A 131457-nucleotide genomic window follows, 5' to 3' on the forward strand; every position below is an offset into this window, starting at 1 on the left:
TAATTTTTTCAAATTTTTTGTGGATAGTTGCCTTGGTACATACGTTAGCGAGTAGGTAGACTCTTTAAATATGAATAAATATCTTAATAACGAGAGAATGATGTTTGAATGGTAAAGTAATAAATTATGCTAATGAGGCAGTAAATTATTAATTTATTCATAAATCTGAGTAAAAAATTCAATCCAATTTCATCAGGCCCTCACCCAGAAATGTTCCCAGCCATCCATTCTTCGGAGACGTTAATCATCCCCATCATCCACATCATCATCCACATCATCATCATCATCATCTACCTCTCTCCAATCTCCACCCTCTCCCTCTTCATCATCATCATCATCACCACCATCAGCAGCAACTATTTTCACATCACAATCTTCATCATCATCATCTCTATCCGAGTTTAATAAGATTCGGATTTAATGTTTATGAACCGTTAGCAAACAACAGCAACAACAGCAACTGCAACGACAACGCTGTTATCAGGGCGGCAGACGACGACAACATGGCGACTAACGGCGACTCATTGATTAGCCGTCAACTAAATCACGTGATGAACAACAGCAGTCAGTTCAATCACGTGATTGGCCGCCACTTAAGTCACATGACTAATAATTATGATAACAATAACAACAACAAAAACACCACCACCACCAACAACAACAACAATAATAATACTAATAATAATAAAAATCAGATCAGTGAGGTTGACTGTCAACTAAGTCATGCTGCTTCTGGAAACCAACCAAGTCATGTGAATAATAATAATAATAATAATAATAATTATAATAATAATAATAATTATCATAATTATAGTCCGATAAATCACGTGATGAGCCGATTTAATGCGAAATCAAGCAAGATATTTGGCAGCTTTTTAGACTTCGCATTGAGGAATGGTTTACACGGGTTCAATCCTCTTTTAGGTATATGTGTGTGTGTGTGTGCGTGTGTGCGTGCGTATGTGTGTGTGTGTGTGCGTGTGTGTGTATGTGTGTGCAACATAGTCCCGCTGCTGTTTATCAGCTAACATTCAACTAAACATGATTAAAACATCAACACTTGATAAGTTGTCTGTTTTATTTTGCAACGGCAACAATAATAATCATAGTAGTAGTAGTAGTGATACTCTTACTGCCACTACTACTACTACTACTACCACTACTACTACTACTACTACTAATAATAATAATAATAATATAAAAACAATAAAAGCAGGTAAACTGGTTTCGCGACGTTTACTTCAACAACAACAGCAACAATCATTATCATCACCGCCATCGACAACCTTACAACTATCATCATCACCACCGACAACAACAACAACAACAACAACAACGTCGTTGTCATCGTCACAGTCGTCCTCGATGTTGTTGCTGCAACGACAAAACCTTTTTGATCTATGCTCTAGGTGGATGCTGAATATGCCTAACTTGGACAACAACAACAACAACAACAACAAAAACATCAACAACAACAACAACAACAACAATAATAATAATGATAATGATAATAATGTAAACGATATTGATGATTTAATTGAATGAGTGGAAAACAGAAGAAAAATGAATGAATGATTTTTAATTAGATACACACTAACATACAAACATTCACACATACGTACAGATATACACATACAAAACAGCTTACATACAAACACACATACAAACCAACAGACACACATACAAACAGATATATACACGTTCCAGATAATACCATACGCTTAAAATTCTATTTTCTCCGGATTAACCAAACACATGAATGCATGTTCACAATCGTTCTGTTTGTTTGTTTGTGTGTTGCGTGTGTGTGTGTGTGTGTGTGTGTGTGTTTGTATATATCTATTAATATCCATACCTTTATTGTATTAATACTTTGTTTCAGGTTTTTCTTAAATATAAGTTGGTAAATTTTTTGAAATGCACGCACGTAAACACAAATACAGACACACAAACACATACATAGACACACACACACATACATAGACACACACACAAACAAACACACAGTGTGAAGCAGATAGTTGTGGGATGTACTAATCACTATTCATCTAAGAGGAGCGAGTTAATCCACCGCTGTACAACGACACTCCACTTCAATGAAGGATTCTAATTGATACTGGAGCACAAGTTGGCCATTTTAGCACGCACGCACACACTCAGTCACGCCCATAACTTACTGCACAGACACACGTTTAAAAGAACCAATAAACCACATAAATTGATCAAATGATTTATTGCTACACACACACACACACACTTACATGAACATGTTTTCTGGATAACTAACTTAATAAAATTGTTGTTCATTTCTGTATTAAATTTCCAAAAGAGTTAGATTGAAAACTGGTAATGTTAGAAATTCGTTTTAGCCATAATGATAAAATTAAATATTTTTATGAGACTATTTCGAACCAAATGGTTACTAGTTACTAGAATCTCTTCCAAAGCTATTTCCAAATCTATTGCAAGGAGATCCGAGTCTACAACTACAACATATTCATCAAATTATCTTAAGCTTGCATGGATTTTGAGTTTGAGATGCAAGTGTTTCAAACGTACAATTAAGTGTTGTTGTGTTACACTTGCTGCTAATAAATAGTCATAATGCTGCGTTTCAGATGTTGAAAGGGTCAATTGAAATGGTAATATTAAAGATGGTCTTTTGAAGCTTCTCATTGCCCAAGTTTACCATGTAGGCAGGTAAAAATTTGTTTTGGAAATTTATAAATTTTTATTCGCTGCTCTTAATCCCATTCAACTTCAGGCAGTTTCTCGTGCTTACGTATACACGCGCGTACATACACACATACACACACACACATACACACACACACATACACACACGGGCGTACATGTACACACAAACACACGCCGTACATATACATACAAGCACATATACACAAGACAACAAACAGGAGACGACAGAGAAAGAGAAAAAGAGAGAGAGATAGAGAGAGAGAGGCAGACAGATAAACAAAGAGGCAGAGACATATATTTTATTGATAATGTCAGACTCTACGCCTTTAATTTATAGTTTATTTACTGTTCGGTTCTCATATGTTTTAAGATAGTTGCTTGCAAGTGTTTTCGTCTTTTTTAGCGCAACTACGAAATGATTTTAATTCTGCATGTATTTTTTTCCTTGCATCATACATTAGGTGATGCCAGAAGTTTTTTTGCATTTTTTCGATTTTAGACAGAAACTCAAATAAAAAAATGATCCAACTACATTTTATTGACGAATATAAACATCAAAATTGATTCAATGAATTTAATTAGCATGTCCTCTTAAATGCATGAAATAATGTAAACTTTGCATCGTTCCAGACCTTAGCATCATTCAGACGATAGCAACTCAGCTTTTTATTAACCGATGAGTGCCAGCAGTTGTTTGAAGGCATCGTCGAAAGCTCTTTGTACTGATCCAACGAGCTGTAATTCAGTCTACAAAGCATTTATCAAATTTTTCGATGATTCAATATTCATATCCAAACCTTTCGTCACCAGAAGCACCAATCTCGGATCGACATCGGTTTCATTCGCAAATTGTACCAAATCGTTGCGTATCGTTTGCGAAGCCTCCAAGCCCTTCCCGGCGGCTGGCTGCGAACTGAGAGGTGATGACGACCGATAACTGTTGGCTCTAGGAGAAAATAAACTGACCCAATCTTAGCGACGATTGTCTGTAGATCCATAAAGTTAACTGCAGCTGGTTAGATGCAATGATAATGATTTGGATGTGTGTTTAAAAGGAGTGAACGTTGGACGAAAATTTCAATTACTCGCATTGGAAACAATGCTAAAAATTATCTTTGTCTGGAAAAACACAGCCTAGTTAAATAATGAAAATAAAATAGAAGTAAAATTTACCATTAGTGAGACGCGTAGAGGCCTGGAAGGCGATAAGGAGGAAGATGGACAACTTGGAGAACATTCTGCCGGATGGATGGATAGCTCGGAAACTGCTGCTGATACGACTGTAACAACTCTGGAAAGAAAGCAACATTTACAGCCAAAACTCAAATATTTATACCCGAAATTGGTCGGTAAAAATATTTCTTCATGTTAAATTAATGTCAATCATGTCAAAAAATTGTCAATGTTTGGAAAATTTATTTTCTAAGATTGACGGGGTATTAATAAAAGACGGACGAACTGACATTATAAAAATGTGTGTGTATCTGTGTGTGTAACTGCGTGTGTGTTTGTGTGTGTGTGAATGTGTGTGTACGTGTGTGTGCGTGCGTGTGTGTGTGTGTGGGCATAAATACAAAATAAATGATTTCAGCGTTCGAATTAAACTTTTATTTGAAAAACAAATTCTCAAAAAACTGGCGAAAGAGAGAACATTTGCTTAATCGGTTAGCCAGTTGCCGTGCTGAAAAATTATTCATTTCTTTTTGAATTTCGAAGAACTCACACGCCCCACGTACACAGATACACAACCACATACACACAACCATACACATATACACACACACAGTCTATTTAAAAAAAATAAATATACATATAAATATCATGGAACGGGTTGTCATAAACATCAATGAAAATAAAATCTGCCGAATCGTCGCCAGATGTGATTGGCGAGTGAATTATTAATTTTTTCCTACCTATTTCCCACACACACACACACACACACACAAACACACGTACACACACACACACACACACACGTACACTCACACGCACACAAACACACACCAAGTTATATATTGTTAATAATGTCAGTTAGTTGGTCCGCTAATGACAAGACGTCAATCAAAAATTAAAAACTTCAAACGATGACAATTTTTCGGCACGAACAGCTCATTTTTTCGCCTTTTTTCCGGACAAATAAATTCATAAACAATTAAAAAAATACAATTTATACACGTACATCTGCATCAAACAACAAATACATGAATGAATGAATGAGTGAATGAATGAGTGAGTGAATGAATGGATGAATGAATAAATGAATGAATGAATGGCAAAATTGAAAACTGGAAGAGCAGTTTTTAAGAACTCAATAGGAGCAGGGCTCTATTGTGAATGGCATTTGCTGGGAGGCTGCCAAGCTACGTCAGGGGTCAAGGTACCCACAGCACCACCACACCCATCAAAGAACGAATGAATGAATGATTGAGTGGGTAAATAGATGAATAAATCAAAGATTCTCAACAGATAGCTTAGCTTAGCATACATTTCAAACTGCTATGAGATTAACTATTAATATCTTAAATTTCTTCTTTGTCGGTAGGTTAACCTTAAGAACTCTTCAATCTTCCTGCCTTGCTCAGCGAACTACCTCCAGACAGCCGCTTGAACCGTGTTTTAAGCGGCCCTCTGTATGTTAAACACACTCCTTACATCAATAACTTCAAGGAACGACTACAAAACCTTCTTATTCTGGCTGGTTGGATTTGCTATTTGTGTGCATACAAATAAAATTAAATAAAACTGATTTTATTTGTACACGTAAACCTAACCATAATTATTATATGAAAATGTTATTGAGAAATCAGTTATTATTGCTACATACGTGCTTTCGAGTTTGAAATACTGGAAAACCACCACTCCTTACTTTTCAATTAGAAAATTTATTCTATATATTTTTAAAAGAAATTAAATACAATATCTAAAAAATGTCTTTGATGCTTCAATTAGTTGGGTCACAATAATTATCATTTTTGACAACGCAATGACATAAAATCGGGGAATTTTTTAAAAGTCAAGGCCGGTTCCTTCAATGTTTTATTAGTTCATCATCACAAATAATGCCATCGTGTGTGTGTGCGCGCGCAAGTGCAAGCAGCATGGATGTCTGTAAAGTAAACGAACGAACGGCTCGATCAGTTTTACGACTGTATTGTTACCAAAATGTTGCTAACTTTATTATCATTATTATCATCAGTTTTGAAAGTAAAAAATGATCAAAATCACACCAATTTGAAATGAAACTCAAAATCAGCTATGTGTAGATTTGAAATGCTTCCAAAATTGAAATAAAAAATAGCTACAAATGAGTTAAATAATGATCTTTCCAATTCAAGCCTTACTCAGTACTGATGATAAAAACTATTATTAAATTTTTAAAAAATAACAATAATGAAATTATTTGAACTGGTCTTTCAACTTCTCAAAACATTCCTGTGTTGTTTCGGGCACACTGCCAATGAATGAGAACACTGTTTGAACTCCTGGTATCAATTCAGTTATAATTACTGATTAATGATTTTTAACTGTGTAAATAATGTTATGTGTGAAAATATCATTGGCTGATTAAATGGAAGAATGAATCAATGAATCAACCAATCAATTAATGAAATGAATTAATTGATTAATTAATGATTGAATGAATGTCTTGATGTATTAACTATTAATGAATAAATAAATGAATGCATGTGTTTATGTATGTATGACTGAGTGAATAAATGAACGAATAAATGCGTGAATGAATTAGTAAATGAATGAATGAATGAATGAATGAATGAATAAATGATTGACAACCTTTGTTCCACTTGTTTAGGGCAGCATGATTGATGGTTTTAACTGATGGAGCCTATAATTTTCATATTTAATTCTCAATTTTAAATATTTATTTATTATATTTAAAAAAATTAAATTTAAAAATTTAATTTTTATATTTAAAAAGAAAAAAATTTATAAAAACTTTAAGTAAATAAAAGCTAAAAGTGAACCTTTTCAATATATTCAACAGTTTCAGGCAGAATATTTTTCTTAACTTCTTGCAGAAATTTGCTGCCGTGTTCACTGCTAACTTCCCATGCACCTTTGTCCAGCGTTACATAAACTGCCCCAGCCCCAATTAACACTTTTAGAGTGTTTCTGAGAATAATTTTAAATTATTTACACAAAAAGTATTAATTTATTTGGGGTTTTCTTGACTTGATTGAATAATGTCCAATAATCTAATAAAGTTTCTCCTACAACTAAATTTTTCTTATAAACTTACACTATTACCGATTTGATTCGTTACGTTACTTACTAACTAAACTAAAGATTGGTTATTGGTTAGTTAGGTTGTAAGTGGTCTGGTCTAACACTACTACACTAGCTAGCATCTGACTCTCACTGAAGATCTGTTGAATGAAGCTAGTTTTTCACTGAAGCACTCATTCAATCTGAAATTAGCAAAAAATGTTTAAAATAATCCCAAAAATGTTAAATACTTTAATAATGTTGCCATCTTGAAAAGCGAAATTTGGTGCTGTTTCGTAGTTACTTTCTTAACCTTGGCAGAGGTTCACTTTTTAGTGTTTACATCTGACGTTGCTATTAAAGATTTTGAAGTGAAAAAAATTTTGGCTTTTTTTTTCTTTTAATTAATTTGTCAACATTTATATTAATCAATATTAAAATAATTCATTTGCTGTATTTTATTAAAATATATAATAAAATATTTAAAAAGTTTTTTTAAATCAATTATTTAAATTTTTACTATCAAACTAAAACTTTAAGAATTTTGATTTTAAAGGAATTTTATTAAAATGTGATTATAGAATGTAGATTACATTATAAATGTTTAATCGTTTTTGCTAATTACTGTCATAAATGTTCATTTTAAGTGCTATTAATGTCGTTAATGTGGGTTTCCATGGTTACACGACGGGTATGTATGTATATATATATATATATATATATATATATATATATATATATATGCATGCATGTATGTATGTATGTGTATACATATGTATTTACGTGTTTACTTACATATACAAGTTGTTTTTCTTGGAGACCAAATGTTTTTGAGTTTTACAGCATGTTTCTTAGCTACGTTGTAAGAAAATGAGATAATTTTGATAGATTTTTATTTAAATCATGACAAATTTGGTTCATTTAAAATTAATATTGAATTAATAATGTACTATCAGAAGAACCGTACTTCACACCTAATCACACTGCAGTATAATAAAAGTTTATAAAACATTTCGATCATAAATGGAGTAACAAAATTAAAATATATTAAATAATCACTTTTTATAACAATAATGTCGGTTCTATGCGAACAGGGTTGCCAAATCGATCAGTCGGTTATTCGAAAGTTACGAATGCGAATCGAAACCGACGAATATTCGAATCGAAAATTGAAAAAATTGAAACTCTGTGGAAAAGATTTGAATGAATTGCCTATCGAGATATTTCATTTATTTGAAATTGAGGCACTAGATCTCAGTCCCGAAAGGTAGTTTGTATATCTCAATTCTTATATGATATTTTAACATTTATGTCAGTAACGTGTGTAACACTATGTTTTATGTTTCATTTTAAGAATTTCAATGAAAATTTTATGAGAAAGAGTAATAATTAAATTGCAATTTCATGTAAACTCGTAAATGAAAATCAAATAAAAATAATTTATAAGGGAAGCTTGTATCGATTATCATATGACGCACCTTCCAACAACAATAGGCCACCTAGCCAATCTGAAAATTCTCAATCTCGACACGAACAGTCTGGATCGAATACCGAACGAATTGCAGTTTTTGTCGAATCTCGAGTATTTATCGATTAGTAATAATTTCGTAACATCGCTGCCTAATACGTTAAGTAGTTTGGAGAAGTTGGAGAGCTTTCATCTGGCTAATAATCGTTTTGAAAAATTTCCTCAGGTGAATTAATTGAATTATTTTTAATTGATTTGATTATTTAATAAGACTTCAATTAAATTAATTAAATCGAATATTTACACATACATCTCCACCAATCATGTTTTCCAGGCCATCTGTGAAATGACGTCATTGAAGTTTATTGACATCAGCTGCAACAAAATCAGAGAAATTCCCGAAGGAATCTCGAATTTGAAAAAATTGCACACACTGATAGCAACATCGAACAGAATTGATAGGCTACCAGAATCCATCGGCCAACTAACCAGCTTAAACATTCTCTGGTTGGGTCAGAATAGGTTGAAAAACCTGCCGAAAACGTTCGTTAAGTTGAAAATGTTAGACTGGGGCGTGGGGTTCGTGCCCTCATGCGTCATCGACGACAACCCGATCACTAATCCACCCCTCGCCGTCTGCAAGAAGGGCGTGCCGGCTATCGAGGAGTATTTTAATAATGGGAAGCGATGAAAATTCACTTTTCGAATTTTGAAAGAGTTTGAGAAGGTTTTATGAGGATGTTGTCGATTTTTTTTAAATTTTTATAAATATTTAAGCGCACGCACACACATAAGCACAAACTCACATACACACTCACACACACACACACACACATTAATATCATCTACAATTCAATTGGCAGAGGATATATTTTATTGGAATAAAAATCATCAAATCAATCGTTCTTTAATCTCATTGATTATGTGTGTGTATTTGTATGTATGTGTATGTATGTGTGTGTGTATATTTGTATGTATGTGTGTGCATTTGTATGTATGTGTATTTGTATGTGTGTGTATTTATGAGTATGTGTTTGGATTTGTATGCCATTCATGAGTCAATTGTTGTTCAATAGTTAATTTTCATTTAAATGGATTTATTAGTGTTCTCGTAAATAGGTCAATAATATTTGAATTGTTAATTATGAATCTGGGTCATCATCGTCAGCGTAATAATAATAATAATAATAATTATTATTATTTTTACTATCACTTATTATTATTATTATTATAAGTTTCCTCTTTGCTCTTGGTCTCGTTCAATTGATTCGAACAACGATTTGAAGTTTCCAGCTCCAAAACCCTGCAGATAATATTAAAATATTAAAAAATATTTTAAAATATTTATTCGTTCGTTCGTTCGTTCGCTCGTTCGCTCACCCTTTCATTCATACATGGACCTTCAGAAGTGTTGGCATCGAGTATCGAATACCGACGATATCATATTCGATACCGGACATAAAGAGATTTACCGACACAAAACCGAAGCCAATAATGAAAAGATATCGATAGTACAATATCACTGGCAGCGATATCCCGATATTAACAATCCTGCTTGTGGCAATGCATCATATTGGAAGAATAATTCGTTAGAAGTGCGGACCTACCTGGTTGTTGTGGCGCTGAATGACTTCGAGGAAGAGGGTTGGTCGGTCCTGCATGTTCTTCGTGAAGATCTGCAGCAAGTAGCCGCGGTCGTCGAAGTCGACGAGGATGTGCAACTTCTGAAGCTGTCACCATCATCAGCCATCATCGTTCACGTGTTGTTATCGGGTTTGTGGGTAACAATGGTTAGATTTGGAAAATATTGAATGAATGGATGAATAAAAGAGTGAGTGAATGAACAAACACGCGATGGAATTAATGAACGAGAAGAATGAATGAACAAACTAACAAATAACGGATGGGTGAGAGACTAAGTGAATGAATAAATAGACGAATGAACGAATGAATGGCAAATGAATAAACAAATGAATGAATGAAAGAACAAACAAACAAGAGAACAAACAAAAATAAATCCCAAACCAAATCGATGTCTTCTGAAACTTCGATGGGTGACGACTTGAGCCGGTCCCTCAGGTTGTCGTAGTATTTCTTCGGAACTGATAAAAATTCCTGACCCCTCTCTCTCATGTGCTTAATCTGGAAAATATACTCATAATATTAATAATTATGATCAATATTATAATAATTATGACCATAACACTAATAATTATGATCAATATTATAATAATTATGACCATAATTATAATAATTACGACCATAATTAAACGTACGGTGGTTATAATATCGGGAGTGACGAGTGCAATGTGTTGCACTCCCGCCCCACCATGGTATTCCACGTACTCCTGGATCTGACTCTTTCGCTTGCCTGGTGCCGGCTCGTTCAAGGGCATTTTTATCGTCTCCTCATAGTTGCTCACCTTAATTATAATAATTTTGATTATAATTATTAATAATAATGGTTATAATTGTATTTTTAGTTATAGTTGTAGTTGTATTAATACATTTCTAAAGAACTATCAGTTTAATGAATGAATGAATGAATGAATGAATGAATGAATTTATGATGATTGCAATATAATAATTATGATATAATAATGACAATAATTAATATTCCAGCTTACGACGATCGAACGCAGTGCTGAGTAATCCGTGTGCATGATCTTATCGTCCACAGACCAAAACCTGTGGAACTGTAAGACCCTCTCGTACCTTTCAGTCAATGAATAAAGGGATGAATGAAATAAAAGAAGGAATGAAGGATTGAAAAAAAAGCAGGAATGAATGAAGGAAGGAGTAAGTGAAGCGATGGATGGTCTTATGGATGAAAGATCAAATGAATGAAAAGATGTATTGATTGAGTGGATTGAATGATGAATGAATGAACAAAATGACATACGAACAAATAAATAAATGAATGAATGAACGAATGAATGAATGAATGAATAAATGAATGAATAAATGAATGAATGAATGAGCAGCCAGCCAACCAAGCAGCAGTAGGTTCCATCTCTAGATCAGGTTGATTCCCAACGATGTGGTCAATTCTTTGCAACAAAACTTCTGGCCTGGTAAAACAAATGTACTACATACATACATACATAAACACATACATACATTCATACATACATACATACATACATACATACATACATACATACATACATACATACATACATACATACATACATACATACATACATACATACATACATACATACATACATACATACATGCATGCATGCATGCATACATACATACATACATACATACATTCATGCACACACACACAAACATACGCACAAACATCTCCAACTTAACTTACAAATCCTTAATTAGCGGATCCTCGACAGAACTCTTCTGAAATCCCGGCATGAACAGACCCTTAAATTTCGAACGATCAACGAACGTGTGTGTTGTATTTCCGTATGTTTGGATGGTGGCCAGTCTAACTGTTCCGAAATCGTCCGTGATGTCATGTGGGTGTTGAACTACAACTGCACCTCTCTCTACTGCCTTCTATCTCGTTAAAGAGGTGGGGTTGTATTAAAAATTACTCTTTTGGCATTTTGAAGGATGAAATGGCTTTTGCTGTTTTTTATGATTTTATGGATAACATTATTGCAGGTGTTAATGGTAGTAGTCATACTGGCTGAGTAGTAGTAGTAGTAGCAGTAGCTGCAGCAGCAACAGTAGTAATAGAGGTAGTAGTAGTAGTAGTAATAGTAGTAGCGGTAGTAGCAAAAGAAAATTTTTATTTTACGTTGAATATGGCATCCAAGTCTTCAACTTCGAAAGCAATGTCCTTCACCGCATCGCCATGTTTGCTCAAAAAATTCACCATTTCTGGAAAATTATTTTACCAAATTATAGCTAATATCCATAATTATTTATATCATTGTTATTTATAATTATTAATTAACAATTTATTAATTATATTTTATTATGAAATATTAATTTAACATATTACCGGTTGGTCTGTCCGGTTCCAAAGGACTTTTAAAGACGAAGAAAATCTGTTTTTTATAAAAAAAATGCATACGTACATACGAACACGTAACGTACACGCATTTAAACGTACACACACACACACACACGCACACACATACACACACACACCTTATTTTGCTGTAAAACGTGTGCCGAATACTCCCTACATCCTGTTTCCAGCCCCTCATAACAAACTTCCTTGAAACCAAGCCTGGCCGAATAATACAAGGCTGCCTGTAATAGAAATAATATCATTATTATAATAATAATGAATAAATTATGATAATTACGGTTATTTTATGAATAACATATGACTAATTATTGACCAAAATTATGGATACCTGTTTAGCGTTTGACACCCAAAATGTTACATGGTCGAAGCAGAGAAATTTTCCTGCTTCTGGCTGTCGGTTAAGAAAAATTTTGAATAATACAAATAATAATAATAATAATTATTATTATTATTACTTATTGTTATTATTATTATTTTCATCAGCATTATTGTTATAAATGAAATTATTAGAGTCCAATTAAATACTTTTGGTCCTTTATCCGTGTACGATGTCTGTAATGAAAGGAGATGCCATAGTGAAATAATTATATGTAATAAAATAATAATAATAATAATAATAATAATAAACTGATCTAACCATATTGCTAACAGGTAAGTTAATTTAATTTAATATAAGCAATCAGACCAAAAGCTGGTGCAAAAAATTATTTGAAATCAAATAATTCTGCTTGGGGCTTTATATAGTTACATACATACACACATACAAACACATATACATACATTCAAACATACAAACATTCATACATATATACATACATGGATGCAAACATACATACATACAGACAGACATGAAGAGATGAACTTTTAACATTGGACTTGTATGATTGCATGTATGTATGTATGTATGTTTGTGTATTCTTCCGTATATGTGTTTGTTGGAACTGGAATAGATATGTGTAAATGTAGGTATGTAGGTTGGTGTACGTGACCAATTTGTACACACGCGCATAAATACGTACATACATACGTACACACACAAACATTTACATATACAGTTTCAATAATGAATTGACGTCATTGTAGTTGATTCTCACCCAAATTGCTACTCAAATACTTGAAACTGAAAACTGTAGAATGGTCTGAAATATTAGAGATGAATGAATAAATGGATGGATGGATGGATAGAAAGATCGATGAATGAATTAATGAATGAATGAACGAATAGATGAATCGATGAATTAATTAATGAATGAATGAACGAATGAGATGTTATGATTTTTTTTTTAGCACCGATATTAACACTCTTAAAAAGTTTTAAAAACTTTCCCCATGTATTATTTTTCATTATCACGTGTTTCGTTTTTTAACCAACAATTTTATAATTTAAAATTGTGAATAAATAGCTGCCTACTGATTTATCCATATTATTGATTGTTGGAACGACATAGCACGTGGGAATGAAAGCGTCAAAGATACCAGCTTAACTATTTTATATCGTAAAAATTTTAAAATATCAAAAAATTATGAATGGAATAATAATTATAATAATAATAATTACTATTTTATAATATTATTATTCTTGTTATTTGAGATGTTGTCAAACATTTTAGCAAAGGTTAGGCGTAGTGGTGCCAGTGAACTTTGCCATGTCTCAAAGTTTAACATCAAAAGATTACTATTATTTCTATTATTATTATTTTTTGTTGTTGTGGAGATGTTGTTGTCGTCGTCGTCGTTGTTGTTGTCGTTGTTGTCATCTTCTTAATAAGCCACCCAAACACATTGGTACCTATACAAATAAATCACGTTATATGCGGCGGTATGTTAGATCCACTTTAAAAATACATTGTCATTAAAACGTTTTCGTTATTTGACAGTTTTGTTACTGCATTTTGTCAAAAGTATAAAATTATTTCTCGCTAGTGAAAACGAGTTTAGTAAATTTTTCTAATTGCCCGACCGACTGAGAAGCATAGCATTATTTGGCGTTTACTTTCCTCTCATTGTAAGTAGGCTTTATGTACGTACATTTGCCTAGGACAGGGGTGGACAAAGGGTTAGGGTTATAAGCGAATAGCGAAGCTATTTTATGCGGCTCGCGAGGCCTTGTTCGTCAAAAAAGGTTGTCAGCCAGACATTATGACTAAAATATAAAAAGGAACCACAAATCTTAAAAAATTCTCTCCCGGATCGAAAAAATTTGCTATTTAAGTACATATGCGGCCCTTCAAAGGTAAAATAGTTCTCAATGCGGCCCTCGCAGCAAAATGTTTGCCCACCCCTGGCCTAGGATCTATAAATATATAATTGCATTATAAATTTTGCCAAGTTGTAATGACGAATCTACAATCGTCCTTATGATTCATTTAGTTGATTTGTAATTGTCTTATACAATAAAAATTTACTGATTTGCATGCGACTTTGTTTGATTCAGTTTATGATCGTCTTTATTTCACCTCTCAAGTACCTTTTGTCGTTCAATAATATATTATTGCTTATGTAACTGGCCAACCGACCAACCAATCGACCAATCAATCAGTAGACCAACTAATTAATCACCAGCCAGCCAATCAACTAATCAATCAACCAACTAATTAACCAACCAGCTAGCAAACTAAATCTTATCCAACAAAATAAAAACTTGCAAATTGTTCTAGCTTTCCATAAAGTAACATTCTTTGCATATCAAAACAAGGTATCGCTCATTTTGATGTTTCTAATAAAAAACAAAAACTTGAAAAGCGTTTGGTTTGACCTTGTACATTTGCAAGTTTTTGCCATTAAAAGATAAAAATGGCGCTTGGTTCGGTCTACAACGTTTTATTCAAACGAACTTCAACATTTGCACTGACATGCCTCGTTGGGGCCTTCGTCTTTGAGAGGTTTTTCGACCAAATGTCAGACAGTATTTTCGAGAGAATAAATCAGGGAGTCAGTGATTTTGTTATAATATTTTATGAAAATGATTTATTTATTTTATATATTGTTACTTGTGTGCTACTGCTTGTTAATTCCTATCTGCCTTTCTGAATTTTTTTACTTCCCCTTCTCTAACTGGCCTAACTTTACTAAGTTATGTTTTTTTTCATAGGTAGCTATTTTTTATTTATATATAATTATTTATTTTATGGCTTCAAAAACTGAAAATACTTAACTAACTAAATATAATCTCAACTTAGAAGGCTTTATTTTGTTAGTCAAATGATAATTTAATCTACTTACTATATAAATATAGTATAAAAATACTATATATAATTTTTTTATTATAATATATAATATATTATAAATTATATTACACATCCATGAAAGTTTCTTGTAATTTAATTTCTGTAAGTTTATTTTTGTTTCAGAAACTGTTCAAACACATCAAAAAGGCTGATGCAGAAGGGAAATAAAACAAAGATTCGAAATAAATTCTTCAAGACAATTCATTTTATTTATTTTAATGTAAAAAAAGATGTCTGTTAAATAAAACAAGTCAAAAAGATAATCTTTATTCAATAGTTTGTTCTTTTGTGATCGATAAATGTTATAAAATGAAAAAAGATAGGCTAAATGTTATGTTGTATCAGTAATATAATTATTCACAAAGGATTTGGCATTTTGTTTTACACATTAAGTACTAAAAAATAAATGCACGTTAAAAATTCTTGCTGGCTGATGAGGTATTGGCAGTCAGTCGTTGCTTTAATTTGTTTATAAGTGAGAATCTACTGGAACGAGAGAGAGATGGGGAGTTCGGGCGGGATTCACGTTTGATGTTCAAGTCTGCCATCTTGTGAATGTATCCTAGTTCTGCTATTCTTTTATACTGATCAGGTATGTCCATCAAAGCACCAAGAGCTAGCAATGCGTCAGGGTGTTTCATCTTGTTTGTCGTTTTGTGGTACTCAACAAATCGAAAATTATTAAAATATCTTTTATCTGGGTTTTCAAGTCTTTGCATTTTGTCCCAGGGACCGTCCCCGACGCCAATTACAATGATACTAAGAGGCAGTTGGGATGCTTTCACTAACGTTTTCTGGGTTTTTGAAAATTCTTCCTCAGGAAGTTGGCCGTCGGTTATTACGATGAGTATGTGGTAGTTGTTGTCAGAGTTGATGACTATCTTCATTGCTTTATCGATTATTGGTACGAAACTGGTTGGTCCGCCATAATAAACGCTCTGACACGTCTGAAATTTACGTTAAGTGATTAAGTAGATTGTGTATTTGTTCATTTATTTCAGTTTGAAAATTCTAATGACGTTTTACTTGAAAATAAACAACTAAACTTCACAATTCTACTACCTGATTGTAACAATCCAAAACCTCCGAGAACCCTTGGCAGGGCAGTCCAGATTTCGTTAAACTGAAAATCGTTTTATTCCTCGTTTCGTAATCCGCAAATCCAAAAGAAGGAATTCTTCCATCTTCATCGAACGGTGCCAACGTCTGTCCAAGGACCCAAATAACTTTTTGATATGGATTGTAAACTTTATTGCCCGATGTTTTATGCAAACAACCCTGACCAAACGTCTTCCTACCTTGCCACTCATTGCTCGCCGAGTAATCAATACCAAGAATTAAGTTGCATCTATCTAACCCAGCTGTTCTGCAAGCGTTTGTAACTTCCTCAAAGCTGGAAAACCTCTCAATTATCGAAGCTTCATCTTGTTTTTCATCAGCTGAACTGAAACTGCTAAGAATACTGCTTATACTTATTCGGGGTTCGAACGTCTTGAATGGACTTGCTGGTTTTGAAGATTCATTATATTCAGTTTTTGGCATAGTTGAGTCGTCATCATCCTCGCTTTCTAACTTTTCTTCGTAAAAATAATATAAAATTAATCCAGTAACAAAAGAAAGAACGTACAACAGCAGATTCCACATCATTTTGTCGAAAATTTTGAATAATATTTTAAGATTATTATAAAATAAGACTTAAATTTGATTAAATGATCAGAAGTATTAAATTTTATTGAACGGCCGTCAATTGGAAGGCATCATTCATCCGTCGTGTTGTAGGTAGATCATATTAAGGTGTTAAATAGCATTGTTAGCACGTATTCCCACGTTTGCAGTTTAATTAAACGAACATTTCACGAATAAAAGACATTTTTGTCCTTTAAATGGAAATAAAACATTTGATGCGTATATTGGAACGTAGATACAAGCATGCATGCAAACCTACCTACATGCATACGTACGAGCAGCGCGATGTTTATACAACGCAGCACCACTGCCATCATCATATTATTCCAGTAGAAAGCACTCTACATACACTTAATGCATACATGCATCCTCAATACGTGTACAGCTGTTTTGAATGCCGGAATGAATGATGTACCAACACTCGTCGGTGTGAAATTCGAGTCGGCGAATAAAAGTTAATCGGTTGAAGTGGTGATGTTACAACTATGGTCACAAGAAAAACACGTTTAAGAATATTTTTTTGTTCTGAAAATAAAAATTTGAAACAGTAAGAATCAAATAACTAGCGTTTGTCGTAGTCTGAACTTTGAACTTTAATGTAGCCATCATTGTGAGAGCAATAAATATAAAAATAATAATCTGCCGACAGCAGAAATTCTTAACATAAATTTAATGTATTATACAGTGGTGATCATACAAAGGTCATAACATCAAAATGACAACAAAACAAATAGATAAGAATAACAAACAAACAAACAACAATCATCTTGCAAGACCAACGATTACGTATCAATAAAATAACTCAATAGCACTGATGACACATCTGCCACATGCTAAGTGACAACACAATTTTCATCATAAATCTCACTCTCTACACATATATAATCATAATTTCTAAATAATATAATCCTAATTAATCCTAATTATTAATTATAATTCATCTCTGACGTAACGAACGTCGAATAAAGATTGGTCAGGCACAGTTCTCCACTTACACATCAAGGCATACCTCAACAGTAACTTTTTCCAATAACAACTGACATCTTGCATACGTAGGTGATTCTTTATGAACCTGTAACCTCTAAAAAATCAGAAATTTAATTAATTAATTAATTAATTAATTATTGTTCAGTAATTATTACATTTTGCTAATTAATAGATTTACTATAATAACATTCATCTTTTATTATCACTAGTTATTATATTTCGTCAATTATTTAGAAAGAATTTTACACAAAGACGAAAGAAAAAATGAAAAACCCTGTCACCTATCAGCGATCTCTTTGACGAGGTCGTCATTCTCTTTAGCAAATAATATCAATTCCCTATAAAAAATTAAACATAAACGAGTAAAAACAAATAAATTAACCAATAAAAAACACATAAATAAAAAGTTATTTAATTAAAAAATGAATAGATTAGATTGAAAATCAAATTAATAAGGTCATCAAAAACAAACTTGACATCGGAGAGATCATTTTTGACGGGTATGTAATGAACCCAGGGTCGCAGGGAGGGGTAAAAAAATTCCACCCACTTTTCACCGACGTGGAAAACTAAGGACCTGCATAAAAAAAGGTGCTTCAGACGGAAGCTGGCCGCCACACCTCGGAAATTGAAGAGGTACCTGGTGAATGAGTGAATGAATATTCAGTCATCATGTCCTTCATTCATTTGTTCATTCCCTCAAACGATCATTCCTCTAGTCACTAATGCATTTATTTAATCGTACATTCATTCGCTCGTTTGTTCGTTGAACGAATTCAATAATTAAATTGAATCATTCATTCGTTCAATCATTCATTAACTCACCCGTTTATCTATTCATTCATCCGTTTATTCATCCATTCGCTCATTCCTTCATTCACTCATTTACGTGAACGAACTTATATGGACAATGGTCCTCCAACTTAACTTCAGTAGCAGCAGGCATGCCCAATGTGTCCTATACAAATATTTAAAAAAATGAATTTAAATGAATAACAACATCAACAACAACATTGATAACGGCAGCAACAACAACAACAACAACAACTACATCAACATCGACAGCAAAAACACCAACAACAACAAAACACCTCGTCAGATTTCCAGGCCTGGTTTTTAGTATACTGGGCATCAACGAGCTCTGGTTCAATTCTCGACATAAGTATCAATGGGTCTCTCTCGGCACTCGTTCGAGAGCCTCTGAAGAAGGCCTTGCTATGTTTCTTCGACCATTTGTGATCCTTTCCTGCTCTTTTTGAATGTTTTGAAAATTTATAAACCTCGAATAATTTACCAAACTATAATTATGGAGTAATTATGTATTCATAAAATTATGATTACAGACTTTGAGATAATTTTCCTCTGTTCGTCCCACCTGCCCAGTCCAACGGGGTATATGGGCCAGACCGCTGGACCCCCCTCCCAAAACGTCCAGGCAGGATATGTGATGTCATAATGCTCTGATCTCTTTGTTAGCGAACAAGTGAATGAATCAGTAAATGAATAAACAAGTGAACAGAGAAAAAATTATTAAGTGACATTGTGGTGGTTCTCCCATGTTTAATTATGGAAAAAAATGCTCCATTATCTATTACAATAACAATTATTATACAAAAACTAACAACTTTACTGAAGGAGAAGACAGGGAACTTGGGACCATGCTTATAGACTTGTGGGTGGTCATTAACATTCAGGATGAATTCCATATTTGGTAGTTCATGAATTATCTCTAAGATGAAATGCTCTACCCCTTTGCATCTGAAGTCATTTTTAAATTCACATATTTCAAATTATTTCGTTTGAAATTATGAGAAACAAAAAAAAATATAATGTAAAAGATAAAATTCGAAAATTTTGAAAATCAGTCATGTTAAGAAACTAACTACAGTGATGCAAAATAAATTATGAAATACAATAATTTCTCACAATAAAACTTAATAAATAAATAAATCAGAAAATAAATAAATCAATAAGTAAATCAATCAATAAATAAATGAATGAATGAATGAAAGAATGAATAAATAAAAAAAATTATGCACCTTGATGGAAACATACATTTCCTCTCCCTAAATAACTTGTGGTTGATGACTTGATAATGAATCCCTTTCTGTTTTGCCTGATCAAATATCTCTTTTTTTATACCACCATCTCTGGCAAATATGGCTAGATCTTCATTCATTAATCTGTTTTTTAAGGACAAAATATTTACTTTTTGAGATCAAAATATAAAAATGCTAATTTTATTAGTTTGAGCTTAGTTAATAAATTGTAAATACAGGTTGTCATTTTCTAATAGCAACTTTGAACAAATAACTTGACTTTTCTATGCAATTTATTTAAAAATCTAGATTTTTTAAACTGAATTTCATACATATTTTGAACAATTAAATAAAATAAATTAACATGAAAAATTGACATAAATAAAGAATAAATTAATTAATAAATAACAAAAGAAAAAGTAGATTGAATAAAAAAACATGTAAAAATGACCAACTCTTCATGACAAATGCATTCAGCATCATTTTCAGCACAATCTTCATAGAATGAGTTACTTGTCTCAATTAATTTCAAATATTTCTGCCATCTTGTTTGGTTGTTGTTTCCTAATTTTAGATTTAATTTTACAAATAATTAAAAATAAATCAACCAACAGCCCCTCTTCTCATTAGATATATTATTAAATTAAAAAATAAACATTATTGAGTAAATAAGTAATTACTTATATATATAATTATAATATAAATAAAAAAATTATAAACTGGTTATTTCTGTTATTTAAAAAAATTACTAATTCAACCAAAAATATAATTTGAAACAAATTTTAATTTAATACCTGATTCTTCACAAAACGTGACGCAACATGTTAGAAAAATGGAAATAAATAATACAAAATTTAATAATAAATTGAGAAAATACATGATCGGTAAAACTGGTTTACTAGTTTACCTGCCGCATCAGACAGACGACTATATTTATTAAGTTTACTTTTAAATTCTTACCTGGTGGCTTGTAGCATCTGGTGGCTAGGATTTATTCCAGTTATATGTATCAAACAGTACCTTATTAAACAAAATAGTATCGTAAAATGAATAAAGATACTTTTTTTTCAAAAATTTACAAAATTCTCAATTTGATTTCATTGCGATATCGATGATGATGTTTGTGACTTGACTAATTAAAAAAAAACATCAAATAAAATTTATTAAATAGGATGGGTAATTCGTTGTGAAATCGTTGGAGGAAATGACGTCATGTTAATAGTAGTTATTTTACTGCATGGTAGTTAATCAGCCGGTATAAAAGTTGTGTTCAATTCCTATTACATAAATTCACTCATATCACCCAGGCAGAACTAAATGAAGAACTAAATATATAAATATATATAAATATATATATATATATGTATATATGTATATATATATAGTTATAATACATTTATACACAATTTCATTTCATTGCGATATATCGATTATAATACAGTTATAACACATTCAAATTGTGTACAATTGTGTTATGGTGTAGTCTCAAATTATTTTGAATACTCTCAGAAAATTTAATTTTTTTACTACATACTAGTCACTTTTATCAACAATTTAAAAAAAATTTCGATTTCATTTCATTGCAATATATCGATAATGATTTTTGTGACCTGACTGATTAAAAAACATCAAAGAAAATTTTTAAAATAGGATGGAGAATTTGTTATATTGGGATATTCGTAAAGCGAGCAAAATTTTAATATAAAAGCGCTTATAAATCTACGCATATTGGCTCAGCTTGGCTCGGCTTGGATTTTTAAGCAAGGTGTGGTCTCAAACTATTTGGAATTCTCCCAGAAAAATTTGAACTGCGTGCGTACATATATAGCACTGATTACTGTAGCTTTTATAATGAATTTATATTATGTATATATATATATATATATATATATATATACGTGACTAGAATCCGTGTATACAGATAATTAATAAGATTATATGTTTATATATAGCAGATTCAACCAGCCAATCAGAAAGTTTCGAAGGCGTTCGTTAGATGACGTCAATTTAGTACGGTTAGCATTGTCGTTAAGACTGTATAATAGCGTACCACATACATCAAATAAGTTTTTTACTGATGTGAATGATTGAAATGATGAAAATGTATGGTTGAAACGAGTATAAATAGAAGCTGAGACAACATGAAAATCAGATCAGGCATTCTGCCTCGCTTGAAGCAGTCTGGCTGATCTCATTTATTTTATTTTTATTATTTATTTATTTTATTATATAGAGTTATATAGAGTTTGCATGTCTGTGGTTTGTATGTTGTATTTTTTTATATTTTGGGTGGATTCTTTAGCGGTTGCTAATACATACATACATACATCATGTTTGTTTGTGTGGTAGTATTTTATGTTCTGTTTTACTTCTTTTTCTCTTTCTTCATGAGTCTTGAGTTAAGTTAATGAAGCATAGGTAGGTGAGGTAAAAATTAATTTATTATATAGGTAGGCTAGGGCATAAGGTAATTTAGTTACATAGGTAGGTTAGGGACTCCTATTCCTTTACTCTACTTGGTGGTGTGATTTTTGTTTTGTGTTTTGTTTCACATCATACATTCAACAGGTACGCGGTGGTTCCTGGTTTTAGTGGGATTTTTATTGATTGAATGTGGTAGTATGCATGGTTATATAGAGTTATATAGAGTTATATAGAGTTATATAGAGTTATATAGAGTTATATAGAGTTATATAGAGTTATATAGAGTTATATAGAGTTATATAGAGTTATATAGAGTTATATAGAGTTATATAGAGTTATATAGAGTTATATAGAGTTATATAGAGTTATATAGAGTTATATAGAGTTATATAGAGTTATATAGAGTTATATAGAGTTATATAGAGTTATATAGAGTTATATAGAGTTATATAGAGTTATATAGAGTTATATAGAGTTATATAGAGCATAAATCCTATATAGATATCTTTCTTTGAGGTTTTTTTCTTTGCCGACCGGTCGGCTTCTTTGCGTTTCTCTATTTTCATTTAAATTAATTAAATAAGATTTTTCCAATCATTTAGGTTCATTTAGGTCCATTCATTCAGGTTTAAGCTTTCAGAGGAGTTCATCGTGGAAGATCAGAATGGTTGTGATTTCACGCTACGTTCGTTCATTCAGTGGCAAAGAATGCTCGCCTGGCTGGGGTTCGTTTTATTGTTTCTTTGCTGTTCCTTTCTTTGCCAGTTGGCTGGCTTTTCCGGCTGGCTCGATTTTCTATTTTCATTTAAACTAAATCAAATAAAATTTTTCATTTTATTTTTTTCATTCAGGCTGAAGTTTCCAGAGGAGTTCATCATGGAATGTGTCAAGCTACGTTCACTCATTCAGTGGCAAAGAATACACACCTGGCTGGGATACGTTTTATTCTTTTTTCTCAGTTTTTATCTGTAATTTAACATTAAGTAAGAATGCTCACACGCACACCCACACACACAATTACATTACGTAGCTATATAGGTAGGTTAGATAGGCATAATTTTAATTGTAGGTAGGATAGATAGGAAGCATCCAACACTAATGTAGTAGAATAGGTAGCGCGTTAGTTTATCGCTTCTATTTTTTCTTGCACCCACATTACACGCATCAGCGTTATTACACACACACATACAAGTACATACATAAACACATATGTTAGTATTTGAGCGTAATTTTATTTTCATTACACATTCTAATTTATTATTACTAAGGTTGAGAGTAAATTAATTTCATAGGTAGTTAAGGGAAATAATGTAATTCTAGGAACAATCTTGTAATGTAAATTAAAACGCTGTAAGTGTATCGATAGGTAAGTTAATTATTAAGTTTTATATTATTATTATGTTGGAGCCCAAGGCATTACGTAGGTGGTGGGGTGGGTGCCGAAAGGCCAATGAATTGGGCTCTTGAGTTTTGTAATTTTAAGTAAGCTATGGCCATAATGTAATGAATAGGTAAGTTAAGGCTACGTTGTAACACATACTCATTAATAGATTTAGTTTAAGTTTTATAATATTATTACTAAGTTGGAGCCCAAGGCATTACGTAGGTGGTGGGGTGGGTGCCGAAAGGCCAATGAATTGGGCTCTTGAGTTTTGTAATTTTAGGTAAGCTAGGGCTTAATTGTAATGAATAAGTAAGTTGAGGGTACGATAGCCGATAGACTCTGAATTTCGAAGTCCCTTGTCAGAGGTAAGCCTTGGTGGCCAGTGGTGAACCGGCAATGGTTTACTATCCGGACGGCAATGGTTTACTATCTGCACGGTAATGATTTACTATGCGGTACGGCCATAGTCTACTACCCGCACGGCTTCCGGACGGCAAATGGTTTACTATCCGCACGTCAATAGTCTACTATCCGCACGGCAATGGTTTACTATCCGGTGCCCTGGCTGTCGGTGAACATTTGTGCAAGGAGGGAGAATGAAGGGGGACTTTCGACTATCGTACCATTAACAATTTAATATAAATTAGTTAAGGTAATTGAATAGGTAGATAGGATTATTTTTATTAAACAATTTGAGATGCAAGCACCGCTAAGCTTTCTGATGAGAATCTACTCTTTCTCTATCTTTCTCCATCAACACGGACTGTTTCAACAACAATCTCTGGCACCAGTTTTGGAGGACAACGTAGGAACCGGACCGCATTCAACATACTGCCTTTGTGGAATAGACCACGGTAAGTTATTTTTACATTTTTACTCTCTTAATTATTTTAAAATATTATTTATTTGACATTATTTTCATTTTATAGTTTTTTGCTTCTGAGAATCTAACATTCATTTGCTACTACGCTAATAAAAAAATTTGTCTACAGAATGATGAGAGGTGGGAAGTGGTGGGAGTCAGCACGTTTCAGATGGTGGTCTCATGATGATTTACGTATGAGGATGGTGGTGTAGGAAGAATCAGCTTGTTGGCTGTTCGACTGACACTCTGAAGTTCGGATGACATCTTGTGTGCCGACCAGATGGTAGTAGTCGGTGCAATGGATTACAGTAACGACGATTTTTGAAGTAAGGTTAAGTTTCGTTTTTTTTTTATTTTTCTCATTCATTCATTTTTTTACTCAATCTTTCAAATTATTCCTCCATTAATTGACGTTAATTCATTTTATTCATTCATTCATTCTTTTAACTAATTATTTAATTATTCATTTAATCATATATTCGTTCGTTCCTTTGTTCCTTGATTTACTACTAAGCTTATAAAAAAAACTTGTCTACAGAATGATGAGAGGTGGGCTGTGGTAGGCGTCAGCACGTTTCAAATGGTGGTCTCATGATTCTCCCGATGACAATTCGAAGAAAACAACGACGATTTTTGAGGTATGGTTTAGTTTCGTTATTTTTATTTTTATCATTCATTTATTCTTTTTATCACTATCTTTCAAATTATTCCTCCACCAATTGATTCATTGATTCATTCTATTCATTCATTAAATCATTCATTAATTAATTAGTTAATCCATTCATTCAACCGATTATTCAATCATTCAGTTAATCATTTATTCGTTCGTTCATTTGTTCCTTGATTTACTACTTCGCTAATAAAAATAACTTGTCTACAGAATGATAAGAGGTGGGCTGTGGTGGGCGTCAGCACGTTTTAGATGGTGATCTCATGATGATCGTTCCGATGACAATTTGAAGATAATACTAAAGGTAAATTTGTTTTTGTTCCATCGTACCATTGAAAGTACTCGAATTTAAACAAAGGATTGAGTGTCATCTCAATAAGATAAGTTGACTATTTTTTCCAATGGCTTGTTTTTTACTTTAAAGAATTTTTTTTCAATTTAAGGTTTTTCAGTAACCGGCCAAATTCACTATTCCATCGGTGCGTGTCAGATGATGGTCGGTGCAATAGAGGTTCGTCCGTAGAGAGTGAAGAAGTTTCTGGGGAGTACACGCGCGCACATTTACACACACACATCAAAACAACACACACATACACAACATCCATTCATTCGGTGTCGTTGTTGTTATGTTTCTCTTCAACTTTCTATTTTCTTTACCGGACTTTAATTTAATTCATAGGTAAGTTAGGGATTGAGATGAGTTGAACAATCGTAGGTGTTAAAAAACAACTTTTTAACATTAGTTAAAAAGTTTTAAGTAAAAGAAAAACGCTAAAATATGTAAAATAAAATACCTGAAACGTGTAAAATTCCTAAAACGTAGAAATACAAGATTGTAGATAGGTAGGTGAGTTGAGTTAATAATTTATAGGCAAGCTAGGGCCCTGAGAGTAATTTAACTGTAGGTAGGTGACTGACTACTTACTATTCTTGCGACTTCTTACTAGTTTTGTGTGATGTGTTTGTTTGTTTTCGCTTCACAGCCCCACACCAACAAAACAAACTACATTTTATTCTCGTCGTTGGCTTAAATTTTACCTTTTTGAACAATCTTTTTAATAATGTCTATTATTTATTAAATGTTAACTGTTTTCTATTTTTTTAAATTTGGTTATATAATTTTTAAATATTTCTTGATTTACTTTGTATATATGCATGTACAAATAATTTCTGTTTGGTATGTTGATTTAGTCATTATAATATGCTGTGAACTGTACTTACTAAATGTTATTGTTACGTGAATCATTCTCCGAGAACAACCAAGGAGTGTGTATAACAATACAAATAATGGATAATAATTATTTTTTATCGTTCGATATTTTGTTATATTTCTTTAAAATACGAAGTTTGAACGTTTTTAAAATTTTAATTAACCGTCACTTTTCATTTTTGAATGAATTCAAATAAAAGCAACTATTGTGTTTTTCTTTCTTAACAAAAATCTCGAAATTGTTTGTAGATCTGCACTGTTAAGTGTTTGTTCGAGTTTGAACAAGCCTTGCAAATATTTTTTTTTTATTTTTGTTTTTTTTTCGTTTGTTTGGTTCATTCAATTTGGTTCATTGGTTGGTTGATTGATTGAATGGTCGGTTGATTGATTGATCTCATGGTATTGTATATATGAAAATTTTTTTTAAATATATACCAAATAAAATTAATTAATAACCAAATTGAATAACAATTAAAAAAATAATACAATACCGTGTATACAATACACACACACACACACACACACACACACACACACACACACACACACACACACACACACACACACACACATATATCTTTCACTAATGTCTAACTGCCATGTTTCAATAAAAAAAAATCTATAAACTATTTTCCATCTTAAAAAAGGTACATGGAATCATACACTTTAAAATATAATGATAAATCGAGGCATAATAAACCAGGAATATAATATAAACCATATAAAATATAATAGGCAAACAACATTTTTACACTTATTGGCATATCCGTGTTGGATGACCAAATTGAACGATTATAACGTTATTTTTTTTTATTACGACTATCATCACCACCATCATCTTTTTCTTCTTCTTCGCTGCTCTCCTTGCTAAAGTTATCCTCACTGTAATCATCATCACCAACATCATCATCTTCTACTACAACCTTCTTATCCTTATCATCGTCACCAACAATTCTATCATCATTCTTACTATCACACGCAGTCTTTACACCAATGTCGCGTATCTTTCTATCTTCGTTAGCATTTTTATCTCTGTCATCATTATTATTATTATTAATGGTGTCATTGTTGTTATAATTATCATTGACCGATTTCATTTCCCTTGATAAACTCGTAGTTGACTGCCCCACCTTCAGTTTCACTAACTGATATTCTTGTTGCTGGCCGATGTTATGTAGGCGTCTTTTCAAAGAGCTCCAATCCTAGATAGTGCATCAACATTAGGTTATCAGCGTCGTCATCTTCAATCATTATTACCATCATCATCGTCACGCAAACGCGTATTTCTAGCAATTCAAATGTAAATTTTTTAATAAAGGTAATTAAACTCTAATGGATATATAAGAATAGAAAATTATCCATTATAAATAAATATAATTTACGAACCATTTTACCATTGGAATATGGTAAATAATCATTATTATCGATCGAAGAAAATGGCAAACCGCCGATGCACTCATTATTCAATTTGGTCGTCATCAGCAACTTCCTGAATTCATCATTTCTTTGCAGGATATCTTTCAGTTTGTGCTTCAGCGACAAAATGACGTCATCGTTCGCTGATATCACGTGATCCGAGTTGTTGTAGGGATGATGATGACGTTGCTGCTGTTGTTGTTGATGGTGCAGCTTGTTGTTTAAGCTGTTTATTTTTTCTTTGTGTCGTATCAACAGTCTTTTTAATTGAGTTTTTTTCTGTAATTTGAAAAGACGATGACGTTAAAAAATAAGTTATTGTTATTAATTTATATAGCGCTCAACAAACAGGAAACCCAAACCTGTTTATAACTTTTTAGATTATTAGAGAGCTTCCTCTGAGCCAAATTGTACAGAGCATCGAGTTCATCGAGTTTGGCCTGCATGCGACACTTATCATCGACGTACGTACTCACCCTCTCTGAAATCTCTCTCTCCACTTCGTTCCTCACTCGTGTTGATTCCAACCTCGTGCTTTGTAACTGCTTCTCTAAGTTCTGAGTCTGCCGGTAGAGAAAGAGAGATTGAAAAATATAAAAAAGATAGAAAGGAAGTGGATGAGAATTTAAGATGGATGGATCGTAAAAAAGAAAAGATTGAAAGAGAGAAAAAGATAATAAATTGGAAATCGGTCGGCGAGTCGATTGAAGTGTCATGTCTTGAGCGGTTAAGCGATAGCCTGGTCCCTATGCTGCCTGTCCGAAACTCAAAGATTATTATTTACTATGGGCCGTGCGTGAACGAAGCAGTGCAGGCGCCAGGCATGAAGGTTTAAAAAAAATTTAGTCAGAGTTGCGGCACAACAAATAAAATATAAAAAAAACTAATAGTAGAAATAAGAAACAGACATGTTTCTCAAGTTTATCACTCTTATTGACAGCATCATTATGAGCGTCAAGCAGAGAATGATAATCTAGCTCTAATCTATTCAGTTTCGATTTTAAATTTGAATTTTCAACTGTCAACTCCTCCAGCTGGTTCAAAAGTGACTGCTGATTGGTTATCTTGTTTCTGGGTTAGGTATATTAGTTTAATTTATGCTAATTAGGTTAGCCGTTTTGTGAGAGATTATGTTAATATGAATGGTCTGATAGTGTGATTTATCAATACGGCAGTTCAGGCAACTAAAGAATTTATAAAATAATGAATAAATATTAAATATTTATGATTAAAATTATGAAATTTTGAGTTAATTAAGTTGGGTGATTTGTAATAAATTATATTAAACAGTAGTAGTGATGGGATGAAAAATAACTTCAAGGCAGTGATCTCTTTACGTAGGCAATCATTCGTGTCCTCCAATTCATTTGTTCTCATCTCCATCCTCTGTGCCAGTTTACTTTTTTCATCCGATTCGTTCATCATTTCCTGCTGCAATCTTTTCAGTTCCATCTCTATCTGCATTCTGCATGTGTGTGTGTGTGTGTGTGTGTGCGTGCGCGTAACTGTGCGTATGTGTGTATATGTATGCTTGTGTTTGTTCGTAACCTTTCATTTTCAGAACTAGTTAGATCCTTCCAGTGTTCTTCCTTCAATAACTGCACTCTCCTTATCACGTCCTTATCTCTCTCTCTCAACATCTCCTCCATACTGGAGAGAGAAATTTTGCAGGCTTCCAGTTCTGTGCATGCATCTGGTGATGAGATGATGATAAAAATTATGATAGTAATGAAAACCAAAGACACATTTTAATCACCGTGATAGAGTCCGTAATATTTGCTCTTTTCCTCTTCAATCGTCGCCCTCTCCTTCAACATATCAATTTTGATTTGGGCAGTATCCTTTTTCAGCCTATGCTCTAACTCGTCTATGCTGTTTTTGAAAAGTGAATTCTGCCTCTCAACGTCCAGCTTAGCGTTGGAGATATTATTTTTTGATTCTAGAGCCAATTTCAGCTCCTTCTGAATGCTTTCTATTTGGGCTTTGAACGTCTGTTTCTCCACCTTTGGGATATATATATATATATATATATATATATATATATATATATATATATATATATATATATATGTTGGTAATAGACCATAATTTTTACAATATTCTATAAATTCTACCGAATGCTTGGCGTTAATATGTTTGTAGTTCGTTTCATTCGGAATCGAAATATGGCCTTATTTGCAGCATGAATTCGAAAAATAAGTTTATTTTGAATTTTAATGAACTAAAGTTCACCAAAAAAACGAACTACAAACATATTAACGCCAAACATTCGGTAGAATTTATAGAATATTGTAAAAAAATATATATATATATAAATATATATATATATATACGCATATATGCGTGTGTATGTATATTGAGGTATATAAAGAACGAACAAACACCACATGGAGAAACACATACACACCCGCCCGCATACGTTGCAACGTGTATATATATATATATATATATATATATATATATATATATATATATAGATATATATATATATATATATATATATAGATATATTCGTAATTATTATTTCCTACTTCATAAGCCTTAATAGTGGATTGATAATCGGAGGTAACTTTGGAGTTAAATCTATTAATAGAATCGATCTGATTGGCGGAAACGTCCTTCCTGGCTTTCAGTTCTTCGAGCTCTGAGGTGAGGAATTTGATTTTCGTTGACAATTGCGAGTTCTCCCTTTGAAGTTGTTTCATTTGCTGGAAGTCTTGCAGGGATGTCAGCTGATGTTCGCTCAACCTTTTCTCTTTCTCCTTACGCATTCCTGATAACTGGATTTGTTTCATTGGTTTGTTTACTCATCCATTCGTTCATTCATTCATTCTATAGCTAATTCATTCATTCATGTATCTATCAATCTATTCATCCATCCGCTGATATAATAATGATCAATTCAGTCATTCGTTCTAATTCTACTTTGTAAATTTTTATTTGGTAATTCAGCAATCATCATCATCGTCGTCGTCGTCACCAACATCATCATCAGAACCTCAGTTTCGTGCTTCAACTTTAAATTTTCTAGCAGATTGGAATGCTGCAGTCTGTCATTATCATATTCACTCTTCAGGAAGGTGTTCTCAACTTTCAGCTTGTTGTACTCGCCTCTCAACTCATCACATTCCGATTCAATTTGCTTCAATTTGTCCTTTACAGTTGATTCTATCTCATTCTTCAGTCTCATTTCTAATAATTTGGCTTTCTTTGAATCAACAACCTGTATAATGCATATGAAAAAAAAACGTAAAATATTGTAATTATTTAAAATGTTTTGAAAGAAATAATTTAAGTATGTTAATTTACTGAAATATGATTAAACATTTACAGAATATGGGTTATAACATCAAAATATATAAGATAAATGATATAATGTAAAAAAATATTCTATAAGTTTTAATTTTAATGTTTAAACTGCTCAAATTTGAATTTAAAATGTTTTAATTTTATTGTTTAAATTATTGAAAATTCAATTTAAACAAATTAACTTTACTGTTAAAATCAATAATATTTTGATTGAAAAAATTCAAACAAAGATATAAAAAAAACCAAACATTAAATTTCAGCATTTCAATTTCTTTGACTTTTTTGATGATTTCCTCTCTGGCCTGCTCTAAGAGTTGTTTGTCCTTCTCTCTAACTAGCTTCATCTCTTCAAATGTTCTCGTCATCTCACTTTGAAGTAACATATGCTCTTCTTGTAATCTTTTCAAAATGGAAATTGTGGTTATTGTTCAAGTTTATTTTTTTAAATGCAGCATAACATACTTGGAAAACATAAAATTCAATTGAATAATATGTACATGTACTATTTTTTAAAAACACTTCTTTTAAGTTTCACCCACTATTTTTGTTTATTTATGGTTTAATTGAATAGATTTTAGAGACTTAACAGCTCATTTGAGCCAGAAATTGAAGAGCTGTTTAGTTTCATGATAAGAATTGTTTTCAAAATCACATACTTCAAAAGTTGCAATTGCTGGATTGAAAACAAAACATAAAATTAAAATAAAAGTTTGTCAATGGCGTGTGATTCGAGAAAAGCACAAAAATTATTTAAAATAGAGAAGCTATCCTACCTGACATAATCATGTTTGAGAGTTTGATAGTTTAATTTGTGCTGTTCCGCTCTAAGTTTCTCATCTGCTATCGTTTTCTGCAGTTCACTTTCTTTAAAAATGTTCGCATGTTGGTGAATGGAGTCGCCTTTGTGGGCCATTAAGATTATTAAATCTCAATAAAAAATATTATATTTTTGCAAAATTAAAAGTTCTAATATAATAAAACTAAGTTGATTTTTTTCAAAGTAGAGTCATTTTATATTTTATTTTAACGTGTGTAAGTGCTTGTGTATTTAATTTATTTATTACAGTTACGATTTAATAAATTTGCGATAAACTTAAATAAGAAATTTTTCCGGATCGTGGCGATTTTAGAGTACGTTGCTAATGAAAACTAGCCACATAGAAAGTAAAATAATTTGTGAAATGATTAAAAAACCACCAAAGAACTTCTAACCAAGGCATTAAACAATGACTAACGCATGGATTCATTCTTCGTCGTTTATATTGTACACCGTTATTGCAATGTTTGACATTATAAAAAGTGATTTTTTAAATATTTGAAACAAAATATTTAAGGACATTAAAACATGTTGTATTTTCACATTTAACACTTTAAAAAGCCATGTGTAATGCTAAATACATTGATATTTATTTATTATGTATTTAAATAATACACGCAATTTTCTTCATTTAATTTAGACATTTATTTCAATTTTTAAAAATTTAAACCTTAGATGTACAAAGAATACAAACGTCACAAAAAAACAAGCTAACTAACATTATAAGCCTAAAAATAAGGAAAGAAGATCAAAACATTATAAATACGAACATACGAAGGTATATTTTTGTGTATACAGCACTTACGTCTGTACATTTACGTTTGTACACATAATGTACGCATTATGTACATTTGTGTGTATAGGGTCAATATGTCAAGTTCAAGGCTGTCACGTGATATAAAAATGTTAACGTTGCTGAGAACCAGCTCGTTTACTATACGATTGTCAGTGTTTTGTGCACTCTCGAGTTGGAAATTATTTAATTTCTCACACTTATTTGCTGAAATTATTAAAATTATTTACTAAATTTATTCCCTAATTTTATGTCCTAACTGTCCGGACTAATAATTTAGGGAAAATTATTATTAAACTGGAGTTAAAAATCGGTCAAAGTAGAGTTATTTATGGATACAACAGTGTTTGTAAGTGCTTGCGTATTTATTTATAATTTATTATAATTACAGATCAAATTGATATTTTTATTCATTAAAATGTCTGAATTTTCAAACAACATTCATCAAATTTGTTAAAATTTACTTCAAAGATGTCGTTTAGATGTCTCTTTCAGTAGAAGTTTTTCGGGTTGTAATTTTTTTTCTGTTCGTTTATTTTTCATTTTTTACTTCATTTTCACATTTTAAATGGCGGTGATGATAAAATATTTTTGAAATTAAATTAAAATTAATATATAGATTGATATTTTCAGCTTTTTCAAAGAAGAAAATCACTGATAGACTCAAAATCGGATAAACATAGTCATATAAAATCATCACACCAGAGATAGTTAAAATTTAAAAGTGAACTAGCAAGGCTATTAATTAATTAATTAATTGTGATTTTAAACTAAAGGAAGTTCCATGCCATTGATATCAGTTCCTAATCTTGCTGCTACTGCTACTGACAGGTTGTTAGGACATTTTCAGTTGTGTAATTTAATTAATTTAATATTAATAACATTAATATTAGTTACATTACATTGCTATTGGCATATGTTCATAATGATGGTTTTTGCTGAGCTTTGCATTGTTTGGCGATCATCCATACCATTTATTTCATGAGTAGTATTGAAAGAATATGACTTTCCAATTAAATATGAGCAAACCAGTTAAAAATGCAAAAAAAAACTAGGAAGTTATCAATTGGTTTTATTTTATTCAATTTATTGTCATGCCAGTTTACTAATGTTGCTGATTATAGTGATGTAGAAGATGATGATTGTGTTGTTGTAAATGTTTGGATGATTGTGGTGGCTGTGGTGATGATGATGGTAATGTAATTTGGTTAATTATTGTTATCCTGTTTCTAAACCTCAACTCAGCAGATCATCACTATGGTTTAGAAAATTATTTAAAATTAAATTTTTGTTTTTTATTCATTTATTTATTTATTGCCTCTACTAATGTTAATTACACACACACGCACGCACGCACGCACGCACACACACACATACACTCACATCCATACACAACACATTCACACACATGTGTTTCTCAGGTTGGTTGTATAATAATGCTATATGCCTACATCTTTATAAATAGACTCAAGTTTTAATGATGAGACTACAATATTAACACATAAATTGTAATGATTGATCAATGTAAATATTTGAATTCTCAATAAGTGGAAACAACAAATATGAACATTATATATATATATATATATATATATATATATATGTATATATATATATATATATATATATATATATATATATATATCAATATATATATATAATGTATGTAAGTATGTAGGATGTATGTGTGTGCATGCATGTATTCATTGAATAATTTTTACAGCCACTAACTTAACTGAACTCAATGTGGAAAAATAGTATTTCAATGCATTTACTTTATTGTACTGCACTACAGACAGATAGCTTGAGACACACACACACACACACACACACACACACACACACACACACATATATATATATATACATATGTACATATATATGTACATATATATGTACATATATATATATATATATATATATATGTACATATATATGTACATATATATATATATATATATATCATGTACTTAAGCATGAACACACACATTCACACATAGACATGCATGTATAAACACATATATACCATGATATGGCCCAGAAAGAATAGCATTGAAATTAAACAAAACTTACTAACTCTACCCTCTTTACTCATGCATATATACATAGGCCTATCTTTATGTATGCATGTTGATGCTGCACACATGAGGCAGACTGCAAACATAATACAAATGTTTTTGTTTACATCTCATCTCTCTCTCTCTCTTTTTCTTTCTCATTCTCTCTCTCTCTCCATTCTTCTATATCTCTCTGTTTATCATCACTATCTCGCTTTCTTTCACTTTCATCTTTTTCTCATTTGTTCTTTAGTGTTCATCATCATCAACATACCCACACACAGGCACTTACTATATATACATGCACGTGTGTGCGTGCGTGCGTGTGTGTATGTGTGTGTTGTGTGCGCGTGCGTGTGTGTATGTGTGTGTGTGTGTATGTGTGTGTGTGTGTGGAGGCAACACTTTAACATAATTTATGAAATCATAAGTGTACCTAATTTCAGTGAAAAAGTTTTGAAAAGAAAATAAAACCCTGCTCACATATATGTATATGTGTGTGTGTGTGTTTGTGTTTCTGTCTGTGTATATGTGCATGTGCGTGTGTTTGTGTTGAGGATGTTGTTGTTATTGATGTGGCTGTTTTTTTACGAAGCACTAATGATTTCAATGATTTATTCATCACAGAACAAGGTTTTTGTATTGTATAGTTTTTATTGGCTGGTTATAAATTGTTTAATTTTTCATCATCATCACTACCATCGGTGGTAATTCGTCATCATGATAATCATCATCATCATCATCGAACTAATAATATAGGTAATTATAGGTAACAATAATTATGGTTCTTCATTGATCTATTTATTATGATATAATAATACCAAGGACTGTTAAGTGCCCCTTAAGATGTCTCCTATCACTAAAATTTTTAAATTATTACAACTTCACTCCACTTTTAAAGAAACAAACAAACGGGCAGACTAACAGACGAACTGAAAGATAGATAGATAGACAAACAGACAAACAGACAGACAGACATTATATAAATTTCAATAATAACTCAATTTGATTTAATTTGTCAAGTAGTTAGTTTTTCATGTTTGGTGGTCAAATAAATGCCGAACACACATACCCCACATACGTACATACACACAATAACACACACACACACACTAACAGATACATACGTGTGTATTCGTGTGCGTGCGTGTGTGTGTGAGTATGTATGTGTTAGTGTGTATGTGCGCGTCATTTAAAGGTTATTTGAAGTGAATAACTCAACTCATGAATAATAGTGAGGATTATAGGCTTTGAGTGAGATGATTGAACTGTATTAGTTTGGTCAATTTACACACACACGCGCACAAACACAAACACACACACTGCGTGTATGAATATGCTAGCATCTCCACGCAAGCCTTACACTCAATGTATCATACTGACAAACTGGGGATATCTTGGCATTCACTCAAACCTGGTCGGGCTGGGCAATTTTAACATGCGCTTTAACCTGTTAAATTATTAGATGACTAGTTTGGTGAATGGTTTCAGTGAATTATTATGCATATGAATGCTCCTCAACAATAACAATGACAAATGGTAATCAATGATAAAAATAATAATAAGAAGAATGATTAAAACAGCAATAATAAAAAGAATTATATTGAAAAAGTCAATCACATTAATGGGCCAAGATATAATCATAAAACCATTTTTTGGTTATGTTATTTTTACATGCGCCCATGTTTGTTAGTTAGTTCGTTTGTTCGTATGTATGATGCATGCATGTATGCATACATGCATGCATCCTAATTACACTAGTATTATTTTTTGATTATTGTTGTCATTATGATTGCTATTTTGAATTCCATTCCTTACATTTTCTCTCTCCTCTCTCTCTCTCTCTCTCTCTCTCTCTCTCTCTCTCTCTCTCTCTCTCAGCAAGCACCCTGGTGTTATATGTCTGTCAGTGTGTAGTGATTTGAGTCATTCACCTTATTCACCTTCTTCGATGATGACTATACTGATGGCTTCATCTGTCTCAAATAATAATAACAATAATAAGAATTATATTTTATTATTGATGATATTTTATTATTATTATTAAATCGTGCTTCTATAAATAGCCACAAATCGTTAGACATAATACATACTTGGATTTATAAATAATAAATTAATCTTGAAACTAGTGCATGCATGTGCATGCTAAGATTGCATTTATAATAATAATAATAATATTATTATTATTATTACTATTATATATAATAATATTATTATTATTATTTATAATAATAATATCAATGGTAAAAGCAGTGAGATGAATTTTTTTCAATATAAGTAGTAATGTTAGCACTTCTCAAACTAACATAGGTAGGTAGGTAGGTAGGTGGCTTAGTGTTGTTGTTGTTGTTGTAGTTGTTGATATCTTTGAAATAGATTAATGTTTGAAATGTAAAGTACCTTATTCTCTCTCTTTATATATATATATATATATATATATATCTTCACTAATAATAATTTCTTGGGGAATACCTGGTTTACAAAGGAACCAGCGCGATTGATTACATATAGGTCAGGGGAGCATAGATCGATGATGGACTATATATTGGGTTAGGGTTAGGAAGTATGTGAAGAATGTGAAGGCGATACCTGGCATGCTGCAGCATAGTATGGTTGTGATAGATGTGACATCAAAAGAAATGGGGAGGAGGAAGAAGGATAAGTTTGTGGCAAAGAGAAGACATGGAAGTTGCAGGATGCAGAGGTGAGGAAGGCATTTGAAGTGAAGGTGGCTGAAAATCGGGAGAGTGGTAAGGATGGAGATGTTTGGGAGAGATACAGGGACTGTGTGTTGGCCCTCGGCAGATAAAGTATGTGGATGGACGAAAGGAAAGTGTAGGCATGGTGAGACGTGGTGGTGGGATGAAGGGTTTTGGAGGTCAAGAAGGAGAGGTTTAGGGTATGGAGAAGGGACATGACGGAGGAAGCGGAGTTTGAGTATAGGAAGGCTAAGAAGGTTGCAAAACAGGCAGTGGCAACTGCAATGACGAAAGCATCAGATAGGTTAATGAAGGAAATGGAATTTGATGTAAGTTCGAGGAAAATGTTCAAAGTAGCAAAGCAGTCAATGAGGGATAGGAAAGATGTTATAGGGAATGGATGTGTTTGGGATGGATCTGGCAAGTTGTGCATAGATGAGGAGGAAAAAGCTCAGGTGTGGAAAGCTCATATGGAAAGGTTGATGAATGAAGGGAATGAGTGGGATGGAGATGTGGAATCCGCGGTCACGCACGGACCTATAGAGAAGGTGACGATGGAGGAAGTAGAGAAAGCAGTTAGAGAAATGAAACTAGGTAAGGCGACAGGGGTTTCGGAAGTGGCGGCAGAACCTATAAAAGCGAGTGGGGTGATAGGAATTGAAGTTATGATGAGAATTGCTAACAGTATGTTTGATGATGAAGGTATACCTGAGGATTGGCGACACAGTGTGTTGGTGCCGTTGTATAAGGGCAAAGGAGATGTGAGAGATTGTGGGTCATATAGGGGTGTGAAATTGCTAGAGCACGGAATGAAAGTAGTGGAGAGGGTGCTTGAGAGGAGGTTGAGAAATATGGTGACAGTTAATGAAATGCAGTGTGGGTTTATGCCTGGTAGGGGAACGGCGGATGCGTTGTTCATGGTGGGAATGTTGCAGGAGAATTATAGAAAGAAGAAACGAAGATTGTACATGTGTTTTGTGGATCTAGAAAAGGCTTTTGATCGAGTACCGAGGAAGGTCATTGAATGGGCGTTGAGGAAGAAAGGAGTGAATGAGAGACTTGTTAAAGCTGTGATGCAGCTGTATGAAGGGGCAAAGACAAAGGTGAGGGTTGGAAGGGGGATGTCGGACGCTTTTAGTGTTAAGGTAGGAGTGCATCAAGGATCAGTGTTATCACCGTTTCTGTTTGCAATTGTGATGGATGTTGTGTGTGGAAACATAATGGAGGGTTGTTATTTGAGATTTTGTATGCAGATGATTTAGTCTTGATGGCTGATAGCATGGAAGAATTGCAGTTAAAATTTGATAGATGGAAAAGTGTTATTGAAAAGAAAGGGTTAAAAGTTAATATTGGTAAGACGAAGGTAATGGTGAGTGGGGAAGGTGGGGAGCGATTGATAAGTAAAATAGACCCCAATGGGGTATGTGACAGGAGAGTGAAGGCTAACTCGGTAGTGGTGTAGTGGTGTGAGGGGGGCACTGAAAAAGGTGGAAGACACGTTCAAATGTAAGAAATGTGTTCATGGTGTAATTAATAGGACGGACGCAAGGACGGGGTTGAGTGGTGGTATTGAAAGAGTGGAAAGCTTTGTTTACTTAGGGGATAAGCTGAACGCGGATGGAGGATGTTTGAGCGCAGTTACGGCAAGAGTTCGTGTAGGATGGATGAAATTTAGGGAACTGGGTGGGGTATTGTGTGGAAAGAAATGGTCAGTGAAGATGAATGGGAGGGTATATAAAGCATGTGTGAGAGCAGCGATGGTATATGGTGGTGAAACTTGGGTGTTGAGGAGAGAGAGGAGGAAAGTGTACTGCAGAGAGCTGAAAGAGCTATGGTGAGGATGATGTGTGGGGTTAAAGTGAAGGATAGGAGGAGTAGTACAGAGCTGATGTCAATGATGGGACTGAATGAGGACATTGTGACATTGATAAGGAGATCGAGATTGCGATGGTATGGACATGTGTTGAGAAGGGATGAAAGGGTCGGGATTAGGCGAGCGTTGGAGTTCGAGGTTGAAGGAGTGGTAGGAAGGGGTCGTCCGCGATTGGGATGGAGAGAGCAGGTGGAGAAGGACAGGATGAAAGCGGGGTTGCGTGATACTGAGGCGAGTGACAGATGTGGATGGCGTCGAGGGGTATTTCGGTTTCATCATAGGTAGCCAAACGGCAACCCCCGATCTCGGGGAAAATGTCGTCTAAACGTGTGTTGTAATAATAATTTCTTGCCACTAGCCATTGTGATTAATATCAATGCAATTTTTCTCTCAATACGTTAACATCTATAGTTGGTTTGTTCATTGATACCATAGTCATCAGTGTCTTTATCTTCATGTTATGTTATTTGTGTGTGTGTGTGCCTGTGTGTGTGTATGTGTGTGTGTGTGTGTGTGTGTGAGTTTGTATATACGTGAGCGTGAGTGTATGTATGTATGTGTGTGTATTAGAGGAATAATGGCTCACATTTTATTGCACAGAACCAAACAAGGTCATTTTTCTTACCCACCACTGCATTCTTAGTGAAGGTAATTACCCAGACATAAAAACAAACAAACAAGCAAACAAACAAGCAAACGTACATCCATACAAAAAACAAACCAAGGGTTTCGTATTTATTATCTTTATCACTGTTATTAATCTTATTTTTAATATGTTGTTGTAGTTGTTGTGCTCTTGAAGTTTTCAGAAAGTGCTTAACCTTATTTTAGGACACATGCATACATACATGCTCTTGCCCATGTATTTAGATTCTAGAATGGGCACACATGTATAAACATACATACATACAAACATACATACACAATTGTTGCAAACAAACAAACAAACAGACATACTAATATACATAAATCATATAAGTATGCATGCATAAATAGGCAATCATACAGACCCATTCACAAATACACACATACAAATATAAGTGAACAAACATGCACGCGAACTTACAAACATTCAGACAAATGTGTATGCCAACACTTTTAGCAGAGTTACACCTTGAAATTTTTTTAATGCCTTGGGAAAAATACAAACAAACAAACACACATATACATACAAACAAACAAGCACACATACAAACACACAAACAAACACACATACAAGTAAATACACATACAAGCAAAGAAGCATACAAATACGCAGCATATGCTTGTAAACAAGGAACATTGCTCTGTATTGATATATTATATTTTTTTTTATTATTTAAAAACATGTCTGGCCTGCCTTTGCTTTCGAATATTCTTTTTTATTTTTAATTATTACAGGAATATAATTACACAGAATGAACGAATGAATGATCTCATTCGATCATGAATGAATGAATGAACGAACGAATGAATGAATGCAAATTATCAAATTATTATCTTTAATTTTAATAATACGTGACTTAATTCATGAATGGTCTCAATCCTGATTATTGCAAATATTAATGAAAAAGTTTTTTAGTTTCTGCTATAAATTTATGGCGTTTATTTGCTTGTTTGCTTGCGTGTGCGTTCGTGTGTGTGTGTGTGCGTGTGTGTGTGTGTGTGTGTGTGTGTGTGTGTGTGTGTGTACACGTAGTGTAGTCAATGTTGAAAACAACTGTATCTGATGATATATGACGATGACAAAGGTTGAGGATGATGATCTATCATCTGGTATATTTAATGAACTGTTAATATGCGTTGTACATATTTTTATTTATTGATATACATATCCACACGCACGCACGCACTAGTACTTATTTTGCTATTTTTACTTCATTCAATGTCTTCTATGCTCACTCTGCCTATCATTTGTCTTCATTCACTTTATTCATTCTACTTTTCTCATTCAAAGGTTCATTCAGGCATTCTTTTAGTCCTTGTTTATGCTTTCAACTATTCGTTCGTTTATTCATTCGTTCATTCATTCATTCACCCATTAATTCATTCACCTATTCATTCATTCATTCACTCACTCATTCACTCATTCATTCCTTTGTTGCAGGCAATGAAAGCATTACTCCGTACTGTACACATTTCTAGTTCATTCACAGCGTAATGAACAACATCAACAATAACAACAATAAAAATAATAATAATAATATGTATGTGAAGAGCTTTTTTTATGTTCTGTATTAAAAACCTGGTTGATTTAATGTAAAACCTTGTAATGTAATGTAACCTTACTTCAGCTAATATTGTTGTTCTATGCTCCTTACTATATGCTATTATATTATTATTATCTATTTATATATTTATGTTATATATCTTAGCTATCGTCAATCATAATTTTATGGAAAGTTTACATGTATGAGGGCAGAAAATATAATTTTCATTAGGTTCAATTGAAAATTTCATAACTTGGCTGCTTCAATTGAAAGGAAGTTTATAGCAATCTGCACTCATTTATAATACTAACGGGAAATGAGTTTGTCGGTGGCAGTAGGTTAATAATTAGCGGCTGTGGTGTCTCTGGTCTTGAGGCGCTGTTCCGACTAAAAGTTGTTGAGATATTTGAAAAAATGATGATTTGCTAGTGAGAAGTCTGGGTGGTATGGTGGGTGAAGGAGAATCTTGTAACCCAGGACGTTCAGAATGTCTGTTGTGTAAAGCGTGGCCAGGCTGGAAGATGGGACTCTTCCATTCAACGAGTGCTCGGTGCGGTTCACTCTTCTTGAAGAGAGCTTCTGGCTTCCATTTTGGTTTACTGAGCTGAACGTTGTCTGTTGTCTTATAAGATCTATCTCTTTCAGTACAGGTCACAATCCATTCCAAAACTCTTCAGCGTCTATTTGATAAAAACTATATAGAGGAATAAATAACCTATGCAATGATGATGATGTACAGTTGTCAATAGGTTCAATGCAATTAATTTAAAAGCTTTGTGTTAAAATATTAGCGACGCCAAATCGAAGTTGTTTTGGCACGAAGCTGCTAAATAGAAACTTCTAATAATTTTTGCTTTCTAAATTTTTAAACTTTTGTAGTTTATAATTTTATTGTGCAAATTATTTTTTTATATTTTTATATTAGGAAGTCGAGGCCATTAATATGCGTGAATCAAATAAAGTGGCCGTCACCCGGACCAATCAGATGCCAGATAAGTATGTCACTCATTCATTCATTCATTCATTCATTCATTCATTCATTCATTCATTCATTCATTCATTCATTCATTCATTCACACAAACTGTTTTTATTTTATGTACAAGCGCCTTGTTTTTAATAGATTAAAATATTTTAAATAGTGGAACTAGAATGGAAGTCGATGAAATAACTTTTGAATAATAAATTTATGAGTTGTTGTTGTCATCATCATCGTTAAAAGTTATTAATTTTTTTTTCGAATTTCTAAACTACCTTGCTAACATTTTTTTGTATGGCAATAAATTATCTCAGCAATAGGTGTCAACATCAACAACGAGACAACAACAACAACAACCGCAACAACAACAACATCAACAACAACTTCAACTACAGCATCAATTAATTCTACAACAAAAACAACTACAGCAACATTCTATATCACCTCAGCAACACCATCAACAACAACATCAATTACTTCTACAACAGCTACAACAACAGCAGCAGCAACAACAACATCAGCAACAACATCAGCAACAACAACAGCAGCAACAACAACAGCAACAACATTACTATGGACCCCCAACGCTGTCGCCTATATCAGATCATTTCCCCGGCACAGATGCCTATGAACTGAAAGGGCAGAAAAGATTATGGGTCAGCCATCACGATAAACCATCAGCATCATCGTCGTTATCATCATCGTCATCGCTACTGATCGCCACTACATCATCATCAGCAGCAGCAGGAGCAGCAGCAGCATCGATGATGTTATCGTTATCATCTTCATCGTTTCCTCCTTCATCTTCATCGTCGTCGTCGTCGTCATTATTTCGTCACCCGCCGACGTCAGCATCGTCCGTGAATGTGGCTGCCGAAGGGAAGCATGTTGGTGGCCAGCCTAAGAAGAAGATCAAGTCCAATAATTATAATAATTATAATTTGAATGTAATTAATAATAATAATAGTAATAATAATAATGATAATAATAATAATAATAACTTGACCAACTTGCACAACGTCAAAAACAATAACACCCTATCTACCTCTAATGTAATTTTTTCAACCTATAACAGTATAAATGTGAATAATAATAATATGAATATTAATGATAACAATGATGACGATGATAATAGCAACAATAATAATAGTAATAATAATTTGCTTTTGTTGAATGCACTGGATGCTAAGGTGATTAATGCTATTGTAATTAATGTAATTGCATTGTATAATGAATTGATGTTATGTGATGTGGTGTCACCTATCAGTCAGTTCATTTTAATTTGTTATTTAATTTGTACTTTTAGTTCAATGAAGTATTTGATAAGTACTGTGTGTTTGTGTGTGTGTGTTTGTGTGTGTGCGCGGCGTTTGTTTGTTGCGTTTATTTTTCTCTTTCTCTCTCTCTCTCTCTCTCCTCTTTCTCTCTCTCTCTTTCTCTCTCTCTCTCTCTGTTATTGTGGTTGTGGTTAATTATATGACTTAATCATGTTGTAATGAGTTACTTAACTTTCCTGATGTACCAACCAATGCAGAACCCATATAACATTCAACAAGGATGGAGACCCCAATTACAGCCACCACTCCTCCTACAGCCACAACAATTACAGCAGCTTCAACAACTACAGGTACAACCGCAACAACAACTACAACAATTACATCAACTTCAACAACTACAGCAACAACAGCTTTTGCAACGACAATTAATGCAACAACAACAACAACAGCATTCAAACCCACTTATCGAAGCTAGCATCAGCAGCAATGAAGATGACATCATTGCCAGTCAGGAGAATTTGAAATTGACAGCCAAAAGTTTGCAGAGCAAGATGAGTAAGATAACTAAGGAGGAGGTGCTTATTGAACAGTCCATCATCAACTTGAAGCAAAACCTGGTTGGTTTCCTTTATTTTCTCATTCATTCATTCATTCATTCATTCATTCATTCATTCATTCATTCATTCATTCATTCATTCATTCTGGGAGTGCAAAACCTCCGTTCGTCGCCCACCTCAACCGAAGTTGCTACGTGAAATTTTTTCAAGTACAGCAATTAATACATGTTTTTTGATAAACTTTGTTAGCCATGCTAGAAATAAATAATAATTACAATAGTAATTGGAGTTAATAATTGGTGTTTTACAGCAAACTCATTCTTTTGAAAGCTCAAGAGATCACACGGTGAGTCAGCCAGCCAGCCAGCCAGTCTATATAAATGTTTAATCATATTTATTTGATTGCAAGTGCTTCATACTTGTTTCTGCCTTCCCATTCTTGTTTCACATTTATTTCATATCCATCTATTGAACCTCTCAACGATGAATGATCGGCTATTAAAATGGAAAGTTTCCAGATTTGTGGGGCAAGAAATATTTTTTTGTTAAAATTGCAGCAGAATTATTTGATCCATTTGCAATATGACAACAACAACAACACACGTTTAGACGACATTTTCCCCGAGATCGGGGGTTGCCGTTTGGCTACCTATGATGAAACCGAAATACCCCTCGACGCCATCCACATCTGTCACTCGCCTCAGTATCACGCAACCCCATTTGCAATATGAACACTAGTTTATGCAAAGAACCTTTTGTAGAAGCTCCTACAATTTTCAACTGCGTCTTATTGATCGGCAAACATCGTCAGATCTATACCAATCAAATCGCAATCCATTCATCCATTCATTCACTCCTTTATCCATTCATCACAGAATCAGTTAAATGAAAAAGTTTCATCAGAGGACAGATTTGAAGATGATAGTGCATCAAATGAACAACAGCAGCAGCAACAGCAGACAACCGCATCAACAATTTCATCATTATCAAGGGCTATTTATAGCCAAAATAAGGTTTATACACACACGCACGCACACATTCAACACATTCCAACACACACACACACAGACACATTCATACATACATACACTATAATTACGCTATAATTACAATAGTAGTTGTTTGTCTTTGGGGTTAATTAATTTAATGATTCCTGTGGCTTAGTTTTTTAGTTTTCTTAAGTAGTAGCTGGCGTCAATTATATTAATAATTGACATTTAATGTTAATATTTATATATATATATTTATTTATAATATGTTAATTATTGATCATAATTAGTTTATTTATAATTTTTTAAATATTTTTGTTTGTTATAAATCAAGCATGTAGCCAATCAGTCACACAACAGCTTGTATAAGTATCACAAACTGGATCATGTTCAACTGGTATACCTTTTATATTTATTTTAATTTTCATTCATTCTTTTGTTCATTCATTCACTTATTCCTTCACTCATTTAATCATTCATTTATTGGTTTATCCTTTCTTCAATTCAATTCAATCAGTCATTCATTTGTTTCTTTACTGGTACACTCTTAGCTAGTTTGTATATATTTATGAATATATATTTAAATTTATCAATGTAATAATAGGATTTTTTAATTTTAATTATTTTAATACTAATTAATAATAATTATTTCATATCTTTCACGATTATTATTTTAAATAATAGTAATAATAATAATAATGATGATGATGATGATGATGATGATGATTTTGTTCCAACTAGCCCTTATACAGACAGCCTTCTGATACTGAGATCTACCATGAGAATCAAGAGAAGTTATTATTATTTCTACTACCATCTCTATATAAATACTCTTGAGCGTTACGTGGCTGTATTTTTATAAGCAATTATTTCAATTTTCTACATTAATTAAACGTCTTTTATATCTAGTCAGTAAATGGGTGTATTCAGAATTAAGTCTTGGCGTCTTTTGCGTGTTTGTTGCGGATATGAACTATTTAACTTCATGAGGTTCATCATCTCATGTTACAATTTAACTACTGTTGAACACATTAGTATCGTTGAAATATCCTGTGGTTTTCGTGTAGCACGCGGGGAAGGTGCGAAAGTATTTGTATAGCAGCACTAGTACTGACTCTAGCAGTAGTGTTATATGCAGTAGTAGGCCTAACATTTACAACAGTAGTAGTAATCTTAATTGCAGTAGTAATTGTCGTAGTAGCAGTCGTTTTTTAGTATTACCACAATGAATGATAGTAGATGTAATAGTAGTAATACAAGTTATTGCAGTTTAGTAGCAGTAAGGCCAGCAGCATCATTAGCAGCAGCAGTAGTGGTAGCAGCAGCAGTAGTAGCAGTAGGAGGTAGTAAGAGTTATAATACAATCATTTTATAATCGTCTTGTATCTGGGGCAGGAAAATATGTGTAAATGTGTGTATGAACTTATTCCTGGGTAGACCGTCAAATAATGTTGATTGCATGGATATATATATGTGCGTATGTATGTGTGTGTGTATGTATGTATGTCTGCTTATATATATATATATATATATATATATATATATAGTACTGTATGAATCTACCAAATTGTTGGCACTAATCAATTTAAACTTGAGATTGATTAACGCCAACAATTCGGTAGAATTCATACAATACTGTATAAAATATGGACTCCTTCCAGCATATATATATATTATTATATAAAAAAATATAATAATATAATAATTATATATATATATATAAAATTATGTGTGTGTGTTTGTGTTATTATTTTCACATTTTCTTGTGTTTATAAACGAAATGTTTTTCCAATCAAATTCAGATTCCAAAAATTTAAAAAGTTATTAGTAGCCCATTTAGCTAAGAAACAACAAGCCGAAAAAATAAGGGTATGTCGGTTTTTGTTGATGATGAAGATGACGGCGAAGATGATGATGATGAAGATGATGGAGAAGATGGGGATGCAGATGATGTTGATGATGTTGATCGTAATGATAATAATAATAATAATAAACATCGTCATGACAGGTAAGATATTTGACAGAAAGATACAATCAACTGCACAATCAGTGGATGAAAAAACTGAACCGGAAGGAAAATACTTCCGTTAAAAAGTTGTAATTATGAATTGTAAAATTATGAATTGTAAAATTATGAATTATTAATTGTATTTATGAATTGTAAAATTACATATGACTGATTCATTTAACCTATGAATTGTAATTACGAAATAATGAAATGTTGTTATAGAATTATAAATCGTCCGTAATGAATTACGAATTAGTATCAATGAATTATGAATTATTATAAATTATAATCAAACATAAAATAATTATGAATTATAGAATTGTGAGATTATGAATTACATAATAATATTTATAAAACTTTTGCTAAAATTATCTAATTTTGAACGACGTGTTTGCTAAAAAATTCAACTTACTAAAATAATTCACTAAAATTAGGGAAAAAGATGCTAAATATAAGGAGTTCTTTGAGAAAGTTTTCCCCGACTTAAAGAAACAAAAAGATGACAAATGTAAATTGCAAAGGTCGAATTATAAATTGTTTTTATATATTTTTTCTTTGGTTAGATTATTGAAGTATCATTTAAAGTAAATTTTCGGCTAAGCATTTTGGTATAATTATTTCTCTTATTATTAATTATCGTTAAAATTATATTTATTTTCGTATGATTCTGTAGTCACATCGACATGAAATCATTTATTATGCATCAGTACCACTTTTATTATTATTATTGTCGTTGTTGTAATAATTATTATTATTGATATTGTAATTGTTGTTGTAATTGTTGTTGTGGTAGGTTCGCCATGCCAGCCAACAGGCCAGCTGGTTATGCAAGGAGTGAGGCCAATATGGAGGAGATTATCAATGAGATACACGACCAAGAGGTTTGCTACGTTCTTCTCGATTTTTTTGTTGTTGATGTTGATGTTGTTGATGTTGTTGTTGTTGACGCTGTTGTTCTTATTGTTTGATAGAAGATCAATAGAACAATGATTAAGAAGTGTGTTGTTGTTAAATGCGGTTGTTGTTTCAGTTATTGATTTATGTTTTTATTTATAGAAGTAACGTACGTTGTGAATAATCCGATATTAAAAACGTATGCGTGCAAGAAAGGCGCACACATTCACACAAATACCATCACGCACACGCACGCACACACACACACACGCACACACGCGCAGGTTAAGATAGAGAGAATGAAAAAGTTGTCGATAACACCTCCTCCACTGCTGGACATAAAGAGGAGATCGCGAAGGATCGTTGACGAGAACCGCCTAATTAGGAGTATTGATTACGCTCCGAAACCATGGAACTCCCTGGAGACTGAGATATTCGCTGAGAAGTATCAGCAGTATCCTAAAAAGTTCGGCATGATAGCTGACCATCTTGAGAATAAAGTTGGTTGTTGCGGTATTGGTTGTTGATGTGAGGCCGGCTGATGTTATGGTGGTGTTTTTTGGGGTGCTAGTTGTTTGGGTATTCGTTGCTGTTTCTTATTGCTACTGGTACCAAATTTTAGCGAGTTTCTACAATCGCTACTTTTTATTTCACTGAAAATGTTCGACCATTTATTTCTACTGTTACTAATGTGGAAAATATCGAACGACGTACGAGTGATCTCAAACCTGATTGCTATATTAAAACTGAAAACATAATAGCAGTAAGAAAACTGCTAACAATAATGACAATAACACAACACTAACCAACAGACGGCCGGTGACTGCGTCCTCTTCTACTACTTAACCAAGACCGAAGCCAATTATAAACAAACCGTTAGGAGGAATCAAAATAATAGGAAGAAGGAGAAGAAGTTTAGAGGGGTAGGATGTTGTTGCCGCCTCTGATGTTGTTGATGTTCTTTTGGTGTAGTTGCAGTTCATGTTTTTGTTGTTGGTGGTGGTGTTTTTAATGTTGTTGAGGAATCTTGAAACTGATGAATAATGTTGAAGCATTTTTTTAATATAAAAAAGAATGCGGGTAGATATAAATATCGTATACAATCTGTGGCCCGACTGCTGCTAATTTTGTTTGTGATGATGATGATGGTGATGATAATGATGATGAGATAAGCAATGATGATGACGACGATGGCGTTTTTATTATTGTCAAAGTAAATACTAAAGCGCTAATGATATTGCGAAGTTGATAACAACTCTCTTTTTATATTTTCAATTCCACAGAATCAAAGCAACAACAATAACAACAACAATAATAATAATAATAATAATTATCATAACAACAACAACATCAGCAACAACAACAACAATAATAATAATAACAACAATGCTGATAAACCACAGCCCGAGATGAGGTAATACTGCTCAATGATGTTATTGATTTCGTTTTATATAGCTGTTGTCATTATTATTACTATTATTATCGCTGTTGTCGTTGTTATTATTATTATTGTTGTTGTTATTGTTGTTATTGTTGTTGTTATTTATGGAGATAAATCTCTATGGAAACGATACGAAACGTAATTTTATTTGCTTCTCAATATTCAAAAATATTAAGAAAGCAAGAAGACCATAATAGAATTTGTATAGAAATTCATCTGGTATGGTCACCTAATCAGAAATGTTCCGTGTTTAAACAAAAATTTTCAGTAAATAAAATAATAATTCTATTTCATTGCTTCTAAAGAAGCCATACTTTTCAAGTTTCTTCAACATGATGTTGTGGTTGATGCAATCGAATGCTTTGGACAGATCCAAGCATGTGCCGATTATATAATTCTTACTTTCGGCATGGACACCAATTTTCCGAATCAACTCTACGATCGCTAGTTCTGTTCAGTATTTTTCTTTGAAGCCAAATTGACAATTTGATAAAATTTTGTTTTTTTTGTAGAAAACTACTCATTCGTTGATTTTTTCCAAAATTTTCGAAAAGGTTGGCAGAAGCGCTATTGGTTTTTATTTTAGAGGGTTATATCTTAACGCGTACGATGCTAACTTGAGCTGTTAAACACAAACGTTAGGGTAGAACCGCTTTCATTCAATGAAATCGTGTCAAGTCTGCTTTATCTACACCAGTGTTTCGAGATTATTAAAATCTCTCATCAGGAATTAGCAGACTGTGTAAAAAGAATAAATATGAATTAGTGTAAATTACAATTAAATGCAATGAATAAATTAAATATGTAAAACGTAAAATATGTAAAACGTCAAGTCCAATGATAAGTTGAAAAACCAAATGGATAACACAATTATGAAATAAATTAATATAAGAAGGAAAGAGAGTTAATAACAAACATTAAAACCACAAATAAATTAAATATATAAAACGTTCAAACATCGTAAAAAAAATTTTTCAAAAAGTGTTAAAACAGGTGATCATTAAAACCATTGTATGTGCAGTATATAGAAAGACTAAAAGAAATTAAAATATAAATAACAGAGTCAGAAAAATCAAAAATACAACTCAAATTGTTAAAATTAATGCATGTGGAGATATAAATTACGGTTAGGACCCTATATTACAGTATTTTATATATAATTCGAAAAAATTAAAACGGTAAACATGTGGCCCATTATATGTGCAGTATATAGAAAGACTAAGAGAAATTAAAATACAAATAACAGAGTCAGAAAAATCAAAAATACAACTCAAATTGTTAAAATTATTGCATGTGGAGATATAAACTACAGTTAGGACCCTATATTTCAGTATTTTGTATATAATTCGAAAAAATTAAAACGGTAAACTTATAGTCTATTGTATATACAATAAATAGGAAAAACAAGAGAACTCAAAATATACGTAGTTACGTCAGAAAAATCAAATGTATAACTCAAGCTATTGAAATTATAGTATATGGAAATATTAATTACAATTGGGATCACATACAACAGTATTTTATATATAATTCGAAAAAATGTAAACGGTTAATATCTCCCCTTTTGCCTCTACCATACATAGAAAATCAAAAATAAAACAAAGTATAGATAATAAGATAAGAAAAATCAAAAGACCGAGATCACCCATTAAAATTAATACATGAGAATAACATTTACCATTGGGACTATATACGATAGTGTTTTTATATAATACGAGTAATTAAAATTCAAATTCAAAACCTGGAATGTTAGAGTTAAAATATGCCGTATCAAATATAGAAGACCCAAAATTATAAATGTATCAATAATAAATTCGAAAATTTAACACGGTTAACCCAGCTATTATTGAATATATTATATATAAGAAATTTCAATCAAGCCCAGATAATTAGTCACTTCAAAATCAAAGTTAAATTAACTATAACGGAGATAATAAATCAAAAAAGTAAAACATTCATTCATACATCATTATTTAAAAAATCATTAATAAAATCATAAATAAAAGTAGTGAAGTATACATTCGTTCCCCAGTCACCTATTCATGAAAGAGAACCCGACCCAGTGGTCTATTACCCATGTTTACACACCTCACATTCATACCACCCTTATGTTTATTAAAGAATTCGATTAAATTATTTTTAAATGTCTGTAGCCCATTAGAGAAGGGGAGAGGGATTATTACTTCCTTCCCCATTCGGTCATTATATATATCTTTCATACTGACTCCAAACATTCTATCATTCATCCCCCCATTCACCACATTCAACCCATCCCTCTCCTCGTTATGTTTTTTAAACCATTCATAAATGTTGTACCTCTTCATCACCTCCCTCAATATACCCTTCATTTCCTTAAACCCGTACCCTCTATCACCTAAGACATTCATCAACATTCTCGCCATATACCAAAAAGCCTCGAATTCACTACACAATCTAAAGTATCTAATGAATTGGGAACGGACAATCCCCCGCATCACATGCCTAGGGTGGCACGAGCTGTGGTGCAACAACGAGAGATTGTCCGTCTCCTTAAGGTGTACACAAGTATGTAATCTAAGTTTGTTATTATTAAGAAATTTATATATCAAAACATCCAGGTACTCAGTCATTCTATCATTCATACTACAGTCATTGCAAGGATATCTGCCTCAAAATTTATTTCTTGCAAGAATTCATAGATATCATCTGATTTGTTCAACAAACTTCTTATGTTTATATAAAGGACGCTGAACAAATCATCTTTATAATGTTTCTTAAGTGTAGTCATATTTGAATTGAAATTCATTACATTAAAAGTTTTACACAAGTTTTCAAGGTTTTTGTCATAATTTTCATCATTAACATAAGCAAAGATTTCATCATCCATGCTTGTTGCTATTGATGTCGTTTATTTTCTGTTGATATAAACGCCAATCTCTGACGATGATGTGCTACAGGATGAGGTCGGGGTTTTTCATTTTGGCAGCCTCACAGCTTTCAATGCACACCCTGATCATTGTTGACTCTGTGTCGTCATTGCTGGTGTTGTCAGTTGTTGAAGTATCTGCGCGTTTCACGACTGGGTAGCACGAGATGACGTTCACTTCAATCGATTTTAAATAATCACTGACGTCATTTCTGTGGCATTTCTGAACGTTGCTCATTGAGAAAAATGATTTTTTAATGAGCATTTTGTTCGCCTCGATTTTGCAGTTATCGTCGTTCTTTTTGTTACCAATAATTTTTTTCGTTGGTTTTGTGATTTTATTTCCAACAGTTTTCCCATTGTTGTCGTTGTTAACCTGGTTTCTTCCATCCATCCCAGGACTGTTATTTATTCGCGGTCTCTTTTTTGATTTAACCAGCGTGAAATGTTGTTCGATTTTTTCTGTAGGCGTCACCACAGCATTTGGCTACAGGTTGGAGTTGGTGGAATTGTTGTTGCTGCTTCTGGTATTGTTTGTTGTTGGGTTAACTTTCTCTTGAGGAACAATGGCGTTGTTTTTGATAATTGACTCGCTTGTGCGAACTTTTTCAATATTAGGTGCTGCATTATTTATCATGTTTTTTAGCGCCGATGTTTGTTTAGCATGGCTGTCAAGTGTTGTAAACAAACATGCCTGTTGCATATCGAGCATTTCATTCAGCTTTTTTCTAATATTTTCAAAATTTATTTGCACAAATTTGTCCAGCGAAGGTACTTTATTCATATTTGCACTAGCAAAAATTGCGTATTTATCAAGAATATTGTTTATTTTCATTACCTTCAAAATTACAAGGCATTCAATTAATTTATCATTTTTTCTTGTGGCTCCTTTCAGCAAACTTTTTTCCATTTCTTTATTTTTAAAGTTGTCAAACTCACTTTTCAGAACTTTAAAAGCAGACACAATATCTTCATTTGTATAGAAATTACAAATGTTACAAATTAACTACTCGTCGTCCCACAAATTCGAATTCTTTACTAAAAAATTTAACATTTCGTTTACTTTACATTTTTACAAGAACTTGCCTCGTCGCCATTTTTTCTGAAAAAACATACACACGCATGCATACATAGGGTGCTGGAGAGTTCAAATGATATGGCCGAAAACGCTGCCGTCGAGATACAAAATGGTGGCAAAACGTCTTTTAGAGAATCAACTTTTGTGCTTTTTGTGTTATGACGAGGACTCGAGTATTTCGATGAAGACTTGTGCTGGGCAGGACGTGCGAGAAAGAAGAAAAATTCTCATGCACAAAGCTGAATTGCTTTCAATGCAGCTGCTTAAGTCTATGACTGTTAGTAAATATCAGGGAACCAATGAACTTGCCAACATAAAATTACAAAAAAAATGTCAGACGTCCGTTAGTTCTGATTACACAAGAGTTTTGAGATGTGAAATTTGGTTTAAAAATAGCAATTTGAATGATTATAATTTGAAGCCGAAATTGATAACCTGCCTGGAGATGCGTAGCTAGGCTCTGGATGACAAGACAGGGAAGAAGTGGAAACATGTTGCTGATAAGCGAGGAACAGCTAGAAATATTAATTCAAATAGTAATGAGGATTATTTGTTTATTATTTGTTTATTATTGTTTCAATCAATTAAAATAACTAAAAATGAAAAAATTAAATTTAGTTTTTTGGAACCATCAACCTCCTCCTCTTTCTCTTGCACATCATCATCATCGTTATTATTGACATCATCAATGACAACAACTACAGCATCAATTTTAAGTTTGGGCAGCTCTTTTCTGACTGCAACAACAACAACGACATCAACAACAACATCATCAGCATCAACGTCAACATTTACTGCTGCTACAACAACAACAACAGTATCATCAACTACTACTATTACGACCACTAGTACAACTGCTACAACTCCTACTACAACTACTAATAATAATAATCCAAAACTTGGCACATCAACCAAACAAAAACGGGGAAAACCCGGTAATTCTAAAAATAGTAGATTAGTTGATGTGGAGAGAGTTGATGATGACAGTAGCATTGTTTCTCGGGGCGATAATAACATTAACAGTGATGATGCCAACAAAAGAGGCGATGATGACGTCAGCAGAAAGGCCGATGATGATAATGATAACCACAACAACAACAATGGTGATGATAATGATGATGATGCTTCCAAATTAAGGATGGCTGCCTTGGTAAGAAAAATTTGTCTTACTTGTTTCACTGCTGGTTATGTTTTCATTGTATTATCTTTGTGCAAAACAACAACAGCTGAATTGAACTGTTGCCACTAAAGCGTACATATGTTGTCACATTTCAATAGCGTAAGAGTGTAGGTGTGGTCATGGGAGTTAGTGACAGGGACAACATCATCAATAGCAGCAACAACATCCTGTCATCATCAATGTCAACAACAACAACGACGACGACAACCACTCACCACCAACAACAAACTAACTTACTCATCATGCCATCGCAGACTTCAAGCCTACCGACACTAACGATCGAAAATATAACTCCTCCCCTAACCCGCCAATCATCGTCAGCTTCGCAGCCACCACCACCGCCAACAACAGCAGCAGCAGCAACCACAAACACCGATGAAGGTGTTTTAACATCAACAGCAGCTACAACAACGACAACATCTTACTCGCTGCCACATTTGGAAGACATCAGCGATAAAGAGGATACGGACAGCGTGGCGACGTTGAGTGCTGACGAGTGTCCCAACCTCGGCCCAGACGACTTAAACTACCCCACTAACGACAACGTTATCAGTGCTGCTGCTGTAGCTGCTGCCACATATGCTTCTGTAAGTTTCGGTGCTTGTATATTTGCATAATTTATTTCTGCGTTGGTGATTCATTTACATAATTTATTCATACGTAATCAATTATACATCAATTGTAGGTCTCCAACAAACGCCAAAGACAACTTACTGATAACAAGCCAATGAAATACAGTAGCTATTCGAAAAAAAACCCGACAATGATGTCGCTTGATGATAACAATCTCGTGATTGACAGCTCTGTAGGTAGCGTGGTTAACTTAGGAAGGGTTGGGGCTAACTTTGAAAGGGGCATGCCTAACTTTGAAAGGGGCGTGCCTAACTTTGAAAGGGGCGTGCCTAACTTGGATAGGGGCATGCCTAACTTGGAAAGGGGCTTGTCTAACTTGGAAAGGGAAAGGCTTAATGAAGGACGCCATTTATCCGAAGAAATCCTGTTGATGAAGAGGGATGATAAACATTTGAAGATCGAGAGGTGCGTTATATTCATTTACGTATATGTGTGTGTGTGTGTATATGAATGTGTGCGTGTGAGTGTGCGTGCGTGCGTGTGAGTGTGTGCGTGCATGTGTGCGTGTACTATCTTGTCTATAATTATTTTTCATTGTATTACAGTTATAATTGAAATCACCAAATCATTGTTAAACAAACCCCGCAACAACAACCGACAGAGAAAGTATATCGATGCCCGCTTATTCAGATAACGTTTTCATCAGCAACGTCAACAACAACAACAACATCGTCAACAACAACATCATCATCAACAACAACAACCTCGTCGACAACAACAACGATTTCATCTCGAGAGTCATGCGAAAAGGCAGCCCTGCACGCATCAAGGACATCATTCACATGGCCATCGAGATAAACATTCATAATGAGCAGAAAGGTTATTACGGTGATAAAATAATACCTATCACAGTCATTATCAAACATTATATTTCACTTTTTGCTTCGCCATATTACGAATTCATTGTAGTGGTAGTTTGTGAACAAGTTTGAAATGATTGGAGAATGAATGTTCGTTCTGTCTTACAGGCTCATCAAGGAGTGCTCTGTCTTCGCCATTGGTCGCGAGCGCTGGCAACAACATCAACATCAATACCTTACTACAAAATCAGTCGCAAGCAGATCTATACCTCCAGTTGCAGCAGCAGCAACAACAACAGCATCTTGCTTCTAACTCGTTGTTGCACCAGAAACTGCAACTACTGCAACAACAACAGCAGCAGCAACAACAACAACGTCTCCTTATTTGTTTGCCATCCAAAGACATGCAGCAACTGCAAAATGATAACGCTTCATTTTCATCACCATCTCTTTTTCAACAGCAGCAGCAGTTGATGTTATTGGAGCAACAGCTGCAACAACAACAGCTGCAACAACAACAACAAGTACATTTAATTGCATAATAAATGGATTTTTTCAATAAACGTTTTTTTTATCATCAGTATATTATTGTCCACTAATGCTCTTTGCACATCCCTAATTAGGCTGGTAACAGTCGATTGTATGAGCTGGCACTAGCAGCCTCAGCACGATGTCCGTCTGCTGAAAAATCTGCCAACTCATCGGCCTCATCAGTTAGGCAGGATGCCACTAACAACCCCAACAACAACATTCCCAGCCTACAACTGACTAGCAATCTGATCGCAACAACAACAGCAACAACAAAGACAGCCAATCAACGTTCTGCTAATCTTGTTGGAGGTGGCAGCGACAATGTCGTTGGAATTGCTGACGAGGTGGGGAGAGGTGTGAACAGATTGGATGCCTCGCTAATGACGTCATCGTCGTCTCTCTTGACGTTGGTGACGTCATCTTCTACTCTGATGATGGCGACGAAACCTCTGTCCCTGGCCAGTAATAATAGGGGCTCTATAACTAAGGGAACCTCATTCCGAGCTGAGAACGCTATACAGCAGCAGCAACAACAGCAGCTGCAACAACAGCAGCTGCAACAACAGCAGCTTCAAAATCTCCAACAACAAAGTTTATTTCATCAACAACAACAGCAACATTTGTTACAGCAACAATCTCAACAACAGTTTGTTGATAGAATAGATCAACAAAAACAACAACAGCAACCACAACAACATTTAGACAAACAGCAGAATGTGTCAAAGAAACAACAAGCATGGCAGCAAAATGTGTTGTCGGCTGGCCTGGCAGGTCTAACGACTGGCCACAGTCATGGTTCAATTGATTATTTATCGTCTTCGCACGTACTGGCCGAAGATTTTCTAACTGCACATCAGATGAATAAATCGCAACTGCAACAACAACTTCAGCAGCAGCAACAACAACAGTTCAATCTGCAGCAACAACAACAACATCAGCAACAACTTCAGCATCAACAACAACATCGTGTATCGCCACCTTCACAATTGTCCCCATTAGCACTGACGGCATCAACTTCAACAATAACATCGGTCCTGAACTTGCACACTCTAAAGCAACAGAAAAATATTCCAGATAGAACAGCGCACAACTACCAACAACAACAACAACAGAAGCATCATCAACAACTACAAAAACAACAGCAAATGTATTCAAATCACTATGATATGCCAGCAACATATACAAAAAGTTATGATAATGAAGTTAATGCTAATGAAACTTCACAAGAGACTGACGCACAGTATGAACTTGCTAATGTTAAAAGTAAATCCAAATTAGATGCAGCACAGCTGATACACCAGCAACAACATCAGCAACTACTTCTACTACAACAACATCAACAACAACAACAACTGTTGCAACAGCAGCAACATTTGCTTTACAAACATTCAGCAACGTTGACAAATCAACAACAACAAGCGCACCAGCAGTTGCAACACAAACAAGCATTGCAAACAATGTTGATGCCTGAAAAGTTGGCAGCAGTGTCGTCTGAACTAATCAGGACGGCAAGTTCACCAGCACAACAAGATAAACATTACTCGCACTACTTGAAAGCTAAAAAGTTCAGGCACAACCACGATCAACAACAACAACAACATGAACAACAACATCATCATCCAATTGAACAACAACAGAGTGAACAACAACAGCATCGTTTCATTGAACAACAACAACATCATCATCCACAACAACAAATCTATCTGCAACAACACCATCACCCATTAGATGCGAACCAACAGCAGCAACAAGTTAAGAACGAAGGGGAAGATGGCGAGCATAAATATTCCAACAACACAACAGCATCATTTCACTCATTACATCATCATCCAGTGACGTCATCACCTCCACTCAACTTGCACCAGCCGAAGCAACGCCACACATCATCATCATTATCGTACAACAATCTGCCAGGGACCTTTGACCTTTCGAGATTTACGAATGGCGATTCTAATCCTCCGAGTAACATGACTGCAGCCAATCTCATCGAGGCCATAATCTTCCTACAGATCAACAAGACTGAATCCGATGATTTGATAGCCTCCCCGTCGTCATCTTCTCCATCTTCTTCGCTGCCAACCTTGAGCGACAACAACAACAACAGCAACAGCAACGCAAGCAGCTCGTCGCACCTTCATAATCTGACGGCGCAGCAGAAACAGTTACGCTTCCAACAACAAATAAGCGAAATCATGAATTTAAAAACTCTTCCATCTACTACTGCTGCTGCCAGTTCTCTCTTCACTCCTGCTACTGCTGCTACTGCCGCTACTACTTTCGCGATGACAGCAGCGTTGCATATGAACAACTACAGCAACATCAATAGCACTATAGCTGCCATCCTTACAAACACAACAACTACAACATCGACAACAACATCAACAACCACTTGGTCAACAAGTAGAACGTTGTTAACAGCAACATGGCCATCAGCAGCAGCAGCAACAACAACAACAACAACAACAACATGGTCATCATCAACATCAGCAACAAAATCGACGGAACCTCAACGAATTGTTTCATTTCACGACAGCAAGTTCACTTCAACTACCACAAGCCATCATACTAGCAGCACTAAATACTACAACAGCAGCAGCAGCAGCAGCAGCAACAACAACAACGAAAACAACAACAACAACAAAATGAAACGAAAAAGTTCATCAGAAAGTTCAGCCAACTACAACGACGACGTACCGACAAAACTTTGCAAACTGCCATCATCCATGTCCAGCTCGCAGCGACAGAAATTCATGCTGTCCGTTGATTCGCTCCAACAACAACTGCACAAACGTCAGGAGAACATGCACATGCAGCAACAACAACACAGTGACGCCTACCTCCATCATCATCAAATTCACGCACAGCAGCAGCAACAACAACATGCGGACAAAATGCTATCGCAACGACATTACGGCATCTCTTGCAACAAGTTCGTAACGGCCAGTGACAGAATTGAAGCTATCATAGCACAAGATATTGGCTATCAGGCGGAGGCTTGCCACAACAAAGGTAGGTGCTGATGTCATCATCATCATCATCGTTGTTGTTGTTGTTGTCTTTATCATCGTCTCCATTATTTTTATCATTTTCGTCATAATCAGTGTATCATCATCGTCGTCGTCGTCGTCTTCAACAGATTTTCAAATAGCTATAAAAGAATATATGAAGACCTCTGAGGACAAACACACCAACAACAACAATAATAATTATAATACAGACAATCATACTAATATAAACAGATACGCTAATAGCGATGTTAATGATAATAATACAACTTTTACTATTACTACTACAACTACAACTGCTGCCAATACTGTTACTACTACTACCACCACTACTACTACTACTACCACCACTACTACTACTACTACTACCCCTTTTACAAGTAGTAGTAGTAGTAGTAATAATAATAATAATTGGCAAGAAAGATTACCAACACGTTCATCACTTTCATCAATTATAAATAATATTAACAACAAAGAGGCTAATAAAATGGATGTGGACCACGTGGTAAGAAGTGACCAGGCTACTGATAGCTCCACCCACTCTTCATTACATCAGCAACATCAATTGCAACAACATCAACAACAACAACATCAACAACAAATAATTTCAAGAGATCTTTCTCTAGCACAGCAAGCATATCCAACATCAACAGCAGTGGTGTCAGCAACAACAATGGCATCAACATTTAGCAGCAGCAGTAGCGGCAGCAGTGAACTCTTCAAATTAAACGTTAATACATTAACGACAACAACGACAACAACATCACCAAATTATATTAATTGGAAAACCAAAATGTGGAAGCAACACGTTAGAATTGATGTTGTTGTTGATGCTGATGTAGTTGTTGTTGACGATATTGTTGATGTTGTTGTTGTTGTTGATGTTGTTGAGGGTGATGATGACGTTGCTGTTGATGCAGTTGTTGTTAGTGACAAACATAATCCTCATAATCATTATTATTATTATTATTTAGAAAGAGGAACAACTAGAATTGTCAACAGCCTCGACAACATTCGCAACAACAAAAACATCAACAGCCTCATCATCATCAACATCTGCAACATCAACAACAACAACAATATCAACATCAGCAACAACATCAGCAACAACATCGTCCTATCTTACACATCCCTATACATTCACCACTACTACTACTACCTCTGTTGGCGACCCTACTACAATTATTACTTCCATTAGCAACAACAACATCATTACTACGTCAACGCTGATCGGTTGTAGTAGCAGCAGTAGTTGTAGTAGTAGTGGTGGTGGTGTTAGTAATAGTAACGCAATGTATGTGTTTGGTAGCAAAGGTAGTACGAGCAATACAACTATGAATATGAATGACACTGCTCTAAAGACTATTACTTCTACTATAATTACTACGACTACTACTATGATTACTACAACTACAACCATGATTACTACAACTACTACTACTACTACTGCTACTGCTGCTGCTTCTACCAATAGAAGTTATCCTAGTACAGAGAATAAAGATGATGGTGAACAGAAGAATAAAGGTTAATGAATGATGGTGGTAGGGCTGATTATGATGTTGGTGGTGATGATGCTCATTCATTCATTCATTCATTCATTCATTCATTCATTCATTCATTCATTCATTCATTCATTCATTCATTCATTCATTCATTCATTCATTCATTCATTCACTCAGGTATATGCCTTGAAGGGCTGACAGCCGCTTCTATAGCGTCGAATTATTGGTCGTCTAGACGTCTGGCTGACGGTGATGATAATGATCCTCGTGTTGGTCCTGATAACGATATTGCTAATGACGTTTACACTGAAGCGTTGCAGGCTGACGGGCTGAGTTCTGACTCCTCCTCCGTCAAGGATTTGAAGATTGATGAAGATGTCGATGATGATGATGATCGCGATAATAATAATAATAATAAAAATGATAATGATGATGATGTCGAAAAAGTGGGTGTTGGTGATGATGATGGCAACGGTGGTAATGACGTCGTGAAATCTGGAAGTGTAAAAGATGAAAATAGTGATGCTAATGATCGATAGTAATATAAGAGTACGGTGATGATGAAATGACACAAAAATTCGTTCAAGTTTTGTTCCTGTCACAGTATATTGCATGCGACGAATGTTGAGGATGATGATGATGATGCTGAATGGGAAAGTAGTAGTAGTGGTAGTAGTGGTGGTGGTGGCTATGATGACGACGACGGTGGATTATTTGTTTTCCAAGTTTATTTATCTTCAATAGTGGTTTTGTTGAATTGTTTTTATTGCTATTATTACTATTATTGCTATTATTTTTTTATTACTATTATTGTTATTATTGCTATTGTTGTTTTTTATGTTATTAATTAATTAGTTATTATTTTTATATATATCGATGAAAAATAAAATAAATTGTATTTATTTTCTGGGATCAATATGGAAATCGTAGAACTACGACTACTTTTACTACTACTACTACTACTACTAATGCTACCGTTTCATCATGATTTTAACCAACAAGTATGTCTAGTTTGTGATGTGACTTGGTATGTATATATAACGCATTATATATATATATATATATATATAATGCGAGTAAATATATATGAGAGTAATGAGAGTAAATATATATATATATATAAATATATATATATATATATTTACAATATTCTATAAATTCTACCGACTGTTTGGCGTTAATATGTTTGTAGTTCGTTTTTTCGATTTTTCTCACTAAAATTCAAAATAAACTTATTTTTCTAATTCTTGCTGCAAATAAGGCCATATTTCGATTCCGAATGAATCATCGAAAGTGCTCCTTGTTGTATATATAGGGAAATATTGACTTTGTCAAGATTAACTTTGACGTTGTAAAAATTAACTTTGGTGTTGTAAAATTGAACTTTAATGCGAATTAGGTGTCAGGTTTCTTAATTGGCCGGTCTTCTTTGGTCTCCTTCGATAGCATCATATTCTTCTTTGTCACTATTTACGATGCTAGTTTTTATTACTTCTTAGTTTTCGTTGTTGGTTAAGCGCCGGGTTGGAAGTGAGATTGTCATTTTTTGTTGTATATTTATTTTTGGTTTATTGATGTCGATTAGGACTGCTTCTGCAATTTTAAGATGCGTGTAGTTGCTGTTCTGGTTAGGGTTAGGGTTATCTCAAATAAAAAGGAACCTTAATACGTCTAATACCAAACTATCTTCACACAATAAAACAACAAGAAGCTAAGATTGGGCTATTTGTATTTATTATTCTATTCAACGTTTCGGCTGTGCGCCTTCATCAGGAATTGTTACAAATGAATGGAGATGTTACTTATATACTACATGCAAGGTTGTAAAATCATAAAGTTATAATCAGTTCTAAGTTAAATGAATAGACTTTGCCCGTTCTTCTTTTTGATTAATCGTAAAATTGTTGTCTTGCGAAGTTTATTGTTTCTGCTTTGCTCGCTCTTCCTTTGATTAATCATAAATTTGCTGCTTTGCAAAATTTATTGTTTCTGCTTTGCTCGCTCATTTCATCGTAATTCTTGCAATATATAATGTGAGGACTTTGTTCGATTGTGATCATTCGGCAGGATGTTTTATGGTCCGTGTGTGCTCCTGTTGATTTTATATTCTTCCGAATAGGCTTCTCCTCAGGTTTTTCTGTACTTTGTAGGCCACTACTGCTTCTTCCTCGTTAGATATGATATTATTTTTTATCATCGCGAGTAGGATCATGTGGTATATGGATCCTAGGGAAGGGCAGTATGGCTTAACCAGTACGTAATCCTTGGTTCTCTTTACGCTGGAAATGTCTCCTGTAGTTCTGGCTTATGGGTTTAAGTTTATCAAACTCTTTACTTACCTTTTTAAATGTTATTTTCATTTTTTGTGTTTTGTAGCCGCGGAACTTGAGTTTGTTGATTAATCTAAAGCTGGCTTCTTTAAATTGTTTGAATTCTGATGATATGCTGGCATATCTAAGGAACTGTGAGTAAATGATGGATTTGAAGATGTGTGGGGGGTGAAAGGAGTCATGATGGAGAAGGTCGAATGTGTTGGTAGGTTTGAAGTGTGGTTTCGTCATTATGAATGGTGAGTTGGGGATCCCTTTATAAACTGTAACATCTAGGAATTCCACCTCTTCTGTGTCGTATTTGAAGTTGATTTTAATACCCTCTATCACTTCATTTGCCCTCTTTATTACCCCTTCCAGTTCCTCCATTGGTCCGTTAAATACAAAGAAGATGTCATCTATGTACCGCTGGTATCTGACCACGCTCGGGAATTCTTCATTGATTGCCGTGTCCAACTCATCAAGGTAAATGTTGGCCAGTGTGGGCGAGAAAATCTTTCTCATGGCACAGCCATTGACCTGGAGATATTGTTGGCCATTGAAAGTAAAATCGTCAGGGTCTCTCTCATCTTCATGATGGATCTTTGATTCTTCATGTTCGTGTACAGGCTGGCGATGTCTGCCGTGACTAGTATTTGATTTTTATTGGTTAGGGTAGTTGACATTTTCTTCACGAAGTTTCTTGTGTCTTTTACCACATATCTAAGGAACTTATTAAGTTGTTTAAGTTGAGTTTCGATGAATTCGGATATGGGCTGATTTATGGAATTTATATCGCTTATAATTGGTCTCCCTTTGGGCGTGTACTCGTTCAGCCATTCCTGTCTATCCTTGTGTATCTTTGGGAGGGTATAAAAGTATCTCCCCCTAGGCGTCTCTGGTGGCGATAGGTCTGTTACCATCTTTTTGTTTTTACTTTTAAGAACTTTTAACGCTTTGTATTTGAGCGGCAGGGCCATGATCTCCTGTCGATTGGTTGTTGAATTTTTTTGTAAAACGTTTCGTCTTTCAGTTGGCCTTCTGCCTCTTCTATATAATTATCTCTGTTCATTATTACACACATGCTCCCTTTGTCCGCCTTTCTAATGATAATGTGCTCGTTTTTTAATAGTTCTTTGAGGGCCACTCTTTCTTTATTATTGATGTTCGATTTTAAGTTCGTTTTAATGTATTCGCCTTTCCTCTTGTTCGTTCAACTTCTTTTGATATCATTTATCTCTTCAATTGATAATTTCGAATGTGGTGGTATCCAACCCGACTTGAAGTATCTTTTGTAATCCGTTAGATATGGGTTTCCCATCCTTGTTGTATCCATGTTGTTTTTAAAATAATCTTTTAGTTGTATATTTTTAATAATTCTGTCAATTCCTTCTGTTACCTCCGATTTTCTTATACTCCTGGGGGTACAGACAAATCCTAGTCCCTTATTAAGTAAGTTGATTTGATCCTCCGTTAATGGATGTCTGGATATGTTCATTATGCTGGATTGTTTACGCTCCATCTGTGGACGCGTCACGTCTACATGTTTTTTACACTGTACATAGTGCATTGGTTTATTCTGAACGCCTCCATGAACGTCCTCAAGCAAGCGCAGTGCTCATCAGCCCTACATGCATTGTTTAATATGCTCTGTCTTCTCATGAATGACTTTAGGAGTGCATGTGGATCCTTCTTGATATTTTCTTTATTGCAGTTAGGGTGATAGTTCTTAGTTAATATGTATGTTTGCACGAAGATGTCTATGTGGCAAATAAAAATCCAGAACGTGTTGAAAATATTTTATTTAATTCTAAAATGTGTGCACGGTCTGCGATGTCTACACCGGTGTTTCGATGTGATATCTCCTCAGGAATCTGCAGACTTAAATGTATCGTCTAGGTTCCCAATTAATTTTACTATCTAAATATTGAAATTTTTAATTAAAACAAATAATTAAAACTTTAATAAATTATAAAAATTACTGGCGCTAAATGTTGGCGCTAACTATTGAGAAATGTAAATAACAAAAGTATGGAATGGAAGGTATGGAAGGATGTGTTTCACAATCTCTACTGACATTTGCCTGTTCTGTTCTTTGGGGGACGGGTTTATAATTATGTTCTTGTGTACCAGGTATCCGTCAACAATTTTTGTATCATTGTCTAGGGAAAAATTGATCCTCTTTTTGAGTTCTTCTACTCCTTTAAGGCAGCTGAATATTATAGTATTATTGCCTTCTTTGGTTTTGCGGCCAAGGGAGCTGGTTGGAATTGGTTTCCTCGACGCCCCTCTAGTGGTTGGGGGTATGTAGTTTGAGGTTTCTCCTTCCGGCAATAATTCATTCTCATTCAAGTCTCGTATAAACTCCTGTGTCGGTTGGAAGTAACTGTATAGTGTGGCTTGTTTAGATGAATCTAACTCCTTCTCCTCGTCATCAGAATCCCCTTCCGTTACGCACTTGTCGACGTTATCACATGGAATTTCTCCCAGCGTCCTGGTGCTAAGGGTCCTGGTGTGGGTTGGGGTTTTCTCTTTAGTTAGGGTTATGGTTGTAGCTGATGTTTCTTCGTTTCCCTCATGGTTAGAGTTCAGTGTAGGGGTTCTTCTTGGAGATGTGTGCGCATCCCTCACCTTCCCTTGTACCGGGATTTGTTCAGCTATGTCCGTTTGTTGTTGATTGTCCACCATCTGGGGGACCTCATCAGTTTGTGTGCCTTGTTCCATGGTCCAGGTCCCGACCCCTACATCACGTGTGGTCGGAGTACCCGTTTCTTTACTGCGTTGTTGTGGTGGTTGGTTCGGTGTATTGATTGTTTTCGCCCTGTCTCTCATCCTGGTTATATCGTTCAGGCATGAGTCCAGTCTTTTGATGGTTAGGGTTAGGGTTATACAAGAACAGCAACTACACGCATCTTAAAATTGCAGAAGCAGTCCTAATCGACATCAATAAACCAAAAATAAATATATAACAAAAAATGACAATCTCACTTCCAAACCGGCGCTTAAACAACAACGAAAACAAAGAAGTAATAAAAACTAGCATCGTAAATAGTGACAAAGAAGAATATGATGCTATTGATGAAGAAAAGGAGACCAAAGAAGATGACCGGCCAATTAAGAAACCTGACACCTAATTCGCATTCAAAGTTCAATTTTACAACACCAAAGTTAATTTTTACAACATCAAAGGTAATCTTGACAAAGTCAATATTTCCCTATATATACAACAAGGAGCACTGACGATGATTCATTCGGAATCGAAATATGGCCTAATTCGAAAAATAAGTTTATTTTGAATTTTAATAAACTAAACGTTCACCAAAAAACTTTAGTGAGAAAAATCGAAAAAACGAACTACAAACATATTAACGCCAAACATTCGGTAGAATTTATAGAATATTGTAAAAATTATGGTCTATTACCAACATATATATATATATATATATATATATCGAAATATGTATATATATATATTATATCGAAATATGTATATATATATATTATATATATATATATATATAATGTAATATATAGTTCGTTATATTAGAAACCGTTTTTTTTTCTCGAAATTTTCATGTATCATTCTCTTGAGTATATCGTATTTTATTTGGTTTGACACACGCACCCTATATATACATATTTATTATATATATATTATATATATATATATATTCATATGGGTAAGAATATATATATATATATGTGTATATATATACAAGAATAATGTTTTTCCATTCATTCTTTGCGTGTTGTATATATGAAAAAACTATGTTCGTATCGTAATCATAATCATCATCATTATTATTAATATTATTATTATTATTATTACTATCTCTATCATCATTACCATCATCATCATCATTGCAGTACTTACGTACTTACATGAGGTTGGGCAAAAAAAATGACAACGCTATTAGACCAATTTTGATTAAAATTAATAATATTTAATAAATCATAATACGTCATTTAATTTTTTCATTTCTTCTATAATCTCTGAATTACCCTTTTCAAGTTCTTTATGAAACTGTTTCTCTTCATAACTCTTCAGATATGATTGTTTTATTTACATCATTTAATTTTTTCATTTCTTCTACCATCTCTGATTTACTCTGTTCTAATTTTTTATAAAACTGTTTCTCCACAGAGAATTTCTTCAAACAAGCGTCGCAGAAGAATTTTAAATTGTTAGCTGTTATGATGAATTCATAACTCTCATCAGACACTCCAGTAGGAAGAGGAAACAAGGAATCACAATGGAAACACTGTAGAGTCAAATTTGAACCCTCTTTGGCAGATTTGTTGGTAGTTCTCTTGACTTTATCAACCATAATGTAGCAACTTTAAGTTCAATTACGAGCAAATCGTGTTCTACCTGACTGATTGTATAAGTAAACTTTCAAAACAACAATTTAACTCCACAGGCTGAGAGCGTACAATAAACAGGTGCGTGGTCATACCTGACCAGTTAAATGTACAATGTACATGAGTTTGTGTTTATTTATATATATATATATATATATATATATATATATATATATATATATGTATGTATGTAGTAATTTTGTTATGTAAGGTTTTTTACATTCATTTTTTTGGTTTTATCGTAAACTATTATATAAATTTATTGTTTAACGTGCTGGGTTATTAATTAATTGTTCAATCATTAAATTAATTTGATTGATTGATTGATCGATCGATTGATTGATTGATTGATTGATTGATTGATTGATTGATTGATTGATTGATTGATTGATTGATTGATTGATTGATTGATTAACTGAATAATTAATGAGATGTCGTTAATGTTTAATGATAATATTTGAACGTTAAATAAATATCTTGTGTTTTATAAATGTGTTTGATTTGGTTCATTTTGCCAGGATTAAGCAAACTCATTGTTGGCAATACCATGTACAAAGAAATGAGATCTTACGGCAAAAATTGGTATAAATAGTATGGCAGACCGAAAATTAACCGACATATATTTGGCTTTCTGTTTCGTTCGTGTTATTTTCTGATATTTAGGGCGTGGCTGTGTGGTTGGATGACGTCAAATGCAGAAGTTAATACCCACAAACAACTGCAACAACTGCAACAACTGCAACAGCGACGAAAATTGAACCAAACACGCATGAACCATTAACATTAACTTGCACCACAATTAAACTATAGTATGTATTTAATGACCATACACCCTTGTTATTATTATTATTATTATTACTATTGTTAATTATTGATATTATTATCAGTAAAATCTTTGTTTGATCTGATGGCTTATTAATTGTGTAATGTATGAATCATTCTTGTCTTAAATTCCATCAAATCATCTCTAACAACAATCTCACACACATATTATTATTATTATTATTATTATTGTTGTTGTTGTTGTTGTTGTTTATATTATAATTGTTGTTGTTATTTCAGTTTTAGTCGTTATTGTTGTTGTGGCAGTATTAAGTTGCTATAAAAGAGGCCTGTAAAAGGCATACAGATGTATATAAATATGAATGTCGAAGAATAGCATCAGTAGTAGTAGTAGCAGCCGTAGTCGTAGCAGCAACAGCAGTGGCAATTGTGGTAGCAGCAGAAGTAGTTGTAGCAGTACTACAGTAGTAATGTTACTCTTAATAGCAGTTGTAGTGATTAAAAATTCGGATGTCCGAAAAATGCTTTATAAGAAAGAACGTGTTTAAAGTTGACGGCACGATTTCTATTTGACCGTAAACAACAACTTTACTCAATAAAATTCCGCACATTCATAAGGCAGGCTCCTAATAATATTTTCAGATAGCTTTCAATATACGTGACTGTGTGTGTGTGTGTGTGTGTGTGTGTGTGTGTGTGTGTGTGTGTGTGACTGCCTTTGAGTAACCCGATTTTGATGTTAATGTACGCGAATGTTGAAATCGAGTTATTATTATTGTTCTTGTTGTATAAGTAGTGGTTGTAGTAGCAGTGGTAGTAGTAGTAATAGTGTAAGTAGTAGTAGTATTAGTAGTAGTAGTAGAGGTAGCATGAAGTGTACTATCATCATAATCATTGTTAACACCACTAGGTTAATGTTACTTTATGATGGCAATGATTGATATGCATCAGATTGCTTTAGAATTGATTGCAGTTTTGAAGAGCACTGATGATGACTACGATGACTATTATTATTATTATTGTTGTTATTATTGTTGTTGTTTATTGCTATTATTTTTATTATGCTGCATCCTCGATATGGTTATGAGTAATGACACTTTCCTTTGAAACTACCTAAAATTACAAATCCGATATAATGATTCATATTAATAATAATAATAATATTATTATTATTATTAGTGGTGATGGTAGTAGTAGTAGCAGTAGAATTATTACTGCCGATGTGTGCTGTGAAAGCTGAAAGTTGCAGCGATGCTTAGGTCGAAATTGTTCTGCCTAAGTTTTTAAAAGTTCCTAATTAGCACTGGAGACGACTTGTGGTAATAATCCTATTGACTTGACATACATACATACTTACATAAACACACATTCATACATGCACGCATGCATGCCTACATGCATGCGTGCATGAAGGTTAGTTTTAGAAAAGTTTGACACCGCAGTGGTTTCGAAAAAATTTTCAGTGTGGCGGGGGCCGTAGACGAAAGGAGTTGGTTCCAGGCAATGTTGCCAATCTGTCAAGGGGGTTTTGGGTTAGGGTCCGTGGTTGAGCTGGCGCCATCTGCTTGTGTGTGTGTGTGTGTGTGTGTGTGTGTGTGTGTGTGTGTGTTTATCTATATTTCGGAATCACGTCTTATGATTGGTAATATAATACTTATACATCCTGAGAAATTCATCAATTTATATTTGTGAGTGCATAGATTGGTTAAATGGAAAAATTATGTTAAACGTTTTGTTGGATCAATACTTTGCTGACGTAACAAATTATTATTATTATTATTATTATTATTATTATTATTATTATTGGTAGTAGTTCTAACAATTTTATTTTGTAGCATCAGCAATAAGATAAATCATTTTACCTTTTAGTGCCACTGCTGAGACACCCTTATTAATTATCATTTATAATGATAATTAATATTAATTTATTATCATTCATAATGATAATTAATTTTAATTAATACCTTCGTTATGTGATGACGAAAATTGTGGCTAATTATAATCACAATAACGATAATAATAGTTATGGTTAAATGTTTTTTATGTTAACAATTTCTCGACAGATCATCATTAGCGTCATCTTCATCACCATCATCTTCATCACCATCATCTTCATCACCATCATCTTCATCACCATCATCTTCATCACCATCATCTTCATCGTCGTCGTCATCAGCATCATCATCAACAACAACAACATCAACAATAACAACAACAACATCGTCATTCATTTGTTTCATTCGCCTTTTTATTATCATCACCATCATCATCATTGCTTAATTAATTTAGCGCGCCTGTTACTGTGTCACATGATTCAATGTTATTTATCATTATAACCACCAATAATAATAATAATAATAATAATAATAATAATATTCAATAATAATTATAACAATTATAACATTATTATTATATATAAGTATAATTATTATTATTATTATATCAATACAACTATAAACATGTTGATAAATGTAATTGTGGGATTATAATTGATCGATCGATTGATTGATTAGTTGGTTGGTTGATTGGTTGGTTGGTTGGTTGGTTGGTTGGTTGGCTGGTTGTTGGCTGGCTGGTTGGTTGTTTGGCTGGTTGGTTGTTTGGCTGGTTGGTTGATTGATTAGTTGGTTGTATGATTGATTGGTTGGTTGGTTGTTTCGTTTGACTTTATAACAAATACTTCATTTATATTACTCATTAACGATGTTTGTTTATAATAGAATGGATAGTTTTTAAACACGAAAAATATAGATAATAATTTTATTTTTAATTATGCTTATAATTAATCATATATATGAAACAATTGAACAATTAAACAATTAAATGAAGTTTAGCATTAAATTGAACGAAACAATGTTTTCAGGAATTTTGCCTTAGTCATGCGTATGCAAACGTAGATACATACATACAAACATACATACATACATACACACACACACACACACACATACATACATACATACACACATACATACATAAATACATACACACATACATACACACACATGTATACATATATCACCATACTTACGCCGGTATATAAATAGCGTTGTGAAAGCATCTATTGGAGACCTTTTCAGTAGTGAGAATAAAACTTATCTTTTTATATTTCGAATATAAATTAATCTTATTTCGGTTTGTTTTTATTTATTTATTTTGTTTAATTATAGATTATTATTGTTATTATTATTTATTAATGTTATTTTTTATTGTTTTATTCATCCATAATTTCGATGCTAATGTTTTCATTCAATCTTTCAAGACTTGTTGAGAACAAGGAGGATCATCCCAGACAGCACCACTTGAAAGCTCAACAACACTCAACAGTGCAACTGAGAAGCACCATCATGTTTTCGTCATCATCATCATCATCACTACTCCTCTCAACTCCGACCATCAATGAGATATACTCAGCGGAAAACTTATTCTCATCGCCTTCCTTGCTATCACCACCATCATCGTCATCACCAGAATCATCATCATCACCATCATCGCCATCTTTCTTCACGTTCTTGACATCATCATCATCATCACCATCGCTGCCATCTTCACCAGCGCCCTCGTTGCCTTCCTGTGTCTCCGGGTTTAACTATGATGAAAACTGCAAACAGCAGCTGCTGCAGCGACGCCAGCAACAACAGCAGCAGCAACCACAGCAAATGCAGCAGCAACCGCAGCGGCTGCATAACTTAGATAACATCAACAACAACGACAACATCAACAGCAGCAAAGACATCAAAGAAGATGAATTTTTTACGAAAGATTATGACAACAACTGCTTAGCCAACGAACTAGACTTGATCGATTGTTCGTATTTCTTTAAAATTTTCAAGTTTATTTTTCTCTTTGTTTGTTCGTTCTTTTAATCATCGTCGTCGTCATCACGGTTACTTTTTCTCTCTCTCTCTCTCTCTCTCTCACTTCCTCATTTTTTCCAGTTCATCGTTCATTTCGTCCTTCCTCTCTTCTTTCGTTCAGTTTAATTATCATGATTAGGAAATGTGCGCTTCAATATTCTATACTGTATATTTTGTAGGGATGATAGTTCATTTAGATAGAAGAAGACAGTTTGTGGATGACAATTACTCATAATTATTTATAATTATTCATAATTACGTTTTTTTATTATGGATAATAATATATTTTTGGCCGAGAATGGCAGATAACGAGATAATTTTTTTTCTGTTGACGATTTATTTATTCCATAATAATAATAATTATTATTTTATTATTATTCATTTATCTAACTATAATAAATTATAATTAATATCATAATTACATTATAATATAATTAACGAACACACACACTCACACAGGCATCCTGAAAGAAAATATAAATGTTGATTGTCAATCCTTATCGAGAAAAATTCACGCTGATGATGACTTCAAAAAAAATTGCCGTGATGGTGGTAATGGTGATGGAGGCTACGTTTATGATGATGACGTCATCGTCGGTGGTGGTGCTGATGATGATGTCCATAATGACTGCCTGTCTGACATTCTAATCGACGACGCGTTCCTGAACAACTTTATCGATATTGACTACATCATCAACAACCATTATGACGTCTGCAACAACAACAACACAACTACTGCTAACAACAACAACAGCATCGCCAACAACATCACCATCAACAACATCAGCTACAACAACATCAGCAAATACGATAATGCCATTATAGTCGAAAACTCTCCAAGAGGTAATATATTCATACATTACGTTGTACACTATACGTATATAGAAATATGTACAATCAAAGCACTCCAACATGGTTTGGTTACAACAATAAAGTATTATAATAATTATAGTAACTAGCACCGTTATAAATATAGTGCAATCTAAAAATAGAACGCTTGGGTTTTCCCGCCTATTCTCGAACGTCGGGTCCAGTGGAGCGTGAAATAAAATATAATTCAACATTATTATTATTATAATTTATTATTATTATTGTTGTTGTTTATTATTATTATTTTTATTTATTACAAAGAATTCTTTGTAATGTTTCTTAACTCATCAATTGATTTACTTGTTTGTTGTTTTGTTGGTATTGTATGCGTATATATATATATATATAAGTCTGCGTTCATCTCTGTGTTTGTGTGTGTATGTACATATGTATGTGTATGTGTGTGTGTGTATGTGTGCCAATTTTTGTAGCGAAAATGTCCAAAGACAAAAAGAGTATTGTTGTTATTGACAGAAATAAAAATATCAATTTATAGGTTGTTATGATTCCATGGTAGGCACTGTGGCTCAAAAACAGCATCAGCAGCTGCAACAACAACATCAGCTGCAACAACAACAACAGCAGCTGCAACAACAACATCAACAACAACAGCAGCTGCAACAACAACAGCATCAACAACAGCAGTATCAACTACAACAACAGCATCAACAATACCAGTTTGAAGATAGAGTGCAGAAAAAATTTGTAACTTACGATCATTTAAGTTTCCTGCAACATCAACAATATCAACAACAACAACATCAACAACAACAACATCAACAACAGCTATTACTGCTTCAACAGTTGCATCTGCAACATCAACTTCAAGAACAACAACAACAGCAGCAGCATCAGCAACAACAACAACAGTTATTACAACTAGCAGTTTACTCACAAACACCAACTAACTCACCTCCCTCTGACGTTCCAACTTTCTCTCGAACTCGCTCTTCTCATCAGCCCCATCATCATCATCATCATCCTACTCATCTTCCTCACTTCCGTCACCATCCCTATCATCATCATCCTCATCATGTTAATCATTTTCATGCTGGTGACAACCGGAAATTCAAAATCCCAAAAACAAGAGGGAGGCCACTAAAGTCAAAAATTATTTCTCCATCATCATCATCACCATCATCATCGTCATCATCATCACCATCGTCATCATCATCACTATCGTCATCATCATCGCCATCATCGTCGTCATCATCACCATCATCGTCGTCGTTGTTGTTATTAGACAAAAATCCAGCCAGGCAGGCTATCAACAGAGGTAATTATGATTAGATAATTTCATAATTATATTAATAATAATTTTATAATTATATTAATAAATTATAATAATGATTGCTATCGTCATAATTCAGACTATGATGTGACGATGATGACGATGATGATGTGGATAGTTAGGCATGATTCTCCCTTAGATGATAATAATAATCCTTATCGTGACGTAATCACGCAACTACTACCACCACTACCACCACCACCACTACGACCACCACTACCACCACCACCACTACGACCACCACCACCACCACTACGCAGCCAACAAGACGAAACACCTGTGGAAGTTCATGTGTCGGCTGTTGAAGCAGAGTTGCGGCATGGGCATCGATAAGGTCATCCAGTGGGAGAACAAAGAATTGGGAATTTTCAGGATCGTTAATTCTAAAAAAGTCAGTATTGTTTCTTTGTTTTTATGTTTTTAGATTGTTTTATTTCTACACAGTCATACTTAATCATAATTATAGCTATAATTATAGCCATAATTATAACTATAATTATTAAAACTTCGTCAGGTGGCAGAACTCTGGGGCCAATACAAAAGCAGTGACAGAATGAATTTTGAGAAGTTGAGCAGAGCTCTGAGGTGCGTGTTTAATTCATTTTTATAATAATATTATCTGTTCATTTATTCATTCATTCGTTCATTCAATCAATCATTCATTGATCGACAGATGGTGCAAAACATCCGGAACGATGTCAGACGTTCCAAGAGACGGACAGTATCCAAAAAAATTGTGTTTCCGCTTCGGAAAAAAAGCAGAAAATTGGCGGGAGCTGGCTTTTTGAATTGAATTATTATTTATCTTTGTCTCTTGTTTATCTTTGTTTTTTGCTTCTTTTTAAAATTTACTTTTTTTAATAAATTAATCCCACTAATAATTTAAACGGTTCCATCGAATTGATGAACAGTTATTTCTCCGTGATATCAATCTTTTCTTATATTAATACTAATACTATTGATGAATGATAAGAGTGAACGAACGAATGAATGAATGAGTGAGTGAATGAATGAATTAATGAATGATGAATGAATGAGTGAATGAATGAGTGAATGATATTAATATTTAAAAAATTTCGAATTATTTTATTTCCGTTCACTTCATTCCTTTTTTAAAGTTTTTTTTACAAAATAAGTAAGTTACAACGTTTCTATGTGTGTGTGTGTGTGTGTGTGTGTGTGTGTGTGTGTGTGTGTGTGTGTGTGTGTGTGTGTATTGTGTGTGTGTGTGTGTGCAATTGAATTGTCATGCTCAATTATGTCCGTTGTTGGTGTCGTTATTAATTAATGTCGTTGTTGTTGATGATGTTGTTGTTGATGTTGTTGTTGTTGTTGATGATGTTGTTGATGTTGTTGTTCTACCTTATAGATAACGCACATACTTGTTGGGTGCTAATGAAATGTGATAAAATATTTTTATTTCTATATAACTTTAACTTTTTATTAACTTTTCTGCAGAATCATTGTATAATTAACTGGATGAATATTCATGTTTTATCTTTGTTTATTTCTGTTTTATCTTTGTTTATTTCTGTTTTTTTTTTCATATTTCGAAAACTTGAATATTTATTAACAATAACAATCTCGTCATCTTTTTACCCCAGTTTTAAATCAGTATAAAAATAAGCGAATAAATGAATGAACGAATGAATGAATGAATGAAGAATAATTGGCTGAATGAACGATTGAATGAATGAATGAACGAACGAAGGATTTACATCAAAGCATTTATACTCTTGCATAATATAGTACCTCTCTTGTTGTTTTCAAGCCGATAATGTGAACACAAATAAAAAATAATAGCAATAATGATAAATTTATCCATAAATTTATTTATTTATTTTATTTATATTTATAGTAACACATAAAATATAGATCGGTATAGATGGAAAAAAATTTCTTTTCAAAATTGCCGGCTTATATAAATAAATAAAATTGCTCGGAATGTGTGTGTATGTGGTGTGTGGATGTATACACATGCTTGTGTGTGTGTGTGTGTGTGTGTGTATGTGTGTGTGTGTGTTTCTTTGAGTTAAATTCTCCAAAAAGATTATGTAACACTACGCTTTGATTGATGAACGGATTGATTGACGGTTTAAATGAAGGAATGAATTGTTGGTCGGATGAAAAGAAGAATGAATGAGTGAACAATGTAATGAATGGTGGAATAAAATAATATAAAGTTTATAATAATAATAATTAAAATAATATTTACTCGATTAATCATCGTTTCGGACTCGTGGTATCAAATGACTCGCTCTGTTGGTATATATATATATGTGTGTGTGCGTGTGTGTGTGTGCGTGTGTGTGTGTGCGTGCGTGTGTGTGTGTGCGTGTGTGTGAAGTGCGGTGTCATATTTCATTTTAATTCTATCAGAAAAATAAACAACAAAATCAGTTCTTGGTGTTGATGTTTCTCTTCTTCCTCTTCTTCTTCTTCGTTATCTTTTTCTTCTTATTGTTATTATTTTATTATTATTATTATTATTGTTTCATAATTTCGTTTTCACTTCACTGTACTCAACTAGCAGCCAACCGTTCATTCATCTGAAAAAAGTTTACCTACCTCAGAAATTATGAACGAATAATAATGTATATATAGATTCATATATATTTTAATATGGCCGCGTATTTAATTATGATGAATACAACAATAACAATAATATTATTATTATTATATTATTATTATATTATTATTTCTTGCGTGTCATTCGTTGATGAAACAATAATTGCATTGAGGGTGTATTGTTGAGAAAATCTCTTACGCAATATTTCTCTCTTTCTTTCACTTTTCTTTCTCTCTCTCCCTCTCTCTCCCTCCCTCCCCCTCTCTCTCTCTCTCAGAACCTTATATACATGTTAGCATTGCATGGACGTGTTTATGTGGTCATATTTATAATTGCGTGTGCGTGTGTGCCTCTGGTACATTCTTTTAAATATTCCGTCTGCGCTGCTTCTAACGCTGTAAAAGCTGTCTTCAGATGGTTAAATTGATTTTTTCATCAGATATAGCTGTCATAATTATTATTTTTCTTCTTCTTCATCATCTTATTATTAATAATTTAATTATTGTTAATGGAGCTTATTGAATAATTGAAGGTAATATATGAATGTTAATATCTTACATTTTGTTGTTGATGTTATGAATAAGTTAGGGTAAATTATGAATAAATTATGAAAAATTATGATAAGAGAATGATGCCATCTTTCTTCATCACCATCTTTATCATCACCATCATCACCAACGACGAAATACATGCTGTTGGTTTGATGGATAATAATACATCATCGTCATCTTCAACAACAACAATACCATTATTGCCACCATCTTCATCATCATTTTCAACAACAACAACGACATCATTATTGTTACCACCATCATCGTCATCGTCAAAACATTATCGTGTAATCGACCAGCAAAGTAACGGTAAAAGAATTCGTTCGGTTGTCCGAATCGATCCGTATCGGTATATCGATTACGTATCGAATTGGAACAACGATATAATTGACGATGGCCATAATATGAAAAATATGAAAGACAACGACGGTATTATTCTCGAAAAAAATCTCGTCAAACAATACCGATACCGTAACATAAAATCCTTCCAACCTTATAAATTCAACAGACTGTTATATGAAAGCGACGACACCAACGCCAAAGCAGCCACTAATAAATCCTCCAATTCGATCCACCACCCCACAGCAAACATATCTAGCGATGATGCGATAAATACTCGATTCAAACAGATCCGATCTTCAGTACCGTACAGTAACTATACCGACAGTTTAAAGGATACGAATATAATCGACAAAAATGAGGAAAATAATCGGCAACAACGCCATCAGCAACTACGACTCAAAAATAAAAACAACGAATTAAAGATGAATCGTGGACACCAAAAACATTACAATACAGATCAACAGTTGAAAATAAGCAACAGCATAAACAACAAAATAAGCAAAAATAAACATCGGTTTATTTCTGACAACAACACAAAACGAACCAGACAACAACATCGTCCCAAACAACAACATCGTCCCAAACAACAACATCGTCCCAAAAAACAACATCGTCCCAAACAACAACATCGTCCCAAACAACAACAACAACGAAAACAACATCTATCGAACACACACAGGAAATTTCATAATTTCAATAATCGAATATTCGTCGAACCGACTTTCGACAACAGAATATTCGTCGGACCGACTCGTTGCATTGACATCCCACGCCGAATGTACCTCTGCAACAACTTGCAGTACAAAAAAATGAGAATACCCAACCTGCTCGGTTACGATAACGTTCATGACGTCGTTGACCAAGGTACTTTTGTTTGTTCGTTCGTTCGTTTGTATGTTTGTGTGTGTGTGTATTTGTGAGTATTTTGTGTTTTTGCGCGTGAGTGCTGTGTTGAAAAAATACCACCATAACATCAAAAGTAACGATGAGTAATGGACAATGGTATAACAGGAGAAGAATATGAATGAGTGATCATTTAAAAGTAGGAATAAAACACTATATTATTTCATAATAATTGAAATAACATTTGAAACCCCCTCTGAACCATCAGGATCTCACTGGATTCCCCTCTTGAGCACCAGATGTCACTCGGACCTCCAAATAATGCTCTGCTCGCTGTACGCTCCCATCTGCATGTCGCGACCCATCTATCCATGCCGGAACCTTTGCCAGGAAGTTAGGCGATCCTGCGAAGACACCATGCTGCTGGGAGGCTATCAGTGGCCCGCCATCTTGGATTGTGATCAATTTCCAGCGGAAACAGGGGTGTGCGTGGGATTGAGAGAGAAAAATGGTCGGTTAGATTGTAGTTTGAAAATTGAAATAATCATTAATTAAAATATATCTGTCTGACCTTCGAAAGTGTTGACATCGTGTATGGAACTCTTTCCTGTCTGGCAAGTATCGACCATATCAAGTTCGATACTGAACATCCAACCGAAGCAAAGCCGATACTGAAATGTATCGCCGATGGTGGTGCCTCCAAATTAACAACCATGGTGACAAGGATGGTAATGGTGTCAACATTCATAACAATTGAAATAAAAAAAACGAAACAAAAAACCGAATGAAGATATATTTGAATTTGATTAAAAAGGAGTCGAATTCATTAAATACACTGATTGATTGAGTGATTCATTCCAACGCTGAACAAATTTATTTCTTTTCTTTCTCTCCATATTATTCTCTCTCTTCTCTCTCTCTGTGTGTGTGTGTGTGTGTGTGTGTTTGTCTCTCTCTCTCTCTCTTTCTCTCTCTCTCTCTCTTTCTCTCTCTCTCTCTCTTTCTCTCTCTGTCTCTCTTTCTCTCTCTGTCTCTCTGTGTGTGTTTGTTTGTCTCTCTCTTTCTCTCTCTCTCTCTGTCTGTCTCACTTTTTCTCTTTTACATTTTCTTAACTATCTCTTCCTCTCTTTCTAGAGTGGTGGTAAATACAAATTTTTATTACTATCTATCAATGCGTTGATACGATAGAACCATCATCAGCCAGCACATAATCTTGATTTATGACATGAAGATAACACGGCCACCGTGACGACGACGACGACGATGATGAGGATGATGAGAATGACGATGATGATTTTGTGATTTGTTTAATAATGAATTATAATTTTCATAATTGATAGCAGGGAGGAGAGCATCGAGAAATGCTTGCAGCGTGTGTGACGAGAAAATCAACAAGAGCCAGCTGAAGAGTCATTTTTGTAACTCCAATATCGGTCAGAAAATATTTAAAATAATTCGTTTAAATATCTTTATAATTTCCTAAATACAATTCACAATTAATTCGCTTTATTATTCATAAATATATTATACTTATTAAGAAATTTAATAAATCATTCCATCTATTTAACAGTTATAAGAGCGAAGTTGGACGGAGTTAAAAGAGAAAAATCGAAAAAAAGGGTACTTCTTTCAATAAAATGGACAAATAATACTAATGGTAATAATGAATATAATAATGATGATAAGCTGGTAAAGTTTTATAAAATGCCGTCAAATTCAACTTATGAAGGTTTTTCTATTGGAGATAAACATATATGGTATCTGAAATATGGCTTGAAGTGTAAATGTATCAGGATTCGTGGTGATAATAATAAGAGAATTATGAATAAAAATATTATTAACAATAATTATAACAATATTAATTTTAATAAATATAATAAGATCAATAAATTCGAAGTTGGTGTTAACAATAACCAGGCTTATTTGATAATGGGGACCTTATTGAATGAAAGAATTCGTGTTAAATACATCGGATTCTTCAATAAAAGTTCAACAATTTATGAATATTTTTCAGATATTTACAGAAATCGTCATAATATTTGCGAAGAAAATGTATAAAGTATTTTCTGTCATGTATCTTATTTAAAAAATCTCAATCTTTTGACTATTTTATTGAAATAAATACTTTTAGTGAAAGCTCCTTCAAAACCTACTCTCTTGTGTTGTCATTGCGTGCAAGAATGAGCAAAAACGACTAGATGCACAATATTTAAATTGTTGAAATTTCCTGATTAAACAAGATTTTAAACAATAGAAAATGCACACAATAATCATTTAGTAATCACGTTTCTTCTGTGTTTCTTTGTTCATTTCATATGTCCAGATGTCCTTGAATTTCCGAAGACCTTCTTCCTCCTTCTCAGCAGTCAAATTCGAGAGAGCCACCATCTTGGTCGTGTTTCACCTTATTTGAAGATAGAGTTCATAAACCGGCAGCAAAAATATAAGCATTGAATTTCCTGGCATAAGCATTAGATTATAATTATCTTATATAACACAAACCTACATACTTCAGTATAAATAAATGATATTATACAACACGTATATGTTGAATCAAGGTATAATAAGAAATAATAATAGTATGTTTGTAAGTTAACCATTCCTAAAATCTGTAAGAATATTCACAGAGATAAATGTATTTACAAAAAGATTCATATGTATTTTTCAAGTATTTGCAATCATAATGGTTAAAAACTTTGATATAGAGAGCATGAAAATCAAGTGTTGTACGTGTAGGGTAGGAACCAGCTAGGAGGAACCTGGATAGAATTTTTGAAAGTTCGTTCATTTATCTATGCACGAATAATATGACATTAGTGCAGTCTTTGTTCTTTATTATATAAATCGCTAGTTTTTTGTTTTTTATTTAAAATTGTGAATAGTCTAATCAAGGAACTTTCGTAATTTGAAACAGAATAAAATATAATTCTCCATTTTGGTGTTTCAGGCATTCTTTAATTTTCTCATACGTTTCGATCGATAATAAAACATTCAGACCAACATTTCATTTCATTTACTTACCCTGGGAAATTTTATTTCACTTTTATTTTTATATTGAAGTCATTTTAATGAGAAAGTTTTTTATATTACCGTTACGTTAGTTAGGTTGGTTTCATTTTTTTGCTAATTTACATAAAATTGGTTTTTTTAATTATATCACCTAGTCTAACAAAAGTTAGCGCTTTAGTTAGTCTATCTATCAGCTATCTATTATAAAATTATACATAGTAGTAGAAACTATTTTATTTATCTATCTAACAAAATATTAGTTAATAGTAGTAGGAACTTCAAAAAATGTAGTTATTTCAAACAAAATTAAAATCAGCAGACAAACTTTATTACAATTTTATTTATAAATCTTTTAAAATAAACAACACAATTTATTTTTTTAAAATAGTCTTTTCAACAGTGATAGTGCAGGACTATCTCCTACATCTTGTTTGTAATTATATTCAAGATTCAACACCAACCAGAAAATGTTGCAGATTACAATGCACTTGATGATTATAGTTTATTAAAAACATCAATTATAGCCATTTTATTCAAATTTCAAGTTCATCAAAAGCCATACTCACTAACAAGGTTATATTACACCAAACAATAAATCAGCCTGCCTGTTGTCTTGTTTGCTGTGACCAAAACATCATCAGTACCTTATAAAATAAACCAGCAAAACATCATCTGTATCTTTAATTATTGATATTTCTGCCATTTTGTTTGAAAGCTAATTATGAGTAAAAAAGGTGGATCAGCCTCCCCACCTACAGGTGAAATCGGACCTAGACTTGCAGATTATTCGGGAGCTCAGTACATTGTCCTAACAAGCAAAAACATCACAACAACAACAACAGGTGAACCAGTAACTGTAAACTCCAGTGATGTACCTCCAGAAATTTTCAATCTACCATCCATCACTGATGACAGCCAACCAATCAGAGAGCTGCAACCCTCATCGACACCCGTAACTAAAACTGATGTCATTAACAAAGTTAGAGATTACCTAATTATTGTTGAAGTTCGGGACTACCTGATTATTAATGATGAAAATGTGTATAATGGGATAGCATATTTCTTGAATTAGAAACCACACCAACATATAATTATATCGTAATTAAATAAAATATTGTATCATATTGATTGCAACACCAGCAAGACAGACGAGTCCACATGGAAGGAACTGGGGGGCCAACGCTGAAACCAAAAAGACAAAAAGGAAAGAAAAAATTTGAAGTGGTCATTATAATTACTATTCTTTCATTCATTCATTCTTACATTTTTTCATTTATCCATTGTCCATTCAATCAATCAATCATTCATTTTTTTATTTGATGACAGGATATATCAAAGATATTACAAAAATGTCGAGAAGACCCAGTGAACAATATAAGATTAGATGTGTGCAAGTTGCAGGTTAAATTTTTTGTGTTTGTTTGTTTGTATGTTTGTTTGTACATTTGTCTGTCTGTTTGTTTGTTTGTATGTTTGTCTGTTTGTTTGTTTGTATGTTTGTCTGTATGTTTGTTTGTCAAGTGTATTTTATTTGATATTTCAATTAATCATCATATTACTCTTTTCTTGCTAGTGTCTCCACTATTATAACTGATAGCACACTTTGTCACAGATAATATGGCAGTTATGGCAGCCTTTTTCTAATTTTGCAGGGCTGCTTCTACAACTGCTTCTACTATTCCACTTCTAGTATTACTACTACAACTACTATTGTCTTTAATTTAATTAAAATCGAACAGAGCTCAGATTACAGAGCTGGTAGGTATAAAGTAACTAAATAAACTTTTTTTTTCTATACAGGTGGATTATTTGATGAATTTTAATTAATTATCTATTCTTAAGACCATGTAAATTAGTTGACTTTCAGTATTAGGTGTATGTTTTCTTATCTGTATCACCACCATCGTTGTATTCATCATTTGTATCATCAACCTCATCATCTTTCTCGTCGTTATGTCACACTAATGTTAACACCACTAAAATCATGAAACATTAAAACAGTTGACAGCATTGCCTCCCACTATTAAAGATGTAAGTCTTTATATATATCATTCGTAAATTATTGTTCTGTTTATTTATTTGTTCATTTTTATTTTTTTAATACAATATTCTATAAATTCTACAGAATGTTTGGCGTTAATATGTTTGTAGTTCATTTTTTCGATTTTTCTCACTAAACTACAACAAACATATTAACGCCAAACATTCGGTAGAATTTATAGAATATTGTAAAAAATATGGTCTTTTACCAACATTTATATTTTTATATATACATCTATTCATTTGTCCATCTTTCAACTGAAAAAAACAAAAAAAAGAACATAGTCAATTTTTTTTCACCAATTTTTCTCCCATCTAAAGTTAACACACCTAAAAGAATTGTACTGTTACGGCAACAAGCTGGTCTCCATGCCTCCGGAGATTGGTCTGCTGGTCAATCTGGAGACGTTGGCATTCAGTGAAAATTCGATCCTCTCCCTGCCTGATAGCATGGAGAAGTTAACAAAGTTGAGATGGCTTGATTTGAGGCATAATAAGTTGAATGAGGTTGGTTGGTTGGTTGTTTGAATGATTAATTGACTGATTGATCGTTTGATTGAATATCTGATGGTCCCACTGAAAACACTGTCCCAGATACCACAGGTTGTGTACAGTTTAACAGCCCTGACACACCTCTTCCTCAGGTTCAACAGGATCAAGCTGGTCGACGAGAAGATTGGCAATCTCAAGGTATACTTACTTGTTTCTATGTACGTATGTCTGTCTGCCTGTCTGTCTGCCTGTATGAATGTCGTTTGCATGTATGCATGAATGTCGTTTGCATGAATGTGTGTGTGTATGTTTGTTTGAATATTTGTATTTTACTACGCAGAAATTATCAAACTTGAGTTTACGTGAGAACAAGATTCACGAACTACCGAGCACAATTGGTTGCTTGACGCTGTTAAACACATTTGATGTTTCTCATAACCATCTTGAGCATCTGCCTGCTGGTATGTTGCTGCTCTTTTGTATGTTGTTTGGTTTGGCGTAGTTGTTTGTGTTGCTGGTCCGTAGCTGGTTTCGTTGTTTTTAAATACTTTTTACATTTTATTATATTTTCACATTTATTACAATTATAGTTATAATTTTTTATTCGTTACAAGTCATTTAATTCTGCACACAAAGAAATAGGAGAGTGCAGGTCAATAAACAACTTGGACCTGCAACACAACGAACTCCTAGACATCCCTGACAGCATTGGAAATTTGAAGGGCTTGACTAGATTGGGCTTGAGGTTCGTTCGTTCGTTTGTTTGTTTTGGCCGGCTGGTTGGCTATTATCATGCATTATAGTTTTTCTTATAATTGTTTCCAAATTATAAATTATGAAATTATAATATTTCCTTATGATAAGTAATATAAACTATTATTATTATTATTGCCTGCAACAGATACAACAGACTGACCAGCATACCACAAACAATGAATGGATGCACACTGTTAGAAGAGTTTAATGTTGAAGGCAACACAATTTCTCAACTACCTGTGTGTTTTCTTCTCTATTCGTTTTTCTCTGTTTCTCTCTGTGCTTGTGTATCAATTTTGAGTTGCAGTGTTGTTATTGTTCATGTGATTCAAGTGCAAATGATTCAAAAACAATAAAAGTGTAGCTAACTTTCTTCCATTTATAATGCCGTCCTGTCAAGCGCAGAGCAGCTTGCAGTTGTTCCATAATTGAAATCAAACTTTCCTGCCACAGAGGTCGTACAGTGCGCCACACACACCGCACGACGCCACACACACCACACGACGCCACACACATCATGCACGCATGCGTGAGCACCGCATCATGCGCGTTTGAGTTTCGGACGGACGGTATTCGAACCACGTCACCATGTAATAACAACGCGAGATATGGCACTTCTACCGACTGAGCTAACTTTGTGACCAAATTTTAATTGATGAACATTCACAAGCCCACAAGTACATTAAACAGACGTGAGCGCACATACTCAATGTATAACATGAAGTAAGGCACATACTTACTATTAAACGAACACAAACACACGTACGTAATGTCAAACGAACATAGGAAGGCCTGCTAACAAACTTGGTAAAGTTGAACAACATTGTTCTGTCGAGAAATGCATTCACATCATATCCAGTGGGTGGCCCTGCACAGTTCTGCACTGCTGCTGTTAGTTCCTCTGTCTGTATGTGTGTGTGTGTGTGCGAGTGTGTGGCTGGCTATTTAAAGATGAATTTTTATTTACTCGCAGACAATAATCATGGATCACAACCAAATAAATAAAATTCCCTTTGGGATCTTCTCACAAGCACACAACCTCACAAAGTTGAACATGAAGGATAACCAGTTGACTTCCCTACCACTTGGTCTGTTTTTGTTTGTTTGCTTGTCTGTGATTGTTTTGTTAGTTCAGAAGCGCCTTCATCCTTGAAATAATGATGACTCAGCAGTTTTTTGAATCGCGTTCGCTCAAACCTCCGTCTTCCAAAATTTTATAATTTGTTTGTCTGTCTGATTGTTTTTCTAAAATATAGGAAACATTTTAAAATAACTGAACCAAATATGCTAAAATAGACACGGGAAGTTGGAGCAGCATGGTGGAGTTGAACCTGGGAACCAATCAGATCAGTCGAATTCCTGATGACATAGAAAAACTTGAAAAATTAGAAGTTCTCGTGCTTAGTAATAATCTATTAAGGGTTAGTTAGGCGATGGTGATAGTGAAATTGTTTAATAATATTATTAATTAAATATTAATTTATATTAATTAAATATAAATTTATATTTCTTCTAGAGGTTACCGTCGACAATAGGAAATTTGAAAAAGTTGAGAGTTCTGGATGTAGAGGAGAACAAGCTGGAAACATTACCTGTCGAAATTGGTTGAAATCATTATTCTAATTTCATTAAAATTACATTATTATTATTGCTTTATAGCCATCATAAGTCATATTTGCAATGGTTAGAATGATCCCTGTCACTTGGTTTGATCTGTCTGCCTCTCTCTCTCTCTCTCTCTCTCTCTCTCTCTCTCTCTCTCTCTCTCTCTCTCTCTCTCTCTCTCTCTCTCTCTCTCTCTCTCTCTCTCTATTAACCATTATTATAGTGGAATATTGAAATAATTTCAGGTTACTTGGGCGATCTTGACAGGTTGATCGTGCAATCGAACCAGCTAACCTCGCTACCGAGGCAGATTGGGTTAGTCTGGGATAATTAGTTTTAATTATATTATTTGAGGCATAATAATATTAACGAGATTTACAATTAAAACAATTATGCTTCAACTAACTTGGCTGATGTTTTGGCAAAATTCAGACGACGGACACACACAAACATGTACATCAACTATAACATAACGAAATAACTATGACAATATACCATAATTATAAAACTATAATTAATAAATATAATCTTGCGACAACAGAAATTTGAAAAATTTGACGTACCTGGGTGCCGGCGAGAACCAACTGACTTCATTGCCTAGAGAAATAGGTTCACACGTCTAGTAAAATATAATTCACAATATTTGAATTGTATATAAATATGATCATGATATATATATATATATGTATATATATATATATATATGTATAAGTTCATGAAGTGGGTGGGGGAGATTATTGCCTTTATTTTAAGTTAGGATTAGGTGTGGGAATTTTTGTGGCTATCATTAAAATGAAGGCCATTTGTTACGGACAATGTTAAGGGCTCGAAGCCTTTTATTATATGTAGAAAAATTGAAATCAACCATATTAAGGTAACCTCGACAATCTAGTATCTTTGTACGTGAACGACAACCCGAACCTGAACAGCCTGCCCTACGAATTATCATATTGTGCTAAACTTCAATTCTTAAGCATTGAAAACTGTCCACTCAGTCAAATTCCGACTGAAATTTTAGTGGAAGGACCGTCACTTGTTATTCAGGTTTTTTGGATTTTTATTAGTTTATAATGAATGATGGCAATTTTTGATCAGCGATTTTGAAATTTAATAATATTTATGAATAGAAAAATAAAACGTTCAGTTTTTAAAGATGAAAAGTAATTATGCCGGAGGAGGAGCCGTGAGGTTGATTGACAACCAGTGAATACTCATCACCTTCGAGGGCGAATCGAATGCATCATGATACTAACTAACAGAACTATCATGATAACCGACAACCAACAAAAATTCATCATGATGTTTATCACCAACTTCAAAATAGCCACTGCTATCGTGTGTGTGCGTGTGTGTTATAATTGTTGGTTTGGCTTGTTGATTATTTATGATGTGCTTGCCAGTTTGATGCTAATGTAATGATGATGAATAAAAACTAACCCTTGATTCATCATATTACCAGTTCATTCATTTATTTATTCATTCATTCATTCTGTTCTCTCGTCAACCCTCGAGACAAAATTAATTAGTTGCCATGAAATAGTTATAAAAACTCGCCAACCAGTTAACTCAATCAATTGCTGAGTAAATTATGAATTGAGAATCAAAAAGAACCACTTGCAAATGACGATTATTGATGTGTGTGTGTGTGCGTGTAATATTAACGATGTGTATAAGAGATTTATTTTGTTGCACGTAATGCTTTGTCAAGTTATTGATTTTCATCAGAATTTAGAAAGGCAAGATAAAAATGTATTTGTTTCTACAGATTATTCTACATATTATGTACGTGTGAATGTAGAATGTATCGACATTTGTAGATAGAAACAAACACCAATGCACGTTGTGGAGCGTGGCTGAATGTAAATGTTCATTGCTTCGTTTCGTCCTTTGCTATGAATGAAAATTATAAATCTGATGCATGAGTAACGTGTGTGCGATTAGAGATGCCCCATTTTAATGATAGTGCTACTTCCAAAATATTTTTCGCATTCTAGAACGATAATTCTTGAACATTATTAGCGGAAAATTTATTTTTGCCATAGCTGTATGTTTTAACATCAGTCAGAATTTGAACAGGAGATTGAACATTATCTCGATGAAGAATTGCTGGGTGGGCAAAAGTCGCCACTCTTTTCTTAATAGCTTGCTTTATTCTAAAAAAGTAATTTTTTTAAATTGTGGGTTTTTCACTATTTGGATGAATGATGGATCAACTATTTGGTCTTCGGCCAAATTCACTATTCTGTGCATCTCTGGTGTGTATGTATGTATATATAATACATATATATATATGTATGTGTGTCTGTGTGTGTTAATATTTGTACATACATATGTGTGGATGTGGAAGAGAGAATTTACAATTTTTTTGTAATGCAATCATGCCATGAGAATGATTGATGGACGCATTAGTGTGAATGTGATGTGTACAGTTTTCAGTTTATGTATACAAACGTATGTGATTCCAGTTGTAATTATGTGTGTGTGTATGTGTACTTTAACATTTGTATGCTATATCATTTGATCGTCAATAGAGAAAGAAAGAAAGAGAGAGAGAGAGAGAGGGGAGAAATGGAGAAAGTGAAAATGTAAAATTTAAAAACCACAGCCTTCATATTGTTTTTGTACAACATTATAATATAGCACACATTGTCGTTCGTTGTTGATGATAAGTTTATATTACACACACATCACATACACAACCACACATGCACAAACACACACATTTACTTAGCTGCAAATGTTAATAATTCTAAATTCAATTAAAAAAGAAAAATCTAACAGTTAGTTTCAACCACATTCATCCACGCGTGTTTGTTTCGATCAGATGTGTCTACTTTTCAAAAATTATATTTATTCAATCAACTAATCTATCTATATATTATGTACACACAAACTCACACACACATATATATATAATATATATTGATTGGCATGCAATATTGTTCAACAAAAAATCTAACATAATACAAATATGTATAATTAAGTGTGCGTGCGTGTGTGAGAGGAATGTGTACTTATTTGTTCGTGTTAGCATCTTATTTATTATTTGAACGGACGAAATGCCTCTATCTTAATGTAATCGAAACGTTGTAAGCGAACGTAATAATGAATTTTAAAAGCATGAATGGATGTGTAGATGGATTGATTGATATGTTCTCAGTTATATAGCTATATGAAACAAACTTTAAAATCGTGCATTTTAACATTATAAATATATTACATAAAATGTTTATATACGTATGTATATATAGTCGAAAATATAATACTGAATAATAAGAAAGTTATTACAATTATATGCATTATATATACTGTTTGACGTAATTGTATATAAACAAATAGTAAACTTCTTTATTTATGATTGCTGGTGCATTTTTATTCAATTGCTAATGACGTCATTATTCTGTTTCTAATCGATTTTTATGTTATATATGTATATATATATATATATTCATAGATATTTTAAATTTTTGGAAAATTAATTTTAATTTGCATTTTCTTTGCGGCTGAATTTTAGATGTGTATGTCTGGGTAATTGGTCTTCAACTTTTCAAAATGTTACTACGAATGAATGAATGTATGAATGAATGACAATGAGTGAGTGAATGAACGGTAATGCTAGATGGATGAATGAAATGCTAGTAAATGAAAGAATGGACGAGTTAATGATCAGCAAATGATGAAAATGACGATTATTGCTGCTATGTAGTTGCGTACGACATTATGTGTGTGCGAGTGTGTGCATGCGTACTCATACACACATACACACACATACATTATACACACACACACACATATATATATATATATATATATATATATATATATATATATATATATATATATATATATATATATGTATTCATGTTTGCAGTGTGCTTGAATTGTAACAAATGAAAATGTTTAACAACGCGATAAATGTATTCACAATGTGCAATGGAAACAATAATTGTACCGACCGGGTAGGGTTTGAAAATGGAATATTGAATAAAGTATATATGTATATATAGGCTGGAAGGAGACCATATATATATATATATATATATATATGTGTGTGGGTGTGTGTATGTATATATACTCTGGTAACTAATACATATACATTTATATAGATATATATATAAATGTGTAGATGTATGTATATGAAGATTCAATTAAATTTAATAATGGAAGAAGGGAATTTGCGGATGAATGAATGAATGAACGTGTAAATCATGAATAATGATTTATAATGTTATTCTGCAGGCTAAATATTTCTTTGGTCATTCTATACATCATGATTGAAATGTGGTGATGCTAATCACCATGGTGATGATGTTTTCGGTGGTGATGGAGTTGATGATGTTGTCAAATTTGTTGGGACCGTGTCTGATGAATTTTCTGATGACAGTGAGGATGATGTTAATGGCGACGACGACGATAATGATGATGATGATAACACTTTACTCTGGAGGTGGTTCTCAAGATATCTAACAACTTCCATCTTGAAGACGGTCCTTGCACAATCAACTGCAGTTGCGCCCCACCTTATTAAAATATGTCAATCTTACTATTTGTTACTGGAATAATTAAATAATTAGCTAGGTAATTAATTAATCAATCAATCGATCAAGAAGAACAGCAAGAGTAATGTAGACCAGCCAACCTACCTGTCCCTAACACTGATATCAACATTACACTTCTCCACAAGAAACTTAACAACATTCATTCTTCCTTGAGATGCAGCCAGGTGCAGTGGGGTCCTCCCATCGTAATCAGGGCTCTCCATGTTGTGCCCCATCATGTGCAGGCTCCTTAGAGCTTGAATGTCACCCAATGAGGCTGCAAATATTGCTTGAACATTACTTGAACTTTTGTTTTGTAGTTTTTGTGTTCCTGGAAAACCTTCTACTTGGTGAGATGTCGTTGGTGCTGTTGGTTTGCTGTTGTTGGTTTGTTGTTGTGGTGGTGGTCGGTCTGTTTTGCTGCTGCTACTGCTGCTGATGATGATGTTTGTGTTGGTGTCGTATGGGAATGAACAATTTTCAGGTGGCCTGAAGAGTGATAACATTTTAAAGATATTTCATTTTTAGGCGAGTTTATTGTGTTTCTTCACAAATATGGTACAAGCAACAACATGAACCTGAATGAAAAATAGTGCAGATCAAAAATCTCGGAGAGTCTCTCGGAGAACTGCAGCCCTCTAACACTAACTTCCTGGTCATTCAGTGGTGGAGACCAGAGGAAAGCCCCCAACAGACCTGGGCACACCAGCATGACCCCTCCAGAAATGCCTGCCACTCCTGGGATGCCAACCTTCACGGAGAAGTGGCTGGATATCCCACAGGAGAGCATTATCGAGATGGTTGACTGAACTGCTTCTGAGGTGAATATTCGTTCAGCTGTCGTGGTTGTTAGTTGCATTGAATTTAAGTTAAATTTCTCTTTATGCCATTCTTTAAAACTTTTGCTAACCAACTTAAACACATGGGAATGCAAGGCAATATTTGAAACAACAAACACCACCATCTTGCCACTGCAAACCATCAGGTCATATCATCATTACATCACATCGTCATAGCACATCATATCCAACCACACCACATCACATCACAGCCAACGGACAGATAAAGGACTCACAAGTGATCGGACAAACACCATCATTAGCCAAAGTGGCAGCGAGGATGGCCAAACTTTCTGAAGACATTTCAATGGAATAGAGCTTATAGAGCAGATCAACAGTTTCATTGATGTCTGTGCCACATGGAAAGCAGAGATTGTTCTTGAGGTGGTGTGCATATGCCTGCATTCCTAACTCCGCCCCCTTCTCGTGGATGTAGAAACTTCTGTTCCACGTTATCTTCTTGCTGGTCCTGCCACTCATTTCGTTGTACCTGAATTGTGTGTGAGGTTGGTCACATAAGGGAGAGAGAGTTTAAAATTGTATTCAATTATACAAAAAAAATGAAAACATTAACTTCTTTGATGTAAAAATAAAAAATTTTCAAGTGAACATAAATACCATTCATGTTAAACCAGTATGACATAGTTTTTAAAAGATAGAGCAAAATTAGGCCAAAAAAACTTTGCAAATTTCAATTTATTGTGAATTTTTAATAAAACAAATTGTTGGATCATCCAACCTGGCAACAATTCTATCAAAAGTCTGCTGAGAGTTCTGTGTAACATTGAGAAGTGACGTAACTAGAAGAGCACCTAGGGACAAATAAGACATCAATGCGTTGTTACTTAAGTTATTTTACACCAATATCATGAAAAATTCATTACAAATGAACTGAAAATTATATTAATATTGGAAAAACACATCACTCCAACACAGTTGAAAGATTTCATTAACAGGATTATGAATTGTATCATCATTTAATTACATCTAAAAATGATTCAAATTTCAAACAAACCTGCAACATCAATTGGATTTTGAGGAACATTTGATGGTGATAAATATAAAACCTTTAATAGTAAAAAAAACAATAATTAAGTAAAAAAAATTAAATGAATAAAAAAAATAATATATACAAACTTTATTTACATCCTTGTTTCTTGGAATGGGTTCATTGGAGATGTACTGGTTAACAATATTGGCTCCATGTTCATTGATGGCTAAGGCATAATTAACAGGCGTGCAGCAAGTATGAAGAACAACTGGTGTTCCATAGTCCCCAGTGCTATGTCTTTGGCCATCAATCGTACACAATGAAACTGCCCAAGATTCTAACTTCTGTCCATATAATACTTTTGAGTGGGATGTTATCTGTTGAGAAAAATGACAAATTTTTAAAAATGAATGTTAAAAATAATTATTTTGTACAAATACAAGCACAAAATAAAAAGAAAAATTACTTTTCCAGTCAGATTTCGCCTGCAGGCCCAGTAGAGATCATCAACCCTCACACAGAAGTCTGAGAAGTGGGGCACAATCATGTTATTGACAAAAGCCTGTCTGATTAAAAAAACATTATCAGCAAGAAAATCTTTCATTTCATTGAAATTTATTCGTATTTCTTCTTCTCTCAATCCTTTATTTTTCAATTTCAACTCCTCAATTTTCTTGTAAACCGAATATAATCTCTCGTCATTGGCCTTCAGACCAGATTTGTTCAGACCATATGTAAATTTAGACAGCACAAATGTGTCTTTATTTTCGCTCAACACTCTGAAGAGATCCCACTCAAATTCTTTATAGCTCGTTTTCAGCAGTGACAACCTGGCCGACAATGTCTTCTCCTGCCATTCCCTGGCCAGTGACGAACGACGACATTTGCAGAACAAATCGGCCACACGTCGTGGGTTAAGAAAAAATGATCTGAAGACATTTTTCAACATCTTTTAATTTATTTAACTGATAGCAAGCAAATAACAAACGACAAATTTGAAATTAAATTTTAAAAGTAAATACGCTGAGTCCGGCCATTTGACAACGTCGGGATTTCCATTATCAAATCTTGTAATTTTGTAATATATTTATTGAACATAATGAAGATAGTTGTTCAAAAAACAATTTTGATTTTTTACGTCGTTTATTTTATAAAATATTAATAAAGTTTTAACAAGATGGAATAAGTAAAAAAAGATTGACTAGCTCAATCACTAAAAGCTCAACAAGATGGGATGGATTCATTAAAAGCAGTGCGGCTCTAGCTCAATCCCGTTAATTAAGCCTTCAATTTAAAAGTAAAACTTCCAAAATGTAAGCTCTCAAAGTTTACCAAAGATCGTCCGGTGTGAGAAAACAAAATAAATCTAATTAAATGTTTAAAGCGTTAATTTCAAGAGAATACAATTTAAATAACAAAAGTGACAGATTGGACAAGATATTTATAAAAAATAGGATAGAGTCGTTAGACTTGAGTTCTCGTCATGAATTTGAATCTTGCCACACTGCCAACGTCAATTGTTGTGACCTGGATCCCAACGGCCAGAGATAGTAAGTTGGGTTGGCTGGGAATTAACACGATTTGCAAAATTGGGCTGGAACAGGAGAGTAACGTCTGTTCAGTTGTGACTTATTTCTATTTTTGATGGTGTTTTATTTACAACACCTACTTTTGAGCTGTTCTGTTGCTGTTATTGTTGGTGATTCATTTTATTTTTTAATTTATTAATTAAATAAAAATTATGGTTTGTTTTATTTAATTATTTAAAATAATTAATTTAATAATTTTATTTAAAGTTTGAACTTCAATTGTTAAACAAATTTACAACTAGAACTAGACTACTGACTAAACACTAAAAAATCATCTTTTTATTTTTTAAATTAATATTAATAAGTCAATCAATTTAATCAAATTAAATTATTTTATGTCTCTAGTTTGCTATCTGCTGCTGGCAATGGTAACATATTCATACATGATTTGCACACTCCTCCATCCTCATCTTCCTCACCAAGAATATTCAAAGTTGTATCAAAAATAGATGCCACCAATGAAGATAGACATTATTTTTCAGTAGGCAGCATTCAGTGGTATCCCCACGACACAGGCATCTTCACTTCAAGTGGGCGCGAGAAGTTGCTGAAACTATGGGATTCTAATAATTTAAAAGTTTTGCAGTTTAAATAATAATTAAATCTTGTTCAATTAATAGAAAATGGTTCTTTCATATTTAAATTGTTTTTCAAATATCTTGTCAGGTTGTCACTCAGTTTACATTTGAAGAGTGTGTTAATTGTCACAAGATGGCAGGCTTCAAGCCAATAATTGCTGTGGGCAGTGATAGTGACAAGATTCAACTCGTTGACATCACATCTGGGTCTTTCTCACATAAATTGACAGGCCACAGTCAAAGAGTTGTGCTTGACCTCTACTGGTCAGCCAGCAATAACCACCATCTTTACTCTGCTGGGTCTTCATTTTTGTTGTTGCACTTAAATCATTCATTTTGTTTTATATAATTAAATTTAGTTTTAAATAATTAAATATATTCATGTTGTAATTTTTATTTAATTTTTGAATGACTTGAATTGAAAATAACAGAAAAGATGGCCATATAATCTTATGGGACATCAGAAGATCAAAAAGTTGCTTGTTGAAGTTTGACAAGAACAACACCAGGTTTAATGACAAGGCAAGTCCTAACCCCAGTGCTCTTCAACAAAGTTACAGTTAAATAATTTTTTGACCTGTATAACTTTCATTTTTTCATACATTTACTCATTTATTTGCTGCTGCATTTTTATTTTCACACATTGAATAATTTTAACGAACTTTAAGTTTGTTAAATTTAAATAATCTCTCCGTGAAAAACTTGAAATAAAGATGGCAGGGCCCACGATGGGGTGGTCAACAGCATTCTACTCCTTCAAGATGGCCTCCACCTACTCAGTTTCGGAACAGACAACAACGTGAGGCTGTGGGATTCACAATCAGGGAAAAACCTGCTCTGCAACTATGGAATGATCGCAAATGATTCGAAAGTTGGACTGAGGATGGCGTGTTGTGACCGATATGCGTTCGTTCCTAACTCAGAAAATGTCACTATATTGGATGTGTTCAATGGTTAGATTGATCATTCATTCCTTCGTTCATTCTTCCATTTATACACTTATCCATTCATTCTTTTACTCATTTCTTAATTTATTCGTTCAATAAATTTATAGATTAATCAATGTATCCTCACTCAGGCACGCAGATAAAAACTCTGCAGGGACATTTCAAGCAGGTGAACTGTTGCCTCTTCAAATCCGACCAATACGAATTGATAACTGGAGCACGTGATCGAAACATTCTACTCTGGGACGCTTTCTCTCATGACGATGATGATGATGGTGATGCTGATGACGATCGCAAAAAACGATTAAAAAGCGTTCGAAACGCACCGGAGGTTAAGAGAAATATTAGGGACTTAAACAATGATGTTGGTTTCAACAGATTTTCGGAAGACAATTGGAGCGATGTGGATGAATAAAGGAAAGAAGGAACAGATGAATGAATAAATGAATGATTGGTCGTCAGTGTTTTTTATCATGTTTTTAAATATTTTTGATTGATATCTCCAAATTTATCAACGTCAGTATCAATAATTCAATTAAAATACTAGTTTAATTCACTATGTCAACGCCACATTCAAAGAAATAGAACCATGGCGAGTGTTAAGTATTGGATTAGGGGAATGATAATTATTCGGTCGCTTCAAGTTACCATATATCGATGAAGCTAACAGCATACCTGCTAAACGACGCGTCACACACAGAGCATCTGATAGGCGGAAATAGATGCGTTTGTCATATTCCAACTTGGTCACTGCACGCACTGCCAAACAGGGTTAGGCGACCATTCGCCGCTTAAATGTATTCTGGTTTTCCCCAAAAATCTATAGAGTGCATCAGTTTTTCAAAACCCTTTTCAAGTACTGTGAGCGGAGTCAAAAGAAGATGAGTGAGAAGTAGCAGTGTTAGCGTTTAAGTAAAAAATAATTTGTTATAAACAGCTTTCTCTATTATAAATAAAACACATTAGCCATAGGTCCATAGTTAGATAAAGAGGAACTGACTAAATATGAGTTTTTGAGGGAAAGTTTAACGAAAGATTTCAAAATAACTTAAATATATTTTCAAAATGTAAAAAAAAACTAACAAATCCGTTTATAAAATTCAAACTCTGATGACCGAGAAGATCAAACTGAAATGAAAAGTACACTAAAAGCATTTATTAACAACACGAGAGATAGATAGATGGTTGGGTGGTGTAGTGTGGACGTATACATGCATGTGCATACACATGAATATAAGTATTAGATATATAAATAAAATATATATACATATATAATAGATCTTAAGTAAGAAACACATTTAAACGGCTATAAATGAATTTCGTCTATTACGTTTAAAAAAAATATGGTGCATGTCTATATCATAAATCAAACGATTGCATATATCGAACACGTATATATCAAGTACCATACATATAATGTATATATCACATATATATACATGTGCACATAAGTGACGTTACGCTGATGTAAAAATTTAAAACAACTGAAATTGTGTGTATAAAAAGACTAAAAAGAGACTTACGTTTGGTTTGATGTTCTTCGCTATAATTTGATGACGATAATTAAGTATGTATGTTAGTATATTAGTGTGTACATACATAGTGTGTACATACATAATTATATATATATAAACATATATATATATATATATATATATATATATATATATATATATATACGTTCTTGTACATCTATTTATTAAATATAAGAAATATAAGGCTTACAATTAATATAGGCAGAGATAAAAAAAATGATCATCCTTCATCTAACTTTTAAATAATTAAATATCTCATAAAGCAGCAACAAATATGCAACAAACATTATGTAATAAAAAACACAAAACATATATATATGTATATATATAACACTATACCTACATACTGAACTGAAATCACAGGTTTGAAACGTGGGAAATACTCAGCTATGGTGGCATGAGTTATTATCTTAATGTGATGGGATGGTGACGCTCTTGATGATGAATGACACTTTGTAATGAAATGCTAATAAATGACATTCTGTTAGCTATCTATGAATATTAATGGCCACAACATATTACGTTGACATTCTGAAGAATTAAAATTGATGGCACAACCGAATGAGTGCACGGGAAACATGTGTGCGTGTGTGTGTGTGTGTGTGTGTGTCCCTAACTTACCAGTGTGTGTGTGTGCGCGTGTGTGTGTGTGTGTGCCGGTATTCGTGTATATTTAATTTACATATATGCTTTGGTTTTAGAAGTTTAAGAGTTTGCATTTAAAAATTCTCGATGAAGACAAAAAAATGGAATTTAGGTCGATCAAACAAATATTAAGATTACCATTTCTAATTGAATTCACTTTTAAATAAATAATTAAATAAATAATTATAATACTCGAAAATTCAATTCCTAATAATCAAATCTGCAAATGTCAAAAATGAAATGAAAAAATTAGTTGAACTGAAAAGTGAAGTAACAAGAAATAAATCGCCCACAACACGCAAGCAAGCTGACGTTACAACTGAGTAAGTACACAGTTAGGTATTAGTCATGTATCAAAGATATAAAACTATTTATTCATCGCCGCAAACATGAAACGACACTCTAGATCTTGAAATGACAAAAATTAAAAAAAAAGTTAAAAACGAACAAACTTAACAACGCAGATGGTCGCGATTGAATAGAACTGAATGGTTGAAATCAGGCCGTTGTGGTTGGCAGTTGAGGAGCTACTGAGATAGTCAACGTCACCAGTCCTGTCTCTGTACGTCTGCACGGCGTCGCTCTCCGTCGGCTCATTTTCTTTCAGGAGACTCTCCGGGCAGCCGAAGACGAACTGATTCAGGTTTCGTTTGCTTTCCGGTCTGATCCTCATCCTCATATCGTTGAACTCCCAGACGTCGTGCCCGTGCACGAAGTAAGTTTTATCTGCAGTTGATGTGACATGATTGCTAAGTGGTGTCGCGACGCAAAATAGAAATTCAGTGTGAAATTGTAACAAAACTGGAGTGGGATTTAGGATAGAACTGAAACGAACTTCGTTCTGGGTTGGTGAAAGCATCATCCACGGGAATCTTAACCCCCTCCCACAAGTTCATGTCACGTGGGTATCCGTAGTCGACCATCATTGTGGTCTCATTCAACCTCCAATATTGGTATCCGGATACAAAGTAGGTCCGCTGGTTGTAGCTCCAGACGAATCCTGCGTCCATGTGAGTGACCTCCTCCGAGATTCCCAGGTTCGTGAGGGGGTAGCCCTCCGTCGGACACCTGCCCTCCAACCTGTTTCCGTTCATCAACCAGTACCTCTTTCCTGAATTGTAAGTCAAGTGAGAAAGACGATCGTAAACATCAACGTAATAAACTAATCTACTGCTATAAAGCAATATAAATTAGACAATCAATTAAAAGAAGAAGATGTATTGAAAGCCCAGTTAGATTGAATAAAGCAAAGACGATTGTAAATCAGTTAAGATAATAAATTTGCTAGCTTAAATAAGAAAATGATTTGAAAATAACCGACCGATAAATACGAATAGTTTCAGGCCATCCCTGGTCTCAACGACGGCATCAACTTTCTCGTACGTGGGGGGCAGGTCGACGAAGAAGCTGGCGACATCCAGCGATGGGTAGAATATTTCGCCGAAGTTGAATATTCGGTGATGCTTCTGTGCTCGGTTGTCAGAGAAAGGTGAATGTTTACCAGATGAACATTAGGCAGCATATACTTCAGAAGTGCAGATATCACACAAAATGCTTACAAAAGCAACGAAATGAAAAGTGACACGAACCTTCCCGACGAAGAAAAAAATTTCATTCCTCAAGTTAGCGATGGCGTCGAAGGTTTGTTCGCAAGTTTCGTCAGCCTTCTCGCCGAACTGGTGGTGTTGGTGGTGGTGCACTCTGGTCGTCGTCCTCGGCCTCACGGTGGTCGCTCTCTTCGTGGCTTTCGACCACGACGATCCGTCTGATTTGGCTCCTGTCGAGTGAAAGTGCGTGAAGTTCGATTGGACCAACACATAAAAATGTACAGGGCAGTTCGCCTGAGAGAAAAACTAATGAAGCCAGCTGAAATGACTACCGTACAACTCCTGGATGGCCATGACGTCATCATCGTTCAACTTCAAATTTCCATCATAGCCTGAGTACCAGGGAAACATGATGGCCTCCTCCATGCCCGAGTGACCGATGCCCAGTGAGTGCCCAATCTCATGGACCGCCACTACCAGCAGGTCGGTACCTGGACGAATGCATGGATGAATGCATGAGTGAGTGAATGGATAAATGAATGAGCAATCAATAAAGTTATTCAAGATGCAGTTAGTGAAAATAGAAAAAAAACCCAGATAATTTGTGAAAATGTTTAAAGAATACTTTGCACCAAAACTTTCAAGGAAGATAATTGCTGAACTAATCAGCAAATGTGCTAACAAACTTGATGAAAAAAATACCCAAGTACGAATGAATGAATGAATGAATGAATGAATGAATGAATGAATGAATAAATCAAAAAATGGATGAATGAATGAAAGAGAGAGAGTGGAGAAGAGTAAAACGAACGAATAGTAAAACAAGAAAAGTGAGAGATTGAAGAAAATGAACGAATGAAGATGAAAAGAATGGAATAGAGGCGATATAAACAAGAGAAATTTTGAAAAACTTTTCAAGTGCGTAGCTAAGTGTTTAAAAATGTTTTCAGAAGTTGGAAAGAGAGAAAGAAAGATAGACAAAAATGAAAAGCACAAACGAAAGAATTAAATTTAAAAAATGAAAGGGGCAACATTTTTTCATCCCTACCTAACCACCTACCTACCACAACTAAAACGCTCCAAAGTTAAAACGAAATATTTAAAAAATTGTACATGAAGCCATCAGCGTTTCAACAACAACAATAACATCATCATCAACATCAACAACCATTCATCACATGATTCAACTCAACAGCAACAACACTGAGTCACATTACCTCACTTCATTTTATACAAAACAGATTATTTCTGTTCAATTTTCTTGAACATGTGATGTATGTTTACGTTTGTATGTTAAAATATTTGTTAATCTGTATGTATGTATGTGTGTGTGTGTGTGCATATATATATATATGTTCATGTGTTTGAATATGTATATATATGTTGCTGAGCTAACAGCTCAATCTTAGTTGGAAACCCATTCCAATAAAACATTGCCAAGAGCAATTCACTTCAATCAAAATGAAAAATTTAACAACAACAACAACAACAACAATAATAATAACTAACAATAATAATAGTAACTAACAATAATAATAATGATTTGACCCACAATGGAAATACAGCCGATCAAAATATTCTATAAATGTACTTGCTAACTAACCGCCTGCCATAACTCATCACCATCATCATCACCATCATCATCACCATCATCATCACCATCATCATCACCATCATCATCACCATCATCACCATCATCATCACCATCATCATCATCATCATCATCATCATCACCACCACCTCACCGTTGCCGCCATCAATGGTCCAGTGCTCGTCGTCATCAAAGTGAACATCGCCCCCCCTATCGTCGCCAGGGAAGAATGCATGTGCCAGCGTGTTGCCTGACCATGCATGAGATGATGAATGGATGAATTGATGGATCAACTTATGAATGAAAGGACAAATGAATGAATTGATCAATTACTTGAATCAATCAGAAGCACACAGAGGCAGGCATACATCACAAAAGCACACTATATATATATATGAAAAATGGTTTTATAAAGCATTGACAGTTATCATTAATAAGCACATCAATCTATGCCTGCTTCTCCAACTTTTAAAAAAGTTGGAGAGCGAAGAAAAATGATCCAACCGGGCCCATCAAACGGAAAGCCATCATCATGGACTCTGCTTGGAAACTTGATGAAGATATCGGCCTGACCAGTGCTCACCTCTGTGAACTGCAAGGGCGTCACGTCTGACCACATCTCGAACGCCTCCTTCATCGTCTGCCTCTGTATCTCCGCGTCCAAGTCGGGTGAAAAATCGAGGATTCGATAGGTCAGCCACCTTTGAGTGAGTGAGTGAGTGAATGAGTGAGTGAGTGAGTAAGTGAATGAGTGAGTGAATGAGCAAAAATAGAATGAGTAAATGAATGAATAAGTTGATGAATGAATGAATGAATGACTCATGCACCTCTTCTCCCACTTAGAAGATCCCAGCTGATATCTTTTTGGGATGTCGGCAAGTTTTCCGCCGTTGCTGATGAAACTCTGCGGACTGCTGATGCTGCCTTCTTGATCGCGTTTCATCACATCCTCCAGGCCACACCTGATGAGTTTTACGCAAAACTATTAATTATAATAAATATAAATTATGAAATTATTACGAACAAACGAACGAACGAACTAACGAACAAACGAACGAAAAAACAAAGGAACGAACGAACGAACCTCGATTTTTTCATCAACTTTCTAGTGGCCTCATCAATTTCGCCTGTCTCAGGAATGCCACCAAACCTGTTGGTAGGTTTTGATTGGTTGAATTAATAATAATAATAATAACTATTATTATAATAATGATTGTTATAATTATTACTTTAAAATAATTATGAGCGTAATAAGAAGGACCTTTGCAATTTCTTGATGGCGTTCATGTACTCCTGCTTGGACCGCATGGCTTGTGTCTCGGCATCCGAACCAGGTAGGTAGCCGTACTTCTCGAGGTAACTCTAGAAAGTTATAATCATAATTATAATAATAATTATTATTATTTATGATCATTCATAATTTTAATGAAAATAATATAGTAGATAATATTTATATTACGAATGTAGTTACCAAAGTAAAAAAGTAGCTGTAGTGGTGGTAGTAGTAGTGGTAGTAGTAGAAGTAGTAGCAGCTGTAGTAGTAGTGGTAGTAGTGGTAGTAGAAGTAGTAGCAGCTGTAGTAGTATGTAGTATGAATTGGTGATATTATTAATAAGCAATTATGAACTGGTCATTTATAAAAGTTTAATAATCAAAGGTGATGGTGATAATTTGCAACAAAAGGATCTAACTCCTACACACACACACTAACACACACACTCACACACATTAAATGGTTTTCATAAAATAAAAGACATATAATACTGCTAAGCACACATTGTAATTATCTGTTAATTAGGTGGTGATTATAGTTGTTTGCTAAATAATAATAATTAATAAATAATAACAATAATAATAATAATAACAACAGCAACAAAAACTAACCACAGCATCAAATCTTCTTGCAGTTTTTTCGCTTGCATCGGAGATATGCCTGGGATGATGACGTCTGTGATGACGTAATTGTTGTTGTTGTTGATGACGATGATGTTGATGATGCTGTTTGTCGTGATAATGATGATGTTGATGATGATGATGATGATTATCGTTTGTACTGCTCTGCCCTTCAGCATGTTGGCCATCGCGATTAGTGGTATTGTTATTAGCGCTTATATTTACTAGATTAGCATCTTTATTATTATTGCTATTGCTAGAACTATTATTATTATTATTATTGTTGTTGTTGTTGTGCAGTAGAGTGCAATTGGCTGGTTTCGTGAAGAGCATCATCATCATCATCATCATGAAGAGCGCCAGCATCGCCAACATCGTCACACTGGGTGACGTCATCGACCTCATCATACACAATGATGGTGCTGATGACGATCGCATCGGTGATGATGATGATCTAGATGGAAGATAAGATGTTGATAATGATGAAAATGATAAATTGCAATATGATGACGGCGACGATACGTGACCAATCTCATCATCAAACCCTTTGGAATGTTTATTGATCATGATTGAACGGCAAGAAATTGATGATAATGACGTCATTAGCTCCTGACGAATCAACGACAAGTTTTCAATCAACTAGGTAAGGGGCTATGATGTCTAGGATTTTATCTTCACTTCACACGACTTTCCAAATTACAAATCATAAAGAATTATGTCGAAGGAGAGACGACGAACGATGCTGCTGCTAGTTCTTTGCTGTTGTCTGAAAAATAACCAAAGATAACTAAATACAATTTACATTCTCGTGTTCATGTTGCAAATGCATGCCGGCATAGAAGCAAAACAACAAATAGAGCAAAACATTCGCGCAATAAAATGTTTCATCCCATCAAACTACCTCAACTCTCATTTCCTTCTTTACTGCGCGTTCAAAATAGTTTAAGCAGTACTAAAAAATTACTTTGAAACAAATATTATGTATGTATGTATGTATGTATATGTATGTATGTATGTTTGTTTGCATTGAAATTTTGTTTGACTGGTTGGTTGATTGATTGATTGATCATCTATTCAGTTGGCTGGTTGGTTGAATGGCTGAACTTTTGATTAATAATTAAATTCAATAAAAAACTAATTATTAAGTACATTATGCATTATCTTAAATCGCTGTAAGCCACATGTTAGTTTGCGTGCGTGCGTGTATGTTGTGTATGTGTGTGTTGTGTATGTGTGTATGTGAGTTCACGTATACACGTGTGTAAGCCTTTTAAACGTGATTGAAGACAATTGGTTTCTCTGTCATAAATAACAATTAAACAATTAGTCGTCATCATCATCTTCATCTTCACCATCATCTTCACCATCATCTTCACCATCATCATCTTCTTCTTCATCGTAACAAGCAAGCTGGCACGCATGCGTATCTACAATGTAACACATACATACACTAACAATTGAACATGCATAAAATATAAACACATCTACGTACATACATACTAGCTTAAAAATGGCTTGTTTTTCCAAACATTCCAACACCAACTTACATACAAACATACATACATACGTATTTACACTCACACATGCATACATACAAACAAACAAACAAACATACATTCATACAAACATACATACAAACATAACATACATATACACATACATTCACATTACACCTATCTTTTTCAATTTTTTACAAATCTTGCTCATATGTTTGAACTTGATCATCATCATCATGATCATGATCATCATCATCATCATTATCATCACCAATTCAAGTTTTTATTTAAATCTTATTTTTATTTCATCTTTCAATCCGTCAATCGGAATAATTTTGCCTGTCGGGTTGAACTTGCTCTCTATGTAGGCTAGCTATCAAGACCATTATCACAATCCTTATCACCATTGCCATCATCACCATCAGTGTTCATTCATTCATTCATGCATTCATTCATTCATTCATTCATTCATTCATTCATTCATTCATTAATTCATTCATTCATTCATTCATTCATTCATTCATTCATTCACTAAACCAATCTATCTATGTAATCTTATTGGTCTACTTTCATTGATGTTAAACATTCAAAACCTGCTTTATTTTAACTGCATCACAACCAATCACCATCGTCGTCGTCAGTTATGATGATGATGACAAAATTATGATGATGATGAAATGTTTTGGAAGCAATTTAATACACACAGAACATGGCAAACTGCCAACAAACTTTTAAATAAAATACAAATACGTTTCTAATTCTCAAAACAATCTCGCTAAAATTGTTGTATGTTCGTTTGTATACGTGTTTGTTTGTTTGTTTGTCCGGTTGTTTGTTGGTTCGTTGGTTTGTTCGTTCGTTCGTTTGTTTGTTGGCTGGGAATGATGGCATGTGACAATGATGACACTAACGCTTCACGTGTTTACAATTAATCAAAAGAAGAATAGAAACGGATGGAAGGATAGATATTAAGAATAATAAATGAATGAACCAATAAAAAAATGGATGTATGGATGGCTAGATTGATGGATGGATGGATGGATAAATGGATGGATGAATGGAACCAGCAGCAAGCATATTTTAAGATTTTTGGTTCTCAATTATTCAGATGCAGAAAAACTGACAAAAGATGAAAGAAAAGGAGAGAGAATAGAAAAGAAAAAGAGAGAGAGAGAGTGAGTGAGAAAAGAGGGAAAAAAGAGAGAAGGAGAAGGAAAGAGAGACAAAGAGAGAAGAAATAATTGTTACTAATAGATCACGTGACGTTATGTTTATGTATTAAAAGAAGGTTAAGATGTTGTTGTTGTAACAATTAACCTTCCACAGAGTCATCAACAGACCATCCTCAACAACAAACAAACCTTCAGGTATTCAAACATAGCCACGCAGATACATAAAATATAAGCCATAACTGAGAATTACACATAAAGACCCAAGCACGCACACACACACACACACACACGCACACACAAACAAATCAACTAATTCTTTAAATTCCTCAATGAAAAACTAAGCGGCCATCATGTCAGTTTATTTATTAATACCAATTTGTACATTATCTATGCTGCTATTGTTATTATAATTATTATTAAACTAAAATTAATGAACTAATAATATGAAGAGATTGATCCATGTTACCCAAACAAACAAGAAGCACGTACGTACTTGGCTGGTAAAGGAACATTGCAAAGTCTTATCATGTACCACTACACAAGTGTGGCAAGTTAAAAATGCAAAATCTTTTATTGTCCTAAAAGAAAGTAGAAGCAGTAGAGTGTTCAGCTTACTGCCTGGCTCCGACCAGTGCCACTGGATGGTGAAAATATTTAAAATTCTATCACAGGTTGTCGCTGTACGATGATGTCATTACAAATTTTATTAGTTCATCATAAAACTTTGAATAAACAAGTAAAAATTGTCCTTAAAACCGATGGGTGATATTCCAAATGAATTAAAAATTACACTAACAAACGATGGTTACAATGAGAGTCTTTCAGAAAGGTTTTCAAACTCAAGTGGGAGAATGTTCAACTTCATATATTTCCTCCTAGAGCTCAACCTATTAGTTTCATGACATACGGCTAGTTCTAAAAAAACAATGAAACTCGTTAAGTCATCTCAAAGCAGGCAAAACATAGAACATTATGTAAAAATAATCAATAACACCATTATCATCGTCATCATCATCATCATCGTCGTCGTCATCATCCTGGTCGTCCTTTATTAGGCTCGTGTATCCACATGCAGCCAGGATTACTCATCAAACTGTCTAACTATCGATCGATCGTTTAGTCATTTTTGGCTCGTTCCTTTGTTCATCCCTTCATTCATTCGTCCGACCATTTTTTATAATTTTTTCGTCCATTCATTCACTCTTGCAACTTCCATTTAGTCATTCATTCATTCAAAACTAAACTCACGCACGCAGCCATCTGTCACGTACACAAACCATAATACATACATACACACAAACAAACAAACAAACACTAAGCACACATAAAGAGACAGGCAAACAAACACAAACACACACTCGCACATGTTCTTCTTACATGTTTTATTACGCAATAAACAGCACACTTCCTTGAACGTTCATGTCGTAAATGCAACGACAAAAGATATCAACAACAACAACAACATCAACAACAACATCATCAAAACATCAACAACAACAACAACATCAACAATAGCAAAACATCATCAACAACATCATCAACAACATCATCATCAACATCATCAACAACAACATCATCAACAACAACAACATCATCAACAACAACGACAACGACAACGAAACCAAAATATTTTTCTCCTAAGATATTTGCACAAACTCATTCAAGTTATGCGGTGGCAAATATTTGTTAATATAACCTACTATGCAAATTTATCCGGAGAATTCTCTACCGCGATTATTAATATTATTTATTAATTTTATTGTTGTTATGATGATACTAATTAAACAGCATAGTAATAATAAAATAATGATGATGTGATGATATTGAAAAATATAATGATAGTGAATGAATGAATGAATAAATGAATGAATGAATGAATGAATAAATGAATGAATGAATGAATGAATGAATGAATGAATGAATGAATGAATGAATGAATGAATGAATGAATGAATGAATGAATGAATGAGTCACCCACAATGAATAAATAATGACATCATCATCAGTATCGTCATCATCATCGTCATCAGCAACATCATCATTCGCTGGCAAAAAAAATTTTTTCTCCAACGTTATTCATCTGAGTAATCCTTTATTGTTTACAATATCTGTGTGGGTGTGTGTTTGTGTGTATGATTGTATGTGTTTGTATGTGTGTGCGTGTGTTGTGTGCGTGTGTATGTATGTGTCATACATGTTGGTTGTTTGCAAGCATAAGTAGAAACTAAATAGTTATGTGAATGTTCCTGTAGAAGATGAGAAACAAGTTGTACATATTTGAGTGTACGAAATGTGCGTACGAAATATGTGTGCACAGAACACATGCAAAACCAAGTGTGCAACTAAGGGTACACAAATATTTTGTTGTCTATTTAAATTATTAAAAATCCATGTCTTCAATTATGAAAAATTAATGTCACACCCACACACACACGCACACACACACACACGCACACACACACAACAACCACAACCATAAATGATGATGATAATAATAATAACAATGGTGTGTAAGATTGTGGGATGAAATTCAACACCACACTCTGCCATATTTTATCGTACATTTTAACTCAATTGTTTTTAGATCCTGCATGTGTGGATGTGCACTTGTCCTTCAGACATCTCTTCTTCAAGAACATCAAATACGTATCATCGCTACAACAATGCAATTACGTCATAATTACGTCATAACAACGTCATCGTCATCACCTGTGTAGTTGATGAAAAGCAAAAAATATAACAACAAGAGCTCCATTGTGTGGCTGAGTAAGTCTGTCTGGAGTTACATCGTGAATTTAAATTTAAATATAGTTGAAAGTCTTGTGTTGTAAATGCATTTGTTTCCATATAAAATGTCAAATATATATATATATATATATATATATATATATATATATATATATATATATATACATATATATCATCAATCAATCAATCAATCTTTTAATTAATCATTCATTTCTTCACTCATTCGTTCATTTCATCATCGTGGACATCAACATGACTAAATTATTGCAATCATCATCATCAACTCAAAAACTCCGTCATCATCATCAGCAACAACAACACCTCTGTTATCATCATCATAACTAAGTTGAAAAAATTAAAATTAATTACAAACAAATTTAATTGCACAAAATGAGGTCTATGTAGAGTAGAGAATAGCACAGCTGTCATCTGCAGATAACAATTTTTTATTATTGTTGTTGTTGCTGATGATGTTGTTGTTGCTGATGAGTTTGTTGTTGACGATGTTGTTTATAGATTATTTGAATGTTTAATAGAAGAGTTCGAAATGGGGCAGTTGAAAGAAAGATAGATGGAGAGAAATAGAAAAAACAGAGAGAAAAAAAAGAAAGAGAGAGAGAGAGAGAGAGGTGGGGGAGAGAGAGACTGTGTGGGTGCACCTAAGAGCGCGATCGGCGGATCCCACCATCTCCCAAGGGATGGTTAGTTAAAACAACATCAGCGGTACTAATGGTGATAATCTAAAAATTATATGAGAAGTGGTAATATTATAAAAAAAATATTATTCTCATTATAATAATAATAATAATGGGAACTCTTTTATTTTTTCCAAAAAGGGGCGAAATAAATATTCAATGAAATAAAATAAAATAAAAAAAATTATGACATGCCAAGTGTTTAAAAAAAATCCAAATGAATCTAAGGGTTTAAACCGTAAACTGAGGACAATTATTAATAGGTTAAAAATAGGAGTTGGTTGGAATAAATAAAATGAATTAAAATGAGAAAGTAGTCTACGATGCTCGCCATTATAGATATAAAATGCGTACAACACAACGAGAAATGTAATCAGTGTTAGTATAGTTATACATTTGAATGTCTGTCGCAATAGTAATAATAATAATAATAATAACAATAATAATAATAATAATAACCACATTAGGAGCAACAAGTTGCGAATACTGCAAAGATAGAGATTTGTTTGCTAGGAGGATCGTTGAAGACTTTGTGAAATAAAAAATGTAGTTGAGTAAATAATTGTATGTTTGTTTGTCTCGGCATGTGTATGTGTGTGTAAGTGCGCTTGTGCGTGTATGTTTGCATGTTCGCGTGCAAATGTTTGTGTTCAAAATTTAACATTTCGAAAGTTGTAATGAGAGACGAGTACAAAATTTGTTTGAAACTTTCAAACAAAGTTTACTTTTAAAATTAAAAATAATGATGCTAATGGTGATGATGAAATTGGTGATGACGATGATGAGTAGCTGAAGCTTGAAACATGGCGGACCAACCAGCTAGCTAGTCAGTCTCATGAAACATGTAACATCTTTATTCATTATTTTAGTCATTCTTTTAATTAATTAATTAATTTATTCATTCATTCATTCCTCCGTTCGTTCAATGATTCGTTATTGATGTTCTGTACGGCGAGAAAAATCAATATCTGAAAACAACCAACCACAACGACGATGGCGAAGATGGTGATGATGATGATGGTGAAGATGATGAAAACAAAAACCATTGATTTTTTGTTTCTTATATTCACTCATTTTATGCTCTTTTCATAAAAATATATGCCTGATGCACACATGTACAGTACGTATATGTATGTATGTGTGTGTGTGTGTGTGTGTGTATGTGTGTATGTATGTGTGTGTGTGTGTGTGTGTGCATGTATGTATGTGCATGTATCTTTCTTTATCAGTGTGTTTACCAGAAAATTAATTGCATCACTAATTTCATTCCTGCTAATTTTCTGATCCTTACTCAAAAATAATTATGCCGAATAATTATCTTCCTCTTATCTTATCTCATCACCCACCATTTCTTCAAAATCATCACAATCAAAAATGTACACTTCAAATGCACTAACTCTGTCAGAGAAGTATGTTATGCCAGGACCATGATTTGTTGGAGGCCTTTAATTTTACAACTGTGATCTATTTCTACAGAATTATTATAAAATTATAATATATAATAATATTGTAATATAATTGCAGTATATTATAAGTATATAACTTAATTCTTAACTTTTTAACAATATTTAAAATAAAATGCTTATTTATTTATGAATTGAATGAATGAGTGAACTAAATTTAATTCAATATAAATGATTAATAATAAAACAATGAATAGGTAGTTACCTATTGTAGAATAACAAAATCCAATTAACAGAGGATTAAGAACATGAAATCATCAATTTATTTATTTATTTGTAAAGATTAGATTAGTTACTGTTAACTAAACAAGAAATAACCTAATTAATCAATAATTTTGTGTTGATTCATAGATCGATGTACTACTAACTTTTTATTGTGTGGGCAAACAAGTTATGAAATTATATATATATATATATATATATATATATATATAAGTTAGAAATAGACCATATGAATATAATTCCTGTAACTTAACAAGAGAAGGTATATAAATAATTATATTATAATTATAAGCACCAGTTTGTATATGAATTAAACACCACCATAAATGATAATGATGATGATTTGAAGAGTTCAAACATTTTATTTATTTTAAAATGATATCTATCAAGCCAGTTTTAACATTGATATAATATAAAAACCTTTCAAACAACAATCTAACTCTAAATGCATCAAGCAAGTTCATAAAAAGCATCAAAATTCCAAACAAAACAATCCAATGTATAATGCATGTATGTGAGTGTGTATATTAGTATGTATGTGTGTACTTAGGTGTTTATAAATGTATGAAAGTGCAATGTAAGAATATGTAAGTGTAAGTGCTATGTGTATTGTATATATAGGCAAATAAACAAATCCCTAATATTCAACAAACCAACAAACAAACAGATAACAGCAGCCATGCATAAAAACAACAACACAACATTATTTATCCCTATTCTTTACTATACATACATACCATTCACATACATTGTAGAACTACAATATGTATTATGTATTATATATTCAACTACATAGCTTGGGTATATGATTGTATATCTATTATATTAGCATCTATTGGCCTAAATATATTAGATAGATATGAATGGGTATGTGTTAATGTAAAATGCATACAAATATAACACAGATAGCCCATATAACACACAAGTGCATGCATGCATCATTTGGTTTGGTGTGAAAGTAAGAAGGGCTTTTATAACTTTTGTTGAAAAGTAACAAAATTGATTAAATAAAAATTATAAAATGATATTAGATTAGATTAGTCATTACATTAGATTAGAGATTAGATTAGATTAGGATTAGTGCTATTATTATCTTTCTCTCTTTTAGTAAAAAGTGAACGCTTCTTATCTTACAGATAGTTTCCTAACTTTATTTTTGAGATTTTTGCTTTTGCACTCAAAACGGCCACGCTGGACCCCACCCCCAAGTGACAATCAGTATCATCATACATTCGTCAATCAGAACAGAATCAAATGAGTAAAAAATTTACTTTTTACAATTTTACATGCAAATGAAACAATCCTGCAAATGCGAATGCTTTGGCTAATTAATCGTCAGTATTATAAATCCTATCAAATGTTCGTTTAATAAATCGAATCAATATAACCTTATTTAATAAAAATTAGGAATAATTTCAAATTAAACCGATTTCCAGTTCTGTCGCCAGTACATAATGAAACGACTGCCATTCGTCGTTTACAATTGCTGAGATTTTGTTTTATAATTACTTGAATTTACTTTTCATAGGCGAATAAATAAATTTAAAAGTTGACTTATTTTTGAAAAGTAAACTTACATCAAACTTTAAACATACCTGTCTCTACCGCGAATAATAATTATATTTGTATTATTAAATAAATATTCTGTCATCAACTTTTTCAACTTTTAAAATTTTAAAAATTGTGAATGAAGTAAGGAATTTATCTGCCTACCTGCAATCATCTAGCTAGATTCTACAATCTACATCTACTACAACTACACTGACTACACAGTACACATATAATATATATATATATATATATATATATATATATATATATATATATATATTATATATATATATATATAAATAATTATTCCAACTAATAATATAATCCACTCACTAATTGATTAATGACTAAATAATGGAATTGGGTTATTGGTTATCACAAACACAGACACACAAATAAACGTTATTAAATAAATGAAATAATAAATAAAATAATGTAACTACTCATGACTAATCACATCAATGCCTGTAAGAAAGAAGTATGGAAGACCAACACCCTTCACCATTATTAAACCGACCTACAAAGCATTCACCACAATTTTGCTAGTTTTCTGCTTGTGGACTCTTTTTTACGTGCTCCTAAATTCTGATGATGAGGATGATGATGAGAATGCAAATGTTTCATTACATGGAGCCTACAGCCTGGTTGATCGTGATGAGTTTTTATTTAAGAAGATAAATAGGAAAGCACCGCACGATCCCAATCCTGATCATCATATCATAGCCAGTAGTAGTAGTAGTAGTAGCAATGTGGGTCTAAATTTTGAAAAGTCAACAACTTTTAATTTTTTGTTGGAGCATATGTCGATGGATTGGCACTTTTGGTGGATGTCGACAAGGTTGGAAGCAATTTGGCCTCAAGTAAAAAGTGAGGCTTTCAAAATTGTTGGGGACTGTGAAGAATTTCATCCTTACAGTAGAAAAAAAGTTAGTTCAGTTTAAATTAGAAAAATTTTCATTGTTTTTTTTATAATTTTTCATGTCAAATTGTTTGTCATCTGGAGAAGGTTTTGTTTTGCTAAAAGTTTTTATAATGAATATTTTTTTAGATTATAATCACACCTGGCCTGCTCACACTAACCAACTTTGCAAGTCCCCAGACAATAAAAAATGGCGGCTCACTTGGTGAATTGATGCAGTGGGCAGATTTGGTTGCTGGATGTTTGGCTCTGTGCCAGCAGGTTGTCGTCAGGAGTAACTTGAAAGTTGTTGCCAATGAGTTAGTTAACGAGCTAGTTGTTGTTGCTGTTGTTGGTGGTGCAAAAATTTGCTAATAATTATCAACATTTTATGATTGATTGAAAAAACAAACTCACTCCACTCAGATTGAAAGCCATGTCGTTGAGTTCTTTGGAAAAAAATAAAAATGGAATTAGGACAAGTGAGGACCAGGGATGTGCTGGGGCTGATGAAGTCGACATCATCTTTACTGACATACCCGGCTATAGAGCTCTTCCTCAACAAATCACACAACTTTACAAGTACAACTGATTGATTTGTTGGACAGTTGGAAATACATTTCTACATGCACATACACCAAAACATAAAAAATCATGAACGCTCACACACACACACACAAACATATAAACACACACACAAACACTCACATACGCAAGCTTACCTGCACACACACACACGCACAAACACACAGATACAAATTTCGTATACTGGATGTATATGGGACAGAGCCAGCATACAACGACCTAGCATTCATCAAAGCACACAATCTCAGTGTAGGCTGGGGAGGGCTGGATTTGAACCCCAAACAATTTTACACCATGTTTCGTTGGTTCATTATTATTCATCGTTATTATTATTTATTTGTTATTTAGTTTTTTTTGGAACTGTAAAAAATTGAATGAATCAAGGTGAAAATTTTTGATTGATTGACAGCGCACACACCTGACAATTCATTTCTTGGTTTCATGATCACCAAAGACCAAATATATAACCGGCACGCGAACTACAATGACGACAATGACATCAATAATGGCAACATCAACAACAAAGACGACGACAAACGCGTCAACAACAACAACAACCACAACGAAGATGACAATCCAATCAGGTATGTTGTCTACAACAACATCAACAAAAACATCAACAAAAGTATCAACTACATGATCAACAATAGCCACAACAAGAAGCAAGATTTTGCATTGCTTCTCGGAAAAGAAGGAAAATATTTAGAGGCGATTTTGAATTTTATGTTTTTTATTAATCATTCATTCATTCGTTCGTTCGTTCGTTCGTTTATTCACTTATCTATTCATTAATTCATTTATTTTTTCATTCATTCTTCCATTTATTTATTCATTCATTCATTCAATCATTCATTCATTCTTGCATCCAGGGTCAGAGTAGTATGTTGAAAATTATATCAAAATATTTTCCATTAAAAGCGACGATGCATGCCAGGTTCTTACATTTTAAATCGGTCGTGTTGATTTATTAAATCATCATCAGTGATATTACTTAGCAGCAGAATTAGTATGATATCATTTGTTAACTTTCTTCTAAAGGTTCCAAAAACTGCTTCCAGAAGGTTCTGAACTTCTTGGTATTCAAGATGTAAACAGTTATAAAAAACTTCTATCATCAGCCAAGGTTTGTGTACATACGTACATACATGCATACATACATATACAACATAAACATACATATATACAATATATACATATTTATATGCATTTAGACACACGGCATCTACGTACATACTACACAACGTGTACACACAGCTAACTTTGCAAGCTTACTTGTTGGCTAATCACATTGAATTGAATGAGTAGCATATAGACAGGTATATAATGTATATATGATTGAGGTACATCATACAGGTGTGTGTCGGCTTGGGAGATCCAATTGAATCACCAAGTCCCTTGCTCGCTCTTGCTTCTGGCTGCATATTTCTCAACCCCGCCAAAAATTTAACTCTATTTGGGAAACCCACTTCCAGGATTGTTGGTGATGGTGATGATGTTGTTGGTGTTGGTGATGATGGTGATAATAATGATGACAGAGATGATGTTAATTTTACTAACCAGATAACAAGTCAGCACCCTTATTTGGAAAGGTACATTAAGGAACCCCACGTCTTCACTTTTGATGCACACGATTCCAAGCAGCTTGAAGCTGTCATGCAGAGAATTGCTAAGATTAAAGATGTCGGTGTTAATTGTGAATGAATGAATGAATGAATGAATGAATGAATGAATGAATGAATGAATGAATGAATGAATGAATGAATGAATGAATGAATGATTTAACGAATAAATGATCAATCAATCAATCGAATGATAATTCACTGAACAGTTTGCGCCAGTGTTCCCCTATGCCTTCTCAGTTCGTGGTTTCCTTCATAATCTGAATGATCGACTGCTGGGACAAAACTTCTGTACAGACAACAACATCAAAAGAAGCAAAAGCACCAATGATCATTACAATTTTTACCTCGCAGATGGCAATCACATTGATTGTAAGGAATTGTGTTACGATAAAAGTGAGCACGGGCTACAGACAGCTCTTTATTATCATTCAGTTTTGAGTTCTTTGTATCCTAATTTTTTGTATTTTGCTGTAAATTTGTTTTCTAAGCTCTATTGGTTCATTTATTTCATTTATTCATAATCTTGGCCAGACAAAAAGTGGACATTTATAATTTGTTTTCGACAGATTTGATATGTGAGTTGGATCACTTCATCCATCTCAACCACGTCAACTCGTTCAAGAGGTTCTGCCATTTTATTTCCAAATCCATATTTCTATTTCTAATTGCTTGCAATAACACTCGACCACTCAAAACGTAAACATTTTATCACGTGATGTAGATTAGGCCTACACTGCAGTCACGTGGTTATATTACGTCATCCGTCGTCGCCATCTTTTGATTCGATAACTGCTACATGCTATTTACAACCAAACGACAAACCTATTTTTAGCTGCGTTGGAAAACCCCAAGAAGATGATGATGGTGAAGATAATACTAAAAAATATTATCGTGGTAATAATAATAAAAATTTTACTAGAAGTCATAATAACATTAATTATAGTAAGCATCTTAATCATCTTCACCACAATGTTAGCAGCTTCAAGATGAGACAGGTTAAGATGGCTCAAGTTGATCGTACTGCTAACTATGATGATGACGATGATGATGACGATGATGGTGAGGGTATAAATAATTTTAATGATAATGATTATATTTTGAATAAATATAATAATAATAATATGAAGAAGCCTAATAATCAGAGCAACAGCTTCAATAATACCGGCAAACTTAACGTTAATTCAAAAATTCGCAACATCAGCAAAATAGCCAAGTACATATCAACGACTACAACTGCAGCGTCATCGTCGCCAAGAAAAACAACAACATCAACAAAGATTGATAATAAAGTTGGGAATAAAGAAGGTTTCAGTGAACATCTAGGTAAGGTTGAAAGTTCAAGACGAAATGTCGTTGAAGTTAGAAATATTGTAGAACGTAAGAGAGTCAAGATTGTACGGAAGCCTGATGATAATTTTAATGGGGTCAAGCATAGAGGTAGGGATAACGTTGAGAGAGTAAGTAATGAAGAGAACATAAAAATGAGGTCACGTGTAGGACAAGTCGAAACGAGGTCACCTTATATAGGTCAGGTTAAGAGGTTGTGTCCTTGTGTGCTGGATTTGTATGGAGAGGTGTATGATGTTGATGATGATGTTTTATGATGGCTGTGATGTTGTACTATGATGATGATGTTGAAGGGCCTTACTAAAGATACCTAACTACGCATCCATCCATCCATCCATCCATCGCTTTTTATTCATCGATGGTTATGCATTGATTATTTTTTATTCTGCCCTTGTATTATTATTATTGTTTTTGCTGATTTCATAATTATTATTGATATTTTTATCCATGATCATATAAATATATAAAAATTTTGATTTTGAACTCAAGAAACTTGAGAATGAGTTACGATCCACAGTTAGGAAAATCGGAAAATCAAACAGAAAGCTAACTAACGCCGAACATGCCGTGATTTTCATTAATAATTGCTTATATATATATATATATATACATACGTACATACATACATACATACATACATACATACATACATACATACATAATATGTCTGTTATTGTATAGGACGACTTTGTTATATTTTTACATCTCACCAAGCGGTCCAATTACATGAAAGTTCTTTGTTAATATCTACGTCATCATTATCGTCATCGTCGCTTAATGTCTGTTAGCCTTTATTTATTCACTCCATTAATTTTGTGTGCCTTCTTTTCATTATTGAGTTATTTTCGTGTGTGTTTTTATTAGTTTTCTAATTTATTTCTATTTATTTTGCCTATATGCGCCTATGTGTGAGTTGGAATTCTCCCTACTGGATCATAAGCTTATCCAGAAGTTATATTTTTCTTTCCAGCTATTAATAAGGATATATTTTTGAGTTATCATATATACATTGTACATGCATACATACACACATACATACACACACGCCTACATACACACACATACATACATACATACAATAGATCATAAGCATATCCAGAAGCTATATTTTTCTTCCCAGTAATTAAAAATTATCATACATATATATAAACTTTTACAGTCCTTATTAGGCGTCTCATTCATGTTGACCGGTTTAATGAATTAATAAAAGTCCTAATATAAATGTCTCAGCCAGTGAAGATGATGATGTGCTCAGCGTTCGAATTGTGAAAAAAGAAGTAGGGGGGCTCACAAGAACTGGCGGGTGAAGTTTTGAATGTACGGGGGTCAAATTTTGACCCCCCAACAATAAAATTAAATGAAAGATGGAGGGTCTTATTTTAGAGATAGGGGGTAAAACCCCCCAACCCCCATCAATTCGAACCCTGGATGTGACGATGGTAACGATGATGGTATCCAGTAATTGAATCGATTAACTAACGGGTAGGAAGCTTATCCGTGTGTGCTCGTTTCTCAACAAAGCTCAAACTTGCAATTTGTTGTATATATAGATTCCGTATGCATGCATGCATGCATTGTTTGTGTATGTATGTTTGTATGTATGTGCATGCATGTATGTGCATGCATGTTTGTGTGTTTGTGTATATTTGTGTGTATGTATGTTTGTGTGTGTGTGTGTGTACGTATGTACAGAGTACTACAACGTTGTACATAGTAGGACCAATTTATCGATGATTTATACTTTTATCTTCTATCCGATTCTTTGTTGTTGTTATTGTTGTTTTAATGATGTTGTTGTTGTGTTTAATGTTGTTGCGGTTGTTGCTGTTGTTTATCTGAGCTTATTGTGGTTTATTTTCTGTAATTGTTGTTTATGCTTGTTTGTTGTTGTGTATTTTGTTTATTTTCAAAGTTTTGTTTTGTATGTTTGTTTGATTTAATCTGCCCCATCCATGCATACAATATTTGTTGTTCGTTTGTTTGTATGTTCGTTCGTTCATTCGTTTGTTTGTTTGTTGTAGCATAGTATTTCCTGTTTGTTTGATGCTTTTGTTTTTTTAGCTGCTTTGAATGACTTCATTTTTTGTTTGCTTGAGCACGTTTGTTTATTTGTGTTTGTAAGTTAGTTTATATTTGTTTGTGGTGTGTGTTTGTATTTGTTTGTGGTGTGTGTTTGTATTTGTTTGTGGTGTGTGTTTGTATTTGTTTGTGGTGTGTGTTTGTATTTGTTTGTGGTGTGTGTGTTTGTATTTGTTGGTTTGAAGGTTCGAGCAGGATTTTGTCTTCTGTCGATGCGTTGTCGGGTGATTAGTGAAAGTTGTTTGTATACTTGCCTGCATGTTGTCATTGATGCTGATGCTGCTAATGATGATGGTGATGACGTTGTTGATGTTGATGATGGCGTTGAGCTAGTATTCATTAGTTCGGGAGCACGCATATAGGATGGCGAGCATGGAATCAGCACGTGACATGCAGCAGTAGTTTGAAGTCTTTAAATACCCCACCACACTTGCTTCATTCCAGCATAATTGCGACGTTAAAGTTGTGGAAATGACGAAGTTGTCGTTGGAGCGATGGGCGTTTTATACTGAGGAACGAGTCGTGAGAGAATCTCTGAAAAAGCAAGTTGTCAGGAGGGGTGTATGTTCATTGGCTCATCGAACATGTTCAACACGTACACACCTACTACCATTTTGTTGCTTTTTTGCGGTTTAAGGGCTTTTGTGTGCATTAGTGCGTAGATATATGCGTCTGTATGCTTGTTTGTATGTCTGTGTGTGTGTGTTTGTCTGTATACTGATGTACGTGTATATGTCTTGGTGTTTGTAAACATAATTTTCTACGTTGTATGTGTTTCTGTAACATTTAAATGAAGTTGAATAAGAAATAATATCGAACATAGAATGTATGTATGTTGCACGTGGATTGTATGTATGTTGCACGTGGATTGTATGTAAGTTGCATGTGGATTGTATGTAGGTTGTATGTAGGTTGTATGTGGATTGTATGTTGTTTGTATGTAGGTTGTATGTGGATTGTATGTAGGTTGTATGTGGATTGTATGTTGTTTGTATGTGAATTGTATGTTGTTTGTATGTGGATTGTATGTTGTTTGTATGTAGGTTGTATGTGGATTGTATGTTGTTTGTATGTGGATTGTATGTTGTTTGTATGTTGTAGTTATGGTGCATTGAAATGTTGCCAACAATTATCTGAGTGCGAAGCATCATTATTAACCTTCCAATGATTGTATGAAGAATGCTGCACACTCACACACGCACACACACAGACTGACGCATACATAGAAAAGTATTACAATGTGTTTGATGCCAGGAGCGGAGCGTGGTTTGAATGGAGCTAAATAAAACAACGTACATAATGATGATGGTGATGAACATTTGGTGGTCTGTGATAATGTTGAGATTGTTGGTGTTGTTGTTGATGTTGTTGATGTAATGAATAAAGGCGAAAAAATTATCATCAACAACAACGAATGCCTGAAGCAACATGAACAACAAAGAGGAAATAGAAAATGTTCAGCTCAATTTTATACTCTGGCTGACAAACAGTGCAAACCAACAACAGAATGTAATGCAGTAAAAATACAATATGATACAAAAATACGGTACAGTACCATTCCACATTGTACACTGTGATGCAATTTCACGCACCGTCCATCCATCCATCCATCCATCCGTCCGTTCTTTCCTTCTCTTATTCGTCCATTCATCAATCCTTCATTTGTTTGGCCTTTATTCATTCATTTATCCATTCTTTCTTTCTTTTACTCATTCGTTCATCCATTTGTGTCATTTCTTAGCTGGATGTTTCATGTTTTTATTTATTAACATGCAGACAAATAAGCTAACATAAAGAACAAGCAAACCTAACAAACAAACAAATACAAACAAGCAACCTAACAAACAAATACAAACAAGCAAAGTCGAATTTTGATTCGGGCGCATATCCTCTTAAAAATAAATTTATTTTATTCTTAAAATTTAATTAGATAGAATTAATTGAAGTTAATTACACGGAACCAACATCAAATAAGTTATGCAATGTTATTCAGAAATATTACATGTACGTGTGTGTGTGTGTGTGTGTGTGTGTGTGTGTGTGTGTGTGTATGTGTGTGTGTAAAATATGCATGTAAAATGCTCATGACGGTAAGTCTTCTAATGAATTATTAAGCCTGAGAACTTCTGTATGAAAGATTGCTTGTGTGCTTGGATGAGTGAGTGAGTGAGTGAGTGAGTGAACAAATGAATGAATGAGTCAGGCAGCCAGTCAGTCTTCAATGGTTCATCGTGTTGATTATTTTTATTATGACGACGAGAATGCTGATAAGGAAGAAGAAGAGCTGATCAATTATTTTCCCATTTGTTGTTTGTTATTTATAGAGAGAGAGAGAGAGAGAGAGTGACAACATGGAAACACACCACTGCAAGAAATAAATTTTAAAGTTTAAAAAATGGAGAAATTTTTGTTGATGGATGGATGGATGGATAAATGGTTGGATGCAGATATTTTATGATTGAATTAATAAATTGGCTAATAAGCAAATGAACAAATTAATTGAGCAAATGAATGGAAGACGGATCAACCAATATGTTGGTATATAATAAACAACTAATCGAAAAATGAATGAATGAATAAATGAATGGATACACGTATGAATGAATGGATGGATGGACGAGTTGCATTGTATGGAAGGAATTGCCTAAAAAATGTTTCTTGTCAGTTTTGATTTATTGAAAATGAAGTTGTTAAAAAACGTCAGCCTTCCAATGCAGCATGTGTGCACCACACACACACCACACACACATACAAACAAATACACACACATACAAACAAATACACACACACATATACAAACAACTACACACACATATACAAACAAACAACATCACGCTTAGCACGACGACAAGCGTTTTATTTTTATTATTTTATTTTATTTACATTTTATAACATCTTTGCAATGAACATCTTTACAACTTCATAACAAAAAGGACTGACAGAAAATAGAAGAAAAGAGAAAAGATAACGAAAGAGAGAGAAATGAAGAAAGAAAGAGGATGAATAAAGAGGAGAGAGAATAGAAAGAGAGAGAGTTGAGAGGACTTAAAAAGATATAAGGACAAAAAAGTTTAGGAAATTTTTAGATCTGAAAAAAGCAAGGAAGAGAAAGAGTCAAAGAAAAGTTAAGAAGAGAGGAAGAGTAGAGGAGAGAGAGACAGAAAAAGAGAGGAAGAGGAAGTGTGAATGTAAGAATTGAGAATATAAGATAGGTAGAAAGAGAGAAAGAATGGAAAGAGATCAAACCAAACAGCAAACTGATTATATGGGCTTCTCAATGCAATCACGTAATTTAATGAAACCTAATTACAACAACTATGCACCATATTTATTTATCACCCTGATTTATATACATATATATTTACACATAGTTATATATATATATATATATATATATATATATATATATATATATATATATATATATACATATGTGTGTGTGTGTGCATTTAAATTTATTATGAGCTCATTTGAGAGAGGTAATAGACATATTGACTGCTGCTATCATGTCTTATTCATGATCTTTTTCTTTTCTCTCCTCCACTTTTTTGTTATGTTCTGTGGTAAAAAGATATTTCTTTGTATTTCATTAAGCCGGAGCAAATAATTCCTTCAAGAAAATTCTACTGCTGCTGGTTGTCGTCACTGTTGTTGTATTGTTGTTGTGTTGTTGTTGTCATGTTTGATGTGTTGTTGTTGTAGTTATAGTGGGTATCGATTGGATGGTTCGCAGTGTAAATAGAGCGGGAGAAAGCATGGGCGCATATAAATTCAGGCGTGTTTGGTGTGGTCACGTGCCCGTGTGCCTCATGCAGAATGCAATGCATCCAACCTCTTCTCACTCCCCACCTCTGCGTGAATCATTCAAATTCATTCAAAACACTCCAAAATAAATTCACATCTCTTCAACCAAACAAACAATCAACTGAGCTATTTTTGCACTGGCATATGCAAATGTATTCCCGACCCACACATGCGCGCACACGCATGCATACATACATACGTACGTACATACAATAGCATACAAAAGTGTACACACACAAATGCACACACACGCTCGTGTACAACAACAAACAGTAGTAGCAGTCGTACAATATGCGATAACACGGAACGGAGCATAAAACACGGTAAGCCTCGGAACTGAATCAAACAGATGCTACAAATGTCGAGTCTACCCTCACAACAACGTTCATATCTCTATCTACCCGCCCCTCACAACATCCTCGTCATCTCAACATTATTTCTTTCTTTTAATTTGTACATCTTTCTCCCATCCTTCCATTGCATCGGCTAGATTTCCTTGATACAAATGCAAGCGTAAGAAGCCATGCAATTGAACGCAAAATGAAGAAACATCATTCGTACAACTTCTTCTCACATTAGTCTTATTAGTCTTGCATGTGTGTATGTGGTTAAATTTTAATTGTTGACTATGGCGTTCTTCAAAAATAGAATCGAAAGTTTAAAGTCCAAATACTAAAAGATGAAATGAACGTAAAATATAAAAATAATCTCCAGGATGTCCCGCAGAATTCGCAAATAGGATAATAATTATCATCTCCATCAACAAAAACAATCAACCGCTATAAATATCGCCGATAAACTCATCAAGAAAGCTGAAATCTAAGGAAAGAGCGAATGAACAATCAGATAAGCAAACGAAATAAGATGTGAAGAGACTGACAGACAGAAAAACAAACAAACAATTAAGCAGACCGACATGTGCATTAGAAGACAAGGCTTTGGAACATTAAGACCTCATCTAACTGCATTAAAATTTGATTTAAACATTCTGCTCTCTCTCTCTATGTCTCTTGTGACTCACTCATCCGAAACTTCAAACGACCATGTTTGTATGTATGTATGTTTGTATGTATGTATGTATGTGTATGTGTGAGTATGTATGCAGATGTATATATCGGTTCTATGGTTCGCATTGCCTTTGACCGCAGTAAAAAGCTCATTGGAATTATGATGGGCTTTTAAATTTTTTCCATCATTTTACGTTGGTTTTTATTTCTCTCTCTCTCTCTCTCTCTCTCTCTCTCTTTTCCTTTTTCCTCGTTTTCATTAATATTGTAGTTTTTTAATATTTTCTTCATCTGTCTATCCTAACCGAACATGGCACTGCTCTCAAATATAAATTCAGAAGTAACAAGAAGTTAAAGAGAGGGAGAAACGTAAATAAAATAAAGATAGAGAAAGAGAGAGAGAGAAAGAGAGAGAGTAAAAAAGAAAGAGATGTTGAAAAAATAGGAGAGAATATTTGCGGATGCTCAAATAAATTTTGCGTGACGAAAAGCACTTTTAAAATTTTTATTTATTAGATTGAATAACATGAGAATGTCATGACGTATGTGACTGGCTGATTGGTTTGTCAGCTGGCGGTTTGATTGATTGGTTGGTTGGTTGATTGATTGGTTGTTTGGTTTGCTAGTTGGTTGGTTGGTTGCAAAAAAATTACAACATGAATATATGTTTTTACGGACTCATTCAATTTTAATTCATCAATTTTCAATTCAACTACCACCACATACACACACACACACGCACACACACACAAACACACGCACATACATACAAACATACATATATACATAAGGAATGTGCAATTTACGAACCTTCTAATGAACGTCTAAATAAAGGCAGAGAACTGAACAAACTTATGAAGTATTTTTGCCCGGCTGTCATCAGCCTAGCCTGATGTTTCAAGTCTCTTCCATTCAAAAAACTTTTTAAAGAACTTTTAAATAATATACACAAACACAAACAAACATGATATTAATCGCATAATATGACTGCTATGACAACAACAACTATTTACATCGCATGTGCACTCCAATAATCACAAACATACATCACGTAGAACATAACGTACATGCAGTCGTACATACGTACATGCATGTATATTGAAAACCGACCGGCCAACCGGCCAACCAACTGACCAACCAACCGACCAACCAGCTGACCAGCCAACCGACCAACCAACTAACCAACTGGCCAGCCAACTGACCAACCAACTGACCAACCAACTGGCCAACTAACCGACCAACCAACTAACCAACCAACTGACCAACCAACCGACCAAGTGAATTGTAAAGGAATCTAGTCATAACATTTAATAACTCGTTCATCAGACCGCGAAATTGTAGAGTACGATATAAATAAACCAACACGGATGCGAAGAATGGACGGATGGGTGGATGAATAAATAAAGGAATGAATAACGGAATGAATGAATGAATGATTAAAAGAATAATAGATTGATGAACGGCGCGTAAATATGCCGTAATACTTGGTTGAGTAGGTTCGATTCCACCCGTGGGCAGATATGCATCACGCATGTTGAATATTTTCTCGAGTCGTTTAAAAACTGTTTAAATTTCTCGAACCATAATATTATTATTATTATGAATTTTAACAACAACAACAATAATAATAATAATAATAATTGCAAGCAGTTCACCAAATGACCTACGTTACGTATGTATTTATTAATTTGCTCGTTGTACACTAAAACAATATATTTAGGAATGAACAAAGGAATAAACGGATAAGCGAGTGAATAAATATATGAATAGACAGAGAAATAGACGAATGGATAGATAGATGGATAAATAGATGGATGAATGGTTAGATGGATGGGCATATAGATGATCGTATGCAAATGAATAGAACATCTTACAACGTTAAATGCCAAAGATTAATGCAAGTGTGTATGTATGTATGTTTGTATGTGTGTATGTTGGAGGGAGCTGATGTTTCTAGTTACGCAATGCAAAGCAATGTGAAGAGGGCATGATAACGTGACAGAAAGTAAGGAAAAGAGAGAGATAAAAAAAATAAAGAGCGGAAGAAAGAGAGAGAAAAATGAAAGAGAAAGAGAGAAAGAGAGAAAAAAGAAAAAGAGAGAGAGTATATTGATATGAGAGGAAGTAGGAAGGAAAATGGAATGAAAAAGTTGATGGATGAAGACAATAACATTGATAAAGAATCAATATTCCACGACTAACTACCACATCAAATGCTTTAACTGCTACTGCTGCTGCTGCTGCTGTGGCTAAGATGGCGATTATGGTGATGATGGTGATGATGGTGATGATGATGATAGTGATGATGATGGTGATGATGATGATGGTGATGATGATGATAGTGATGATGATGATGGTGATGATGATGATAGTGATGATGATGATGATGATGGTGATGGAGACCAACTTTAAAACATGCGAGCAAAAACGTGTACGCCATGCAATAAAATTGATGCAAAGTAAACAAAGCTTCCACAAAATGAACACTTTAAGGTGTGATGATGATGATAGTGGTGCTGGTGGTGGCGATGATGATGATGAGGATGAACAAAAGGATAAATACTTTTACACCAGTCAAGCCTTCCACCCGTCTTGAAAGTATGGCGGCGGTTGGATGGTTGGTTGGTCGTTCCTATTTTTGTTCTCAACACCATCACCGCCGCCATCACCATCATCCCTATCATCATCATCAACAACATTATCATCATCAAGCAGTTTTATTTTTTAAATTCAATCAGAACGAAAAACAAACGCGAAGCTCAACATGTTTCCACTTTTAGCGGCGGACTCAAATAAAATTCTTTCCCCGTTCCTATTTTCGGATTTTTTTGATTCATCTGCCATTTTTTTAATTCATAATTTTAGTTTACTTTTAGTTTTTTCAACATTTTAATAAACTATTTATTCATCTAACTGACTGCCTGTCTGTCCTGTTGTCCATTTATGTTTGTTTATTTGTTTAGCCCTTTGTTCGTCCGTCCGTCTATCTATTAATTCATCCACTCATTCATTCACTCATTTATTTATTTATTTGTTCATTCATTCATTCATTCTTTCAATCAATTTTTGTTTCCGCCGTCTTTACGTTTATCTCGCAATTTATCTGTTTTTTCGTTCTACTTCTTATCGACTCATCTATCCACCATCCCTCTATCCATCCCTCCATCATTCCGTCCATTTATTCATCCACTCATCCATTTTTTTAGAATCCCCACCCGTCGCAATTATGATTAGCAGTAATACAATTTTGGTTCGTTTCTTCGTCTCTCGTCAAATTTTAAAATTTGAACACTTTCAAAACTTTGCCCTCTCCGTCAAAGTGGTCTGGGTCGGTCTCGGCCTCAACCCTGGCAGCCAGCCACATAGGCAGCAGGAATATCAGTGGGTGGCGATAGTAACAGCCTCACCGCTGTCCTGTGATATAAATACTTTATCACGATTGAATTTCTGCCCCAATGAACATTATAACTTATAATCTTCTCACTTCATCCCCTCCATACCAATATGCTTTCGTTTTTCTCTCCACATCATTCACACACACTCATACACACATACACACTCACATACACACTCACATACACACTCACATACACACACATACATAGATGAACAAAGACACACACACATTTGAACTAAAAAAAAAAAGTGATTTAACGTAAGAAAACAAATATATTTGATATGAGTTTGTAAGGTGGACTAGGAAATTTTAAATAATATTCATCTAGCGTTTATATTCCTTTCGTAAAGCCCACCTAGCTGCGAGAATTCATCCAGTTGAACTTGCATTCAAACACATTTCTTTAATTTCATTATCGCACGAACTTCCTAATATTTATTAGTGACGAAAATTTTATTCCAACACAATACAATTATCAAAGCATACATACATCCATTCGTACGTACATACAAACATATATACGTACATACATACATACAAACATACATACATACATACATACATACATACATACATACATACATACATACATACATACATACATACATACATACATACATACATACATACATTGATACATACATACATACATACATACATACATACATACATACATACATACATATATCAGATAAATGAGCCAGTATCGGACTCAAATTAAACTATAGTAAGTGTGAAATATTTACTAACTCACCTTCAAAAATTAATACACCACACAAAATCAAAAAACGATATAGAATTTTTAGGGTCTGTTATTTTTCAGGGTGAAACTCAAAACGACTTTTGGTCGACAAAATTAAAAAAGTTCGAATTTGTTTTAGAACGGCTAGCAATTATTTAAAAGCACGATGCATTGACGCTTTTGTAGCAGGCGGCTCACCTTTTCCATTTGTCGTATTTTTGTCGTAGGTCTCAACTTTAGAAAGCTTTGATAAAACGCTACGTGATGGTTTCGAAAATATTTTAAACATCTCCCCGGATGATAAGGGTTGGCTGCAGGCAGTCTAGGTTTAGGATCCGTAGCTGAGGTTGCACCTTCTGCCTTTTTGGCCTCAGCCGCTGCCACGGTATCCATACAAGAGATGCTGCTGCCAACCAATTAAATGTATGTTGATAACGTCAGAACGAAGGTATACATGGGGTGGAAGGCTGCTTTTGGAAGAGACGTTGAAATAAATACCGTGCTGCAAAAAGAATGGCACGCATCATCAGTGAATCGTCTGATTGATCGACTATCTTTGCTCTCCAACTCAGTGCATGATAAAGCAAGGATCATGGCAGTTCAGAGTGAGTTGGGCTCCGAGTGGCTGAGAGTGGTCCCGAGCAGAGCACAGCCTGTGGTACCAGAATGGATGATGCCGCTGTTCGTGTGAGTTTGGGATTGAGATTGGGGTTGTCTGTGGTCACAAAGTATGATTGCAAGTGGGGTGCAAGGGTGGAACCGCTGGGTTACCAGGGAATATCTTGTAGGTTGGGATCAGGAAGGTAAGCCCGACATTCTGCAATGAATGATTTTTTAGTCAGAGTTTTTCAAAGAGCTGCTATTCCGGTAATAAGGGAGCCAGCCGGACTGCTTGAAAATGGTAACTAGAGACCGGACGGATACGCAGTGGTTCCTTGGGCCCAAGGACGCTTCTTGGCGTGGGACGTAACTTTTCCGCACACAATGGCCGATAGATGCATCGGTTTTACGTCAACGGAGGCTGGGACCGCCGCGATAAAAGCGTCTGACCAAAAAACAATAAAATATGCCACTTTAAATGATAGCATCAAAATGTTTATACCAGTTTGCATTGAAACATTTGGCCCAACTAATGGGCAAACACAAACATTTATCAATCAGTTAATAGCAAAAGTTGTCGAGATTTCTGGCAATCCGGAAGCTAAACGTTACATAAAACAATAAATTTCAATATTATTACACAGATTTAATGCATTTTGTATTATGGAGGGAACAACGAAGTACCTTTCTGTGAAGGAACCCCGAACATAAATGAACACTGGAACCTGTAATTGATTTTAGCTCCCACATAGCTTTTATCAACAAGAGGACCATATATACATACATACGTACATACATACATACGTACATACATACATACATACATACATACATACATACATACATACATACATACATACATACATACATATATAACTATATACCTATATATATATAGGTATATAGTTATATATGTATGTATGAGTACATGAATGCCAAATCGCGTGTGGTTTTGTTTGTACTTATATAAGACGTATTCAGGCAAGTTTGTGATATGCATCACATTCGTGGTTGGAAAATTTAGGAAGAAACATAAAAAGATGTTTGCTTGTTTGTTTTGTATGTTATCTGTTTGTATTCAAGGTATGTATGTCGTTGTATTTGCATGTTTGCAGTTAGTTGTTTTAATGTTTGTATACTTTTTTATGTGCAAGTCTGTTTATATATTTTGATGAATTTAGTATGCATGCATGTATGAGTGTGTGTATTGATGCATATACGTAGATATGTATGTATATGTATGTATGTGTGTGAATATGTATGTATGCATGTATGTGTGTGAATATGTATGTATGTGTGTGAATATGTATGTATGTGTGTGAATATGTATGTGTGTGAATATGTATGTATGTGTGAATATGTATGTATGTGTCTGTATGGCAATCCTTCAGTTCTAAGTTTTCGCCATCCAAACAAAATTTACAACTTGCGAATGAATTACATTTAATTTATTTAGATTACAAATTTTGTTTGTACACATCATTGCAAATCTGCTTCTTCAGATTATTGTCTAATTGATACACTTTTAACTCTATATAACTATTATTAACTCTATTCAACTTTATATAACTCTATATAACTCTGTATATAACTCTATATAATTCTATATAACTATCAAAACCTATATAACCCTATATGATTTCAATAGAAGGATTAGTATATATATATATGAAGATGAATGTTTTGGGTGTGTTTGCATTTTTGTTTGTATGTTTGCTTGTTTTTTTATATTTGTTGTATGGTAATTAATAAAAGAATCAATAGTGATAGCATCTCAACTGCAGGCACTTGCAACATTCCTCTGATCCAACTATTAAATGATCCTCAAAACGACAAATAA

General features: G+C 33.8%; 21 protein-coding genes across 21 annotated transcripts in view; 11 read left to right on the forward strand and 10 right to left on the reverse strand.

The window, feature by feature from the left end:
- The window catches only part of HELRODRAFT_180871 (hypothetical protein), a gene marked incomplete at both ends in the record, with an annotated part of 2754 nt that extends 644 nt beyond the window's left edge, over positions 1-2110 (forward strand). Inside the window, 3 exons of the mRNA XM_009030159.1 lie at positions 563-564; positions 815-907; positions 2008-2110. Coding sequence (XP_009028407.1) covers positions 563-564; positions 815-907; positions 2008-2110 — 198 coding nt within the window. The remainder of the gene's footprint in view (positions 1-562; positions 565-814; positions 908-2007) is intronic.
- A 3983-nt stretch (positions 2111-6093) lies between these two features.
- Positions 6094-7189, reverse strand: HELRODRAFT_180872 (hypothetical protein; the record flags this gene model as incomplete). Its single annotated transcript, XM_009030160.1, has 4 exons — positions 6094-6179; positions 6490-6541; positions 6681-6828; positions 7173-7189. 4 exons carry the CDS (start codon positions 7187-7189, stop codon positions 6094-6096), a joined length of 303 nt encoding a protein of 100 aa, XP_009028408.1.
- Positions 7190-7772: 583 nt separating this feature from the next.
- On the reverse strand, positions 7773-13100 carry HELRODRAFT_186092 (hypothetical protein). Its single transcript, XM_009030161.1, is given in 17 exon segments — positions 7773-8185; positions 8366-8612; positions 8721-9319; positions 9342-9345; positions 9356-9692; positions 9997-10119; positions 10415-10531; positions 10666-10813; positions 11018-11104; positions 11383-11460; positions 11718-11911; positions 12156-12238; positions 12363-12408; positions 12512-12616; positions 12724-12786; positions 12921-12947; positions 13033-13100. 13 exon segments carry the CDS (start codon positions 13033-13035, stop codon positions 9618-9620), a joined length of 1149 nt encoding a protein of 382 aa, XP_009028409.1. The 5' UTR covers positions 13036-13100; the 3' UTR covers positions 7773-8185; positions 8366-8612; positions 8721-9319; positions 9342-9345; positions 9356-9617.
- A 2088-nt stretch (positions 13101-15188) lies between these two features.
- On the forward strand, positions 15189-15790 carry HELRODRAFT_88593 (hypothetical protein; the record flags this gene model as incomplete). The annotated part of the gene is made up of 2 exons (XM_009030085.1): positions 15189-15326; positions 15746-15790. 2 exons carry the CDS (start codon positions 15189-15191, stop codon positions 15788-15790), a joined length of 183 nt encoding a protein of 60 aa, XP_009028333.1.
- Positions 15791-16176: 386 nt separating this feature from the next.
- HELRODRAFT_151316 (hypothetical protein) lies at positions 16177-17068 on the reverse strand (the record flags this gene model as incomplete). The annotated part of the gene is made up of 2 exons (XM_009030162.1): positions 16177-16558; positions 16674-17068. Coding segments are annotated over 2 exons (777 nt in total), but the record flags the coding sequence as incomplete, so codon positions are not given.
- Positions 17069-17807: 739 nt separating this feature from the next.
- Positions 17808-21251, reverse strand: HELRODRAFT_103469 (hypothetical protein). The gene is made up of 10 exons (XM_009030163.1): positions 21129-21251; positions 20790-20898; positions 20335-20478; positions 19918-20053; positions 19641-19762; positions 19387-19546; positions 19195-19253; positions 18768-18935; positions 18577-18633; positions 17808-18389 (listed from the first exon to the last, which is right to left on the reverse strand). The coding sequence occupies exons 1-10, from the start codon at positions 21211-21213 to the stop codon at positions 18239-18241; spliced, it is 1191 nt and encodes a 396-aa protein (XP_009028411.1). The 5' UTR covers positions 21214-21251; the 3' UTR covers positions 17808-18238.
- Positions 21252-42356: 21105 nt separating this feature from the next.
- HELRODRAFT_194071 (hypothetical protein) lies at positions 42357-52982 on the forward strand (the record flags this gene model as incomplete). Its single annotated transcript, XM_009030164.1, has 14 exons — positions 42357-42374; positions 43506-43673; positions 44744-44911; positions 45727-45864; positions 46582-46634; positions 47643-47709; positions 47849-47934; positions 48283-48369; positions 48642-48729; positions 49027-49242; positions 49555-49665; positions 50034-50156; positions 50350-50411; positions 52809-52982. The coding sequence occupies 12 exons, from the start codon at positions 42357-42359 to the stop codon at positions 50043-50045; spliced, it is 1212 nt and encodes a 403-aa protein (XP_009028412.1). The 3' UTR covers positions 50046-50156; positions 50350-50411; positions 52809-52982.
- A 131-nt stretch (positions 52983-53113) lies between these two features.
- On the reverse strand, positions 53114-53800 carry HELRODRAFT_180879 (hypothetical protein; the record flags this gene model as incomplete). The annotated part of the gene is made up of 2 exons (XM_009030165.1): positions 53114-53575; positions 53639-53800. 2 exons carry the CDS (start codon positions 53798-53800, stop codon positions 53114-53116), a joined length of 624 nt encoding a protein of 207 aa, XP_009028413.1.
- Positions 53801-63918: 10118 nt separating this feature from the next.
- On the reverse strand, positions 63919-65696 carry HELRODRAFT_180881 (hypothetical protein; the record flags this gene model as incomplete). The annotated part of the gene is made up of 2 exons (XM_009030166.1): positions 63919-64121; positions 65402-65696. 2 exons carry the CDS (start codon positions 65694-65696, stop codon positions 63919-63921), a joined length of 498 nt encoding a protein of 165 aa, XP_009028414.1.
- A 434-nt stretch (positions 65697-66130) lies between these two features.
- HELRODRAFT_180882 (hypothetical protein) lies at positions 66131-66958 on the reverse strand (the record flags this gene model as incomplete). Its single annotated transcript, XM_009030167.1, has 1 exon — positions 66131-66958. One exon carries the CDS (start codon positions 66956-66958, stop codon positions 66131-66133), a length of 828 nt encoding a protein of 275 aa, XP_009028415.1.
- Positions 66959-68078: 1120 nt separating this feature from the next.
- HELRODRAFT_180883 (hypothetical protein) lies at positions 68079-68454 on the reverse strand (the record flags this gene model as incomplete). The annotated part of the gene is made up of 2 exons (XM_009030168.1): positions 68079-68168; positions 68221-68454. The coding sequence occupies 2 exons, from the start codon at positions 68452-68454 to the stop codon at positions 68079-68081; spliced, it is 324 nt and encodes a 107-aa protein (XP_009028416.1).
- Positions 68455-75557: 7103 nt separating this feature from the next.
- On the forward strand, positions 75558-75899 carry HELRODRAFT_88618 (hypothetical protein; the record flags this gene model as incomplete). Its single annotated transcript, XM_009030087.1, has 2 exons — positions 75558-75680; positions 75804-75899. Coding segments are annotated over 2 exons (219 nt in total), but the record flags the coding sequence as incomplete, so codon positions are not given.
- Positions 75900-79173: 3274 nt separating this feature from the next.
- Positions 79174-81077, forward strand: HELRODRAFT_88649 (hypothetical protein; the record flags this gene model as incomplete). The annotated part of the gene is made up of 3 exons (XM_009030092.1): positions 79174-79615; positions 79863-80117; positions 80938-81077. 3 exons carry the CDS (start codon positions 79174-79176, stop codon positions 81075-81077), a joined length of 837 nt encoding a protein of 278 aa, XP_009028340.1.
- Positions 81078-82423: 1346 nt separating this feature from the next.
- Positions 82424-89093, forward strand: HELRODRAFT_115616 (hypothetical protein). Its single transcript, XM_009030169.1, has 19 exons — positions 82424-82699; positions 83004-83582; positions 83744-83827; positions 83930-84004; positions 84605-84634; positions 84965-85150; positions 85238-85333; positions 85476-85596; positions 85772-85880; positions 86037-86130; positions 86678-86782; positions 86865-86979; positions 87188-87312; positions 87408-87495; positions 87742-87811; positions 88038-88105; positions 88371-88540; positions 88641-88934; positions 89017-89093. Exons 2-18 carry the CDS (start codon positions 83325-83327, stop codon positions 88701-88703), a joined length of 1857 nt encoding a protein of 618 aa, XP_009028417.1. The 5' UTR covers positions 82424-82699; positions 83004-83324; the 3' UTR covers positions 88704-88934; positions 89017-89093.
- A 3042-nt stretch (positions 89094-92135) lies between these two features.
- HELRODRAFT_88521 (hypothetical protein) lies at positions 92136-94813 on the reverse strand (the record flags this gene model as incomplete). The annotated part of the gene is made up of 7 exons (XM_009030079.1): positions 92136-92412; positions 92613-92871; positions 93110-93363; positions 93613-93685; positions 93889-93940; positions 94020-94241; positions 94331-94813. 7 exons carry the CDS (start codon positions 94811-94813, stop codon positions 92136-92138), a joined length of 1620 nt encoding a protein of 539 aa, XP_009028327.1.
- A 425-nt stretch (positions 94814-95238) lies between these two features.
- HELRODRAFT_88668 (hypothetical protein) lies at positions 95239-97393 on the forward strand (the record flags this gene model as incomplete). The annotated part of the gene is made up of 6 exons (XM_009030095.1): positions 95239-95414; positions 95799-96030; positions 96120-96331; positions 96463-96569; positions 96745-96984; positions 97110-97393. 6 exons carry the CDS (start codon positions 95239-95241, stop codon positions 97391-97393), a joined length of 1251 nt encoding a protein of 416 aa, XP_009028343.1.
- A 671-nt stretch (positions 97394-98064) lies between these two features.
- HELRODRAFT_194076 (hypothetical protein) lies at positions 98065-105005 on the reverse strand (the record flags this gene model as incomplete). Its single annotated transcript, XM_009030170.1, has 14 exons — positions 98065-98588; positions 98613-99111; positions 99153-99884; positions 99994-100269; positions 100480-100624; positions 100748-100935; positions 101038-101196; positions 102451-102546; positions 102801-102997; positions 103124-103258; positions 103381-103446; positions 103558-103658; positions 104181-104244; positions 104992-105005. The coding sequence occupies 12 exons, from the start codon at positions 105003-105005 to the stop codon at positions 99595-99597; spliced, it is 1731 nt and encodes a 576-aa protein (XP_009028418.1). The 3' UTR covers positions 98065-98588; positions 98613-99111; positions 99153-99594.
- Positions 105006-113997: 8992 nt separating this feature from the next.
- Positions 113998-117341, forward strand: HELRODRAFT_180890 (hypothetical protein; the record flags this gene model as incomplete). The annotated part of the gene is made up of 10 exons (XM_009030171.1): positions 113998-114462; positions 114585-114754; positions 114861-115016; positions 115187-115320; positions 115429-115603; positions 116058-116142; positions 116373-116495; positions 116580-116699; positions 116848-117034; positions 117208-117341. 10 exons carry the CDS (start codon positions 113998-114000, stop codon positions 117339-117341), a joined length of 1749 nt encoding a protein of 582 aa, XP_009028419.1.
- Positions 117342-117762: 421 nt separating this feature from the next.
- On the forward strand, positions 117763-118245 carry HELRODRAFT_180891 (hypothetical protein; the record flags this gene model as incomplete). Its single annotated transcript, XM_009030172.1, has 1 exon — positions 117763-118245. The coding sequence occupies one exon, from the start codon at positions 117763-117765 to the stop codon at positions 118243-118245; it is 483 nt and encodes a 160-aa protein (XP_009028420.1).
- A 6943-nt stretch (positions 118246-125188) lies between these two features.
- Positions 125189-128353, forward strand: HELRODRAFT_180892 (hypothetical protein; the record flags this gene model as incomplete). The annotated part of the gene is made up of 2 exons (XM_009030173.1): positions 125189-125228; positions 128085-128353. The coding sequence occupies 2 exons, from the start codon at positions 125189-125191 to the stop codon at positions 128351-128353; spliced, it is 309 nt and encodes a 102-aa protein (XP_009028421.1).
- Positions 128354-129683: 1330 nt separating this feature from the next.
- On the forward strand, positions 129684-130241 carry HELRODRAFT_180893 (hypothetical protein; the record flags this gene model as incomplete). Its single annotated transcript, XM_009030174.1, has 2 exons — positions 129684-129820; positions 130013-130241. 2 exons carry the CDS (start codon positions 129684-129686, stop codon positions 130239-130241), a joined length of 366 nt encoding a protein of 121 aa, XP_009028422.1.
- Positions 130242-131457: the final 1216 nt, after the last annotated feature.

The sequence above is a fragment of the Helobdella robusta genome (genome assembly GCF_000326865.2).
Source record: "Helobdella robusta unplaced genomic scaffold HELROscaffold_65, whole genome shotgun sequence".
NCBI lineage: Eukaryota > Metazoa > Annelida > Clitellata > Rhynchobdellida > Glossiphoniidae > Helobdella > Helobdella robusta.

Coding starts and splice junctions, on each gene's coding strand:
- HELRODRAFT_186092 (XM_009030161.1), bottom strand. Junction 11,912..12,155: donor ACTTGGATGCCATATTCAAC/GTAAAATAAAAA, acceptor TTAACGAGATAG/AAGGCAGTAGAGAGAGGTGC. Junction 10,120..10,414: donor TTTCAGAAGACATCGATTTG/GTTTGGGATTTA, acceptor TGATGGTGACAG/CTTCAGAAGTTGCACATCCT.
- HELRODRAFT_103469 (XM_009030163.1), bottom strand. CDS start 21,213: ATGTATTTTCTCAATTTATTATTAAATTTTGTATTATTTATTTCCATT. Junction 19,547..19,640: donor CAGAGGAAAATTATCTCAAA/GTCTGTAATCAT, acceptor ACATTCAAAAAG/AGCAGGAAAGGATCACAAAT. Junction 18,390..18,576: donor GTCAAAGAGATCGCTGATAG/GTGACAGGGTTT, acceptor CTGATTTTTTAG/AGGTTACAGGTTCATAAAGA.
- HELRODRAFT_115616 (XM_009030169.1), top strand. CDS start 83,325: ATGAGTAAAAAAGGTGGATCAGCCTCCCCACCTACAGGTGAAATCGGA. Junction 84,635..84,964: donor TGCCTCCCACTATTAAAGAT/GTAAGTCTTTAT, acceptor TCCCATCTAAAG/TTAACACACCTAAAAGAATT. Junction 87,313..87,407: donor TTAGTAATAATCTATTAAGG/GTTAGTTAGGCG, acceptor TATTTCTTCTAG/AGGTTACCGTCGACAATAGG.